Consider the following 113,398-nt stretch of genomic DNA (forward strand, 5'->3'; position numbering starts at 1 on the left):
CAATGTGTGCACCCAGGCAGTGGAAAACCTGGAGCACGATGTCCACGTCTTGAGTGGTGGTGTCCAAGACGTAGCTCAGTCTGTGACAACCATGGCTGAGGACCTCGACATCATGTCCCTGTCACTGAGGGACATATTCCAGATGCAGGTGGACATTGCGGAGGCACTGCAGAGCATGTTCCAGTCACTGAGGGCCATCAGTGAGGGCGTCGACGCATTGGTGCAGTCAATGTAAACGGGTATGATACAATCAGGATTACAGAGACATGGCTACAGGGTGACCAGGGGTGGGAACTGAACGCCCAGGGTTATTCAGTATTTAGGAAGGACAGACAAAAAGGAAAAGGTGGTGGATTTGCACTGTTGGTTAAAGAGGAAATTAACGCAATAGTGAGGAGGGATATTAACTCCGACGGTGTGGAATCTGTCGAGGTCAAGCTGAGAAACACCAAGGGGCAAAAAACATTGGTAGGCAAACCCCCAAACAGTTGTCGTGGTGTTAGTGATGGCATTAAACAGGAAATTAGAGATGCGTGTGATAAAGGCATTATCAGCCATGACCTCAGTGGCACGGTAGCACAGTGGTTAGCACTGTTGCTTCACAGCGCCAGTGTCCCAGGTTCAATTCCCGGCATAGATCACTGTGCGGAGTCTGCACGTTCTCCCAGTGTCTCATGGGTTTCCTTCCGGTGTCCGGTTTCTTCCCACAAGTCCCGAAAGACGTGCTTCTTTGATATATTGGACATTCTGAATTCTCCCTCTGTGTACCCGAACAGGCGCTGGAATGGGGCGACGAGAGGATTTTCACATTAACTTCATTGCAGTGTTAATGTAAGCCTATTTGTGACAATAATAAAGATTATTATTAAATTATTATTGTCTCCCACGAGCCAACCCACTCTCCTGGGGTGGTTCTTAGAGATACCGGGGATTTCCTGGTGCCCTAGGATGTATCTGTCATGCACACTCCCTGGGCAGTGGGCACACATGATACATGATTCCGAGGCAGTGGCCGCACACAATCTGAACATTCAGGGAGTGGAACTCCTTCCTGTCAATATAAGGCACTCCCTGATGTCCCAGTGCTCACAGGATGACATGTATGCCATCGATCGCCCTCTGGGAGCATCCTAACAATGGCAGAAAATCCGGCAGCCTTGGCATCTTGGTGGGTTTAGTCCAGCTGGAAGGTGATGTAATTAGATGCCCGGGCATACAGAGCATCTGTAACCCCCCAGACTCACCTGTGGGCTGTAGATTGCGATTTGCCACAGGTCTCCATTCAAGGCCTGGAATGACCCAGTGGCATAAAGGTTCGGAGCTGCAGTGAACTTCATGGCCCCTGGGAGCAGGTGTCGTCCTCCTCCACGGGGTGCCAAGTATGTGACAAGTATGTGTCTCTCCCTGCTGAGACGCAGTCCTCCGCAAAACATGGCGGCCGGCATCTCATTGAGTGTCCAACGCTGCCTGTACACATTGGGCCGACACTGGCTTCCCCTCCCTCCTCAGCCTGGTAGGCAGCCGGGTCTTCAGGGTGTGAGATGCCGCCTCTAGCCTGTGTTGGCCTTGCTGCCGTCTCTGCCATCTGCCCACCTCGGTTTCTGCAAGAGCGTCCACCCTGGGACCCTCAACTCCCCAAGCCTCCCCGCCCTTACGTGTTCCGCCTTCTCTCAGAGTGCCACCCAGCCAGCCACTTATGCTGGCAAACCTTGTCTGCACACTCAACACCCCCCCGGCCACATCAGGTGGTTGAATCACACCCTTTAACTCTACTATCTGTACAACTATCTTTATTGTCTCGCCTTTTCCAGTGTTGAATAACTGGCTCATAATTGTCCATTGATATTAATGTACTGAGGTGATGCATTCTGTCACGCATGGTGTCCCTTCGTCATGTTTTGCTTTTCCTTCAATGTTGCTGGACCAATATCCTGGAACTCCTTTCCTCAGAGTGCTGTGAGAATAATACCTTCACCACATGGGTTACAGTAGCTCTGGTAGGTCTTCTGAAGGACATTCAGGGATGGACAATAAATTTGGACCTTTTCAGCAATGTCATATTGTGAGAATGATTTTTTAAAAACAGGAGGGAAAACCCACCTGTGGAAAGGATTATCATGAAAGAAGGCAGAGTGCCTTGGTACATTGTGATTAGCACTATATCAGAGAGTTAAAGGTTGCCATAAACATAGGGAGCGTTTTTCCGAAATGGAGACAGTGTTCGCGCCGTCGTGAACGCCGTCGCGAACGCCGTCGCGTTTCACGACAGCACGAAACGGGCGCGGATAGTAGCGATTCTGGCCCCCACAGGGGGCCAGCATAGCGCTGGAGCGGTTGACGCCGCTCCAGTCTCCCTTCCCGGCGCCAAATGGGCGCCGCGCCAACTCACGCATGCGCAGTTGCGCCGCGCCAACCTGCATATGCGCAGTTGGGCCGCGCCAACCCGTGAATGTGCGGGGGACTTCCTCATGCTCCGGCCCCGACACAACATGGCGAGGGGGTTCAGGGGCCGGCCGTGTAATAAAATAGGGCAGGGGCTGGAGAGGCCGGCCCGCCGATTGGTGGGCCCCGATCACGGGCCAGACCCCATCGAAGGCCCCCCCCCCGGTGAAGGAGCGCTTTTCCCCGCCCCACAGGCCGCCCCCCGACCCTACGCGCAGAGTTCCCGCCGGCTGCGAGCAGGGGTGAACGGCGCCGGCGGGATTCTGCTGTTTCTGCGCGACCGCTCGGCCCATCAAGGCTGGAGAATCGGCGGCCCGGCCCCGGACAGCGGCCCACGACCGGCACCGCGGCAAACCCGCCGGCGCAAATGGCGCCAACTCTCTGCTCCTCAGGGAATCGCCTGCTGGCATCAGACCGGCGCCGCAGGAAAAATGGCACGAACGCCGATTCGTCCATACTGCGCGGCATGGGAGAATCGTGCCCACATTGTTCATTATTGAGGTCTGCGATGCGCTACTAAGTACAGCAAAGCTAATACTGAAAACAGACGGTAAAAATAGTAAATACAAAGCTACAATATGAAACAACTGGAGTCGTTCAAATAAAAACTTGCTATTCAAGTCAAAAAATAGAACTTTAACCCAAATATATGAACTTCAAACCACCGAGAGTGGATGTGGGGAGTTTGCTTCCAATTGTGGGTGAGTCGGGTATGGATCTAAGACATCCACTCAAAAATCAAATATTGCGATTGTGAAACTTACAGCCACATTAAGGTGGTTGAGGGTGATGGCATTCACATTTGAAGAGAAGCTTGATGAATGCACCAGCGGGAATTGAATAGAGGGATACAGTCCCCTGGTGGGAACAGATCTGTAGAATTTGAGGAGATAAGTGAGGCAAATGGACACTGGCATAGATCTGTTGGGCTGACCGGCCTGTTAGTGTAAGTTCTCTGTTATTAACAGGAAACAATTACTTAAGTGGTTCAGTTTTGTCACTGGATGAAGTTTCTGTTCGTCGTGCAAAACCCAACTCCAAACTGTGCCTAATTTGTCCATTCGCTAATTTGAACAAACCACCACATGAAAATTTAACTGAATAAGTATGTTCCGAGTTTCTAAATGGCATTGTTACTCACATGTAGATTGGGGATTCATCATTGGTGTTCTGGATATTAATGGTGATGGTACCTGTGCAGGATTTTGAAGGAACCTTTCCCACTTCAGTGACAGAAATGCTTAGACTGTACTGCTGCTGTGAAGAAAATTCACATGTCGTTCACTCTGAGAACAGACATGCTTGTAATCATGTTATTAATCTTCAAACCTATCTAATATACATACAAACCTTCACTCCATTGTCATAGTCAAGTGGCTGATCAGTCCTGGAGATGATTCCACTATTCGTATCCAATTGAAAGTATTTGGCAGCTTCATTTTGATCATTTAGAACAGCGAACTGGAAACAAAGTGACTGTTAATGAACTCAACTGTTGGCTAATTGGTTCCAAATGTACAACCAATGTGCGGTAACACAAGCATAAATTTGCCAAGCTTTTCCTTACCCACATTTTTATTGGATTCTTATTTGTTAGTCGGTCCCACCACGCAGGGCCATAAAATCTCAGCCTTAGCAAATTTATAAACGTGAATTCTCCGGCCGTTCACTGGCGGCGGGATTCTCTGATCCCGCCGGCAGCGCACCCCTGTACGCGTGTTCCTCAGCGGCGTGGGATGGTTTCGACGGGAATCCCCACCGAGAGTGGCGGGAGCAGAGAACCCTGCCACCAGCGAATGGTGCGTTGCCTTCCGCTGCCGAGAAACATGTGACTGGGAGGTCGGAGAATCCCCCCCCCCCTTAAACTTTGGCGTGCAGGACACAATTCAAAATTTTGCAGGTGAGACAAAATCAAGAAGTATTATGAACTGTGAGAATGGTAGTGGTAAACTTCAAAAGGACAGAGAGAGGCTGGTGCAATGGGCAGATACATGACAGATGGAATTTAGTGCGGGGCAGTGGGAAGGGATTCATTTTTGTAGGAGGAACAAGGAGAGGCAATTTAAAATAAAGGGTACTGCTCTAAATGGAGAAGGATCTGGGGTAAACGTACACAAATCATGAAAGTTGGCAGGGCAGTCTGAGAGAACGGTTAATAAGGCTTACAGGATGCTGGCATTATAAATAAGATAGAGTACAAAAGCAAGAAAGCAACAAATCTGTATAAACTGCTGGTTTGGCCTTATCTGGAATTCTGGGCACTGCACTTTCGGAAAGATGTGAAGGCATTAGAAATGGTGAGGAAAATATTCCCTTGAATGGTTCCAGGGATGAGCAGCTTAAGATGCAAGAATAGATTAGTGAGGCTGCGACTGTTTTCCTTGGAGAAGAGAAGGTTGAGAGGGTATTTGATGCAGGTGGTCTCGGCAGAGTAGATAGGCAGAAACTGTTTCCATTGGTGGAAGGATCGAGAGCGAGAGGACAGCTATTTTCATGATAGCCACATCAGCATATCATGGTGCAATCTCACACACACTGATGGACAGGTAGTTGGACCAACCAACACACACACAACATCGCAGCCAATCACCAGTCAGAGCACACGCACTATAAAACAGGGAACACCACAGTTCCCGCTCATTCCACCAGGAAATAGCTCAGAGCACAGAGCTCAAAGCGTGCCACTCAGACATAGACCATGTGCTGAGCGCCTCACCAAGATAGTGATAGGGCTGGGTCCACAGGTTAGCTGGTGAAGCACGAACCTAAGCCAGCAGTTAGTAGTTGTTGTTGTTTAAGACAATAAAACAGAGTTGTACCATCTACAGCTGTGTTGGATCATTTGTGCATCGGAACACCCCCCACGACAGCTATGTCAGGTGACTGGAAAAAGAAGCACCAGTGTTACGAGTTGTTAGGATCTGGAATGCAATGCCTGAGAGTGTGGTAAAGGCAGGTTCAATCAAGGCTTTTACCAGACTTTTTTGAAGAGAAAATATTTGCAGGGCTCTTGGGAAAAGGCAGAGTAATGGCACTGGGTGCATTGCCCTTGCAGAGATGGGCTGAATGGCCTTCTTTGGTGCCTGAACCATTTTATGATTCTACATCAAATCTCCAGTGGAATTACACACACAAAATTAAGCCAAGGATCTGTATTCAGCTGAAGCAGCAGTAAAGGCTAATGTGGAGCGATAACTGGACCCAGTTGGAAGGGCTGAAGAGAGAAAGAGTGAACAGGGAAATGGAGAATAAGTAGGGGAGATGGAAATGAGGGAGAGCAAGAAAGGATGGTTTGTCTTTTTCTTTGTCAGCCGCAGTTTTCTTTCTCAGCAGATTGAGAGGTATGGGATGCTGATGTTCCTTTCAACCATAATAATAATAATCACTTATTGTCACAAGTAGGCTTCAATGAAGTTACTGTGAAAAGCCCCTCTTGCAATTCCCGGGTTTACTTCTCAGGCTGGGATTGGGAAGAGGATTGGGGGCGAGAGTAAGTGGGAAAGATAGGAGAAGGGGTTCGAGGGAGAGGTTGTGGGTTGGTCGTCAGGGTGAATGAGCCTTTCCTCCCAATCTGCACATATTCTCAATGATAGGTGGGTGGACTGATGTGAAGCAACTTCAGAATGACATTCAAGTGCCTGAAATAGTAACTAATGAGTTCATAGAATCTCTACAGTTCATAAAGAGACCATTCGGCCCTTTCCGTCGCAACCTTCTAACCCCACCAAAGCCACAGATTCCTGGACACCAAGGAGCAATTTAGCATGGCCAGTCCGCATGACCTGCATATCTTTGAACTGTGGGAGGAAACCGGAGCAACGGGAGGAAACCCCCGCAGACACGCGTGCAAACTCCACTTAGACAGCCACCCAAGGCCGGAATTGAACCCAGGTCCCTGCCACTGTGAGGCAGTAGTGCTAACCACTGTGCCACCCTGCCACCCTAAATAACCAAATAAAACATGTCCGCAATGGAGGGCATAATGGAAGGACAAATGCTTGAGAGAGCTACTGCGATAGCGTGTTGGTTAAGTGTCCAATGTTGTCCAGGGCCATCAAACCCATTCAGGAGATGGGCATGGTTATGAAGCTATCTCTGGGCAGCACAGTGGCGCAGTGGTTAGCACTGGGACTGCGGCGCTGAGGACCTGGGTTCGAATCCCAGCCCTGGGTCACTGTCCGTGTGGGGTTTGCACATTCTCCCTGTGTCTGCGTGGGCTTCACCCCCCACAACCCAAAGATGTGCAGGTTAGGTGGATTGGCCACGATAAATTGCCCCTTAATTGGAAAGAATAATAATTGGGTACTCTAAATTTTTTTTTTTAAAAGAAGCTATCTCTGATGTGGAGCAAATGGATATGGTAAAGAAAGCACAGGGCATCTACTGGAGGAGCATAGCGATCAACTTACACATACTGGAGTGTGAGTTCAGGACAGAGGTGAGACACACAGGTGCACTGATACCTCACTTTTTGGAAGGACAGAAAGGGTCTCAGGCTAAGCTAAAATGGCACTGGAGCCCCAATTGTGGAGGTCGTGACCCCAAACCTGGCACCCTGCATTTACCCTGATTGCAGGGGCGGGGGTGCGGACGGGGGGAGTGGAGGGGAATAGGGTTGGGTTATAATTTGCAAGTTTGTAGTTTATGGAGGCAACTGTATGTTGAAAGGTGCAGCTGCCTTCAAACAGATCCCAATTCTCATCAATGGGAGACCTAAAACATGACTCATGTGCTTTAAAGCTTTAACAAAAAGGACCTGTATTCTCTAGAATTTCGAAAAATGAGAGGCGATCTCACTGAAATCTACAAAATACTTAAATGAATAGAAGGGTGGATAGAAGTAAGATGTTTCCCCTGGTTGGGGAGTCAAGAACCAGGGGGCACCATTTCAAAATAAGGGAGAAGCCACTTTGAACCAAGGTAAGGAGAATTCCTTTTACTCAGAGGGTTGTGAATCTTTGGACTTCTCTACCCCAGAGGGCTGTGGAAGCTCAGTCATTGAGTGAATACGAGCACAGCATATCCAACCTCACCTCATAAGACAACCCACTCACTCCGGTATCAATCTTGTAAACCTCCTTTGATCCCCCTGCATTGCATTTACATCCTTTCTTAAGTAAGAAGACCAAAACTGCACACAGTATTTAAGATACAGTCTCACCAATGTCCTGTGTAACTGAAGCAAAACATCCTTATTTTTATATTCAATTTCTCCTGCAATAAAGGGTAATATTTCATTAGTCTTCTTGATTGCATGTTGTACTACATACTAACTTTTTATGACCCATACAAAAAAACACCGAGATCTCTCTAAACACTTGGAATTCTGCAGTTGTTCGCCGTTGAAGTGATTCTCTGCTTTTTTATCCTTCGCATGTCAAAGTGAACAAGTTCACATCTTCTCACATTCTACCCCATCTGCCAGATTGGTGCCCTCTCACTTGTGTATCCATCTGCAACCTCCAGTTGTCCTCTTCACAGCATACTTTCCTACCTATCTTTGTGGCATCTACAAATTTAGTTACCATGCCTAAGAACAGGAGTAGGCCATTCAGCCCATCAGGCCTGCTCTGTCATTTAATATGATCATGGCTGATTGGACACTTCAATGCCTTTTACACTCACGACCTCCATAACCCTTTACGTTATTGTAAATCGGATATCTATATGTCTCTGCTTTAAACAGATACAATGAATGGGAAAGATCCCTCTAAGTAAAGAAATTTCTCCTCATCTCAGTCCTCAGTCCAAATCCATTTGAATTCTCTTCCCACACCTGGTGGTAAACTAAAGCAGATTTTTGTCTGTTTCCATAATTAGTTATTCCTGGAACAGGTTGCGAGTCTGTCACCAGAGGCTTGGAGCTTGATGGACACCACTCCACATCAAGTGGGGCTGACCAGGAGAATCTCCCACTCTTACCGCCAGCCAGCGGAGTGTTGGAAGGATTTTTGTAGGTTGAGGCATATGTTTGGCCATGTTATGAAAGCACCTTATTTGGCCATCAAGTCCTGGGTTGAGTCTCGAACTTGGAGCTTTTGTTTCAGAGGCAGGGATGCTACCCAATGAACCGCAAGACCTCTGGACTGGTCCTAAGTGGCAACCCCTTTTTTTTGAAATTGTGCCCCATGGTTCCAGACTCCCCAACCAAGGGAAACATCTTACCTGCATCAAGAGGGTTACCCGCAGTGGTACCTTTGAATGAGATCACGGGCAGGATTCTCGGCCCCCCTCCGGGTCCGGGAATCACCGGGGGCTGGCCTGAATCCCGCCCCCGCCAGTTGCCGAATTCTCCGGCACCGGATATTCGCCAGGGATGGGAATCGCGCCGCGCCGGTTGGCGGGCCCCGCCCCGGCGATTCTCCGGCCCCTGATGGGCCGAAGTCCCGCTGCTGAAATGCCTGTCCCACCGGCGAGAATCAAACCACCTCTCTTACCGGTGGGACAAGGCGGCACGGGCGGGCTCCGGGCTCTTGGGGGGGGGGGGGGCGATCTGGCCCCGGGGGGTGCCCCCACGGTGGCCTGGCCCGCGATCGTGGCCCGCCGATCCGCGGGCTGGCCTGTGCCGTGGGGGCACTCTTTTCCTTCCACCTTCGCCATGGTCTCCACTATGGCGGAGGCGGAAGAGACCCCCTCCACTGCGCATGCGCGGGGATGCCGTGAGCGGCCGCTGACGCTCCCGCGCATGCGCCGCACGGCAAAGTCATTTCCGCCACAGCTGGCGGGACACCAAAGGCCTTTCCCGGCAGCTGGTGGGGCGGAAATGAGTCTGGTGCGGGCCTAGCCCCTCACGGTGAGGGCTCGGCCCTTCAAGATGCGGAGAATTCCGCACCTTTGGGGCGGCGCGATGCCGGACTGATTCGCGCCATTTTTGGCGCCGGTCGGCGGACATCGCGCTGATTGCGGAGAATCCCGCCCCACATCCCCAACTTCTCCTGCTCCCTGAGCTCCCCCAATGCCCCCCACTGGGAGATTGGTAGCAACCCCACATGATGATTATCCACCCGCTGCTGGGTTAGTACCAATTGAAGCCGGATGAGGCCCTTATGTGGTCATTAATGGACTATTTAAAGGTCTCAAATTCTGGTGGGGCAGGAAGGCCTTCTCCCCACAGACTTAATTGAGGTGGGAAGGTAATGGGATCCCCACCTGATTAAATAAATGCAATCACCCCCCCCCCCCCCCCACAGCCACCAAAATTACCACAGGAGAAGGCTTTAAATTTCACCCAATATCGTAATTGAAGTTACAAACTAACAAATGAGTTGGCTGAGAGATTGATCAGTTGTGCTTAGTCTTACTTTAATAGCGTCATTGGAGTCAGGATCATTCGCAATAATCCTATACACGGCCTCAAAGACGGGGAAGTCTTCCGGAATGGTTGTTGAGGCGCCTGTTTAAAATATAAAGAAATTATAATTGATAGAACATGGAACAGACAGTGCAGAAGGAGGCCATTCGGCCCATCGAGTCTGCACCGACTCACTTAAGCCCTCACTTCCACCCTATCCCCGTAACCCAATATCCCTTCCTAACCTATTTTTTTTTGGTCACGAAGGGCAATTTAGCATGGCCAATCCACCTAACCTGCACATCTTTGGACTGTGGGAGGAAACCGGAGCACCCGGAGGAAACCCACACAGACACTGGGAAAACGTGCAGACTCCGCACAGACAGTGACCCAGCAGGGAATCGAACCTGGGACCCTGGCGCTGTGAAGCCACAGTGCTATCAACTTGTGCTACTCTGCTGCCCCGATGGCACAAGGATACCATTCATGTGAATGCACAGCGAGTGTAACATCAGCAGCGAGAATTATAAAAGAGTTTCATCTCCTACATTTTTTAAGTGATATTTCTATCAAACATTGATGTAGATCATGTGTAATCAAAATGTTAAAGTAACAATTTTACAAGAATTAGAAATCAATAATTAAGTATTTACAGAATAATAAATTCAGCATTAAATGTGTTCATCCTTTAAAGTACATTAAAATAACTATCATGACTTTATCTGTTAAAATCATGGCAAACCCTCTGTGACTGAAGCTCCTCACTGCAAGACAGAAGTTGGGAAATTATTATTAACACAATTTCATCGTTCTATTAAATGTTTTCCCATTCCATGATGATTTAAAAGAGCATAAAAAATTAGAGCATACCCATTAAGTCGACTCTACCTTTCAATATGATCATGTCTGATTTTGAGCTTCACCTCCATTTTCCTGCCCGCTCCCCATATTCCTTTATTTCCTCAGAGACTGAAAACTTGTCTACCAGCCTTAAATATATTCAACGATGGGCATCCACAGCCCTATGGGGTAGAGAATTTCAAAGATTCGCAACCCTTTGAGTGAAGTAATTTCTCCTCATCTCAGCCCAAAGCAATTGGCCTCTTATCCTGAAACTGTGCCCCTCTATTTTAGATTCCTTGACCATGGAAACATTCTATGAGTACCTACCCTATCAGGTCCCTCCAGAATCTCGTCTGCTTCAACAAAGTCACTTCTCACTCTACTAAACTCCAGCGAATTAAGCCCAATTTACTTCACCTCTCATTGTGGTGTTCTTAGTGTTGCTAAATTCAGGATGGTTGGCGTCGTGTTCATAAAGACCACAAAATAGCTTTAACTTGGACAAAGCTATACATTTATTAACACTACTAATTTGAATTCGACAAGTACTCCTAGATAATACACAGTTGATAATGAACATATAATCTACACTCACCTACAACTAATCTCTACACTACAATAAACTATGATCCTCTCTTACTCACATCTTTCCTTCAGTCTGTATCTAGCTAACTCCTTCACTTCACTCTCCCCCACAAGGCTTAGCATCAATGTCCTGTATACTTGTAACTGTAGCTCTGCCTAGTAGCTGATCTAGACATTTCATTACCCCTTGAAGTTCTTACACTTATGATAATACCACACTCATCATAGGACAACCCTCTCATCCCAGGGACCAATCTTGCAAATCTTCACTGTACCACCTCCAAAGCAAGTAAGCTCTTCCTTAAATATGGAAGACAAAACTGCAGACCATATTTCAGATGTGGTCTCGAGCAAGTCTTCTTTATTCATGCGTTCCAATCCCCTTGCAATAAGGACCAGCATTCTATTCACCTTCCTAATTACTTGCTGTACCTGTATTCATAGATTTGATGAATTTGTGCTCCTAGCAGAGGGTTTTACACTCCAGGAGAATGCAACCTGATTTTGGACAAGGAGGTCGGAACATTCCATTGGACTTTCGACTTGTTAACTTTCAATGAATGGAAAATCTTGTCGTTCCTGTTGGCTTCTGCGTCTGAATTCTAATAAACGCGCAATTTGAAATTTCTTCAGAGTGTGAATTTGTAAATTTTCCCCTGCGTGTTCAGTACAATTAGCACTTCTGTGAAAACTTAACTCAGGCAAATGTTCAAAATATAAAGTCCGACCATATACCAATAGATTTAGTGTCAGTCACATCGTGTCCAGCTAGACTGCAACAAAATCACAATGGATTAAATTGTGTCTTTAAATTTGTTTTGAAACCTCTTCATCTAATAACTTTGGGGAATCATTTTCAAGCAAGCATTGTAACCAGAATGCAGCCTAAAGGTTTGTTTAAATCTCCTTTTGTGGTGCTGACTATAATATACTCATAACCTTTCCCTTAGAGAATTATGAGCAGACCATGGATGGAATAAGAGAGCACAGCCCATTAGCTTCCACAACAGGTCTATTCTCAACAGTTTGATTGAAGTCTGAGTTCTCATTATGCAGGCAGACTTGCTTTATTATTGTAGTTATGATACTCAAAGTTATTGCTCCTCCAGAGGGGAGAAAACAATGTCGACTTTTTCCACACTTAGCGCAATTGTTTTCCAACCTACAACTTAACCGAAACAGCTCCAAGTTTCCAAGTGAATATTACCCCATGTTTCATAACCAGATGCTGGATTTTGCAACACCAGATGTGGCGTAGCAAATTAATTAGAAAAACAGCTGGTGAAGAATAAGCCCCAGCATGTAAGTATTTATCAGCATTATCATCACCCATTATTAGTGATTGCTTCCTGCGAATGAAACAAAGGATAGCATTCAGTGGTAGTTAACTGAGGAAGTAAATATACAATCATTCTTAACCCACTTGGTTAAAGGAGAGAGAAGCTGATTCATCGAAACCAGGAGGATCCCTAGCTCGCCCCTCTCTATGCAGTTAAATAATCTCTGCCAAGGCACCAAATGGAACACCACAATTGGCACCAGTGTCCCTGGCATAGAGAGGTGAAGATTAACCAGTTATTGATCCTGATTGCTGTTCACCCTTGTCCGCTGTGCTCAAGCATCAATTTCTTTTTTAATTATCTGATAACTCTCCTCAGAAGTGCCTTGGAATGTTTTTGCTGCATTAAAGATACTATATAAATGCAAGCTGCTGTTGTCAAGTATAGATGTGACATGAGGACAGAAACAGACTCAAATTTGATTCTACCTTAAACCTAAGAAATATTTAATCTTGGGTGAAGCGTGATGACCCTTTGAGCTAGGTACAAGATGATCAAAGTCACAAGTGGGCCTATCCTTAGTCCAGTCAGTGAGCTGAATTTTACCAGTTCTCTGCAGACAGCCTGGGAGTTTGGAGGCTTTGTAAAGTGGTGACAGATAGACATTATTCAGAGAGACTGTCATCTTCTTGCCAATTTGGGATAGTCTCAGGGGCAGGAACCTATTAATTGGGAAACCCTCCTCCATCAACATTTTACTGGTGTCGGAAGGGGCTGCTGCTGTGTGCAGGGAGACCAAACTGAGGCAGCCTTCCCACAGGTTCCTGGGAAGGATGTGGATGTTTGGGGGGAAGCCCTCTATGGCCCACGGATGGAACCCCTATGGCAAGGGTTTCCCGGCTATGGCACCATCACTATTATCCCTCTAATGATCACAGCTCTACAGACTGCACCTTCGGAACCCATGGACACTATAATCTAGAAGGACAAGGGTAATAGATACATGGGAACACCACCACCTGGATGCTCCCATCCAAACCACTCCCCATGCTCACTTGGAAATATATTGCCGTCCCTTCACTGTCGCTGGGCGAAGATCCTGGAATTCCCTCCCTAACTGCACTTTGTGTGTACCTGCACCAGAGAGACTGCAGCAGTTTAAGCAGGCAGCTCACCATCACCTTCTTAAGGACAATTAGAGATGGGTAATGAATGCAGGCCTATCCAGCAATGCCCACATCCCATGGGCTGAATTTAAAAAAAAAACTCCATCTGATCACTGCGGCCTGCTTGTGGGGCCCAGCATACAAATTCAAAAACTAATTTGGTCTTCAAGGGGACCAACCTCAGAATAGACATTTCCTCCTCCTCTTCCTGCAGCCTCAGCAGTGAACGCCCCCCCCACCCCACCCCCAACTCCTGGCCCTCTGATACCCAATTAGAGCCCTGAGAATTGGGCTGCCATCCTCAATTGGACAGTGGTCCCGGAGGCAGCCTCTTAATCGGCCATTACCAGTAAAATGCTGCCCAGGGTGCCAGCAGCCATCTTCCTGGCCTCAGTTCCACTTTCACGTTTGGTCATCATGGATAAAACTTTGGCCAATCACCTCAGGAAAGGAAGAGGAGCAAGGGAAAGAGTTTTATGAAAATTTTACCGTTAATTATTGAGTTCAATGAGGGGGCTGGTTTTTGATACACCTTAATGATAAATTCAGTGAGCATTCATTTCTTATTTTGCTGGAATTCGCAATACTGGAAATACTCACCTGCTCCCTGTGTAAATGCTGGATCACAGATTGGTGCTTCATTCACATTGTCGACAGAGACTGTCAGGGTCTGGGTGGCTGTGTGTTTGAGATCATTATCAAATGCCAATATGGGCAACAGGTAAACCTTCCGCAAATCAGTATTGTCGTAATCCAATGGTTTGACCAACGTTATGTCTCCTGAATCTAAATGAAAAAAAAACATTTATGTCACAGGACATTCATTATGTAGATATATTGATCAATTCTTCCTCACTGTAATAAGCTCTTTTCTCACAAGAACTCAGCCTGGAGCCTCATTTTACTAATTTGGAGGATGTCCTGTGTTGTTGCTCATCAGTAGTTTATGGTCTTATTTACTTGAGCTGCTATCCTTAGTGACCAGTGCACCCATTTGCTCTGTTCCTCTTATTCCTTTTTGTAAAATCACATTGTTTAAAATATAATGGGCGGGATTCTCCACTAGCCGATGCCAAAATCTGGAATGGCGATTGGGCGGAGAATCGGTTCCGGCTCCAAAATCGCGGCAGGCGCCGATTTGACTCCAAATCGCAATGTTCCAGCACCTCGACAGTGGTGTCAATGCATTCCAGAACGCCCGTACATAGACACCGTTTGCATATCATTAGTGGGCCCGACCCGGTATTCTCCGCGGTCTCCGCCTCCGATAGGTCGAGTTCCCGATTGCGTGGTTCACTTGTGCTTTTAAAAATCGTGAAACCGGCGTGGTGGCTGCTGAAGGAGAGAGAGAGAGGAGGTACGGAAAGTGTCCAACATCGCGCTAGTTTGCTGACAGTTGTGCCGCTGGCTCAGGGGATTATGCCAGGGGTGAGGGGAGTAGCGGGGGGCAACCAGATGGTGGGCTATTGGGTTGGGGTGGACGGGCACGGAACAACATTGTTGCAGCGGGCAAGGCAGCCATGTGCACAGAATTAACAGCCCACTTTGAACATAGGGCCACGGATCGTATAGGTGTCCCCCCAGGGCATCCCTTCTAGGACCCATCAGCTTTTTGGGCACGCTCCAGCACAACCAGTGCCATCTTGTTGGCTGGGATAAGTGTGTGTGGGGGGAGTGTAATGTGTATGTGCGGCTGCAGCCTGTCAGCCTCCTGAGTGTCAATCACAGACCCGGCGAATCCTGCACCATCTCTCATTGGAATCGAATGTGTTCCATGCGGCACCAGAGCTAGCCCCCTAACCGTAGCGTAATCGGTCCAGGTGTGGCGCCATCTTTTTGTGAAAGTCCACGAATTCTGCGTTGGCATCAACACTTAGTCTCAGAAATGGAGAATCCCGTCCAATTAATTTCTAACAGTTACAAAATGCATAAATTCACATGATCAATTATATCTGCTCTAGTGCGGGTATTTTAACAATCTTCATCATTATTTGCTCCGCACCGTAATTTGGTATAATTAGTATTTTTATAAAAGCTTCTTCCTGCAATTTTTATCAAAAATATTTAGTAACTAAGAACAGCCCAATACAAGCACGCCATGTACCACTGACCACACCATATAATGGCAAAACATTCATTCTTTGGTTTCCACTCTCCAACCACCTCTCTCTTCAATGTGGCCACATCCGATATGCCACTATAATTGCCATTTAGTATCTGAACAAATATTTTTTTGAAAACCCACATAAACTTCTTATTTTACACTCTTCGTTATTTCTTCAAGGATTTTCCAGAAGGTTAGCTGGCTCCGACAAGTTCAATTTTCTCCAAATGGCGGGCTCTTTCTTCCCCTATTATAAACGTTACCAACAAATACTTCCTGGCATCATTTTGAAGAAGGGAATCAATCATACACTATCTTCTTTTCATAGTTTCTGCACTTGGCTAACTCTTCTCTCGTATGCTTCACTATCCTCATGGTGATAACCATATGGTTCTGGTGACTTGTCTTCCTTAACTTTCAAGCTTTTGGAACGATGACCGTTGCTCTCTGTTCTACAATCAATTCTGGTTTCAAAATACAATTCCAAAATCCTCCTCTTGATTACTAAGGGGTTCAGGGGTTATGGGGAGAAGGCAGGAGAATGGGGATGAGAAAATATCAGCCGTGATTGAATGGTGGAGCAGACTCGATGGGCCGAGTGGCCTAATTCTGCTCCTATGTCTTATGGTCTTATGGTCTCCCCTGGTGAAAACTGAAGCAGTTACTTACTGACTAACTCTGCTTTTCATTCAGTAACTGGTACATGTGTGCCATCTTCATTTTGTAATGATCCAATCCTTGACTTGGCTATCCTCTTACCACTAATATCATGACAGAAAAGGCTTGTTATTAACTCCTTTGTTAGTTGCTAATTTTCTCCCCTACAATCTTTTAATATTTTAATTCCCCTTTTGGTATTTTCCCTATTTCCTTTCTATTTATCAGTCATTGTTACTTTAAGCGCTTCGCCTCTCTTTTCAGTATAAACTTTATCTAGTGTCCCTACTAACCCATGGGCCCAAGTCTTTGATGTGCTGCTTTTTTCCTTGTTGGATTGCTCTTGACCTGTACCCTATCATTTTTACATAATTTCTGATCAAAGTTCCAGTTTATCTGGCCAAAGGCTTGCTGCCGGCAGCCTGCTTGCTGGCCTACGGCCTCTGTTCCTGAGAGAGGCGGATCGGGAGGCGGATGAGCGTCACCCACATCACTCATTGGGCAGCTTGAGGTCAATTAAAAATTGTCTTCTGGTTTCCCGAGATTTTAATGGGGGGAAGGCGGCTGATAGGAGCTCAGTGAAGCTGGCCAGCTGCAATCTGGTGGGAGTAGGGCTGGTGATGCTGAAACCATTTCGTTTAATACAAAAAATTGAAAGTTTGGAGTAAAGAGTACTGAGAAGTTATAACATTTTAATATCCAATCTCTCTCTACCCTATTCCTGGTCCTAGGTCTCCATTTCACCAGCCCATTTCGAATGTGATTAATCTCTATTTTTTTTTAAACAGCGCATCGGCAGATGCTACAGCAATGGCTGCTGATTCAGGCCTAAATGTGGTTGACTTCCCTGGTTGCACACCTCCATTCCCGCAACCCCTGCTTCTCCCCCCAGCCATTAATTATAGATCCACCTCTGGGTCATTAAGGCTCTCACTCTAAAAATTATGCTTCACGTCACACAAGAGAAAGGGCCAGGTGTCATGACGACCCAGAATCAAAATCGCGACATGGAATCAAACACACCTCACGATTCCAGCCTCCAAAAGGAAATTCTGGCCCTCAAGGTTATCCTGCATCCATTCTCCACTCAGTATCAGCTTCACTATATGGTCAAACTCTCACTTCTGAACTGCAAGTGTTTAGTAAACTCACACCCCAATCAAGAGGCACTAAAATTTTGCCATAAAGCCCCGAACTTCATACCTAAAGCAAACCACGTAACATTAGAACAAAATGCACAACATTCCTTACTTTCACCCAGGGCAAATATATCCTCTGGTTTTGCAAATCTATAAATAACAGTATCATTTTCATCTCTGTCAAGAGCTTCCACTTTTGCGATGATTTTCCCAACAGGCTCACTTTCAAGAACATGGACCGTATCCTTCAGATCTTTTCTATAGAAAGAAGTGAAATTGTTACTTTATTGATGTAGCTTATTGAAGCAATGGCTTGATCATTTATTGAGAAGCCGTTGTCAAAATCTTCAACTCTTGTGCCTCAGTACAAGTGCTTCTAGTTTTGCATGAATATATCTTATTATTAATATCTTCCATTACATTTCTTGTTTTCACACTTACACTAAGTGCACTGCTCTCCCTAAGCATAGTAAGAAGTCTTACAACACCAGGTTAAAGTCCAACAGGTTTGTTTTGAATCACTAGCGCAGCTCCTTCATCAGGTGAGTTGCGCTCCGAAAGTTAGTGATTCTTACTGTGCCCACCCTAGTCCAACAGCGGCATCTCAACACCATGGCTCCCTGAGCATGATAAGGGCATAGGATTAAGATCATTCCGTCTCACTGGTACTGGGGAGAAAAATTAATTCTGTCTGATAAGTAATCATTTGCATTTTTATAATTTGGTACCCATAGTTGAATTTCTGTTTGCAACGATACGTCATTAGGGTGAGTCAGGAATTCACTTATTCAAAAAAGTGTGGTGGATATCTTAAAACTGAGATCGATAAATTGTTAAACAAGGTTACTAAGTAATATGGGAGCAAGACTGATAAATGGATTTAAGGCACATATAGGTCATGATCTAATTAAAAGTTGCAATGCACGAAATGGCTGCAAATGACAGACGCCCTCCTCACTGCTGAAAAAATAATATGACATTGCAGCGAACAATCCTGCAATCCATTCTCAGCTGAACAGGGAATATGCAAATTGTGACCAGCTAGTGAAGTTTTGACACTGGAAAAATATTTCAATTCCCATTCATCACTAAGAATGCACACAAAAAAAGAGTTATAGTGAGCTGACCAACTCATCTTACTTAAACACAGGAGGTTCATCATTCATATCTCGAACATTGACAACGAGAGTTCCTTGGCAGAACAGATTATGTTGGTCTTCAACTTGAATAGCGAGCCTGCATTTCTATAAACAGAGATGTCAATTGTAGCTTCATTTTGGTCATATGAAGCAAGTTGAAAGGAATTCATTTTTAAAACTCAGACTAATCACTTTATACAGAAAGAAAATAGCCTTTGTACAGAAAAAAAAGACAAAGCCAATAACCCACAGTGGTTCTATTTCTGGGAAATACATAGCATGAAGAGGAATTTGTCATATTATTAATTGGCATCTTATGATGTTAATACTTGCAGAGCAGGAGGATCGTGGACTGTGCCTCTTTTTCATATCCTTCGTGTTAAGTAATGGACATGCACCATTCAAGCCATTCATGAGATTTTGTCAGATGGTAGATGTCAGTTGCCTGAATTTCCACTGTCACAGGGTAATGTTTGTTGGGAACAACTAAAAACGGAGGGGTCTCAAAACTCAATGCTGTCATGTCCATTTTTGGGGGCACCATAAAGGTGTCTCTGAGCCTAATGTGGCAGGCAGGATGTGCATGCTTTTTACAAGCATAAGTATGCAGGACATTGTATTGGAACAGGAAGGAAAATACGCTATTCCTAAAAAGAGCATTAAATTAATTTGGCATGTGGTATAGGCATGTGCCATTCTTGTGTCAAGTCATTTGGCATCATCGTCTTGCACTGAAGCATCAATAAATCTACGTGTTCCCGAAACATTAATTGTTAAAGGGACCACTGCATGCTGCTACCAAAAAGGTTAAGTCTGATAAAATTACTGACCTAAAGGTGGAGCTAGGAGTTGCATGACTGCTCTTCCTGAGCCTACATTAAAACTTTGAGCTGCTGCAGACCAACCTCCCCTGCCCACTCCCTAATTTTGGTCTAAGCCTCCTGCCCCCAGTTGGAGTGAACACACCCACCCCCACCTGATTCCCATGTTTCTCCCATCCCCTTAACAGCATCTTTCCTGGTCGCTGCTAAGAACTCTGAAAGCTATTGGTGGGAACAAAGTGGCCAGATCTTCAAGGCCTCTTCAATAAAGGGCTGCCTGGGGGTGCCAATTTGGTGCCAATAGCTTGCCAGTTTGATAAAATGAAGCCCTATATTAGGTGTGCCTGGGGTCTGTTTATTCGTGCACAGGGGCATCATTCCTGGCATGTTTAATTCTCAGCACAACATTTTTTTTTCCTCTAAGGATTCTTTCAGGACTAAATGTTCCGAAAGTAGAACAAACACTAACTGACTTAAAGACCAAAGAATTTTCATCTTGTTTGGAAATGAATGGACCTATTCTTAAAATGGGGCAGAACTTTTTAAAAAATGTTTCTAATTAATGCAAAATTTAGCGTGGCCAATCCACCTACCCTGCACATCTTTGGAATGTGGGGGTGAGACCAATGTAGGCACGGGGAGAATGTGCAAACTCCACATAGACAGTGACCCGTGGCCGGAATCGACCCCAGGTCCTTAGCGCCGTGAGGCAACAGTGCTAACCACCGCGTGACCGTGCCACCAAAATGGGGCAGAGCTAATGAAAATATAGAAGGTACGGAGAATAATTGTAAGATTAATAACACTAATGTATATTTATGCAGTACCTTCAATGTAATGAAATGTCCCAAAGTGCTTCACAGAAGCATTATGAATCAAAGTAAGACCCCAAATCACATAAGGGGACGTTGGCCAGTAAAGCAGTGTAGTGCTCAGAAGGTAAGTAAGTGATTTTTACTCATTTTTACTTTTATTACCTTCTCAAATTGTGTGTGTGTGTGTGTGTGTGTGTGGGGGGGGGGGGGAACTGAAGTGACATCACAGAAAAGCTGTGACCTGATTGGCTGGTTGGGAATCTACACTAAATTTAAAGAATTAAGCATTGGTAAACTAATTAAACATAATTACTTAATTATAATTTAGAGGGGTATCTAAGCCAGAGATCGGAGAGTACTGTATTTAGCTTTCACATTTATAGTAGAAATCTAGTGCGAGGAAACATATAGTTAACAGTAACTTTTTTTAAAAAACTTTTAACTTTAATTTACTAATTGATTGACGCAATGTCAGTTAGAGGGGTGCAGTGCTCTGACTGTGAGATGTGGCAGGTCCTGGAGGCTTCCAGCGTCCCGGATGGCTTCATCTGCAGAAAGTGCACCCAACTGGAGCTCCTCACAGACCGCATGGTTCGGTTGGAGGAGCAGTTGGATGCACTTAGGAGCATGCAGGTGGCGGAAAGCGTCAGAGATAGCAGTTATATAAATGTGGTCACACCCAAGGTGCAGGCAGAGAAATGGGTGACCACCAGAAAGGGCAGGCAGTCAGTGCAGAAATCCCCTGTGGTTGTCCCCCTCTCGAACAGGATACTGTTGGGGGGGATAGCCTATCAGGGGAAAACAGCAGCAGCCAGAGCAGTGGCACCACGGCTGGCTCTGATGTTCAGAAAGGAGGGTCAAAGCGCAGAAGAGCAATAGTCATAGGGGACTCTATAGTCAGGGGCACAGATAGGCGCTTCTGTGGACATGAAAGAGATTCCAGGATGGTATGTTGCCTCCCTGGTGCCAGGGTCCAGGATGTCTCCGAATGGGTAGAGGGCATCCTGAAGGGGGAGGGCAAACAGGCAGAGGTCATTGTACATATTGGTACTAACGACATAGGCAGGAAGGGGCATGAGGTCCTGCAGCAGGAGTTCAGGGAGCTAGGCAGAAAGTTAAAAGACAGGACCTCTAGGGTTGTAATCTCTGGATTACTTCCTGTGTCACGTGCCAGTGAGGCTAGAAATAGGAAGATAGAGCAGCTAAACACGTGGCTAAACAGCTGGTGTAGGAGGGAGGGTTTCCGTTATCTGGACCACTGGGAGCTCTTCCGGGGCAGGTGTGACCCATATAAGAAGGACGGGTTGCATTTAAACTAGAGAGGCATAAATATCCTGGCCGCAAGGTTTGCTAGTGTCACACGGGAGAGTTTAAACTAGTGTGGCAGGGTGGTGGGCATGGGAGCAATAGGTCAGAAGGTGAGAGCATTGAATGAGAACTAGGGAATAGGTACAGTATGGCTCTGAGGCAGAGCAGACAGGGTGAAGTTGCTGAACACAGCGGGTCTAGTGGCCTGAAGTGCATATGTTTTAATGCAAGAATTATTATGGGTAAGGCAGATGAACTTAGAGCTTGGATTAGTACTTCGAACTATGATGTTGTTGCCATTACAGAGACCTGGTTGAGGGAAGGGCAGGATTGGCAGCTAAATGTTCCAGGATTTAGATGTTTCAGGCAGGATAGAGGGGGATATAAAAGGGGTGGCGGAGTTGCGATACTGGTTAGGGAGAATATCACAGCTGTACTATGGGAGGTCACCTCAGAGGGCAGTGAGGCTATATGGGTAGAGATCAGGAATAAGAAGGGTGCAGTCACAATGTTGGGGGTTTACTACAGGCCTCCAACAGCCAGCGGGAGATAGAGGAGCAGATAGGTAGACAGATTTTAGAAAAGAGTAAAAACAACAGGGTTGTGGTGATGGGAGACTTCAACTTCCCCAATATTGACTGGGACTCACTTAGTGCCAGGGGCTTAGACGGGGCAGAGTTTGTAAGGAGCATCCAGGAGGGGCTTCTTAAAACAATATGTAGACAGTCCAACTAGGGAAGGGGCTGTACTGGACCTGGTATTGGGGAATGAGCCCGGCCACGTGGTAGAAGTTTCAGTAGGGGAGCATTTCAAAAACAGTGACCACAATTCAGTAAGTTTTTTACTGCTGGTGGACAAGGATAAGAGTGGTCCTAGGGTGAATGTGCTAAATTGGGGGAAGGCTAATTATAACAATATTAGGTGGGAACTGAAGAACATAGATTGGGGGCGGATGTTTGAGGGCAAATCAACATCTGACATGTGGGAGGCTTTCAAATGTCAGTTGAAAGGAATTCAGGACCGGCATGTTCCTGTGAGGAAGAAGGATAAATACGGCAATTTTCGGGAACCTTGGATAACGAGAGATATTGTAGGCCTCGTCAAAAAGAAAAAGGAGGCATTTGTCAGGGCTAAAAGGCTGGGAACAGACGAAGCCTGTGTGGAATATAAGGAAAATAGGAAGGAACTTAAGCAAGGAGTCAGGAGGGCTAGAAGGGGTCACGAAAAGTAATTGGCAAATAGGGTTAAGGAAAATCCCAAGGCTTTTTAACGTACATAAAAAGCAAGAGGGTAGCTAGGGAAAGAGTTGGCCCACTGAAGGATAGGCAAGGGAATCTATGTGTGGAGCCACAGGAAATGGGCGAAATACTAAATGAATACTTTGCATCAATATTCACCAAAGAGAAGGAATTGGTAGATGTTGAGTCTGGAGAGGGTTGTGTAGATAGCCTGGGTCACATTGAGATCCAAAAAGACGAGGTGTTGGGCGTCTTGAAAAATATTAAGGTAGCTAAGTCCCCAGGGCCTGATGGGATCTACCCCAGAATACTGAAGGAGACTAGAGAGGAAATTGCTGAGGCCTTGATAGAAATCTTTGGATCCTCACTGTCTTCAGGAGAATTCCCGGAGGACTGGAGAATAGCCAATATTGTTCCTCTGTTTAAGAAGGGTAGCAAGGATAATCCAGGGAACTACAGGCCGGTGAGCCTTATTTCAGTGGTAGGGAAATTACTGGAGAGAATTCTTCGAGACAGGATCTACTCCCATTTGGAAGCAAATGGACATATTAGTGAGAGGCAGCATGGTTTTGTGAAGGGGAGGTCGTGTCTCACTAACTTGATAGAGTTTTTCGAAGAGGTCACAAAGATGATTGAAGCAGGTAGTGCAGTGGATGTTGCCTATATGGACTTCAGTAAGGCCTTTGACAAGGTCCCTCATGGTAGACTAGTACAAAAGATGAAGTCACACGGGATCAGGGGTGAGCTGGCAAGGTGGATACAGAACTGGCTAGGTCATAGAAGGCAGAGAGTAGCAATGGAAGGATGCTTTTCTAATTGGAGGGCTGTGACTAGTGGTGTTCCGCAGGGATCAGTGCTGGGACCTTTGCTGTTTGTAGTATATATAAATGATTTGGAGGAAAATGTAACTGGTCTGATTGGTAAGTTTGCAGACGACACAAAGGTTGGTGCAATTGCGGATAGCGATGAGGACTGTCAAAGGATACAGCAGGATTTAGATTGTTTGGAGACTTGGGCAGAGAGATGGCAGGTGGAGTTTAATCCAGACAAATGTGAGGTAATGTATTTTGGAAGGTCTAATGCAGGTAGGGAATAGACAGTGAATGGTAGAACACTCAAGAGTATTGAAAGTCAGAGAGATCTAGGTGTACAGGTCCACAGGCCACTGAAAGGGGCAGCACAGGTGGAGAAGGTAGTCAAGAAGGCATACGGCATGCTTGCCTTCATTGGCCGGGCATTGAGTATAAGAATTGGCAAGTCATGTTGCAGCTGTATAGAACCTTAGTTAGGCCACACTTGGAGTATAGTGTTCAATTCTGGTCCCCACAATACCAGAAGGATGTGGAGGCTTTAGAGAGGGTGCAGAAGAGATTTACCAGAATGTTGCCTGGTATGGAGGGCATTAGCTCTGAGGAGCGGTTGAAGAAACTCGGTTTGTTCTCACCGGGAGGTTGAGGGGCGACCTGATAGAGGTCTACAATATTATGAGGGGCATAGACAGAGTGGATAGTCAGAGGTTTTTCCCCAGGGTAGAGGGGTCAATTACTAGGGGGCATAGGTTTAAGGTGCGAGGGGCAAGGTTTAGAGTGGATGTACGAGGCAAGTTTTTTACGCAGAGGGTAGTGGGTGCCTGGAACTCGCTACCGGAGGAGGTGGTGGAAGCAGGGACGATAGTGACATTTAAGGGGCATCTTGACAAATACATGAATAGGATGGGAATAGAGGGATATGGACCCAGGAAGTGTAGAAGATTGTAGTTTAGTCGGGCAGCATGGTCGGCACAGGCTTGGAGGGCCGAAGGGCCTGCTTCTGTGCTGTACTTGTCTTTGTTCTTTGTTCTTTGTTTGCTTTATGCTGAGCAAAAGAAGGAGTGAAAGCACTTAATTGCTTTTGATGTGGTCAAGAGCTGTCAATCATAGCTTGATGTTTATAAACATTGCGGTTAGTTTCACAGCAGGGTACTTGAGATCCATTCAAGCATGACGGGAAATGAAATTAAACAATCCAGTGTAAACCCAGTGGTGTGGTTTACGCTCTCTAGGAATTTACGGATGTTGCTTTCTCTGCCTGAGGCAGAAGCTGTAGGTGAGAGATGAGATTCAAAGCAGTGATTTTTTTCCACTGTTTCTGTCTGGACTGCTCTTTAGCTTACAAGCAGGGATATTTGTTATTGGGGGAAGGGGGATCTCTGTTATGGAAGGTGTCTGATATCGGGTTTCCTGTAGGGGTCTCTATTATAGGGTCTCTGGTGGGGGTTGATGGGGGTTTGGGTCACCCTCATGTGTGCCTACTTTGCGGGGGGGGGGGGGGGGGAGTGACCCAGTAAATCCCATGGTGGGGCAGGGGGTGGTCCAGAATTGCATTGTGGGGGGAGGGGGCCAGCCACTGGATCTCTGGTGGGGGTCTCTGGTGGGGGTCCATTCCATGCCAACGTGAATCCCAGCCCAGTGGACCAGAGAATCACAGAGGTATGGAGAACCCATTAATAGAATACAAATGGGTTAATTTGACCTATTTGACCCGTTTGCGGGGCATGAACCTCGACACAGCTGCCAGTGGGGGACCGAAGCATTGAAAGGCGGCAATCCCTTTTTTTATGATGTGGAATCTCTGCCCGATCGCTGATCTTTCTGCCTGTGTTGGGCAGAGGAGGATCCAATTCGTTTTTGTTAGCTGACCAAAAGTTTAGTTGAAGAGGTAGATTTTAAGAGGTGACTTGGAGGATGAATGCAAGGTAACGAGGTATAGTGAGGGAATTTCATAGTATAAGCAACTAAAGGCATGGCCACCAATGATAGAACAATTATATTTAGTAATGGGCCAGAATTAGAGGAATGCAGATATCTCAGAGGAATGTGGGGCCGAAGGAGATTACAGAGATAGGGAGGGGCAAATTCCTATGAAGGAATTTGTAAAGAAAATAACCTAAGATTGGGTATAAATTTAAATATTCCATTATTTTTGATCCCTTTGTACAGTACCTACTGTGATGAATGTAGGAAATTGTTTTATGTATTGTATTATGTGTCTGTTGCAGGAATGTTATTAAAAGTACTCAAGTTAAAATATCCAGGTTAAATTTCTGCTAAAGCTGTGATTAAGTGGTTAATAGCTAAGCAGGCTGTGATGTCACTCATGGCAGGGGCTGGGTCTGTTTTTAGTTTTGTTTTCAGCCCTGCCCTGTGTCTGTCGTTTTTAGTTTCATTTCATCACGGAGTTCTGCTCTGGATTCTGAGGAAAGGAGGTGTGTTTCTCCGACTGACGTTTGAAAGTCTCTCCCCCAAGAATTTGACAACTAAATCTGTAAGCCACTGAATGTTATCTGTATTAATAAGTGGTGTTTGACCTGTGTGAGGATTTTGTTCAATTGACATTTTCAAAGTAATGGGAAATTAAGCTCAAAAACCTTTCTATTTTTTGTAGGAACTGGATCTTGAAATTAATTGAAAAGCTGTTTTTGTTCCTTGGATGTTAATGGGGTTAATCCTGTATTAATAATCAAGTTTGTTTTCATATAAAAGATCCCTTGTACTCAGTGGAATCACTCCTGGAGTGAGGTATCCATTCCTCACAGTTTACAAATTGAAAAATTGTTGGTGTCTCGTCCGGTTTCCGAATATAAATTGGGGTCTGGTCTGGGTACTGTTACACTATGAAATGTTGCTTTTACTGATGTACTCAAGTGAACTGCCAAACTTCACAATTTAGTGAATAATGTGTCCACTAATTTCAGAGAACTGAATATATTAATTGAAGCAAAGTGAAACTGAAGATCCTTTTTCATTATAAATATCAATGGAAGTTCAGGTGTTAGGTAAATGTAAATCATTAATAACATTTCCCCTGTAGCCGTTAGCTGGAAAACGTGACTTTTAACTGTAAATGTAGCAAAAATATTATGTAACATCAACAGGAGTGCTCAGATCTTGATAAACTTCATCGAAAGATATAGTGGGGTTTATTGCTCTCTGGACAATGGTCTGATTCTAAGGTGCTGCTCTCTTTAAGGACATAAAGCTTCAATTTGATATGCAGATACATTCTATCTAGGAACACCATGAGCTTCAGTTAGAGGCTAATTACTCAGGCACAGCCTGAGTGGCAGCTACAGTAAATCCTGAGTTCCATCCTTTGCGAAAGGGCAGGTTATCAAAGTCAGCAGAAATTTACATGAAATGACTGGCTTTCTTACACTTCTTAGCAATTTTCTGAAGTTCAGTTTTATTTGTTATTGTTTAAGAACATGATATTTGAGTATTGCTGAAAAAATACATTTTATCAAAGCTTTTTCTCTTGCACTATCATTACAATTGCAAGAATTTCAATGTGGAAACAAAAGCTTAACACTGTACGAGAAGAGAGTGCTGATTGGTTGGCAAGTGGACTGGATTGGTAGAGATGTTGCCATGGAGAATGCACCAGTTAATGATGACTGACAGTTAACTGCCAAACATTGTTTGAAAATTCGAACAAGGCAGCTTGATACTGATTGGTCAAGGCATTATCGTGTTTAGTTGAAACAGACGCAATGTGTGTACATGTTCTTTCTGTCTGCAAAGAGCGGGGCTCTGTGTATTAATATATGTAGCTTCCAGTGCATGCAAATGCACCACACTGTGAACCTGACTGACAATTCTGAATGTGGTTGTTAGCAAATTATTTAGCACACTGAGGATTATTTAGTAAGTGTTGTCTAATCATGGAATCACATTTTGTGGACATTGTGTTTTGAGTTTTGCAAGCATGGGCTGTTGGGTACAGCATATACATTGCCTGTTGATAACATTGGAAGGGACATGCTGTTTGATATGATCCATCAGTCTTTGGGATGTATTCCCTACATAGCGAGCATTACACTGACGCTGAAATTCACGTAGCACATTAATCCCTTGTGTGATAGGCAGAATGTTTTTTGGCTTGACAACAGTATCCTGTTTGTGGCAAATGCTACAGGCAGGATTTACCGACCACCCCGCCATGTGTTTTTCGGTGGCAGAGGCAACCCACCAGTAGGATCTACCAGTCCTTACTGCAACACTCATCACCGGGAGGCCTGTGCATTGGCATGGGACCAGAATTTCCTGCCGGCGTGAACAGGTGATAAATCCCGCCCTACTTGTGTTGCTACTGAATAGCTGCAGTGTGAAACAGCTAGATTCACCTGTTGCTCAAATTTTTAAGATGCCTTACCTTTCCAGGGTAAGCTGAATTGACTGGGCAAAAGTGATGGCCTTAGGCCTGTTCATGAGTTTGCATGATATCTCGCTATAAGATTGGCCTTATTGGCAACCTTGTAAACAGAGCGCAAGAAATGTACTTATCATACAAGCTTGATGCTGAATTAGGTGCATAAAAGACAACCTGTATACATCCTGATGAGTGCAAGATGAAAAGCTTTGACAAGATGTCTTTTTCAGTAATTCTCAAGTTCTGTACTGCCAATTGATTATGATATAATATGTGGGCCAATCAGGTATAAGCTGTATTTGCAATGCATAATACTTTTGCTCGTGACACTTCGACACATGCAACATTCTAGATGTAACACTTCAAACGAGTAAAGACAAGTAGATGAGATTTTACGTGATATCCTGCATCATAGTCCAGTGTAGAATTAACAAAGACAACACCAGTTCTTTGATCAATGCTGAAAACATTTCCACATCCAGTTGGGAATGAATTCTTGCTTTCAATCTTGTACTAGTATTTAAAAGAATCAAATGATGAGTTTGAAACGCAACATAACACAATGCAGACATGAAAACGAACAGACATATTCAACCCGTGAATATTTGTCTTGGCATGATTACCGGCATTTCTTTCTCTCCCACATACAAGACAAATCGCCACACCCCGAGGTGAACATTCATCATGGACTGTGATACAAATCAGACAGTGTTCCATTAGCCACGTAGTGATACGCCTCACCTGATTTCAATTCCATTGACTGAAGTGGAACTGAATATCAGGCAGTTTGTGTAACAAGCAGTCGATGTGATACCATCCTTAGGGCTACAGTCGAAGAGGCAGTGGTGTAGTGGGATTGTCAATGGACTGTAATGCAGAGACCCAGGGTAATTCGCTGGGGACCCAGGTTCAAAGCCATGACAGATGGTAGAATTTTGATTCAATCCAGATTTGCAATTAAAAGTCTAGTAATGGCCATGGAACCATTGTTGATTGCTGCAAAAACGCATCTGGTTCACTAATGTCTTTTAGGGAAGGAAATCTGCTGTCCCTACCTGGTCCGGCTTACAATTGGCTCCAGACCCACAGCAATATGGTTGATTCTTAATTGCCCTCTGAAATAGCCTAGCAAGTCACTCAGTTGTATTAGACTTCTAAAAACAAATCAATAAGAAATGAATCTGGATGGACGACCCAGCATTGACCTAGGCATTGGAAATGACAATAACAAACTCAGCCCTATCGATCCTGCAAAGTCCTCTTTACTAACATCAGGGGGCTTGTGCCAAAATTGGGAGAGCTGTCTTACAGACCAGTCAAGCAACAAGCTAACATAGTCATACTCACGGAATCATACTTTATAGTAAATGTCCCAGGCACCACCATCACCATCCCTGGGTATGCCCTATCCCAGTGACAGGACAGACCCAGCTGAGGTGTTCATAGAAGTTTATACATGTTCCAATAAATCCTACAGTGCAGAAGGAGGCCATTCAGCCCATTGAGTCTGCACTAACCATCCGAAAGAGCAGCCTACCTTATTCTCCTCCCCCGCCCAACCCCGGGAACCCACTTAACCTATCCATCTTTGGACATTAAGGGGAAATTCAGCATGGCCAATCCACCTAACCTTTACATCTTTGGATAGCACAGTTATCTACAGTCGGGAAGGAGTTGCTCTGGGAGTCCTCAACATTGACTCTGAACCTGAAGAAGTCTCATGGCATCAGGTCAAACATGGGAAAAGAAACCTTCTGCTGATTACCACATACCATATCCCCTCAGCTGTTGAATCAGCTCTTCCATGTTGGACACCACTTGGAGAAAGCACCGAGGATGGCAAGGATACAGAATGTTCTCTGGGTAGGAGACTACAATGTCCCCCATTACCAAAAGTGGCCGGAAGCAACACTACAGACCGGGCTGGCCGAGTCCTGAAGGACATAATTGCTAGACTGAGTCTGCAGTAAGTTGTGAGGGACGCAACGTGAGGGAAAAACATCCTCATCAACCTGCATACCACAGTTGCATTTGTCCATGACTATATTGGGATGCATGACCACTCTATCAATACCACCAAGCCAAGGGATCAACCCTGGTTCAATGAAAAATGCAAGAGAGCATGCTAGGGGTATCAATAGCCATATCTAAAAAGAAGGTGTCAACCTGTGAAGCTACAACACAGGTCTACTTGCACAACCGAACAACATAATCAGCAAGTGACTGGCAGAGCTAAGTGATCCCACAACCAACAGATCAGGTCTAAGCTTTGTAGTCCTGCCACATTTAGCTGTGAATGGTGGTGACAATTAAACAACTCACTGGAGGAGGAGGCTCCACAAATACCCCCATCCCCAATGACGGGGGAATCCCAGCACACCAGTGCAAAAGATAAAGCTGAAACATTTGCAATAATCTTCAGCCAGAAGTGCTAAGTGGATATTCCATCTTGGCTTCCTCCTGAGTTCCCCAGCATCACAGGTATCAATATTCAGCCAATTTGATTCACTCCACGTGATAGCAAGAAACAGCTGAAGGTACTAGTACTGAAAAGGTTATGGATCCTGACAATATTCTGATAATAGTACTGAAGATTTGTACTCAAGAACTTGTTGCACTTCTAGCCAGCGCTGTTCCAGTACAGCTACAACACTGGCATCTATTCAGCAGTGTGGAAAATTTCCGAGACATGTCCTGTACACAAGAAACAGGACAAATCCCATTTAGTGAATTACCGGCCATCAATTTACTCTTGATCATCAGTAAAGTGATTGAAAGGGGCCATCAACAGTGCTATCAAGCTGCATTTACTCAGCAATAACCTTTTCATTAACACTTTCCGCCAGGGTCAATTAGCTCCTGATCTCATTACAGCCTTGAGCAGCACGGTAGCACAAGTGGATAGCACTGTGGCTTCACAGCGCCAGGGTCCCAGGTTCGATTCCCCGCTGGGTCATTGTCTGTGTGGAGTCTGCACGTTCTCCCCGTGTCTGCATGGGTTTCCTCCGGGTGCTCCGGTTTTCTCCCACAGTCCAACGACGTGCAGGTTAGGTGGATTGGCTATGATAAATTGCTGTTAGTGACCAAAAAGGTTAGGAGGGGTTATTGGGTTACAGGGATAGGGTGGAAGTGAGGGCTTAAGTGGGTCGGTGCAGACTCAATGGGCCAAATGGCCTCCTTCTGCACTGTATGTTCTATGTTCTTGGTTCAAACATAGACAAAAGAGCTTAACTCCAGAGATGAGGTGAGAATGACTGCCTTTGACAGTAAGGCAGAATTTGACTCAGTGTGGAATGAGAGAGCCACAGCAAAACTGGAGTGGGGGGGAAAACTCTCTGCTGGTTGGAGTCATGCCTAGCAAAAAGCAAGATGGTCATGGTTGCTGGAGATCAACTTAGCTTCAGGAGTTCCTTAGGGTAGTGTCCTAGGCCTAACCATCTTCAGCTGCTTCATCAATGACCTTCCTTCCAACATAAGGTCAGAAGTGTTTGCTGATGATTGCAAAATGTTCAGCACCATTTGTGACTCCTCAGATACATGTCCAAATGGACAGTGGCAAGTAAAATCTGTGGCACTCAGGTGCCAGGCAATGATCAAATCCAAAAAGAGAGAGTCAAACCATTGCCTCTTGACATTAATTGGCATTACCCATTATCTCCACCATCAACATCCTGGGGGTTACCATTGACCAGAAACTGAACTGGGCTAGCCATAGAAATACTGTGGCTACAGGAGCATGTCAGAGATTAGGAATCTTGTGGTTGGTAACTCACCTACTGACTCCCCAAAACTATCCACTCCCCAATACTCTTCATTTGCCTGGATGAGTGTAACTCCAACAACACTCAAGAAGATTGACACCTTCCAGGATAATGCAGCCCATTTGACAGCCACCCCTTCCACAGACAATCAATCCCTCCACCAGCTACGCACAGTAGCAGCAGCGTGTGTAATGTACAAGATGCAATGCAGGAGCTCAGCAATGTTCCTTAGACAGCATCTTCAACCTTCAAAATCCACAATTGCTGCCATCTAGAAGGACAGGGCAGCAGACACCACTCTTGGAAGTTCCTCTCCAAACCACCCAGCATCTTGACTTGGAAATGTATTGCCATTCCTTCACTGTCACTGGGTCAAAATCCTGGAACTCCCTCCCTAACAGCACTGTGGGTGGTACAGAGGCTCGCACTGCTGCCTCACAGCACCAGGGCCCCGGTTTAATTCCGACCTTGGGTAACTGTCTATATGGGGTCTGCACATTTTCGCCATGTCAGCGTGGATTTCCTGCGGTGCACCGGTTTCCTCCCACAGTCCAAAATTGTGCAGGTTAGGTGCGGGTTAGAATTGACCATGCTAAATTGTCCCACAGTGTCCACAGATGTGCAGGTTGATTGGGGTTTCGAGGATAGGGTGGATAGTGGGCCTAGGTGGGGAGTGGGTTCTGTTCTAATGCCATATGGACTGCGGTGGTTCAAGAAGGTGGCTCACCACCACCTTATCAAGGGGCATTTAGGGATGGGCAATAAGTGTTGGCCGAGTCAGCGCAATGCCCACATTCCATGAATGAATTTTAAGAAGTTTTGACCCTACTTCTCTTCGGAGTGAATCCAAGAATAATAGATAACTGTGATTGCGTTGAGAAGACAACAGGCCATTCAAAAAGCAGTAACACCTCCATCTCTGAGACCTGCAGTCTGAGAAAGTCTCACTTAATCTGGATTTGTACTGAGTTGACTGATCTTGGCCAGGGCAACATTTGGATGTCACAAGTGGCTACATAGCCCTTTGAAGTTGGCTGAGATTTCCCACCAGGTGGGACTGTTGGTCTTCAAATTTCTCTTTGATCTCCACATTTCTAACAGCATTTTGCTTCACAAATTAAAGTTTTAATTTGGCTTAGAGTGCGCATAAATGACGAAGCCCATTCAATTGTAATCTTGTGGGTTTTATGTTTTGGATGCAGTTTTCCCCAAATGTTTACAGGTCTCCAGCCAATAACAACATTTGCCCATACATTACTTCATAATAAAAGACTGACTTGTTTACTAGCTCAAAGAAGAGTTTTCTTGTTCTCCCAGGCCAAGTAGATCCTGTTGGTTGATTTGAATGTTACAAAAAACTTTACTTATTTTAACAGTTATTTTTTAAATAAATGCGTAGCTACATGTTCTTTTAACTTTTGCTCCAAAGGCTAACAAGACAGAAAGATTTACAATGAAACTATGCTTCAGGTTTATGTATCAAAAAGTAATACCTTTGTGATTATTGAAGGGTCACCTCCATCTTATAATTTAATTAAAATTTGTTTTTTGTATCATTGCATTGTAAAAGATGTTACTTTATTTATACAATGATCTTTGTGAAACTGGGTTGATTCCAAGGTTTTTTGCAAATTACCAAAGAGAACAGTTGCTGTTCCTTGAAGCCTTGGGTAGAAAAACGGCAATTTCTGTTCTATTTTTCCAATATGTGTATTATGTTGTCCAAATGTAAAACAATCATTCTGATAATGACAAAACACATATGAAAACCATGTTGTACATTAGAACTTCGCAGGAAATAGTACCTACCTTCAGAATGTCCCCATTATCTTCATCTTCAGCATGGATGTGATAGATAGAGGTGCCTTTGTCAATATTGTCAGCAACATCCACAGAGGCTAAGAAAGTTATTAACATTTTTTAGACATACATTGGCAATAGATGTAAATCTTTGCTTCAATCAAGTATCAAAATGATCAACTTTGAACTGCCTCATCCACACTAAAGTTAGCAATGAAGATCACCTGTGCATATGCACAGTAGACTTTATTCAGCTTTTATTCAAAACATTATAAGATTAAAATGGCATTTTATGACATAGCAACATCGACATCATAAACTCTGGGTTGAATATTACTTTGTGATGCCAATCCAATCTTGAGGGAGAATATTGACACTGTAAAAAAGTACAGTCACCAGAGTCCCATAGGCTGTTTTCCTCTTTGAGGGGGAGAGCTGACGTGGTGATTTAACCTAAGGATCACCACACCTCAGGCCAGGGGCAAGATTGAGAAGGCGGGCTTTCATGAATAAACTCAGCCAATATGGAAATTGAACTCATGCTGTTGGCTTCTCTGTGTCCTGAACCAGCTGTCCAGCAAACTGAGCTAAATCTGCTCCCATTGGCAGTGTAGAGAACAACAGATGTTGAGGGCAACTGCAGATATTATTTTTGTTCATAATCTTTATGAGTGTCACAAATAGGCTGACATTACCACTGCAATGAAGTTACTGTGAAAATCCCCTCGTCGACACACTCTGGCGCCTGTTCGGGTACACAGAGGGAGAATTCAGAATGTGCAATTCACCTAACAGCACTTCGTTCGGGACTTGTGGCAGGAAACCGGAGCACCCGAAGGAAACCCACACAGACATGGGGAGAAAGTGCAGACTCCGCACAGACAGTGACCAAAGCGGGAATCGAACCCAGGACCCCACTGTGCTACCGTGTTATACATCCCTCTCTCCATCTCCTCTTTGAAAGCCTCTGGTCACTCTCTTCACCCCTACCATCGTGGTAATTAGAACCGGGAAAAGGGACATGATAAGCCAGCCTATTTCCCTCCCCTAACTCACGGTCTGCACAGATCCAACAAACTAACAGGTAAAGGAATCTGTTCACTTGCGCAAAAGGCCTGCTGATGCCCTCTTTGGTGCGTGAGAACTCAGTAGTGGCCACCTCTCCTTCCCATTATGCCTCAGACCTATATTTAATTTAGACTTCCAAGTTCAAGAACAGAAAATTACTCATCGCTTCTGAACCTTTGGAACAATTCTGTCCCCCATAAATGTTCCTTGCCTCTTCAGGCATGCTGTAGCATTGTTGGACCTACTCCCAACAATGACAGGCTCTGCTTTCAGGCAAGGTGCTTCCCTTGATTAACTAATAACTCCTGACCAAGGGAAATGGGTTAGCATCATCATGCCGTATTCTAACCAGCAGTTAAATGTCTCACCCCAACCCTTACTGGAACTTTTAAAATAAAATTTAGCCCCTTTATGTAGCAAGATGGGTTTATGTGATGAGTGTATTTTCTTTGTTAATATTATTACTAGTAGCAGCATGTAAAGGGTTAACACACCAAGCAGTTTGTCAGCAGAAGCTTTCAACTCAAAATAGATAGTTTTCTGGGAAAATAGATCTCTTTCGCAAGAAGTAAGTATGGTTCAGCTGACACAGTGGCGATCTACGGTGTTAATGAGTATATCATCCCAAGAGAGACTATTAGTCATTAATGTATTCACTGGAATATTCACTAGATTCCTCGGGTAAGAGGGCTGCCATTTGTGAAGAACTTGAGTTTGTCAGGGCTGTATTCTCCAGAGTTTCAAAGAATAAGAAGTGAACTCATTGAAACGTATGAATGTTTGGAGGGCCCTCTGTCACCCCTCCCACCCTAGGCCTATTGGGAGCAGAAAGATAGGCTTGTAAATTAGGCTGGAGACTAGATCTTCTGGGGCCTGACCTTCCCCAGCGGTTTGCATGGAACTTTGTTGGGGGCAGTCCCTGGTCCACCCAAACAGGGCCACTCATTTCAGAAAGATTGTGATGGAAGCGGTGCTTGGTCTGAGAGCTTCTTCACCCTCAACAGAAGTTGGTAGGTTAGGTACGTAGGAGTCAGCACAGCCAATTGGCATTTGGGGTTCCCATTATGTCCAAGCCTGGAATGTGGACAACATCCACAAACATCCAGCCCTGGCATCCTACTCCAGAATTCTTTGGCAGTTGGGTGATTAAGAGGTGTTCTTGTTGATGGTGCCACCTTCTGGTTAGCAGCTCCCACATGCCACCCAATATTTCATATACCTTGGCAGGGTCGGTGTCAAAGGTCATTGATAGCCAATGGTTTTTCATGTAATTAAACCTGTGCCAATAAAACAGCCAAATTACACACATCTAATCTGCACTTGCTTTGCAGCATAAATTTGGTTGTAAAATTATTTCTATTGCCTATTTCATGTGTTATGATATGGCAGGTATTAATTGCTGGGCAAAGAGAAACTTGATCAAGCTGTCACATTTTTTGTATTTTATTACAAGAAGGTATATGCACTGAAGTCAGAAGTGAAGATTCCATTTCTACCTTTTTGGACACTTCAAATATTGAATTAAAACATTTATTAATTTATTAAGAAAAGAAAATTCTGACACACAAGATTACAGTTACACAGTTGCATTTAGTCTTACAGCATTTCGTAAAGGATTTCTACTTAGCTAGATTCACAAATAAATATCCTCTTCCAGCCAACAGTCCCTGTAGATTTGAATCTGTAAAATTCCAGGAATATTACCATAAGGCACTCATTATTGTTGTAGGGGAGATATATCACAGGGCTTCTCTCTCCCTCTCACTCAACAATTGAAATCCAAGGCTTGTAATAAAAAATGCTTTCTGGAACAACAGACACTTCCCTGTGGGTGGCGAGTAGCTGCTTACTTCTCCAGTCTGTCCAAGCACAACACTCCCTTCAAGATATCACATGGCCACTTCCCCTAACACGTATTTCAATCTTTCTTTAAATATAATCTTTCTCTTTCATCTTTAAGCCCAGTGTTCTTAACTTTTCTTTGTAAATTACCTTTCCCAGAATACAAAAATCTTCCATGTTGTCTTCATGACCACTATTTTTGGAAACATTACCAGTTTTAAACCTTCCTTTCATTTCTCGTTAGAAATTCACCAAGTAAACACAAACAAAACCTTCTCTATCTCCTCATGCAAATTTCCATCCAAGTTATTTACTTATCCATCTTAGCTTTGCTCATTTCCACTTCAAAATGCTTGCCTTTACACTTAACCCTTTGATAAGTTAAACCTTGCCGTATTCCGTTTAATAACTCAGTTACACACACAGACAAACCTACTCGCAGCCCTTCACAGACCTGATTCCCAAAATCTGCAGCAATATTGGAAAAATGGGTATTTCTTTAAACATTTGGAACTCTTTTAAAATTAAAAAAAAATCCACCTGTTCCGGCGACAAACTTTGGATCTTCACATTTGGGAGGCTCATTGACATTCTGAATTAAAACTCTCAGAAACTTTGTGTCGCTGTAATTGCTTGTTGCGAGTTCGACTTGCAGAACATGAGTGGCCATGGTTTCAAGTTCAAAGTTAAACACTTTTAGTGTTGTGATGTGACCAGTATCTAACATAAAGACAGATATATACAACACTTAAGTCTAGAACAAGTACAGGGTTAAAGAAACAGGCACTACAAGTGACACACTGCTCAGGAAAGGTCCTAGATTCTCTGTGAATTTAAGTACAATGAAAGCACAAACCAGAAAAGATCATTTGTGCAGTGAAATATTTCTTTTTCCTAGACCGTGTAAAGATTGCCCCATCAATAATCTGACCGATATAATTTTAAAGTTTTCTTTCTGCTGACTACTGGTGCAATGACCATGAAACATCAACAACAACTTGTATTCATACAGCTCCTTTAACATAGCAAAGCATTTCAAGGGTGCCTCAGAGATACATTATCAATCAAAATCCGATGCAGAACCATCCAAGGAGTTGTCAGGACAGCTGACCAAAAGCTTGGTCAAAGAAATAAGGGAGAAGAGAGGATTAGAGAGCCTGTGGCCTTGGGAACTGGAGGCCTGGCTGCCAGTGATGGAACTATGAGCAGTCCAACATAGGAGTGGAGGTGATGGTGAAGGGGTGCAGTCATCAACTACACGAACTGCCAAAGAGACCATATTGCTGCATTTAGGGGTGGGCAGGCATTGGAACCAAGTGCAGTGATGGCAGATTTAGCATCATGACAGTTCCCCAGACACAAATGTCAGTTTACTCCTGGGTTACTGCTAATTTTGCACTAATTCTTTTTAGGTGTGTCCAGCTGATGTCTGGAAGAAGTGAGGCATTATTCTTAGGTTAGAATAAGGGTCTGTCAGTGAATTTTCTAAATTTGTGCATGGAAATTGTTCTTTGTTCTTTAGGGTTTTTCAGTACAGGCTTGGAGGGCCGAGAGGCCTATTCCTGTATTGTTCTTTGTTCTTTGAAATGTGCGAATTACTGGGTGTTAATCTCATTGGAGGCCATTAACAGTCAAAGCACATTGCAGAAGTGTTTTTGAACAGGATATTCACCTACATTCAGACAAGTCTCTTTTTGAACTAAATAGGTAACTGGCAAATATTTTGATGACATTCAAAAGCGGGCGCGATTTAATGCGCAAAAAATGAGATCCATTTTGGGCGTCTATCTAGGTGCTGCACGAACACCGAGAATAGCCCCACTACTGTACAGCCGTTCATCTAGTTGAATAAAACAGTGTTGGATCTTCTCCTGTGTTCGACGTCTGTTTCTAACTTATCTGCATCACGTGCAGTCCACATCGAACCAACCTGCCTAACACATTACACACCACAATAAAATAACGTCCCTGAGTATCATTCTCCAAAAGCATAATTAAAGCCTTCAAGCTGATGAATTCCTGGTGTTGAGCAGAAAAATACATCTGTGGCAATCTTGATTGCATCCTTGATTCCAGAAATTGGAAGGTGTTATTGATGTCTCGCACTTGATGTGGAAAGAAGCTGGCTGCATAACCGCTTTAGGGATACGGTGATCTTCACAGCCACCTCTGGAGATGGGCCAGTCACTCTTACATAGTTGAGCAAATGCAGAGTCTCCAGGAGAACTGGAACTATTAAATGTACTGCTGCTCTGTACAACCTTCCTTCACTCTCTTACCAGCGCCTCCCATTTTTCTCAATCTCAATGCCTTCCTTACAGTCTGTCTCCCTTGTGTTTGAGGCAGAAAGACAAACCTCAGCAGAATGTCCACGTTCCAGTAATATCAAGACGGCAATCTTTTGATGGGGTGCAGGAGCTCTCGAAAATCATTCTCTTAGTTTGGATCAGTGCAATGGAAGCCAAAGGTGCTGGGCGTGATCGAATAGCCTCGTTGCGTCCGACCCAGTGATGTGACGAGGCTGTTAAATCTCGCAAGATTTGCAATGTTCGGAATACCTAGCGTTATCTCACGAGACGTCGCGATTAGGCTAATTTAAATATGCCGGTGCCTGATTCTCCTGAGGCCTGGGAATGAACGCCCGTGCCTGGAAAACCTCGCCATGGTGCTGTTTGGCATTGGTCCAGACAAATGTGGCCCAGGAGCAACAGCACCTGAGGGGGTGGTTCCCAGGGCTTTGCAAGCCCCGGGTGGTCAGGTTTTCGGAATGGTAGTACCCGAGCAGTCGTGTAGGCACCCAGGCACCCTGGCACTGCTGGGATTGCAGGGGCACTATCAGGTTGCCAGGCTGGTAGTGTCAAGGTACCAAGGTGCCAGGTTGCTCATGCCAGGAATTGGGCCTGGGCATGCCCTGCCCTTAAGAGGAGGGATAGGGGGGACTCAAGGACCCCTCGGAGATAGGTCGGTACAGTCGGGGGGGGGGGGTTAGGGAGGGTGATCTGGAGGCTGCGGTGTGGTGTCCGAGGTGGGTCAAGAGATCAGAGCAGCAGTTAAAAATGGCGGCCCAACTCTTCCTCATCAGTGTAGAAAATGAAGTAAGTGCAGCCTTGGTGGGACGTTCCTAGCCGAGGCCAAAAAAAACAAGAGTCCCGTTTAGTATATTCAGCTGAGGGTCGACACTATACTGATCTGACTAGTGACCTTGTAGTAGCCTGACCAGACTTACTAGCTACCGCATGGTGTTTGTGCTTGCTAGCTCGTGCACTCTGACTGTCTCAGTAGCTGGGTCACGAGAGAGCGGGCAACCTAGTGCCCTCTGGCTTTATAGTGGTAGTGTCCTGTCTGGTGATTGGCTGTGCTGTGTTGTATGTTTACTGGTCATCCTATGTGTCAATCACTGCCTGTCTGCATCTCATTATATACATGAGTGGATATTATGACAGTGTGTTCGCCCTCATATTTGCTGTTTCCCGTTATACATCGAATTACATCGCTTTCTTGCATACATTACTATAGCAGAGCTCTACAGTGAGCCAAAAGGGGCAAATATATAAGATTTCCTCTATCCTTAATTTAAATGTCCCGAAAACAAGTTCAACATGAACAATGGTCAAAAGGTTAGTTGCTACGATAAATTTAGGCAGTCTGGAGGTGGTCATTCTCGGAACAGTCGACGGCGAACCTCTGGCTTTTTCATCTTGACACTGACAGGAACCTCTGGCGTTGTCATCGTCCCACTGATGTCAGCGGTGGTTGGTTTAACCGGCATTGACATGGGAACAGGAGGTTGTCTCTGCCCCGGATGAGAGGGGGTGGTATTGACTTCCTCAGTGATGGAGAGGTCACCGGAAATTCCTGACTTGGTAAAGCTGAACCTGAATTCTCAACAGGCTCCAATTTTAGCGGATCTGTTTTCCCAGCCAGTAACTTGTCAGCATGTATCCTCCAGATAATGTCAACTGAGGTCTGGACAGTGTAAAAGGCAGTTTGCAAGGACTGTGGCAGGAACCCACTTCTCCCCTGGGGAGTAATTCCTTACGTTCATGTTGTTCCGCATATACTTGTCGATGTTGTTGCACAATCTCCTTGGCTTTTGGAGGTTCTCGAAGATCAAGTACAGAACGTAGCTGCCTTTTCATCGTGCGTAATGCAGGAGAGGTCTTGGTCGTGGCATGTGTGGTGTTACGATATTCCAGAAAGGATTTGTTAAGGTGTTGGATAAGCAAACCTTGTTCTTTGGCTGTTTTCAAAGCATATTTCATGGTTTGGACAAAGCGTTCTGTTGATCCATTCGTGGCCGGTTGATATGGCACGGATGGAATGTTTTCTTGTAGGACGTTTTCAAATTCCTGCAAGACAAATTGTGGTCCGTTGTTGCCCACCAGCTATTTTGGAAATCCAAAGCGACTAAACATTTCTCCTGGCTTCTCAATAGTCTTGTCAGATGAGGTAGATGACATCACGGCTGTAGTATTATCATAATGACCAGCATCACTGCTTTATATAGTTGCCTATGCAGGTCCCTCTCGTGGCTATTCATGGTACTACATTAACCCTTGTAATGCTGATAGTGAGCTCTGGCCACTTGGCGGGAGCGTCAACAGTTGCTAAAAACATGCGTCCTTTGAAAGGACCTGCAAAATCCACTTGCACACGTTGCCAAGCCTCTTCAGGCCACTCCCATTGTTACAGCGGTGCTAAGCGTGGCAAGTTTCTTAACTTTGCACAGGAAGAACATGTTCTAGCTTTTTCTTTAGTTTCCGCATCAAGTCCAGGCTACCAGAAATATCCTCTCGCTATTTCCTCCACACGTACAACTCCGCAGTGGCCCTCGTGTAGCTTCTCGAACACCCGTTTCCTCAATGGTGGCGGAATAATCACTTTGAGCCTTCGTAGGCGCCACCCTGACAGAACTGACAGCTCCATTCTCCTGCAGTGGCAGAGTTTCTGGCTACGTGTTAACGTTGAAGTATTTCCTTGTAAAACAATGTCTATTAACTTCTGAGAGCACAGGGCCATTCCGAGTGTGTTTTCTTGCTTGCATAAAGTGACTGGTGTGTTGTCTATTTTGTTAAAGTAGAAAATATTCCCTTTCGAGCAGTCTGAATATCTGACATGTAATAACAATCTTGAAAGCCCATCTGTGTTACTATGTAAACTAGACTAGCGGTATTTAATAGTGTATGTATATGCAGACAGGAGCAATGCCTATCTTTCCACCCTACCAGCCTTTCCCCTGTTTGAAATAATGAAAACAGGCAGAAGTCCCCCCTCCAAAAAATTCAGTGTAAGCCATTCGCAGCTCCTCCCCAAGGGAACAGCAAATCTCTGTAGAAACCTGCTCGATATGTACGAGACGGAGACGATGAGCTACATACTCTAAACAAAGATCTAATAATCTAAAAGTTAAACAAAGGCAAAATTATTAAATCAGTTTCAGATATGGAATAAATTCTATTGATGAGGCAAAGTATTTAACAAATTAACCAATAATTACTCACGTGAGCTGATATCAAATCCATCAACTGCATCTAACATGAGGGTGACTTGAGGATTAGTCACATCTAAAATGTCATCTTTAGCCATTGCTACCACTGTCCCAATAGGTTGATTTTCAAGCACTGATGCTGGATCGACGTCAAATATTATTTTAGCCTTTTTCTCTTGAACACCTTAAAGAAGTACATATCGCACTTAGAAAACAAAATACAAAATAAATTCCTTTCAAGCACCTACCATAGCATGGAGTACGACTTACTTTGATAAATAATCAGGACTATAAAAATTATCGAGTGGCGATGCAGAGAAAACATCTTAAAATATTCCCAAGAGAACAAGCACTCTTGATACTGATGGCCAGAAGGTGATTGTACTGTGACGGTCTAACAAACATTTAGTTGCTATGTTGGGCAGGATCGTTTCTAGAGATGGAGATGAAAGGTTAGGAAGGCGTTTTTCTATTTGTACAGGGAATGTACACAGAGTTGCAGGTAGCTGGCATCGCACAACAGCAACACAGTTTGCACAGTAATAACATCGATGTCTGTTAACTCGAGTGTCTCAAGGAATATTGTGAAACTTTTAAGTTAGTTAACCCACCGAAGAAAAGACATGAGTTACATCAATGGCACAAAGGTCAATTTGTGAAAGGAATGTTTTGAAAGATAGCCTTGACAATTAATCCAAAAGGCTAGGAGTAGCTTTTTATGTTTTGAAGACCTGGCTTATATTGTGCTGAGCTCCCAAATGCATTATTCTGTCTGAAGGTAATTAACATAAAGAGGATTGGTGGGGGAGGGAGGAGGGGGGAGGGGGGGGACCAGTACCATGGTGACAGGGAGGCAGTGCCAAGGTGCCCAGGGACGTGCCAGGGTACCACCCCGCCCTGTCACCAACCACCCGGGGATTTCAACTCCCCTGTGAGATCCCTGAAGTGTCATTATGGCTGGTCTCACCCAGCGAGAGCGCGAGCAGGATCCAGATCACGTCGTGCCGCGAGATTCTGTTGAATCCCGCGAGACATTTTGATCATCGCAAATCTCGATGCAGGCCTCTCATTGCATTCAGCAGCCTCGTCCTGTCACCAAGCCGGGTGCAACAAGGCGATTGAAACACACCCTTACAATACAAAGAAATTCAATTAAGATGCATTAACGGCAGCACGGTAGCACAGTGGTTAGCACGGTTGCTTCACAGCTGCAGAGTCCCAGGTTTGATTCCCGGCTTGGGTCACTGTCTGTGTGGAGTCTGCACGTTCTCCCTGTGTCTGCGTGGGTTTCGTCCGTGTGCTCCAGTTTCCTCCCACAAGTCCCAAAAGACGGGCGTGATTCTCCGTGAATCGGCGCAATGGCCCGAACCTGGCGCCCAAAACGGCGCGAATCACTCCGGCGTCGGGCCAACGAAACATCGCGAATTCTCCGGCCGGGAATGGGCTAGTAGCGACGTGACGCCATTCACAACGGCGTCACCTGTCACGGATGCATGCGGTGTCACTGCTCAAAAGAACCCCCCCCCCCCCCGGAGACCCGGCAAAATGGCCACCCGCCGCTCAGCGCCAAGTGAGGCCCCCCACTGCCTGCCTCCCTTTCCCCCTTCCCCATCCCCCTTCCCCCATATCCCCGTTCCCCCATATCCTCCCTTTCCCCATATCCCTCCTTCCCCATAACCCCCCTTCCCCATATCCCCCTTCACCCATATCCCCCCATATCCCTCCTTCCCCATATCTCCCTTGCCCCATATCTCCCCTTCCCCCATATCCCCGTTCCACCATATCCCCTTCCCCATATCACCCTTCCCCATACCCCCCTCCCCCATATCCACCCTCCCCCATATCCCCATATACCCTTTCCCCATATCCCCCCTTCCCCATATCCCTGTTCCCTGATATCACCCCTTCCCCCATATCCCCCCTTCCCCCATATCCCCCCTTCCCACATTTCCCCCATATCCCCCCTCCCCCATATCCCCCATATCCCGTACCCCCATATCCCCCCTACCCCCATATCCCCCTGCCCCCTTCCCCCATATCCCCCCTTCCCCCATAATCCCCTTCCCCCATATCCCATGACGGGCAGCGCCAGAGGAGGGATATGGGGGAGGGGGGGGTATGGGGGAAGGGGGGGCAGACCCGGCCCATCAGGCATATGACACCCCCAGGATGTTCCAGAGCGGCCACGAGCCAGGGTCAGACCCAGAGCACCAGGCGGATGCCGCCCCCAGGACGTTCCAGGGCGGCTATGAGCCAGGGACAGACCCGGAGAAACAGGTGGATGCCGCCCAACTCTAGTGCGAGTGTGGCAACGCCGGCGGGCCACACCCAGCGACGAGGAGGGCAGGCACAGCAACCGGCCCCCGTCGCAGCTGACCGAAGACACGGACGCACAGGACACGGACGCACAGGACCCTAACACACAGGACACTGATGCACAGGACCCTAACACACAGGACCCTAACACACAGGACACTGACGCACAGGACCCTAACACACAGGACACTGACGCACAGGACACTGACACACAGGACACTGACGCACAGGACACTGACACACAGGACACTGACACACAGGACCCTAACACACAGGACACTGACGCACAGGACACTGACGCACAGGGCCCTAACACACAGGACACTGACGCACAGGACACTGACGCACAGGACACTGACGCACAGGACACTGACGCACAGGACACTGACGCACAGGACACTGACGCACAGGACACTGACGCACAGGACACTGACGCACAGGACCCTAACACACAGCACACTGACGCACAGGACACTGATACACAGGACACTGACGCACAGGACACTGACGCACAGGACACTGACACACAGGACCCTAACACACAGCACACCGATGCCCAGGACACTGACGCACAGGACACTGACACACAGGACCCTAACACACAAGACACTGACGCACAGGACACTGACGCACAGGGCCCTAACACACAGGACACTGACGCACAGGACACTGACGCACAGGACACTGACACACAGGGCCCTAACACACAGGACACTGACGCACAGGACACTGACGCACAGGACACTGACGCACAGGACACTGACACACAGGACCCTGACGCACAGGACCCTGACGCACAGGACCCTGACGCACAGGACACTGACGCACAGGACACTGACGCACAGGACCCTGACACACAGGACACTGACACACAGGACACTGACACACAGGACACTGACACACAGGACCCTAACACACAGGACACTGACGCACAGGACACTGACGCACAGGGCCCTAACACACAGGACACTGACGCACAGGACACTGACGCACAGGACACTGACACACAGGACCCTAACACACAGCACACTGACGCACAGGACAGTGACGCACAGGACACTGACGCACAGGACCCTGACACACAGGACCCTGACACACAGGACCCTGACACGCAGGACCCTGACACACAGGGCCCTGACACACAGGACACTGACACACAGGGCCCTAACACACAGGACACTGACGCACAGGACACTGACGCACAGGACACTGACGCACAGGACACTGACACACAGGACCCTAACGCACAGGACACTGACGCACAGGACACTGACGCACAGGACCCTAACACACAGGACACTGACACACAGGACACTGACACACAGGACACTGACGCACAGGACACTGACACACAGGACCCTAACGCACAGGACACTGACGCACAGGACACTGACGCACAGGACCCTAACACACAGGACACTGACACACAGGACACTGACACACAGGACACTGACACACAGGACCCTAACACACAGGACCCTGACGCACAGGACACTGACGCACAGGGCCCTAACACACGGGACACTGACGCACAGGACACTGACGCACAGGACACTGACGCACAGGGCCCTAACACACAGGACACTGACGCACAGGACACTGACGCACAGGACACTGACGCACAGGACACTGACACACAGGACCCTAACACACAGCACACTGACGCACAGGACACTGATACACAGGACACTGACGCACAGGACACTGACGCACAGGACACTGACACACAGGACCCTAACACACAGCACACCGATGCCCAGGACACTGACGCACAGGACACTGACACACAGGACCCTAACACACAAGACACTGACGCACAGGACACTGACGCACAGGGCCCTAACACATAGGACACTGATGCACAGGACACTGACGCACAGGACACTGACGCACAGGACACTGACGCACAGGACACTGACACACAGGACCCTAACACACAGCACACTGATGCACAGGACACTGACACACAGGACCCTAACACACAGGACCCTAACACACAGCACACTGACGCACAGGACACTAACACACAGCACACTGACGCACAGGACACTGACACACAGGACCCTAACACACAAGACACTGACGCACAGGACACTGACACACAGGACCCTAACACACAGGACCCTGACACACAGGACCCTGACGCACAGGACACTGACGCACAGGACACTGACACACAGGACACTGACGCACAGGACCCTGACACACAGGACCCTGACACACAGGACCCTAACGCACAGGACATTGACGCACAGGACACTGACGCACGGGACACTGACGCACAGGACACTGACGCACAGGACCCTAACACGCAGGACCCTAACACGCAGGACCCTAACACGCAGGACCCTGACACGCAGGACCCTGACACGCAGGACCCTGACGCGCAGGACCCTGACGCGCAGGACCCTGACGCGCAGGACCCTGACGCGCAGGACCCTGACGCGCAGGACCCTGACGCGCAGGACCCTGACGCGCAGGACCCGCAGGACCCTGACGCGCAGGACCCTGACGCGCAGGACCCTGACGCGCAGGACCCTGACGCGCAGGACACCGACGCGCAGGACACCGACGCGCAGGACACCGACGCGCAGGACACCGACGCGCAGGACACCGACGCGCAGGACACCGACACGCAGGACCCTAACACGCAGGACCCTAACACGCAGGACCCTAACACGCAGGACCCTAACACGCAGGACACCGACGCCCAGGCACTGCCGCACACGACACGCACACACAGGGGACGGATGGACAGGAATCACCACTCCAGGGCACCCCGGACTTCATGTCGGATGAGGAGCACGCCATTACGTCACTGCTAACTCCTACACCCTCCACCATCGCAGAGACACTCACCTCGGTTGGGCACTTTAGCGATGAGCCATCTGGGACACTAACTGGTGTGCACAACACAGCCGTCCTGGGACAGCAGGTGGAGGCTCGAGCAGCCGAGGGACCGGGCGGTCGGAGGGCAGCCCGACGCAGGCAACCATCTGCCACCCAGACGGGTCCCGGGTTCCTGGAGTTACCACACCCACCCATCGACCCGGTGCAGGCACGGACCAAGGGACGACCGAAGGGGGTGACGGCTGGCTTGCGACAGCTGCAGACGCAGGTGGAGGAGTCCACCCGCGTGCAGGAGCAGGTAGAGGTGCCGGTCATGCATGCCACCCAGGCTGACACCGCACGGGTGGCGTCCGCGGTGGAGGCAATGGAGGCGACGGTGTCAGACATGGGTCGCAGTATGCAAGGTGTGGGCTTTCCATGCAGACGGCGTCCGTGACCCAGGACATGGCTGCCCTCTCACAGGCAGCCATGAGCCAGAGCCAGCAGCAGATCGCAGAGGCTCTCAACGCCGTGGCCCAGTCTCAGCAGGCCATCGCTGAGGGCATTGGCGCCATTGCCCAGGTGCTGGCCAGCGTCACCCAGACACAGACAGGGATGGCCAACTCCCTGAGCTCCATGGCTGCAAACTTGCAGACCCTTGTTGATACCAGGGCGGGCCTCCAGGACTGGTAGCGCCAGGTGTCGGGGGGGTGTTGGGTTCGCGGTCCGTTCGCATCCCCGACCCATGTAGAGGCCTGGAGGCCATCGGGCACCTCGAGGGAGGAGGAGGTGCTGGGGCCCCGGTCCCGGAACACCGCGACACCTCGGACTCCCCCCCCCCCCCCCCCTTCCGCCCCAGGTGCATCTGGTGGGCAACGGGCAGGACAGGCTGGCAGCTCGCCATCCCAGTCACCCGAGCCGCAGCCTGCCCATCTAGGCCAGGCCGCCCCAGGAAATGGCCGCCAAAGGGGTCCCTAGTCACAGGGCAGGAATCACAGGAGTCCACCTCCAGTTCTGCTGCACCGTCTGGGGAACCACCTAGACGTAGTCATAGGGCTCGTAAGGCCAAACGATTAGACACTGAGTAAGTTGGCATGGGTGCAGGGCACAGATTAGTTCTGGGGCTAGGGCACGTATATGAACTGTTTGTTATTAAAATCACCTTCACACCGACAGAATCTGCCTTTGTGCTCTGTCCGATGTGTGCGGGGGTGTGGTGTGAGGTAAGCGCCTGTGAGTGTGTGACGGGTGATAGAACGTCGGCCGCAGGTGAGTGTGCCAACCCCCCGGGCAGACGATGGAACCGTGTGCTGCAGTATCATGGCCGCACGCAGGGACGGTCCGGGTGGAGGGTGGTACTGTGGCCATGGGTCAGACATTGTCCAACGATGTAGAGCCCAGAGCTCATCGCAGGACGGGTTGTCATCATCCTCCATGGCATGCAATAGACACGCTTCCACCGGCGACCGTGTGAGACCGGCCCGTTGTGCCGCAGGTGGATGTGCAATGGAGGGGTGGTGCGCAAGCGGATGGGGTGCGGGTGGTTGGTGTTGGGTGGGTGGGGTGAGGGTGGTTGGTGTTGGGTGAGAGGGGTGAGGGTAGTTGGTGTTGGGTGGGCGGGTTGAGGGTGGTTGGTGTTGGGCGGGTGGGGTGAGGGTGGTTGGTGTTGGGTGAGTGGGGTGAGGGTGGTTGGTGTTGGGTGAGAGGGGTGAGGGTAGTTGGTGTTGAGTGGGCGGGTTGAGGGTGTTGGGTGAGCGGGGTGAGGGTGGTTGGTGTTGGGCGGGTGGGGTGAGGGTGGTTGGTGTTGGGTGGGTGGGGTGAAGGTGGCTGGTGTTGGGTGAGGGGGGTGAGGGTGGTTGGTGTTTGGCGGGCGGGCTGAGGGTGGTTGGTGTTGGGTGAGGGGGTGAGGGTGGTTGGTGTTGGGTGAGGGGGTGAGGGTGGTTGGTGTTCGGCGGGTGGAGTGAAGGTGGTTGGTGTTGAGTGGGTGGAGTGAGGGTGGTTGGTGTTCGGCGGGTGGAGTGAAGGTGGTTGGTGTTGGGTGGGTGGGGTGAAGGTGGTTGGTGTTGGGCGGGTGGGGTGAGGGTTGTTTGTGTTGGGTGAGCGGGGTGAGGATAGTTGATGTTGGGCGGGTGGGGTGAGGGTGGTTGGTGTTGGGTGGGTGGGGTGAGGGTGGTTGGTGTTGGGCGGGTGGGGTGAGGGTGGTTGGTGTTGGGTGGGTGGAGTGAGGGTGGTTGGTGTTCGGCGGGTGGAGTGAAGGTGGTTGGTGTTGGGTGGGTGGAGTGAGGGTGGTTGGTGTTGGGTGGGTGGGGTGAAGGTGGTTGATGTTGGGCGGGTGGGGTGAGGGTGGTTGGTGTTGGGTGGGTGCGGTGCGGGTGGTTGGTGTTGGGTGAGGGTGGTTGGTGTTGGGCGGGTGGGGTGAGGGTGGTTGGTGTTGGGCGGGTGGAGTGAGGGTGGTTGGTGTTGGGCGGGTGGGGTGAGGGTGGTTGGTGTTGGGCGGGTGGAGTGAGGGTGGTTGATGTTGGGTGGGTGGGGTGAGGGTGGTTGGTGTTGGGCGGGTGGGGTGAGGATGGTTGGTGTTGGGCGGGTGGGGTGAGGGTGGCTGGTGTTGGGTGGGTGGGGTGAGGGTGGTTGGTGTTCGGCGGGTGGAGTGAAGGTGGTTGGTGTTGGGTGGGTGGGGTGAAGGTGGTTGGTGTTGGGTGGGTGGGGTGAGGGTGGTTGGTGTTGGGAGAGTGGGGTGAGGGTGGTTGGTGTTGGGCGGGTGGAGTGAGGGTGGTTGGTGTTGGGCGGGTGGGGTGAAGGTGGTTGATGTTGGGTGGGTGCGGTGCGGGTGGATGGTGATGGGTGGGTGGGGTGCGGGTGGTTGGTGTTGGGTGAGGGTGGTTGGTGTTGGGTGGGTGGGGTGAGGGTGGTTGGTGTTGGGTGAGGGTGGTTGGTGTTGGGCGGATGGGGTGAGGGTGGTTGGTGTTGGGTGGGTGCGGTACAGGTGGATGGTGTTGGGTGGGTGGGGTGCGGGTGGTTGGTGTTGGGTGAGGGGGTGAGGGTGGTTGGTGTTGGGTGGGTGGGGTGAGGGTTGTTGGTGTTGGGTGAGCGGGGTGAGGATAGTTGATGTTGGGCGGGTGGGGTGAGGGTGGTTGGTGTTGGGTGGGTGGAGTGAGGGTTGTTGGTGTTGGGTGGGTGGGGTGAGGGTTGTTGGTGTTGGGTGGGTGGAATGAGGGTTGTTGGTGTTGGGTGGGTGGGGTGAGGGTGGTTGGTGTTGGGTGGGTGGGGTGAGGGTGGTTGGTGTTGGGGGAGTGGGGTGAGGGTAGTTGGTGTTGTGTGAGCGGGGTGAGGCTGGTTGGTGTTGGGTGGGTGGGCTGAGGGTGGTTGGTGTTGGGAGAGTGGGGTGAGGGTGGTTGGTGTTGGGTGGGTGGGGTGAGGGTGGTTGGTGTTCGACGGGTGGAGTGAGGGTGGTTGGGGTTGGGTGGGTGGGCTGAGGGTGGTTGGTGTTGGGTGGGTGGAGTGAGGGTGGTTGGTGTTGGGTGGGTGGGGTGAGGGTGGTTGGTGTTCGACGGGTGGAGTGAGGCTGGTTGGTGTTGGGTGGGTGGGCTGAGGGTGGTTGGTGTTGGGTGGGTGGAGTGAGGGTGGTTGGGGTTGGGTGGGTGGAGTGAGGGTGGTTGGTGTTGGGGGAGCGGAGTGACGGTGGTAGGCTGGTGCTGTGGTGTGCTGTCTGAGCCCCTACTCAGCGATTACCATGGCCCCTTAGTCCATGAACCGGGCGGCTATCAGCCTGTCCCGTGCCCGCTGGCCCAGCCGGTAACTATGGGCAGCCTCCTGTACATGTCCACCCCATCTGTCCTGACCATTGTCCCCATCCTCCTCATCTGGGGAGGTCTGCGCCTCGTCTTGCTGCTCCTCCCCTTCCCCCGCCTCTGCCTGCGGCACATTGCCCCTCTGCTAGGCTATGTTGCGCAGGAGGCAGCAGACCACAATGATGCGGCCGTCTCTATCTGACGGGTACTGGAGGGACCCTCCACAGCGGTCCAGGCACCTGAAGCGCATATTCGGCAGCCCAAAGCACCAGTCTGTCACACCCCTTGTCACTGCATGGGCATCGTTGTAGCGGTTCTCCGCGCTAGTCTGTAGCCTCCGTATAGGCGTCATCAGCCATGACCGCAACGGGTAACCCCTGTCGCACAGAAACCAGCCCCTCTGCCGGGGGGTGCGTCCCTCGAACCTGGTGGGGATGAAAGATTGCGCCAATACGAATGAGTCATGTACACTGCCTGGGTACAGGGCACAGACGTGCAGGATCCTCATGCGGTGGTCACAGACCACCTGCATGTTCATGGAATAGGTCCCCTTCCTATTCGTGAACACGGCCCAGTTATCCGCAGGTGCCCGCACGGCGACGTGCATCTCATCGACCGCCCCCTGGACCATGGGCATCCTGACCACGGCAGCTAAGCCCGCTGCCCGGGCATCCTGGCTGGCCCGGTGCACAGGGAACTGGATGTAGCGGTCCGCAATGGCATATAGGGCGTCTGTCACTGCAAGGATGCATTGGAGCACCGATGCCTGCGAGATGCTGGACAGATCCCCACTCGGCGCCTGGAATGATCCCGTGGCAAAGAAGTTCAGGACCACCGTAACCTTGACGGCCACGGGGAGAGGAGGTCCTCCCCAAGTGCCACGCGATGCCAGGTGTGCCATCAGATGTGTGCCATGGTTTCCCGGCTCAACCGGAGTCTCCTCCTGCATGCCCGGTCCGTGAGGTCCTGGTACGACGAGCGGGGCCGGTACACTCGGGGCCTCATCGGCAGTCTCCGTCGCCGTGGCACCACCATCACCATCTCCTCCTCCTCGTCCTCTTGTGCGGGCAGCCCTCCTGCCTGGGCGGCTGCCACCTGCCTCCCTACGGCACGTTCCTCTGCAGCAGCCTCCGCCGCCTCCCTGGCATGCTCCTGCTCCAGCTCCCCCAGGGCAACATGTAGAAGTGCGGCTCCCGCCACGGCGGCCAACATCGCTGGGTGATGACCAAACATAACGGCCTGCAGGGGGTGGGGGTGGATAGACGACATGTCACCATTGCCCATAGCCCACCCCGCAGCCAGGCGCCATGGGCTGCATGGTCGCGACTGTTGCCACATGGCCAGACGGACACCCTCCCCAACCCCCGTCCCCCTCTCCTCCCCGGCACGCACCTTCCCCAAACCAACCCCCCCACTCCCCGGCACATACCCTCTCCAACCCCCGCCCCCCTCTCCTCCCCGGCACACACCCTCCGCAAACCCCCCCCTCCCCCCTCCCCGGCACACACCCTCCCCAAACCAACCCCCACCCCTCCCCGGCACACACCCTCTCCAACACCCACCCACCCCCCTCTCCTCCCCGGCACGCACCTTCCCCAAACCAACCCCCCCACTCCCCAGCACACACCCTCTCCAACCCCCGCCCCCCTCTCCTCCCCGGCACACACCCTCCACAAACCCCCCCCCCCCCCACCCCCTCCCCGGCACACACCCTCTCCAACACCCACCCACCCCCCTCTCCTCCCAGGCACGCACCCTCCCCAAACCCCCCCCCCACTTCCCCGGGACGCATCCTCCCCAAACCACCCCCCCCCTCCCCGGCACACACCCTCCCCAATTCCCTCGCCCCCCCCCCCGCTCTCCTCCCCGGCACACACTCTCTCCAACTCCCCCCCTCTCCTCCCTGGGACGCACCCTCTCCTCCCTGGGACGCACCCTCCCCAAACACCCCCCCTCCTCCCCGGCACAAACCCTCCCCACTCATCAACCCCCCCCCCCTCTCCGCCCTGGCACGCACCCTCCCCGCCCCCCCCCTCGCTCTCCTCCCCGGCATGCACCCTCCCCAAACCCCCCCTCTCCTCACCAGCACAAACCATCCCCAACACCCCCTCTCTCCTCCGCGCCGCGCACCCTCCCCAAGCCCCCCCCCCCCCGGGGACCTATCCACCTTAATACTTTTCAAGCCGCCCAACACCTCGGGCGTCATTCTCCGACCCCCCGCCGAGTTGGAGAATCGCCGTGAATCCCGCCCCCGCCGGTTGCCGAAGTCTCCGGCACCGGATATTCGGCGGGGGCGGGAATCGGGCCGCGCCGGTTGGGGGCCCCCCTGCTGGATTCTCCGGCCCGGATGGGCCGAAGTCCCGCCGATAAATTGCCTGTCCCGCCGGCGTGGATTAAACTACCTTTTGAACGGCGGAACAAGGCGGCGCGGGCGGGCTCTGGGGTCCTGGGGGGGGGGGCGCGGGGTGATCTGGCCCCGGGGGGTGCCCCCACGGTGGCCTGGCCCGCGATCGGGGCCCACCGATCCGCGGGCGGGCCTGTGCCATGGGGGCACTCTTTCCCTTCCGCCTCCGCCACAGTCTCCACCATGGCGGAGGCGGAAGAGACTCCCTCCACTGCGCATGCGTGGGAAACTGTCAGCGGCCGCTGACCCTCCCGCGCATGCGCCGCCCCGAGATGTCATTTAGTACCTCGTCCATTTCCTCTGGCTCCACACATAGATTCCCTCCCCAGTCCTTCAGTGGGCCAACCCTACATTGAGGGAGAATTCTGAATGTCCAAACTACCTGACAGCACGGGCGGGATTCTCTGACCACCCGGCGGGTCGGAGAATCGCCGGAGGGCGGCGTAAATCCCGCCCGGCCGCCCCACAATATTCTCCGGTCCCCCAAAAATCCCGCCGACGTGAATCGCGCCAGAATACTGAAGGAAGCAAGAGAGGAAATTGCTGAGGCCTTGACAGAAATCTTTGGATCCTCACTGTCTTCAGGTGATGTCCCGGAGGACTGGAGAATAGCCAATGTTGTTCCTTTGTTTAAGAAGGGTAGCAAGGATAATCTAGGGAACTAGGCCGGTGAGCCTTACGTCAGTGGTAGGGAAATTACTGGAGAGAATTCTTCGAGACAGGATCTACTCCCATTTGGAAGCAAGTGGTCGTATTCGCGAGAGACAGCACGGTTTTGTGAAGGGAAGGTCGTGTCTCATTAAGTTTGCGGACGACACAAAGGTTGATGGAATTGCGGATAGCGATGAGGACTGTCAGAGGATACAGCAGGATTTAGATCGTTTGGAGACTTGGGCGGCAAGATGGCAGATGGAGTTTAATCCGGACAAATGTGAGGTAATGCATTTTGGAATGTCTAACACAGTGAATGGTAGAACCCTCAAGAGTATTGACAGTCAGAGAAATCTAGGTGTACAAGTCCACAGGTCACTGAAAGGGGAAACACAGGTGGAGAAGGTAGTCAAGAAGGCATACGGCATGCTTGCCTTCATTGGCCGGGGCATTGAGTATAAGAATTGGCAAGTCATGTTGCAGCTGTATAGAACCTTAGTTAGGCCACACTTGGAGTATAGTGTTCAATTCTGGTCGCCACACTACCAGAAGGATGTGGAGGCTTTAGAGAGGGCGCAGAAGAGATTTACCAGGATGTTGCCTGGTATGGAGGGCATTAGCTCTGAGGACAGGTTGAATAAACTTGGTTTATTCTCATTGGAACGAAGGAGGTTGAGGGGCGACCTGATAGAGGTATACAAAATTATGAGGGGCATAGACAGAGTGTTTAGTCAGAGACTTTTTCCCAGTGTAGAGGGGTCAATTACTAGAGGGCATAGCTTTAAGGTGCGAGGGGCAAGGTTTAGAGGAGATGTACGAGGTAAGTTTTTTACACAGAGGGTAGTGGGTGCCTGGAACTCGCTGCCGGAGGATGTGGTGGAAGCAGGGACGATAGTGACATTTAAGGGGCATCTTGACAAATACATGAATAGGATGGGAATAGAGGGATACGGACCCCGGAAGTGTAGAAGATTTTAGTTCAGACGGGCAGCATGGTCGGCGCAGGCTTGGAGGGCCGAAGAGCCTGTTCCTGTGCTGTACCTTTATTTGTTCTTTGTTCTTTGTACAGCCCACACTCTCCCCAGTCCTGATTCCAGTGCCCCACAAACTGAAACCCACTTCTCCCACACCAGTCTTTGAACAACTTATTCAACTCTCTAATTTTATGTTCCCGATATCACTTTGCTCATTTCTCAGGAAATAATCCACAGATAATAACCTTGGAGGTTCTGATATTTAATTTAGTATCTAGCTCATCAACCTCTACACACAGAACCTCTTTCCTCATTCTATCTATGTCATTGATAACTACATAGTCAATGACAATGGGATCCTTCCCCTTCCACTGCAAGTTCCTCTCCAGCCCAGAGCAGATGTCCCGATCACCGCCTTCGGCACTCTCGATCCTGGCTACAGAAAACAGGTTTTCTTTTTTTCTGCTTGGCATAGCAGCAGGTGTTATGGGTTTTGCTCCACAAACATCTTTATGCCTAACTGCCTCCTCTTTTATGTCAAGGTGTTAAAACTTTCACCTTACTTTCAATAATATTTAAGCTGGGCTGCTGTTTTCATGGTAACCAGGATACTTGGGCTTTCCTCCAGAGGTAACATGGGCTTGCCTCTGGGCAAATTCAATAGGAGATCATATCCTTCTCTCTAAACAACTCCATTTTACTTTGAATTAAACGAGACAGTTTAAAACATAACCATCATCCCAACTTTCATAACAGTAATTTCTTTTTCATGACTAATATTAATTACTTTAAGTTTCTTAGTCTGATTAGGTTATTAGTTTCCCAGAATGTTTGATATGTTTCTCTTCCCTTCTTTGTAATGCATTTTGAGATGTTTACAAAGTCAAAATAACAATGTAAGTAACTGCTGTTATTGATTCCATTGTGGTATATACTGGAATGCATTGAAGGGGCTGTAACAGGACATGGAAGACAAATGTGGTCTTGCTAATTATATGATAGCACACCAGCTTTCAATGTCTGTGGGCAAAATGTGAATATAAAACGGGGTTGCAATTTTGGTAAATCCTTCAAATAAACAACACATCAGCCATGCCAGAGATTCCTAAGAAAGCAGTAGTTTAGTTATTTGAACATCATATTTTGTTCAATAATTTTGATCATCCCAATGAACATTATTTGCACCAAGGTATGTAAAATAGTCAGTAGACATATGTAAAGAATATATGGAGGGAAGGGAGTTACGGTGACATCTCCCTCTCAGCGTCCATGTTGGTCCACATCATTCCCATCAGCCCCGGGTAACTCTGTTCCAGAGGCTCAGCATCAGGCTGGGTTGCAGCTGGGTCCAAGGATGTAGCAGACCTCCAACTACTGTCTCGCCTGGGGGTTCCTGCCTCCACCTGATGTATATCAGCAACAGTGTGGTGCTCACCAGATTGTGCCCCAGAAGCCTGACCACTAACATGTCCCTTCGAGGTTTGTGTGTCTACGCTGGGGGAGGGTGGGGTTGACAGCTGTCCCGCGACAATAGCAGTAGCATCTCGGAGCTCTCCTCCGAGGAGGTCTCCTCGGAGCCGGCGCCGTCAGCTGCTGGACCTGCGGGAGAATGGACATGTGGTCAGTGGGAGGGATGGGCCAGTCAATAAGGCAATCACTACTCATGTTTGACAGGTCCTCCAGGTGAAGCCTGGTAGTCCCTCACCTCTGCGGCGTCCACCTTGGTGACCACCCTCGCCACACCAGTCACCTCCAGATGTGAGGATTCTCAAGACCGGCACCCCACCTCCAGTCTGGGCCCTCTCCCGCTGATTATGGAAGAGCTTTTCCTGAGGGGACAGATAGAGGGCTCTATTAGCCACATGCGTCACTCACAGTTGTGGGGGCAGGTATGAAGGGAGGGTTGGGGTGGAGGGAGGGTTGAAAGCGTGGCTGGAGGGAGTGCTGAAGGTGGAGGGGGGTGGAGGGAGGGTAGGGGGTCACCTGGGGTGTTGCTCCCTTGCGGGGGTTGGAAGCTGGGACATTGCTGACCACTCACTCGTGCTGCCCGGTGTAGGTCGTTGACCTTCTTCTGACACTGAAGGCGAGACCTCCTGGTCACACTCCCCGAGCTGACTGCTGCTGCCACCTCATCCCAGGCAGAAATGGCTGCCTTGTGGCTCACCCACCAGGACCCTTGGGGGAACAGGACATCCATCTTGGCCTCAACCATGTCCAGGAGCCTCCCCAGGTCAGCACCCCAAATCTTGGGGCTGGTCTCCTCGGTGCCATTGTAGTGATCTGGGGCGAAATTCTCCCGAAACGGCGCGATGTCCGCCGACTGGCGCCCAAAACGGCGCCAATCAGACGGGCATCGTGCCGCCCCAAAGGTGCGGAATGCTCCGCATCTTTGGGGGCCGAGCATCAACATTGAGGGGCTAGGCCGACGCCGGAGGAATTTCCGCCCCGCCAGCTGGCGGAAACGGCCTTTTTTGCCCCGCCAGCTGGCGCGGAAATGACACCTCGGGGCAGCGCATGCGCGGGAGCATCAGCGGCCGCATGCGCAGTGGAGGGAGTCTCTTCCGCCTCCGCCATGGTGGAGACCGTGGCGGAGGCGGAAGGGAAAGAGTGCCCCCATGGCACAGGCCCGCCCGCGGATCGGTGGGCCCCGATCGCGGGCCAGGCCACCGTGGGGGCACGCCCCGGGGCCAGATCGCCCCGCGCCCCCCCCCCCCCCCCCCCCCCCCGGAGCCCGCCCACGCCGCCTTGTCCCGCCATTCAAAAGGTAGTTTAATCCACCCCGGCAGGACGGGCAATTTATCGGCTGGACTTCGGCCCATCCGGGCCGGAGAATCCAGCGGGGGGGCCCGCCAACCGGCGCGGCCCGATTCCCGCCCCCGCCGAATATCCGGTGCCGGAGACTTCGGCAACTGGTGGGGGCGGGATTCACGCCAGCCCCCGGCGATTCTCCGACCCGGCGGGGGGTCGGAGAATGACGCCCCTGAATAGGGTTGGCTGAGTAAGTGCAGCTTAAGTGCTGCTCGACATTGTTAGCGGGGTTGGCGAGCTTGGTCCCAGTGAATCAGCTGATGAGCCGGCATTCGGGGCAAGAAGCCTGTGAGACCTCATTGAGTGGACCAACCCTTAACACACCCATACCCACCATCACAGCTTCTGAAGTCAGATCGGCTTTCCTGAAAGTGAATCCTCGGAAGGCGACGAGTCTGGACGGATCCCTGGTCGTGAACTCAGAGTCTGCGTGGACTAGTTGGCAGATGTGTTCGCGCACATCTTTAACCTGTCCGTACTCTGCTCTGGGATCCCCACCTGCTTCAAGAAGATCACCATCATACCGGTGCCAAAGAAGAACCAGGCAACGTGCCTCAGTGACTACCGTCCGGTGGCCCTGACTTCAGTCGTAGTGAAGTGCTTCGAGAGGTTGGTCATGAAACGCATCACCTCCATACTCCCAGAACACCCTGATCCACTGAAATTCGCATCCCACCGTAACCGGTCCACAGCAGACACCATCTCCCTGGCCCTACACTCATCCCTAGAGCATCTCAACAGCAAAGACTTCTACATCAGACTCCTATTTATTTACTACAGCTCCGCCTTCAACACCATAATCTCAGCCAAGTTCATATCAAAACTCCAAAACCTAGGACTTGGCTTCTCACTCTGCAACTGGATCCTCGACTTTCTAGCCCACAGACCACAATCAATAAGAATAAACAACAACACCTCCTCCACAATACCAGGGGCCCGCAAGGCTGCAGACTTAGCCCCCTACTATACTCCCTGTATGCACACGACTGCGTGGCAAAATTTGGTTCCAACTCCATCTACAAATTTGCTGACGATACGACCATAATGGGCCGGATCTCGAATAACGACGAGTCAGAATACAGGAGGGAGATAGAGAATCTAGTGCCTCAATGCCAGCAAAACCAATTTTGGTAATTGACTTCAAAAAGCAAAGTACTGTACACGCCCCTGTCAGCATCAACGGGGCCGAGGTGGAGATGGTTCGCAGTTTCAAATTCCTAGGGGTACACATCTCCAAAGATCTGCCCTGGTCCACCCACATCAACGCTACCACCAAGAAAGCACAACAGCACCGATACTTCCTCAGGAAACTAAGGAAATTTGCATGTCCACATTAACGCTAACAAACTTTTACAGATGCACCATAGAAAGCATCCTATCTGGCTGCATTACAGCTTGTATGGCAACTGTTCGGCCCAAGACCACAAGAAACTTCAGAGAGTCGTGAACACCACCCAGTCCATCACACAAACCTGCCTCCCATCCATTGACTCTAGCTACACCTCCCTCTGCCTGGGGAAAGCGGGCAGCATAATCAAAGACCCCGCCCACCCGGTTTGCTCACTCTTCCAACTTCTTCCATCGGGCAGGAGATACAAAAGTCTGAGAACACGGACAAACAGACTCAAAAACAGCTTCTTCCCCACTTTTGCCAGACTCCTAAATGACCCTCTTATGGACTGACCTCATTAACACTACACCCCTGTATGATTCACCCTATGCCGGTGTTTATGTAGTTACATTGTATATGTTGTGTTGCCCTATTATGTATTTTCTTTTATTTCCTTTCTTTTCATGTACTTAATGATCTATTGAGCTGCTCGCAGAAAAATACTTTTCACTGTACCTCGGTATATGTGACAATAAACAAACCCAAATCCAAATGCAGTGACCAATGTGCACGGTTTGTTTACCATGACTGCAAAATCTGAGCCCACTTGAATGAGTCTCTCTCAAGATGCCATTATCATGCAAATTCGGGATGAGCAGACTACCTCAAACAACAACTTTCTGATTTCCGTTTTTAACTTCACACGTACATTTGCTATCCAATTTACCAGCACTTCTTAATAGTGGTGAGTGCTATTCGCCTCACCATTAATTCCACCACAAAATCCAATCCATTGTATTTTAGCCATTTAATTTAGCAGTTTAGGATCCATATCCAGTAAAATATCATAGCTGCTCGAGAACTTTATTGTTACTGTTGACTTCAGTGCGAAAATGCATGAGCTGGAAACAAACAAAATGGTTGTCCTAGGAACAGGACTTCCTAGTGGCCTGAAGGTTAACATTTGTTTACAAAACAAAATGGCTGCTTTTGTTCACAATGTGTCAATAAATCCAAAAAACAGAAAGTAGGCAGGTCAGCCATTTGTTAACCTGTTTAATGCCTGAATCCACACAATAGGAGTAATTTTCAGATCTATCACACAAATACTGCAACTTCACGCTATTACACGTATGTGAACATCAAGGCCTGAATTTTGCCTTTGGGCGTGCCTGAAGTCAGCAAAGGCAGGAGTGGGTGTGAAACCCTCTCTTGCCAGAGGTTGTTTTTGAAGTGTTGGGTACTCTGCTACACAGATGAACAAACACGGTTGCGAATGGTACAACGCAGTTTTATTTCAAACATCTATTTACGCTGGTAAACTGTTTACTGAGGTTCGATCATGACCCTTGATTCTGTGGACCTATTCCTAATTCTGTCTTGTGGTGGCACTCAGCACATGGTGGATGTCTGAATGGCCTGCAATGAGCTCTGTGCCCTGAGCCGTCTCCTGCTCGAGTGCCCAGGAAGTGTTGTGTTCCCTGTTTTGTACTGTGTATGCTCTTGCCTGTGATTGGCTGTCGTGTTGTGTGTGTTGATTGGTCCGTTGATCTGTCCATCAGTATGTATGTATGTGCTATGATGTTAACCTGAATATCATGACATCCCCCCTTTTTTACAAGATCATGTGCCTACGTGGTCATAAATAGAGATGTGTACTGAGTGTAGCTAAATGTGTGCGTGTGCAATATTTACAGCATGTACATGGGGCTAAACTATATACAAGGGGCGATGTTGGGTGCGACATAACAATGAGGTTGTACCATCAACAAAGAACGGGGAAATGTTGAACGATAAAATGAATTCCTGTAATGATAAGAACATAAACATATGGTACCATTAATTCCACCACAAAATCCAATCCATTGTATTTTAGCCATTTAATTTAGTAGTTTAGGATCCATATCCAGTAAAATATCATAGCTGCTAGTGGTAGTATGAGTTCAATGTACAAGCAGTCTCATAAGTCCAGTCTAGTAGGTGGGCGACGAATTTGGGTTGACCGTTAGGGTGGCACACCATTCATCACCCGGATTGATCGTGTTAACTTGCACCAGCTGGTGGGTCCTGGTTGGAGATATTTGGTTCCCATCAATGACCGCAACACGGAAGGCATCCCGGTTGTCTATGTCACTGATCTGGATATCGTCTGGGCACAATAAGGAGGCTGAATGGTCCGCACGTCCCTGCGAGGTTGTCGGAGTTGGGGAAACATTGACAGGTTGAGCTGCTCGACAGTAAGCAGCGTAGTGGGCCACCTTGCCACAGAGGAGGCATTGTCGGGTTCTTGCAGGACATTGCCGCTTTAAATGTGCGGTTCCACAGTTGCCGCACGTCGTGACGTCATGGCATTCGTTGCGCCACCGCGCATGCGCAGTTCGGTCTTGCGTTGAACGCGCCTGCCCATCACATCCCTCAGTGTTGCCGTAGTTTTTGGCACGCACAAGCGCAGGAGGCCTCCTGGCTGGAGACATTCGGTTCCCATCAATGACCGCAACACAGAAGGCGTCCCGGTCGTCTGTGTCACTGGTCTGGATATCATCTGGGCACAATTCGTAATAATGAGGCTGAATGGTCCGCACGTCCCTGCGAGATTGTCGGAGTTGGGGAACATTGACAGGTTGAGCTGCTCGACAGTAAGCAGCGTAGTGGCCCACCTTTCCACAGAAGAGGCATTGTCGGGTTCTTGCGGGACATTGCCGCTTTAAATGTGCGGCTCCACAGTTGCCGCACGTCGTGACGTCATGGCGTTCGTTGCGCCACCGCGCATGCGCAGTTCGGTCTTGCATCGAATGCGCCTGCCCATCACGTCCCTCAGTGTTGCTGTAGTTTTTGGCGTGCACAAGCGCAGGAGGCCTCGAAAAGCACGCGAAATGGCCGCCCTCGTCCGGGCCGCGGGCCGGGGGGAATCTGATCGCCTGGACCCGTTCGGCCTCGTAGGGCGCCTGCCTCGCCGATCCAGCCGCGTAGGACCCCTGCTGCGCCGATTCGGCCACCTGAAATTGGGTATAGCTGCTAGTCGCGTTTTCGTGCAGGACACAGGCTTCGATTGCGGAGGCTAAGGTGAGGCCTTTTATTTTTAAGAGCTGCTGGTGTAGGGTGCCCGAGGTGACCCCAAAAACGATCTGGTCCCGAATCATGGAATCGGAGGTGGTGTCATAACCGCAGGACTGCGCGAGGATGCGGAGATGCGTAAGGAATTACTGAAAGGGCTCATCCTTACCTTGCAGGCGCTGCTGGAAGAGATACTTCTCGAAGCTCTCATTGACCTCGACGTTGACGTGTTGGTCGAGTTTGAGAAGGACCGTCTTGTATTTGGTCTTGTCCTCACCTTCCGCGAACACCAGGGAGTTGTAGACATGGATGGCGTGTTGACCTGCAGTGGTGAGGAGGATGGCGATCTTTCTGATTTCCGAGGCGCTTTCCTTTTCATTGGCTTCCAGAAAGAGCTGGAAGCACTGTTTGAACAGCTTCCAATTAACGCCGAGGTTTCCAGCGACTTGCAGTGGCTGCGGTGTGTTGACGGTGTCCATGGCACAGGATGGCAGATTCTGGAGAATTTGTAGGTAGGTACCAAAGTCACTCCTGGTACTATGAAGTGTTGGATACTCTGCTACACAGATGAACCAACACGGTTGCGAATGGTACAACACAGTTTTATTTCAAACATCTATTTACACTGGTAAACTGTTTACTGAGGTTCGATCATGACCCTAGAATCTGTGGACCTATTCCTAATTCTATCTTGTAGTGGCACTCAGCACATGGTGGATGTCTGAATGGCTGGCAATGAGCTCTGTGCCCTGAGCCGTCTCCTGCTCGAGTGCCCAGGAAGTGTTTTGTTCCCTGTTTTGTACTGTGTATGCTCTTGCTTGTGATTGGCTGTCGTGTTGTGTGTGTTGATTGGTCCGTTGATCTGTCCATCAGTATGTATGTATGTGCTATGATGTTTACCTGAATATCATGACAGCTTTATTAATACAATGTTATGTTGGATGACTGATTAATGGCCATCCAGCATGAAATGTGCGCTGAGAAAGGGTGAGCACTGCCACGGAGGGCAGGAAGAGGGCAGGTGCTGAGAAAACGAGCATGTGGGCTGGTGCTTCCAATATGCTCCATCAGGGGGTGAGCTGCACGGAGCTGTCTGAGGGAGCTGCAGACCCATAAACAATAAGTATCAGTGTAAAGACTAAGTTGTGAGTGTTGAGGCAGCACAATCATACACAGACCACTGTCCTCGGACACATTTGTTAATTTTATTTTATCATGGTTGCAGCTTAAATGTAAAGGCCGCCTTGCCAATCAATGCGCCATCCATCCATAAGGGTAGACAGGCAAGATAAAACCCAAATCAATTGCTGGCTAGTCAATTTAAATTGGCTTATTGATTGTCAGCGTGCAACTTCTGACCTGTGCACATGTCCACGGACCAAACGATCATGCAACGGTGCGATGACATCGGGATGCGGGCCTGTCATCTTCTTGCGTGTTTTTATGCACTTCTAGGCCAGGTGCATGACTAAACTTTATGCGTAAAATTTTGTCTGAAGTTGGGGAGATAACAACTCAGTGAAGCTTGGGAACGAGCGGGAATCTCAGACAACCGCTTCCCGATTTCTGAGCTTAATTGTGCATGTTTGTCCTCTGGAAATTGCTGTCCAATTTAACCTTAACAACAGGGAGCACTGATAGCCACACTATTAATTCCTATTGCAAAATCTGGTTCAATAAATGTTGTGCCGTTGCTGTACTTACCTGAGATACACACAGAGAACACATCAGAATACATGATAACTCATTCCAGTGGAAATGCCTTTTCTGCAGTGTCGCTTCTGCATTGATTCAGTGGGCCGGCACTGCCCATCCTGGAGTTTGTAGGCTACATGCAGCCTCTGAACCCTGAAGACCACAAAGCCTGCATCACTTGTTCCGATTTGTGCTCATATTTATTATTTGTTGGTTTGTGCTGCTTGAATATGGGAGGGTTTGGATGTTTGGCAAAGGATAGTTTACCTAAAACCTGACCTGCAGTTAGGCCCCATCAAAAATGGAGCTGCAAGGTGCTGCTCAAAGCAGCAACAGAACCTCCTATTGTTATTCTACCTAGGAGGCCTGAAAGGTAAATAATGATAAGTATAGAAAGCAAACTTTAAAAGTGTTGCTAGGCATTTAGCAGATACCCAGCCATAACAGGCAGCCAGGCATTACCAAGGTGTGACAGAAACATATGCAGGCATGGTGAAGCCATGGCGCTGGGCATGATTGTGAGAATACAAAATGTGCTCACATTAAGATATTTAACACATCACATATATATGTACAATCTTCAGCGTATGTATATCTCTGCTCTCCATTGAGCTGCATACAACAAAACATCAGCATTCTGTAAAGAATCAAAATACTTGCCGTGATTTTAGAATTCCAGCAATGAAAACTCTGACTATAGTGATCATTGCCTAGTGCCCAAAATAGGCATTCTGCCATCATTTATAAAGAATAGCCCTTTTAGTTACTAATTGCTGTCCATAATGAATTACCTGTTGCATGCCTTGGAACGGATTTGATCAGATAATTGGTAAGCTGCACTAATGTGTAGAATTATTTCTATTCCTCCCAGGACAGGGTGCAATCTCAGGAGTACACTACAGTAATATAATTAGATTTACCTGTTTCCGTTTTGGTCAGTGTTGTGTGCAAATTATATTTTGTCTGATAACAAAATAAGAGCACCTCACAGCATTCTATGATCAAAACGTGGAGCTGTCCATATGGGTTTGAATGCAGCTAGGTGGTGCGGCGGCATTAGGTAGAGAATGTTGTATCCCTTAAGAATTTTCGATTTTAAGAGTCACAAGTGATATCTAAAATCAAGTTTTTTAAATGGCTGGGCTTAAACAGATTGTTAATTGGCCATGTTGCACCACTTGACTAAGGTGTGGAAATAAAGATTGTCAGTGGAGATGGGGTAGGGAGTGGGTGCCTGACTAAGAATAATAATCTTTATTATTGTCACAAGTAGGCTGACATCAACACTGCAATGAAGTTACTGTGAAAATTCCCTAGTCACTACATTCCAGCGCCTGTTCGGGTACAAAGAACAAAGAACAATGAAAAGTACAGCACAGGAACAGGCCCTTGGCCCGCCAAGCCTGCGCCGACCATGCTGCCCGTCTAAACTAAAATCTTCCATACTTCCGGGGTCCGTAGCCCTCTATTCCCATCCTATTCCTGTATTTGTCAAGATGCCCCTTAAATGTCACTATCATCCCTGCTTCCACCACTTCCTCCGGCAGCGAGTTCCAGGCACCCACTACCCTCTGTGTAAAAAACTTACCTCGTACATCTCCTCTAAACCTTGCCCTTCGCACCTTAAAGCTGTGCCCCCTAGTATTTGACCCTTCTACACTGGGAAAATGTCTCTGACTATCCACTCTGTCTATGCCCCTCATAATTTTGTAGACCTCTATCAGGGCGCCCCTCAACCTCCTTCGTTCCAGTGAAAACAAACTGAGTTTATTTAACATCTCCTCAGAGCTAATGCCCTCCATACCAGGCAACATCCTGGTAAATCTCTTCTGCACCCTCTCTAAAGCCTGCACATCCTTCTGGTAGTGTGGCAACCTACCGGTTGCTGGCTGGCAAGGGCACTGTCAGGGTGCCAGGTTGGCTGTGGCTGGGTGCAAAGGTCCCAGGTTGGTAATGCCAGGAGGGCCTTGCCAGGTAGAGGAGGTGAGAGGGGTTCCTGGGGTCCTCCCAAAGGTTGGGGGGGGGGGTAAAATTGGGGGGGCCTGAAAGGGGGGGGGGGGGGAGGATCGGAGCAGCATTCCAAAATGGCTCCTCTGTCTGCAAGGAACGTTCCCTGCTAGTGAGTTTCAGCTCACCAGCAAGAAATCCCTCTGAGTTCAATCTCGACAGTGAGAAACTCCCTGAAGCCAAACAAAATGGCAAAGTGCCATTAAATAGCGAGATGTTTCTCACTGCAGCCACTGAGAAACACTCCGCTAAGCACGCCCGAAACCAGACATCAAAATGTTTTGGGTGAATCGTGCCCTACACCTACAGGTTCCCCTCTATCTACTCTCCCTGTTACATCCTCAAAGATTTAGAGCAAATTTGTCAAACACTATGTACCTTTTATAAAATCATGTTGATTAAGTTTGATCACATTCAGATTTCCTAACTGATTAGTTATTTCCTCTTTGATTATTGACTCAGGCGATAATAGATGTTAAACTAACTTGCCTATTGTTCCCTGCCTTCTGTCTTTATCCCTTGTTGAACAGGAGAATCGCGTTGGCTGTTTTCCAATCTTCCAGTACTGTTGCTCTCTTTGTTTGGTTCTAAATATGGCGGTCAATATGGTCGCCTTCCTTATTTCTAATTACGTTTGCTTTAGAGTACCCAGGTATCTTTCTGTACCGCCACAAGTTTCAAACCCAAATACCGATCAAAGAGCCGGTACACCAGTTAGTTAGTTCAAAATCAATACTATTTATTTACATACACAGCAATATCTACTCATGCACAAAATGCTACAGACTAAACTATCACTACTGCTAAAGCCTATACTTAGCTTCGGGTGCCCACTCAGTCAGAGGAACAATGGCCGTTGTTCGGATCTGAGGCTGCTGGGGTGGAAGTGGTGAAGGGGAACAGCTACGGTCGTCCGTCTGGTAGCGAGCGTTGACCTTGGACTTACTTGCTTCTGGTGTAGCTGGTGGAAGGGTCTCTCCACTTTGAGAGCCGATTCCAAGAGAGCGATTCTCTCTCGCGGCCTTCTTCTTATACCCGAAGGGGGCTTTGCGCGCTTTTGGGTGGGCCTTGAACTTAGCCCCAATCAATTGGGCCGTATCTCGATCACTTGTATTGATCTTGACCAATAAAGGGGTGGGTGCCCTGATGGCTGGGCGTGCTCTAGGTGGCCGTTGGCCTGGCTTTGTTTGTGTTTTCGGTTTGGGGAACTGGCGCTGTGAGGTCTGGAGCCAGATCGGTTACTTGAGTGTCTCCCTTTGTTCCCGGAGATGGGCCATCAATATGCTAATGGACCTACAGTTTCAGTCTCGTCTGGGAGCTGCGGTTCCAATACACGTACAGGTTCTGTGCCTGCCTGCTTTCTTAGCATACCCTGCAATCTTTGCAAACATCCATTTTGTATTCTGGAAGTGGCCATCCCAGATGGCTACACTACCCTCCTGGTATTTAGTGAGTTACAAAATATTTCAACCAATGGGTCCACTATCTCTGCAGCCAATTCTATTAAGCCCCTAGCCTGCAGTTCATCGGGTCCTGGTGAATCATTGAATTTATAGTGCAGAAGGAGGCCATTCGGCCCATCGAGTCTGCACAGGCCCTTTGGAAGAGCACCCTACCTAAGCCCACACCTCCACCCTATCCCCGTAACCCAGTAACCCCACCTATCCTTTTTTTTTGCACACTAAGGGGCAATTTAGCATGGCCAATCCACCTAACCTACACATCTTTGGGAGGAAACCGGAGCATGCGGAGGAAACCCACGCAGACAAGGGGAGAAAGTGCAAACTCCGCACAGACAGTGACCCAAGCCGGGAATCGAACCTGGGACCATGGAGCTGTGACGCAACTGTGCTAACCACTGCGCTACCATATGCTACCATGCCCCCACTTGACCACCTTTAGCCTCTTGAGTCTCTCTAATACTATATCCCTTGTGATCAGGATTTTTGTAAGTTCTACCACGCTATTTGAAATCGACCCATCTGATATCTTTGGGATATTTGCAATGTCTTCCACGGTGAAGACTGATGCAAAAAATCTATTTTGCATATCCACTATTACTTTGTTTACTGTTATTAATTCACCAGCCTTGTTCAATAGAAGTCCCACATTTACCTTAGCCGCCCACTTCCTATTTATATATCCACAGAAACTCTCAGTGTTTGTATTTCGAATGCAAGCAAGTTGTCTCTCAAAATTAATTTTCTTATAGACTTTTTACACTTTTGCTGCTGGATCCTAAAAACTTCCCAGTCCTCTGGTCTACCACTATCTCTTGCCACTTTGTATACATTGCTTTTCAATTTAACATGATATCTGACCTCCTTTCTATACTGTGGATTTTGCCTCTTTCTCATAGAATTCCTCTTTTTGATTGAGATAAACTCCCGCTGAGCAATACGGACCAGCTGTTTGAATATCTGCCACTACTCATCTACTGACTGTATCTTAGCTTGTTTACCTCGTAAACCTTCGACAACTCCTCCTTCATACCATTATAATTGCCCTTATTGAAGTTGAAGACACCGGTTATGGATCTATGGCATTCACCCTCAAACTGTATGTGGAATTCTATCACATTGCGGTGATCCCAAGAGGATCCTCAACCACAAGATTCCTTATTAATCATTCTTCATTACACAAAACCAAATCTAAAATAGTTCCTGGGCAGGTTCCACAACGTACTGCTCTAAAAATCAATATCTGATGCACTCCACAAATTCTCCTTCTGTGCTCCCCTTGCTGGTTTGGTTTGTCCCATCAATATGCAGATTAAAATCTTCCATGATAATTGCAGTTCCCTTCAAACATGCCCTTGATATTTCCCCATTTATGCTTTGACCTCTTGAGCATTTGGGGGTCTATAGACTACTCCCACCCTTGTCTTCCTTCCCCTGCTATTCATCGTTTCAACCCAAACCGATTATATATCACTTTTCCACTGCCTTTATGTCACAACCCAGCACTACTCGAAAACCTTCCTTGATTACTAATGCTAGCCCACCTCCTTTCCCCTTTGGCCTGATCTTTTGGAACATTGTATACCCTGGAATGGTGAGCACCCAGTCCTGGCCACCCTGCAACCACTTTACTGTAATAGTTAATGCATCATACTGCTATGTTGCAATCGGAGCTATCAACTCATCTATCTTGTTGCAAATGCTTTGTGCATTTAGATAAAGAGCATTTAACTTTGATTTTGTTACAGTTGTTTACAACTCTGGATTTGCTCTGTGTTGCATATATTTGTTTACATTTCCTGCCTCGTCCTCTCACACTATGACAGTCAGGTTCCTCCTCACTATCCTCTGCCCTCACCTTCATATAACCTTGATTTTTCAAATCTCCCGTTCTTGGAATTCTGTCCCATCTTAGCTAGTGCTCTTGTTTGTCTTTGGTGCAATATAATGGGTGGATTCTCTCAGCCCGGGGCTGGGCTGGAGAATCCCCGCGTCTGGCATGAATCGCACCACGTCGCCCCGATGCTGGCACGCGATTCTCCGCAGAGTGGAGAATCGGTGCCATTGGCGCCGGTGTGGTTGGCGCGGCGCCGGTTGGGAGCTGCTCTACGCGACCGGCCCGCCGATTCTCGGCCTGGAATGGGCCGAGCGGCCGTCGTGGAAATGGCGAGTCCCGCTGTCCACACTTCCTCTCAGCCGGCGGGTACTCAGCGTTGAAGGGTCGGGTGGCGGCCTGTGGGGAGGGGGGGGGGGGGGTTTCCAACCCTGGGGGGGACCTCCGATGTGGCCTGGCCCGCGATCGGGACCCACCGATCGGCGGGCCGGCCTCTCTGTCTCACGGCCTCCTTTCTTCCGCGCCGGTGCCTGTACACCTGCGCCATTTTGGGTCGGGGTCGGCGTGGACAAGGGAGACACCGCGCATGCGCGGAAATTTCACCTGTGGGACTGCGCATGCGCAGGTTCGCGCCAGACCCACTGCATATGCGCGTGCACTCCTGTAGGGGCCAGGATTGCTGATCCTGGGGCCGTGTTGACGCCATCGAGAAACACGACAACGTTTCCGACGGCGTCAACACTTAGCCTCAGGGTCAGGAAACCCCGCCCAATGTTCATATGATCTGTCCCCACCTGTTGTCATTTGTTGACACTCAGACTGATCACTAACCTGCACTCCTACCTTTAACTTTGAATTCCTAATTTTCCAAGCAACTGTACCCTCACCCCCACTCTTTAGTTTAAACATCTCTCTACTTCCCTAGTTATTCGGTCCACAAGAACACTGGCCCCAGCCTGGTTCAGATGTAGGCCATCACAATGGTACAGCCCTCACTTTCCTCAGTACTGATGCCAATGCTCCACGAACTGATACCCACTTCTCCCACATCAGCGTTTGAGCCACGTATCCATCTCTCTAATTTTACGTACCCACTGCCAATTTGCACGTGGCTCAGGTAATAATCCAGAGATTATAACCTTGGAGGTTCTGTTTTTTAATTTAGTGCCTAACTCCTCAAACTGCTTACACAGAACCTCCTTCCTCATTCTACCCATGTTGTTTGTGCCCACATGGACCACAACTACTGGAACCTCCCCCTCCCACCACAGGTTCATCTCCAGCCCAGAGCAGATGTCCTGAACCCTGGTACCGGGCAGGCAACACAGCCTGAACCATTGTGCTGAGGTCAGTTTGCTCATCCTCCATACAGTGCCCTCTCTCATCCACAGAAGAAGCATGAATCCTGTACCTGTTGGACAGGGACAAGGCCTGAGGCTCCTGCAGTGCTATCCCTTGGATCCCTCGACCTGACCCATTTGCAGTCACACCCTTCTGTGCTGCCCATTGGCAGAATTTAAGGCAGTTACTCTAAGGGGTGTGACTGCCTCCTGAAACGTTACATCCAGGTAACTCTCCCCCTCCCTGATGTGTCACAATATCTGAAGCTCAGATTGCAGCTCACTAACTCTGAGCTGAAGTTGCTCGAGCAACCAACATTTGCTCCAGACATGGTCGCTATGAACCACAATGGGAGTTCGCCAGCTCACCCATGTTGCATCTACCGCACATCGACTGACCCTGCACCCCATTTTAGTTCATTTGAATCTATTTAATTTAGAATTTAATTTTGGTTTTACTTAGACCAATAATTTTTACTTCCCACAATTTCTGTTTCCCTACCCAGCCTTCACTTCCAAACTCAGCAAGGTAGAAGAGAGAAAGACTCGCCTACCAGTCACTTACCTGTGATAGCACACAGACATGTTCACTTTATACTGTAATGCTTCTGCAACTTATGCCCAGCTCTCCTGCCTTGGCCTGCACCTGCCCCCACTGACCTTAACTCCCAGCACTCTGAGCAAAATGGCACACGATGTAAAGGGTGTAAAACAGAACATTTAGAAATCCATATTATGAAGGGGAAATCATGCCTGACAAATTTATTAGAATTCTGTGAGGTGGCAACAAACAAAATAGATGAAGGGGAACCGGTAGAGCAATGGCCGGGATTCTCCCCTAACCGGCGGGCGGGCTGTACCGGCGCCAAAGAGTGGCGTGAACCACTCTGGCATAGGGCTGCCCGGAAGTTCCGGAATCCTTCGCACTTCCGGGGACTAGGCCGGTGCTGGAGTGGTTGGCGCGAACTCGTGCCGGCCGGTGCGCCGAAGAGCCTCCGCTGGCCAGCGCGAGTTCGCTCATGCACGGGAGCGCCAGCGTGTTCACAGAAAGTGCAACACCTTTACCTCCTCCCGGATCACCGTCCGAGGGCCTAAACATGTTTTTCAGGTGAAGCAGCAGATGGGCGGCTCGGTGGCACAAGTGGTTAACACTGCTGCCTCACAACTCCAGGGACCCAGGTTCAATCCCCCCTTGGGTAACTGTCTGTGTGGAGTTTGCACTTTCTCCTCATTAGGTTAGCTGGATTGACCATTTAAATTGCTCATTCGGGTGCAAAAGGTTAGGTGGGGTTACGGGTATAGTGTGGAGGCTTGGGCTTCAGTAGAGCACTCTTTCCAAGGGCTGGTGCAGACTCGATGGGCCGAATGGCCTCCTTCTGCACTGTAAATTCTATGATTCATAAGATTGTGAACTCTCTCCTCCACCTTCACCCCATTTTTATTTGCATCCATTTATTTTCATTTCTTCCATTGATTCAGCTTTCCATCCCCCTTTTTATCCTTCTTTCCAAATAGTTTTTCCCTCACCATTGTCTCCCCTCCACACCATTAGGACCGTCTGTTCCCTGTTCCTAGTTGTCCTTTGACACACTGCTTACCTTTGTTCTGCCATTATAACATTCTGATCTCGTAATGTGTCACTATCAGCACCTTTCTTAGCCATGATCACCATTTAAATTCCATTCGTCCTTTTGTCCATATCAAGTTTGTCAATCTCTCCCTAGACTCCACCTACCACTAGCCATCTATCCATCCCTTACTGCTCCAGCCACTGCCCCCCTCCCATTACAGTATAAATCTCATCCTATTTCCAGTTCACTCTAGCCCTCTTGAAGAGTCATCCAGACTCTAAACGTTAGCTCCATTCTGTCTTCACCAATGCTGTCAGACCTGCTGAGATTCTCCAGCATTTTCTGTTTTTGTTTCTGATTCCAGAATCATAGTCATTTGCTTTTGTATTAAAAATAATGTTTATTCAATGCAAACTTTAGTTTGTTTGTTACAGCAAAATCTTAAAGCATGAAAATCCTTTGCATGGGTAACTGGAAAAATCATATCTATTTTTAAGTCTCCATGGACCACTATCACTCCCTGACCACTTCCATCTAGAAGGACAAAAGCAGAATATCCCTGGAAACCCCACCACCTGGAGGTTCCCCTCCAAGTCACTCAGCACACTGACTTGGAAATATATTGCCGTTCCTTCACTGTCGCTGGGTCAAAATCCTGTCACTCCCTCCCTGACAACATAGTGGGTGTACCAGACACTCATGCACTGCAGCGGTTCAAGAAGGCAACTCGCCATCACCTTCAGAAAGGTCAAATAGGGATAGGAAATAGCCAGTGATGCCCACATCCTGTAAAATTAATTTTGAGAAAAAGTCTATATGGGGATTGCAACAAAGGTCAACAAAACCCCCGAGACCAGACAGCTTACATCCTAGGGTTCTAAAATTGGTGACTGCAGAGATAGTGAATATATTGTTTTTTATCTTCCAGAGTTCCCTAGATTCTAGAATGGCCCCATAAATTGGAAGTGAGCAAATGTAACCCCTTTGTTCAAGAAAGATGGTGAGGAAGCGATATATCAGGGAACTGAGGCATATTAGATTGACATCAGTTATTGAAAAAATGCTAGAATCCATTATTAAGGAGGAGTAGCAGGGCACAAGGAAAAGGAAAGATTAAGTAAAGACATTATGATTTTATAATAGGGAAATCGTGCTTGACACATCTATTTGAGCCATTGCCTCTTTAACTGGATGAGTAGATAAGAGGAACCAGTAAATATTGTACATTTGGATTTTCAAAACGTATTCAATAGTGTGTCAGACAAAACGTTATTACAAACTATTAGGGCTAATGGGATTGGGGATAATGTATTAGCATGGATTTGTTAACAGACAGAAAACAGAATATGAATAAATGGACAATTGTGGAGATGTTAGGGTGCAACAAGTGGACTGCCAGAAGGATCAGTGCTTGAGCCTCATTTATTTAAAATGCATATAATGATGAACCATGTGTGATGTTATCCTTATTTACTAATGATACAAAGCAAGGAGGGAAAATACATTGGATACAAAGGCATCTTAGGCTTTGAGCCACCAACATCAGGTCTAAACAGTGGTCCCAAGCCCGCACTTGCAGAAGCATGCATGCTGGCGCCATCTTACTAGTTGGCTGCCTCCACATTTGCCCTCCTTTAAAGGATGATGAGTGGGTTTGGGCTGCTGCTGGCCCACTCAGAGGTCCACAAGCTCTGGTGCCTTGGCAGCATCACTGGGGAAGGTGGGCCATGCTGTGGCACGTCTGGGACTACGAACGTGTTTCAACATGGAGATCCCCTCAGAGATGTTCATGAAATTAAAAGCCGATGAGGATTGAAGCCTATAAGACCCCACAGGGACGAGGGGGAACTTTTCTGGTGGCGGGGAGGTGGTCTTTCCAGCCAATGACCCCATCATTATGGCATGAAACATCCAGCTCCAAAGACCACTCTGCCTGCAATAGAGAAGCCACCTTCATTGATCTGGCTACTCAACATGCCGGTGACGTTGCAAAAACACCCCAACAGTGGTCTTCATTATCTTAGTTGCCTGTCCATCTCCAAGGTGTGGGAAGCTGATCCAACTCCCTGCCCATCCAAGGGGCATCTCTGGCATCTCAATAATAATAATAATAATAATAATCACTTCTTGTCACAAGCAGGCTTCAATTAAGTTACTGTGGAAAGCCCCTAGTCGCCACATTTTGGCGCTGTTTGGGGAGGCTGGTATGGGAATTGAAACGTGCTGCTGGCCTTGTTCTCCATTACAAGCCAGCTGTTTAGCCCACTGTGCTAAATCAGCCCCAGAATCTCATCTCAACAAGGCTCCCCTGATCCATAGGGCAAGGAAAATCCAACCCAAAGAGTCTGCAAAAAGATAAAGACAGTGAGGTAGCACAGTGGTTAGCATAGTTGCTTTACAGATCCAGGGTCCCAGGTTCGATTCCCAGCTTGGGTCACTGTCTGTGCGGAGTCTGCTTGTTCTCCCCGTATCTGCGTGGGTTTCCTCTGAGTGCTCCAGTTTCCTCCCACAGTACAAAGATATGCAAGTTAGGTGGATAGGCCAAGCTAAATTGCCCTTAGTGTCCAAAAAAGGTTAGGTGGAGGGCGTCACGTGGCACAGTGGTTAGCATTGCTGCCTACGGCGCTGAGGACCCGGGCTTGAATCCCGCTCATGGGTCACTGTCCATGTGGAGTTTGCACATTCTCCCCGTGTCTGCATGGGTTTCACCCCCACAACCCAAAGATGTGCCGGGTATGTGGATTGGCCACGCTAAATTGCCTCTTAATTGGAAAAAAAATAATTGGGTCCTCCAAATTTAGAAAAAAAAAGGTTAGGTGGGGTTATTGGGTTATGTGGATAGGTTGGAGGTGTGGGCTTATGTGGGGTGCTCTTTCCAAGGGCCGGTACAGACTTGATGGGCCGAATGGCCTCCTTCTGCACTGTAAATTCTATGATTCTATGAAGTGATTTCAAAGGAAAGTGGCAACTGGAGTATGCTGTGGGGAAATAAGTAATTTTCAGTTTGGTAGGAAGGATAGAAAAACTGGGACGACATTCTCCGGAAACGGTGCGATGTCCGCCGACTGGCGCCCAAAACGGCGGCAATCAGACGGGTATCGCGCCGCCCCAAAGGTGCGGAATGCTCCGCATCTTTGGGGGCCGAGCCCCAACATTGAGGGTCTAGGCCGGCGCCGGAGGAATTTCCGCCCCGCCAGCTGGCGGAACCGGCCTTTGTTGCCCCGCCAGCTGGCGCGGAAATGACATCTCCGGGTGGCGCATGCGCGGGAGCGTCAGCGGCCGCTGACAGTTTCCCATGCATGCGCAGTGGAGGGAGTCTCTTCCACCTCCGCCATGGTGGAGACCGTGGCGGAGGCGGAAGGGAAAGAGTGCCCCCACGGCACAGGCCCGCCCGCGGATCGGTGGGCCCCAATCGCGGGCCAGGCCACCGTGGGGGCACCCCCCGGGGCCAGATCGCCCCGCGCCCCCCCCAGGACCCCGGAGCCCACCCACGCCACTTTGTCCCACCGGTAAGGTAGGTGATTTAATTTACTCGGCGGGACAGGCAATTTCTGGGCGGGACTTCGGCCCATCCGGGCCGGAGAATCGAGCGGGGGGGGGGCCCGCCAACCGGTGCGGCGCGATTCCCGCCCCCGCCGAATATCCGGTGCCGGAGACTTCGGCAACCAGCGGGGGCGGGATTCACGCCAGCCCCCGGCGATTCTCCGACCCGGCGGGGGGTCGGAGAATGTCGCCCCTTATTGAATTATGTAAAATTATTGGAGAATAGATAGATGCTAATGTTGCGCCTGTCTAAACTACAATGTGTCTTAACCCATATACGGTGGACAAATGACTATGAGACTCAGTTTATAAAACAGAACAATATTTATTCACGTGCACACAATGGTTATAGTCATACAATCTCACACTCCCAATCATAAGTTCACTATACACCAATAGTTCCAAGATCTTAACTTAACTTGGCAGTGACCGACAAGTGCTAGGCAGATACAGGCTTGTTATCTGTAGTTCCAGTCTTATAATCTCTGTTAGTTGGTTATCAATCTGGTTCTCTTCTGGCTCTGGTCTTCCTTCTGTTGGTAGCGTGGATGATCTCCTTTGTCGGCTGGTGGAAGTCACCATTGTTAGTTGCTGCTGCTCAAGAGAAAGAATGAATCTGTGCAGTAACTTTTATGCTGTTAGAATTTTGTGACTGTTTTGGTGGGCGGTCTCTGGATTATTTGTCAAATAATTGATCAGAGCTCAATCAGCCTGATTGAACAACTCCAATCAGGGGCTGCCACATCAATTTTAGGGTGGGCACTCGGTGGCCATGCCTGAAGGTGTTGGAAACATGTGGGCCATTCCAAATAAGGAAGTTAAATGACGCTGTGTCTGGTGAACAAGTGTGATTAACAGGGCATTTCTATTGATCCTTGGGTGGCCTGGAGATGGCCTTTTGCTTGTTATTCACATTAACCTGGGAAATCGTTTGAAGTCTGCAAAAAATAGGGCAGCACGGTAGCATTGTGGATAGCACAATTGCTTCACAGCTCCAGGGTCCCAGGTTCGATTCCGGCTTGGGTCACTGTCTGTGTGGAGTCTGCACATCCTCCCCGTGTGTGCGTGGGTTTCCTCCGGGTGCTCCGGTTTCCTCCCACAGTCCAAAGATGTGCAGGTTAGGTGGATTGGCCATGATAAATTGCCCTTAGTGTCCAAAATTGCCCTTAGTGTTGTGTGGGGTTACTGGGTTATGGGGATAGGGTGGAGGTGTGGACCTTGGGTAGGGTGCTCTTTCCAAGAGCCGGTGCAGACTCGATGGGCCGAATGGCCTCCTTCTGCACTGTAAATTCTATGATAAAAATTCTCTGAAAGCCTGGGCTGCAACTTTATTTGATCTGTTCTGCAGCCTGCTTGTCCATACCCTAAACTACTTTTCCCAGCATCCCTTGCTGTACACTATTTTAGGTGGCTGCACTAAGTTCAACAATTTATTGACATTTGAATTTGAGCACAAATTGTTACTGTTGTCATTTATGTAGCTAATTGGGATTTATAATATTCAATATGGGGCATAATTGAGTTTAATCAGAGTTTAAGAGGGAATATAACATGCCAGTTATATAGCAAAAACATGTGACCATAGCAAGTAATGAGTATTGGTCCAGGTTGTGCAGGATGACTGAAATGCATGAACAGCTTTTTTCTTCTTGGCTTTTTCTTCTCAGTGTCTCACATTTTCACAATTTCTCAAATTACCTAAACACATTGGAAAGGATCCACCCTTAGACGTTTCTCTCTGCCAACTATCATTGGCTTCCCTCAAAAACTTAACCTTTATACTCTTTACTGGGGTGGGCTTGGGTATTATACAGTCAGTACATTATTGCCCTATAAAGATTCCCCTTAATAAAAGATGCCCAATAACATGTCAAGTTCTTTGTCGAAACCATGGGATAAAAGCCCACTCTTTTGAAATCCACTTCCCAGGAGCATCCAGAGCCTTCACGCATATCTTTTGCATTTGTTCCAAAGATCTTCCCTTATTGTATCATAGATTGTTCCCCATGATTGCTTCCACGACTCCCTCAAAATATTCTCAGCTTGATTCTCCGTCGGCAGGATCCTCTGTTTCGCCGGCAACGCACTCACGCCCACAGTCTTTTCGACGGCGTGGGGGTGCCCCCAATGGGAAACCCCATTGGCCGGCTGCGGGGACGGAGGATCTTGCTGCCGGTGGGGCTGAGCCGCATCAGAAAATGGGTGTGGCGGGATGGAGGACCCTGCCCGCTATCCCTGACCTTTAGGGGCTCAATTGTTCCTCTTTTCAGTTGTTTATCAAATGTTCATAAAGCTCTCATTGAGAAACCTTGGTTGGTCTTCGGTTTTCAAATGCTGATTAAGCTGTTGTGAATATATCTTTGCTCTCCCTTTCATAATGGCTATCTAGTCTAATTCCTTTCAGGACAATTGAACCGTGGAATGATTCATGAAAGTAACTTCTATTTTACTTCCACAAGCTAATTAATTTTTGCATTTCAGCCAGCGTCTTAATTAAAAGGTTAACCGAAAATGTCCCAACTCAGCTTTGAAGCGCAGTGATTTGTTTTAAGTATCTATCCAATTGCTGTGTCCCTCTTTCAGAAGCCTCGTATCATGATTTATTTTCGGATGCACTGCGGATATCATCACCCAAGAACAAACATTCCAACAGCTTTGCTTCGAGCGAAACAAACATTTGAGCAGTTTACAGAAAAATAAACTTAGAGTGACAACTTACTATTTTGCCTATTTTACAACTTTACTAGTTTTAACAAACTCCCCACCTGGAGAGGGAGAAACTTTGTTCGACCTCTCACTTTTACCTTCTATAAACTGTGCCAGTTCGAAGCGACTGGTTCAACAATGCAGTTAGCATGTCAGCTATACCAAATAACATGTCGATGTAATCAGGACTTTCAGAACCAGGTACTGAGCAATTGTTAGTACCACTGAGGCTATTTTACCCCAGAAATTATGATTGATGTCGCATCCACCATTGGCAGCCTCCTAATTCATTTACAGTTTTCTATTTGAATTTGAAGATTATCTTCTTGCATCTGAATTAGGTATTTCTGTGGCATATTACTTCATTCAGTGATAGATCTAAATGCAAAGCTAAGAGACAGAGATGAAACTAGGTGTCCAGATTTCACCAAGGCCTCTTGTTGCAGGGCGATATTCACTTGTACTTGGGTTACGTTATGAGCTCTTACAGGAATTAATTGGATATTTTGTACTGAAGTCATTTCATATGGCTTAAAAGAAAAGGTTAGGCATTTTCTCCAACAGGCTTCTCTGGACCATACATGCACAAGGTATCAAAGGTGGTCACAGAATATAATCACTGAACTAAATGACTGCACTTGGTGTGATGTCACCCAATTTTTAGACTTGAATGGTGCAGTTTTGTGATTGTTCATCAATTCCTAACCCCACACTTGTATTCCTGGGCCCAAACAATCACACTCACACATCCTTAATCCCTTGTTTTTGTTGCACTCTTCTCGAGTAGGGGTTTTCCAGGCTGGGCCCTGCTTTATTGGGTAATGTGGGGGGCCTTCATATCATTTGTATACTTTTCCTTCCATTATTCCTATCGATTGGACCCTGACCTATTTTCACTTATTTGCTCTTCCTAATTGGAGCAGTCACAGGACCACAGGCAGTGCATCCTGAAAACGTATTTCTTTCCTGACCCCATTTTAACGTTTCACACCTATTATGATGAGTGAAAATTGGGAATGTGGGGGGGGTGGGGGGAGAGAGTTGTCAAGCAAGGAGACGAGTCAAATGGCAGGAATAGAAGCAGAAAATAACAACTAGAAGACATCCACCATTGTGCAGGCTCTGTCAATGTCAGAGATAAGGCCCCAGGGCGCATTGGATTAAGCCACGACTATTGGTTAAAAAGCATGCACATTCAAAGGGGCCTTGCAGCCGATTACAGGACTGTCAGGTCTGAGTCTTGGCTCCACAACCACTATTGCTGCCTTGGAGATCATGACCCTAACTTCTCATCACATTGGGCATTGTGACCCACAGTTTGGACCGTTACATTCGGGAGCTTTTTGGATTGAATAGTCATTACTCTCCCCACCTGTTCAGGGCGATTTGGTGTAATATGCCAATCCATGTTTATTCACTCAGTGGGTTCAGAATCTTTGGAATCATTGGATGCTCAGCCAATGACAATATTCAAGACTGAAATCAATTGATTTATGGGCACTAAAGGAATCACAGGACCTTGTTTTTGTGAAGAAAGAGATTTTATACTGAGCAGCATCATACTCAGCAAAATACACTTTCATGCTTTGTTGCATCATGACAGCATGATGTTCTTACACGTGAATTTGTCTATTATTTTCATATTGACACGGTGTGCATGCACTCTGACCTCTGTTACAGTGTGGAGCAAAAGCCCAGCAATAGGTGGCTGTCTGTCAAATTACTTGAATTCAACCAAACTCGCAGAACCTGTCCCAGTTATATTTCTGAACAATGGGCATTGCCAGGATGTCAATGGTGGGGACACTGGTGTTGTTGAATGTCAAGTTGAAGAAGTCAGGCACCCTTATTAGAGGGGGTCATTCCATGGCACTTGCGTAGCGCAAATGTCACTCACCATTTAATCAGCTCAAGTCTGAGTGTCCTCTACAGCTAGTTGCATTTGAGCATGCACTGTTTCATTACCTGAGGAACTGCAACTTGAACGGAACAATGTGCGATCATCAGTGAACCTCTCACTTCTGATCTTATGATGAAAGGATTGTCATTGATGAAGAAACTGGCTTCGGACACTGCTCTGAAAAACACCTGCAGCGATATCCTGAAGCTGAGATGATCAACTCCCAACATCCATAAGCATTGTTCTTTGTGATAGATATGACTGTGGTCAATGGAGAGTTTTCCCCGATTTCCATTGACTTCAATTTTTCAGGGGATCTTTAATGTCATACTCAGTCAAGTGCTGCCTTGATATGAAGGACAGTCACTCTCATCTTACCTCTGAAATTCAGCTCTTTTATGCATGTTTGAACCAAGGTTTTAGTGAGGTCAGGAGCTGAACAGTCCTGCATGATTCCAAATTGAGCATTGGTGAGCAGGCTACTTGTGAGTAAGAAGCACTTGACAGCACTGTCGATGACACTTTACATGAATCAGCTGATGGAGCGGTGATTGGCTCGATTTGATTATTCATGCTTAAAAGGCAACTTTCCATTTGACGACTGCTGCCATAGTCTTCGGAAAACTCAAATACTAGTCAGGAGTAATGGTTCATTAACAAAGTTCATAACACATCTGCTTGCTTCTCTTGCATGTCACTGCATTTGCATCATTAGCAGCGAGTCATGAATCATTGCGCAATCACAAACTCGAGAATAACTGATGTATTACCATTGTTTTGTATTAATAGAAAAAAAATTATTTGTATTATACAGCGAAACCTCAAATCACTCATAGTTCCTTTTGAACTTTGAAGAGGAATTGCTGTTTAGACCATGAATCAAGAATTATTTCAAGAGATTCATAAGCATTATAAAAATAAATATTGTGTCATAAAATCATTCCATGTGTATTAAGCAACCTGTCCTTATTAAAATACTTAGCTAACCATGTTAAAGGTGATGTGTTGACCTATGTGTGGATTGTCTAGGATGTTTAAACATCTAAGAGGTAATTCCCTTGCTGCCCAGAACCATCCGTGAATGTTTCTGACTCTGTGTTACAGTTGGAGGCTTGGGTCAGATCTGTGGTATTTATCTGGATAGTTACCTCGAATATGTTGGACAGAATAAAACCTGGTCCAACACCTGGGTAACTCCAAGACCCACAATCCATACCCTCCGACCACTTGACTACTTCCCCAAACATCTGACTACCCCTTGTTTCCTCCAACTAATTCCCCCAACCAAACCCGACTCCATCCAAATCCTTGATGACACACCAACCTAGCCACCCCCATAACCACCTGACCAACCCCCCCCATCGCAAATGCCCCTCCTGATCAGCTCTTCAACCTGACCACCACCACCCCATTACCCGCTCACTCAGTTATCCATTCAGAAACTCAAACTTATTGGTTAAAAGAAGGAACCTTTAAATAATTACAGAAATATAGCAGAGCTGTCTTCTATGCTGATCCACTCCACAGATCTCTGTGTGGAATTTCTGATGGTGTATGTTCGACTTAGGGTGAGGGTGTGTTAGGGCGATGATGTTGAGTTAGTAGTTATACATTGGAGGATAGATGTTGTTGTTGAAAGTCAAACCTTATGTCACCATATCGTCAACAACAGCAATTAGCATTTATGAAGCACCTTTAACATAAAACATTCCACCACAATTCAAATAAATGTGATCAGGCAAAATGTTACACCAAACCAAGGAAATAAATATTAGGGACAGGATTCTCCAGTCGTCTATCCCCGTGTTTCTCGTCCACGTGCGGTTCGTTGGTGGTGGGATTCGATCTTCCCACCACTGGTCAATAGAATTTCTCATTGTAACTACCCAACACTGCCGGGAAGCCCATGGGCGGGTGTGCGCTGCCGGCGGGAAATGTGAATCGCAATGACTGGAGAATCATGCCCTATGAAATTGGCTAAGAACTTGGCCAAAGCCATGGGTTCACGAAGACACTGAGGTTTATGGAGGGAATTGGAGACCATAGTGTCTGGATAGCTGAAGGTACAGTCTTCAAATGTTGAGTCAAGTGCTTTCAGAATGCACTAAAGGTCAGAATTAGAGTAATGCAAGATTTGTGAAGGATTGTAGAACTGGAAGTTACAAAGTAAGTGAGATCTGAGGACTTGAAGGGATATAAAGGTAAGGATGAGAACGTTGAAAGCTGAAGCATTAATGGACGAGAAGTCAATTAAACCACTAGCATAAGGATGTTAGTTGAATTAAGTTTGGTGTAGTTTAGGATATGAAGCAGCAGAGCTTTGGGTAAGATAGAGTTTATTGAGAGGGCACAATGCAATGCTAGTTAGGAGATCACTGAAATAGTCACTAATGGTACAGATGAAGGTTCCAAGAGCATATGGACTGGCGCAGGGGTAACTTTACTGCGGTTGAAATAGGCAGATTTGTGTCTTGGAACCCCTGCTCTAGATCAAACAGGATGCTGAACAGGCGAACGTTCTGGTTTCACTTAGAATAGAGACTGGGAGGGCATGCAACCGGTGACAAGGGAGCTGTTTGTGTGGTAGGAGCTAAAAAGGGCCAAGGCAGGATATGCACCACTAGATCTGGTTAAAAACAATTTTTATTTGCCACTGAAGTAGATTTAAAAATCAAATAGACTTCCAGAAAATAATCTTTTCGCGAGAAACCTAAAAATGACAAATATGAAATGATAAATAATTAGTATTTTCATACTTCCTACAGATTTAGTCATATAAATTAAACAGACCTGTGCAAAACTGTCACAAATAATAATATCATCCACTGGGAATGAACAAAATACCTTATCTACAAATACAGCATAGACTGTTCCATTGGGAACAGAGTGGGATTTTAGACTACAAATCAATGGTCTTAAACATAAGAAAATATTAAACAAACCTTTCTTCACCAACATTCCAGAAACAGATGTTTTTGGTGCATGGGGCTTCTGTTCATAACCCTAATGCAAAACATTTTAGAGATACATCCCTTGTATCCAGAATGATGATGTAGTCCTTCGAAGAATTTGTCCTCATTTAAGCTAACCTTTACTCTGCTGCCTTTGTTTTGTTTTATCCCTCAGATACACATCATACAGAAAAAAGATTCAAATGTCCTATTCATTTAAAACATATTGGACAAAAGTTCCTCTAAAATGCTCAGTGAGCTCTGCCTGCCATCTGTTAAGACCTGCCGTTGCCAATTTAATCTGCATTATAGTTTACATAGCACATTAATGATGGTATAAACTGATTAATGGCACAGCAAGGGAAATCAAACATCTGGCAACTGTGCTATAAATGCTTTAACCACGCAAACTGGTTCATCTTCATGGACTGAAAACATTCTGGAAGAATGTGATTTTGAAAAGAAACTGCCCCTTAAAGGGTAAATGCAAGGACTCTGGTGCTGCTGTTCCTGGACACGTTAACAAGATGGGGCAGTACGGTAGCACTGTGGATAGCACAATTGCTTCACAGCTCCAGGGTCCCAGGTTCGATTCCGGCTTGGGTCACTGTCTGTGCGGAGTCTGCACATCCTCCCCGTGTGTGCGTGGGTTTCCTCCGGGTGCTCCGGTTTCCTCCCACAGTCCAAAGATGTGCAGGTTAGGTGGATTGTCCATGATAATTTGCCCTTAGTGTCCAAAATTGCCCTTGGTGTTGGGCGGGGTTACTGGGTTATGGGGATAGGGTGGCGGTGTTGACCTTGGGTAGGGTGCTCTTTCCAAGAGCCGGTGTAGACTCGATGGGTCGAATGGCCTCCTTCTGCACTGTAAATTCTATGAAATTCTATTCTGTGTAGCCTGTTTTGCTGAGGAGGAAAAAAGAAATATCAACTGCTTGGATAAAGAAGACAACAGCTCCTGAAGCTCTGAACCTGGTCTAAAGAAAAAAATGAATGGAAGTTGCTCCGAAGTCACTCTACGTTCTGAAATTGACTGACTGCAGGTTTTCCTCAAAGTCCGCTTGAAAAGTAATGCAAGAGTCTTTGATTGTTTTGAAGACCAGTTTTGCAGGCCAGTGCTGCAAAATCAACTGTACAACCCAGACACTGCTCCAAGGACTCCACATCCATCCTTTTCCATTTACCCATTAACTTTTGGCAGAATTCCTTTATTTTCTTTTAGTATTTTTGGTGTGTGTGTGTGAAAGTTAAGGGATTTAGGAAGAGTAATTATTGTACATTTTTATTTCACACCATAGGTTAATAAACATGCCTTTCTACTTGACAAAGCAGGTTTCATAATAAACTAATAATTTGGTTATTTTTATAGATTCCCGACAATGCAGAAGGAGGCCATTCAGACCACCAAGTCAGCACCATCCCTCGGAAAAAGCAACCGCACCCAGGCCCACTCCCCCACCATATCCCAGTAACCACACCTAACCTTTGGACACTAAATGACAATTTATCATGGCCAACTCACCTAACCTGCACATCTTTTTACTATGGGAGGAAACCGGAGCACTCGGAAAAAACACACACAGACATGGGGCGAACGTGTAAACACCACACAGTCACCCAAGGTCATAATCAAATCCAGGTCCTTGGCGATGTGAGGCAGCAGTGCTAACCACTCTGCCACCATGCCTGCCACTTATTGAAGTACCCTGGGTATTTCAAAAATTAATAGGTCAAGCACATATTTGAACAAATAGCTGGAGGAAAACGCATTTAAATATATGTTGTGACGCATGGAGTAGTGAAACTAGAGGCAGACATTGCACTCTTCCCTTTTCAGTTGTAATAACTTACTTAACAGGGCAAGCAATTAGTTTTCCATAACAAATCAGATTGAAGGATTATGAAATGAGCGGATTAGAGTTTGAACAAGGAGGTTTCAGTCACAGTAATGAATTTAATGTCAAAAAAAGATTGGATTGAGAGAGCGAGATCATTAAAAATAAAGGGCGCAATCTACCCCAATGGGGACAGAGTACCATAGCACATGCGATTAGCTGGGTGTTTCCCGGTGCTCGGAGCACCGAGAAACACCCCACTATCTAACGCCCATCCGGGTAGATCGGGGGCCTCAACCGAGTACGCGTGCCCGAGGCCGCACTTAGCCCTGTTCCCTGCACTGAGGAGCTCCGCTTGCCAGATTTCCTCAGAGCAGGGAGAGATTGGGATGCCCTCTCCCCGCTGTGTGAAAAATGCCAGCTTGGCACCTTGGCAGTACCAGGCTGATGCCCAGATGGCAGTGCCAGGGTATCTGACTGGCAGTGCCAGAGTGCAAGGCTGGCAGTGTCATGGTGCCCAGGTGGCACCAGCAGTGCCAGGGTATATCCCCTGTGAGCCGTCCATGAGTGTCTTTCCATCCAATTTCCATTTGTGGAGACCAGCACTGAATGGCGCTCGCTCGAGGTCTCCAAGGTGAGGGGGTTAGGTTCTACGCCTTGGTTAGATCTCGGGAATGCTTATTAGACTGAAACTAGCTGTTTTACTCTAATATGTAGATTTTCCGGAAACCATGCATCTTCTCTGACCTGAAGTTACTATTTGCTGTATGGATAAAAAATGGTGAGTGCTGTTCTCACAGGTGCATTGACAGAAAAATCTGGACCATCCCAAACTAAACAAGTGAGGTGAAATTGCAAATACAATGTTCATTTGTCACACTAAAGAAAGAAAGAGCTTTGCTTCTGTAGCAACTTTCATGACGTCAAGATATCGCAAAGTGCCTTATCGCCAATTATTTACTTTTGAAACGTAGTCACTTTTGTAATCTAAGAAACATGGCAACCAACTCATGCACAGCAGACCCACAAACATCAGTGGAACAACAATTTAGAACATTTTTTTAAAGTTACATTTCAGGGATATTTATTGGCCAGGGAACTCTGCAACCACTCCTCAAATTGGGGCGTGGAATCTTTAACAACCACCTGAGAGACCAAACAGCATCTCTTGAATGCATAACCTCTGGCTCAGAGACAAGAATGTGACTGCTGTCACCTAGCATTTCACGATTTGTCAGATTCAATATCTCTGTCCGACCACAGAATTACAAGTGCTGCTTTTTCTACTCGAAAGCTGAGAACATTGCTTCACAGTTCCACATCTGGAGTGAGTAAAAAAGCATATGCTTCATGTAGACACGCACTACGAAAAATGTGGACCAGACAACCGAGTAAGTGAAAAACAATGTATGTAAGGAAAAACATCATGAAAATCTCCACAATGGTTTGTAATTTTTCAGAATAGCTTGTCATTTCATGAGTATGAGAGGGGAGTCTGACCTTTTGGAAATAAATATCTATTATTCATAATCTTTTCAATGCACAGTGAGTCACTTCCAGCAAGGATTCCTAATTTATTAACCTATTTCAAAGAGCATTTATCTTGATCATTGTAACAAAAATGGGAAACCATTAACCTCATGTGGCCAGTTCCACTGATCTGACACTAAGGAAGAATTTTCTTATTGGATTACCTTACAAAATCTGTTAATTTTGGAGTGAAATTTGTAAAGATTACATACCACAATTATTGATTCGTGACCTTGTAAAGTTTATATTAAAATGTTGAAGTCCTTGGCTTCAGTGTTCTTCATAGAAATTCAAATTTGATCAAATAAATCTGAACTGTTTATTTAAAGAGCTACCCGTCTTTTGACTGTGAAGGATTCCTGTGTGACGTTTTACACAGACGTTTATTGCATCACGAATATCCTGAACTTTCCTAATGATTCAGCAGGTAAATGGGCCAAAGGCGGTGCGGTACTGAGACATAAAGATCAGGAAGGTCAAAATTTGAATATTCTCCTGATAAGTCCTCGGGAGAGCCCGTCACCTGTGGTTAATTAAAAAAGCTAACGACAGTATTAAACTTAAAGAAAATTGTGCAAAGACAGGTGGCAGGTCCGAAGATTGGAAAGAATAAAAAGAACAGCAAAGAATGGCAAAAAGGTTGATAAAGAGGGAAAGATTACAGTATGACAGAAAGCTAGCTAGTAATATAAAGATGGATAATAAGAGTCTCTGTAAGGGTCTCTAAATAAGAAAGGAGTTAACAAAGTGAGCATTGCTCCTGTAGAAAGTGCATCTGGAAAATTGATGATGGAAAGCAGGGAGATGGCGGATGAATGAACACCATTTTCCATTGGTCTTCACTATAGAGGATGCAAATATATCCCAGAAATAGCTGCAAGTCAGGAAATGGGAGGGAGGGAGGGACTCAGGGAAATTATAAGAACCAGGGAAGTGCTTTTGAGCAAATTATTGGGTCAGCGGGATGACAAATCCTTGTATCCGAGACCTTAACATTTTGAAAAAAGTGGCTACTGCGATAGTTGATGCATGGGTTTCAATTTTCCAAAATTCATTGGATTTGGGGAAGGCTACATTAGATTGGAAGATAGTAAATGTAATTCTTTATTCAAAAAGGGACAGAGATATAAAACAGCAAACTATAGGCTAGTTAGCCTAACATCTGTCATAGGGAAAATGTTAGAAGCCATTATTAAAGATGTGAAAGCAGGCACAGAAAAAGTTACGGTAATCAGGCTGTCAGCATAACTTTCTGAAAAGGAAACAAGGTTTCACCAATTTATTGGAGTTCTTTGAAGGAGTCACATGTGCTGTAGACTAAGAGGAATTGGTGGATGTACTGTACTTACATTTCAGAAGGCATTTGATAAGGCACCACATTCAAGGATATTGCAGAAAATGAATGCTCACGGTGTAGGGGCAACATATTGGCATGGATTGAGGATTGGCTAGTTAACAGGGAACAGAGAGTTGGCAGAAAGTGATCTTTTTCTGGTTGGCAGCATGTCAAAAGTGGTGTGCAAGATGGATCAATCTTGGGGCCTCAACTTTCTATAGTTTATATAAATGACTTCAATGAAGTGGCTGACAGTATAGTTGTAAAATTGCTGATGACACCATGATAGGTTGAAAAGTGAATTATGAAGAGGACGTCAGGATTTACAAAGGAACATAGATAGGCTAAGTGAAGGGGCAAATATGTTGCAGATGGAGTAAATTGTGGACAAGTGTGAAATTGTCCATTTTGGCAGGAAGAATAAAAAAGCTTATTATCCAAATCATAAGAGATTGAAGAGCTCTGAGGCGCAGAGACTTGGGTGTCCTAGTCATGAATCACAGAAGGTTAGTATACACGTACAGCAAGTAATTAAGAAAGCTAATATACTGTTATCGTTTGCAATGAGGGGAATTGATTACAATAATAGAGGTTATGTTTCATTTGTACAGGGTTTTGGTGAGACCACATCTGGAGTATTGTGTACAGTATTGGTCGCCTTATTTAAGAAAAGGTGTAAATACATTAGAAGCAGTTCAGAGAATGTTTACTAGACCATTACCAGGAATGGGTGTGTTGTCATATGAGGAATGTTTGGAGAGATTAGGTTTGTATCCAATAGAGTTTAGAAGAGTAAGGGGTGACTTGATCAAAACCTTTAAGATCCTGATGGGTATTGACAGGGTGGATGTGGAGAAGGTGTTTTTTCTTGTCGTAAAATCTAGAACTAGGGGTCACTGTTTGAAAATAAGGGCGGGATTCTCCGGCCTGCCGAACCTGTTTTCTAGTGCGGCGCAGCCGCTCCAGCAGCGGGGTTCTCTGTCCCGCCACCTGGCCAATGGGGTTTCCCATTGTGGACACTCCCAGACCGTCGGAAAATCTGCGGCGTGAGTGCGCTGCCGGTAAAACGGACGATCCTGCCGGCAGAGAATCCAGCACAAAGAACAAAGAAATGTACAGCACAGGAACAGGCCCTTCGGCCCTCCAAGCCCGTGCCGACCATGCTGCCCGACTAAACTACAATCTTCTACACTTCCTGGGTACGTATCCCTCTATTCCCATCCTATTCATGGGCGAAATTCTCCCCCAACGGCGCGATGTCCGCCGACTGGCGCCAAAGACGGCGCCAATCAGACGGGCATCGCGCCGGCCCAAAGGTGCGGAATGCTCCGCATTTTTGGCGGCCTAGCCCCAACATTGAAGGGCTAGGCCGACGCCGGAGGGATTTCCGCCCCGCCAGCTGGCGGAAATGGCGTTTGTTGCCCCGCCAACTGGCGCGGAAATGCGGCGCATGCGCGGGAGCGTCAGCGGCCGCTGTAAGTTTCCCGCGCATGCGCAGTGGGGAGAGTCTCTTCCGCCTCCGCCATGGTGGAGGCCGTGGCGGAGGCGGAAGGGAAAGAGTGCCCCCACGGCACAGGCCCGCCCGCGGATCGGTGGGCCCCGATCGCGGGCCAGGCCACCATGGGGGCACCCCCCGGGGTCAGATCGCCCCGCGCCCCCCCCCAGGACCCCGGAGCCCGCCCACGCCGCCTGGTCCCGCCGGTAAATACCAGGTTTGATTTACGCCGGCGGGACAGGCAATTTCTGGGCGGGACTTCGGCCCATCCGGGCCGGAGAATCCAGCGGGGGGTCCTGCCTACCGGCGCGGCCCGATTCCCGCCCCCGCCCAATCTCCGGTACCGGAGACTTCGGCGGGGGCGGGATTCACGGCGGCCAACGGCCATTCTCCGACCCGGCGGGGGGTCGGAGAATGACGCCCCATGTATTTATCAAGATGCCCCTTAAATGTCACTATCGTCCCTGCTTCCACCACCTCATCCGGTAGCGAGTTCCAGGCACCCACTACCCTCTGCGTAAAAACCTTGCCTCGTACATCTACTCTAAACCTTGCCCCTCTCACCTTAAACCTATGCCCCCTAGTAATTGACCCCTCTACCCTGGGGAAAAGCCTCTGACTATCCACTCTGTCTATGCCCCTCATAATTTTGTAGACCTCTATCAGGTCTCCCCTCAACCTCCTTCGTTCCAGTGAGAACAAACCGAGTTTATTCAACCGCTCCTCATAGCTAATGCCCTCCATACCAGGCAACATTCTGGTAAATCTCTTCTGCATCCTCTCTAAAGCCTCCACATCCTTCTGGTAGTGTGGTGACCAGAATTGAACACTATACTCCAAGTGTGGCCTAATTAAGATTCTATGCAGATGCAACATGACTTGCCAATTCTTATACTCAATGCCCCGGCCAATGAAGGCAAGCATGCCGTATGCCTTCTTGACTACCTTCTCCACCTGTGCTGCCCCTTTCAGTGGCCTGTGGACCTGTACTCCTAGATCTCTTTGACTTTCAATACTCTTGAGGGTTCTACCATTCACTGTATATTCCCTACCTGCATTAGACCTTCCAAAATGCATTACCTCACATTTGTCCGGATTAAACTCCATCTGCCATCTCTCCGCCCAAGTCTCCAAACAATCTAAATCCTGCTGTATCCTCTGACAGTCCTCATCGCTATCCGCAATTCCACCAACCTTTGTGTCGTCTGCAAACTTACTAATCAGACCAGTTACATTTTCCTCCAAATCATTTATATATACTACAAAGAGCAAAGGTCCCAGCACTGATCCCTGTGGAACACCACTGGTCACAGCCCTCCAACAAGATGTTTCTAATTTAAGGCAGAGATGAAGAAAATGTTTTTCTCACACAAGGTCGTGAGTCTCTGGAACGCTCTTCCTCAAAAGGCAGTGGAAGCAGCTGAAAAGTTACCTGGGCTAGGCAGGAATGTGGAGTTCAGGTTAGAATCAGGTTAACGATGATCTTATTGAATGGTGAACCAGGTTCAAGGGGACGAGTAGCCTACTCCTGCTCCTAATTCATTTGTTCATGTGGCCATGATCCCTGCCCAGGAAGATGAAAATTACCTATCTTTTTCTCATGAGAACTATCTTTATTGGAAAGTTTTATTAAATTAATTTGTGGGATGCGGGCATCGCTGGATAGGCCAGCATTTATTGCCCATCCGTCGTGGCCCTTCAGAAGGTGGTGGTGAGTTGCCTTCTTGACCTGCTGCAGTCCTTGAGGTGTGGGTATGTAGGTGCACCCATTATGCTGTTAGAGAGGGAGTTCCAGGAAGCTGCCCCAACGACAGTGAAGGAATGACGATGTATTTCCAAGTCAGGGTGGTGAGTGACTTGGAGGGGAACCTCCAGGTGGTGGGGTTCCCAGGTATCTGCTGCTCTTGTCCTTCTAGGTGGTAGTGATTGTGGGTTTGGAAGGTGCTGTCTAAGGAACCTTGGTGAGTTACTGTAGTGAATCTTGTAGATGGTGCACATTGTTACCACTGTTCGTCGGTGGTGGAGGGTTTGCATGCTTGTGGAAGAGGGAGCAATCAAGCGGGCAGCTTTGTCCTGGATGGTGTCAAGCTTCTTGAGTGTTCTTGGAGCTGCACTCATCCAGGCAAGTGGAGAGTATTCCATTACACTCCTGACTTGTGCCTTGTAGATAATGGACAGGCCTTTGGGGGTCAGGAGGTGAATTACTCAACATAGGTTTCCGAGCCTTTGGCCTGCCCTGGTAGCCACAGTATTAATATGGCTAGTCCAGTTCAGTTTCTGATCAATGGTAACCCCCAGAATGTTGTTTGTGGGACATTCAGCGATGTAATGCCATTGAATGTCAAGGGGTGGTGGTTAGATCCTCTCTTGTAGGAGATGGCCATTGCCTGGCACTTGTGTGGCACAAATGTAACTTGCTACCTGTCTTCCCAAGCCTGGATAATGTCCAGGCCTTGCTGCATTTGGACATGGACTGCTTCATTATCTGAGGAGTCGCGAATGATGCTGAACATTGTGCAGTAATCCACAAACATCCCCACTTCTGACCTTATGATGGAAGGCAGGTCATTGATGAAGCAGCTGAAGATGGTTGGGACTAGGACACTACCCTGAAGAATTCCTGCAGTGATGCCCAGGAGTAGGATGATTTCCCTCCAACCACCACAACCATCTTCCTTTGTGCCAGATATGATTCTAACCAGTGGAGAGCTTCCCCCGGATTCCCATTGACTCCAGTTTATCTAGGGCTCCTTGATGCCATACTCGGTCAAATGCTGCCTTAATGTCAAGAGCAGTCGCTCTCACATTGCCTCTGGTATTCAGTTATTTTGTCCACATTTGAACCAAGGCTATAATGAGGTCAGGAGCTGAGTGAACCTAGGGAACCCAAACAGAACGGGTGAGCAGGTTATTGCTGAGTAAGTGTCGCTTGATAACACTGTTGATGACTCCTTCAATCTCTTTGCTGATGATGAAGAGCAGACTGATGGTGTGGTAATTGGCTGGGTTGGATTTGTCCTGTTTCTTTTGTACAGGACACACATGGGCAATTTTCCATATTACCGAGTAGATGCCAGTGTTGTAGCTGTACTGGAACAGCATGGCTAGGGATGCGGCAAGTTCTGGAGCACAAGTCTTCAGTACCATTGCCGGGATATTGTCAGGGTCGATAGCCTTTGCCTTCAGCTGTTTCTTGATATCACGTGGAATGAATCGCATTGTCTGAAGACTGACACCTGTGATGCTGGGGACGTCTGGAGGAGACTGAGATGGAACATCCATTTGTGTATGGACACGATACGTCTGAATGATCATCTCATACTCAATATGGTCTGAACCCATTAACTGACAGGAGTCACACATGAAGATTGGCTACTTAAACAAGGTAACTGTAGAACCGTGGTAGCTATAGAGTGCTGCACAGCCCTAAGAATTTCCTCAGTGTCATAGGTGAATAAGGTGTTAAATGTGATTCAATTTACTCTGTACTCTTATACATTAACCTCCAGCCTCAAGTAAATTTCAGCTAATAATTTTCAATTATAATGTTCAAGAACTCATAAATATGCCTTTGTCTATGGACTTGAACTGAATACATTTTTTTGATGTTGTGGATGGGGACATCAGATAGACCAGGACTATGAGCGCATTGACATTACTAGCCAGTCGTTGTCTAACGTGGAAATAATAGAAATGTTAGTCCAAATTTCCACTTCTATAGTTTTCATACTTCATATCCTGATATAATTTTCAAAGTTTAAGGAGTGCCAATTGAAAGAAAATCCTCTATAAACACCCACTGGTTGGGAATTTCTGGCCTCTCTGTGGTGGGACCCGCTGTGTGTGTGGGCGGGGGGGGCAAAATGTAGAGAACCAGTCAAAAGTCCATTGACCTTCAGCGGGATTGGAAGATCCCGGCAGTGGGATGGACTGGAAAATCCCCGCTTGCGTCATATTTTCCCACTTTATCTCCTGTGCATATGATTTCTAAAAAGCTTTCATTATAACAGTAAAAAAAAAATTATATTTAGAATTAAAACAAATAAATGCCATTCCATTTCTCCAAATATTACCAATCATTCCCTATAGGCTTGAGACAGATACCAGGCTTAATCCTATTGCAAAATTTTAAAAGTAATCTTATCCTTCTGCGTCAAAGAGAATAATTGAAAACTAATGTGTTCCTTTGGCCTATATGGTTTTCATCTAAATTACTGCGTTCCTGTAGTTTTTGCATAAAGGTCATCATTTTCACATGATCTTCATCTTTACTTAGTTGCCACAAATTAAACCAGCTATCCTGAAGATCACCAATGCAAAAGGAGGATGTAGCTGCATAACACATGTGCCTTCTGTCAACAAGTTGGTTCTCTGGACTTTGACACATCCTTTTCAATGATTTAGCATAGCTGAAATTTAGTGCAAAGAATTTAAAATTATAACCAAGTAAATAAACGGGGCGGAGTGGTTAACGCTGCTTCATGGCCCTCAGAACCCGGGTTCGATCCCGGCCCCGGTCACTGTCCCTGTGGAGTTTGCACATTCTCCCCGTGTCTGTGTGGGTTTCACCCCCACAAGCTAAAGATGTGCAGGTTAGGTGGATTGGCCACGCTAAATTGACCCTTAATTGGGAAAATATAATTGGGTACTCCAAATTTATATAACATTTAAAAAAAAATATTAACCAAGTAAGTTAACAATTTGTCTGCAATTTTCAATCATGTCAAATGTTATTTTCTGTCTTCCCATTGTCCACTTCCACCATTATCTAGCTATCAAACTGGTCGGCAAAGTTGTAAAAGATCAAATCAAAACACCATCATTTCATTTCAACCTTTTTTATGCTCTTAGAAATAGCAACTTAATGCACAATTGTGAAAGGCTATATCGATATCTGGGCATGCGTGTCATGATTCCGTGTGTTTTGGGTAATTCCGCTTCCAATTGAATTTTACTTAGCATCTCAAAAGGTTATCCAATTGAACCATAGCGATCTCTTCAAAAAGGGTTTTTGGAAAGAAAGATTAGAATCCATCAGTTTGGATGTAGCTCTAGATAGTGAAATGAGAGGACAATTAAAAAAACGGATAATTGTGGCATCACTAGCAGAAAAAGATGTACCACATCAAGGAAGAGGTTTGCTTATTCATAGATTCATAATAGGCTGTTTGCCTCATAATAGCGCACCATTTTCATCACTGAATATCCAGTCACTTGCACAGAGTTAAAATCGGGCAATTTAATTACAGAGCACCTTTCAAATGTGGAACTTAAATTCTATTTGCTCTTGCTTTTTTTACAAAATGATACTTGTCTTCATTAATTAATCACCACTGAACCTTTTTGGAAAGTTCACACACCTCAATCCATCAACTATGAGGCTAATCAAATTGTCATCGGTGCACAGTGATAAAACATCATCTTCTCAGTGGATTTCTTTCAGAAGAATATTTCAAACCCATTAGTTTGATGACAGATCCATGGGTTACAATCCTAAAGGGAAGGAAATGTATTTACTTAGTGGCTCTTGCAAGCTTATGTCAATTCCCAAGGGATTGGCAGTTAGCTGGGGGCTGCGGCCCAAACCCGCACTCAATTTTTATCTCAATACACTCCTATGAAGCACCATGGGAGTTTTCTGACATTAACGGCGCTGGTTAAGTGCAAGTTGTTGTTACTTAGATAAGTCTTCACTCTTGGTCTGCTGTTAAAAAGCAAGATCATTTCTATTTATTTGCTCAATTTGGTTGTCAATGTGTAGGCCGACAGTCATTTTTCTAATTTTGTTTCAGCTTCACTTTTTGATTTTTAAGTGAGCCTTTTTTAGAATCTTACATTGATCAAAACCTGGCTGTGATTTTGCTTTGATTAATTAAAGAAGAAGAATCAGTAGTGATGTGTTTTCCCAAGATTTTGTTTTCTATATTGGCCATCCACAGCTGATGTTTCATCTACATCTCTGTTTCCCTGCTAGACTAGTAAAATAAAAGTCCTTTGTCTTACTGCATTAGATGATCCTTGAACTACAGGCCAGAACAATTAGTAGCCTTACATGGGGTGGCCATCTGGAGATGGAGGATGACTGATGGACAAACTAACTGATTGATGGCATATGGGAACAGACTATCAAAAGGTGTGAGAACAACTTGGATTGTGAAGTCTGGAAAACCTTGAAGTGCTTGTGAGGCAAATTGATAAGGACTTGTGTGTTTTCGAGGCTTTGAGAAAGTCTGAACAAGGCCTTGAAAGGTTGAAATGGAGCCAGAAATGTGTCTTTCAGAAACACTGCTTCCAGGATTTGGAGCGGCATTGTGCACAGTGGTTAGCACTGCTGCCTCACAGCACCAGGGACCCAGATTCAATTCTGGCATTGGGTCACTGTGGAGTTTGCACGTTCTCCCTGTGTCTGTGTGGGTTTCCTCCGGGTGCTCCGGTTTCCTCCCACAGTCCAAAGATGTGCAGGTTAGGTGGATTGGCCATGCTAAATTGCCCCTTAGTGTCCAAAAGAGGTGCAGGTTAGGTTAAGTGGCGATTGGGATAGGGCGGGGAGTGAGCTTGGGTAGAGTAATTTTTCAGAGGGTTGGTGCAGATCCAATGTGCTGAATGGCCTCCCTCTGGCGATTCTAGGATTGTATGATTTGGGCATGCAGCTGAAGTGGAATAATCAACCATTGAAAACTACGGAGGAAGGGACATCAGAGTGACTGAGTGAAGAATCAACCCCCATATGGAAGGTTACTACTAAGACTTGGTAATGTATGTACTCAGGGGATTACTTTTTAACCAATTTATCGTCCTGCCATGGAACAGATAAAGTGGGGGTTATCCATTTTGGGGACCTGTGTTGGAACTGGGGTTATTGTCTGTGCTATAAAAAATCTGTCTTTCTTATATATAAAAAAAGTGCCTTCTCCTTTCAATAGTTATCTTTCTTATTTCTATTTCTTTTTTATCAATTAATTATAATATTATCATTATTCAATATTCGCTAAAATTGTTGTTTTAACACATTTCTTGGCATTGCCATTCATTCCTGTTACATCCAGAGGGCAGCTCTAAACCCACGTAAGACTCCACAACGAACTCTACAAATACACCTATCATTTCACATAAAAAGTGGAGCTCAAAAAACGGTGCTAAAATTTTACATGTTCACTTCAATTACCACATCAAACTTAAATCCATTTTGGTTAGAAAGTCACATTTTCAATGGATTTCTAACTTAAAGCTGCAATGCCCATCTCCGAGTGGTGGTATATTGCGGACCAGGACAACAAACAGGTCCAATACAAAAATCCGCGATCAATTTAGCAAATAAAAGCTCTATAAAGCTTCTCCCTGATACCTTAAGGCTATCAAGCAAGCAATTAATTTTATGTATTCCCGGTTACCTCACAATCTTTCTTTTACAGCTTGAAGTACCTTGCTCTTTCCGGATCATTTCCAATTCCCTCTTTAAGGGTTTCAGGGAATCCCAGTTCACCAGATGCTTCAGGAATTTGTTCCAGAGGGCAGTGATTCAAAAACTTCTTCTTCCCCGCTGTTATCAGACTCCTAAATGACCCTCTTATGGACTCTTGTGATCGCTTCATACATCTTCTCGACTGAGTAGTACTGCACTCCTGTATGCTTCACCCGATGCCCATGTCTATGTATTTATATTGCTATTTAAGTGCGCCCTATGTTTTTTTTCATATATGGAATGATCTGTCTGGACTGTATGCAGAACAATACCTTTCACAGTTCCTCGGTACATGTACCTCCCATCCATTGACTCTATCTACACTTCCCTCAGTCTTGGGAAAGCGGGCAGCATAATCAAAGATCCCTCCCGCCCAGCTCACTCACTCTTCCAAATTCTCCCATCGGACAGGAGATACAAAAGCCTGAAAACTCACACGAATAGATTCAAAAACAGCTTCTTCCCTGCTGTTACCAGACTCCAAAACAACCCTCTTATGGATTGATCTGACTAATACTACACTCCTATATGCTCCACCCGATGTCTGTGTCTCTGTATTTACATTGTGTACCTTGTTGCCCTATTATGCTGTTTTTTTGTCATGTACTAAATGATCTGAGCTCCACGCAGAAAAATACTTTTCACTGTACCTCGGTACACGTGACAATAAACAAATCCAAATGTAACAATAAAACAAATACAAATGATTCCTTGTGAGAAGAAATACACACACACATTTAAACTAAGTCTTTGCTTACTTGTGTTAAAAATCAGACCCCATATGGCCTGAATCCTTGTCCACCTCAAATAATTAAACCAACTGGAAAGAAAATATTCCCTTCTAACTCTCAGCCTGCATTTTATCTAATATTAAAATCCCTTTCTCATCGAGTTTAACTTGGTAGTTAAGACTCCTCAGAAACTCCCTTGTAATGTTGTCCAGGGCTTTGAAGCCCCACCCGATGCTCTGGGACTACAAGTGAGCGCAATGTTTTACATGGAACCATATCAATGCTTTGTGCTGTGTTATCTCATTTTATAGTGTATTGAAGGTTGTTTTGAAAGTGTATATTGTATTAGTATCACCTGAATATTATGCTAATAAAGCTATCACTGACAATATAGCAATAATGGAAGGTAACTCTTCATGGTTTCATTGTTTCATCTTAAACCGAATGAAATGGCAGCACGGTGACATTTACTTCTAAGCAATAGACCTGGACTACTGAATGAGGCTGTGAAACATGACAAATATTTCCAAATAATCAAACGCTCAGAGGACAGGGAGTTACAGAAAATGTTCAATGATATTAGATTAGATTTGAGAAAGAGATACAAGAATTGCTGACAGCAGCAAGATCAACAAAACTAGATTGAGTTAGCTACGGACAAAAAGCAAAATAATGCTGGAAATCTGAAATGAAACAACTATCAGAAATACATGCCAATTTGTTCAGCTGAAAATAAATTAATTCACATGTAGGAGCAAGACGTTCTCTCATAGCTCAAGCAGACTGTATTGTGTATTCACCAGTTTGCTGCATGCCTGATATATCTGATTTGTCTCAGTGCAATACAGAAATGACACTGGATCTAAATCTACAACAGGTTTATTTATCATACGGACAAATATCTCAGCAATCACAAAATTTGCGGACATGGGGTTGGACTTCACATTCCCCCACCGGGCATGTTTTCAGTGAGAGCGGCACACAAAATACGGTGAACATAGATCAACGAACCGTGTTGACACAATCAAACACAGATCAATTAAACCATTGAACATTACGTACTGCTATAAGCTAGAGGATAAAAATGAAGATTTTAATGAGAAAACAAGAATTATGTAGAACTCATTGGAGATTGGTGACAGCCACATGATAATTACAACTAGGTGACATTGAAAGAATGGTATTTCCAATCGAGTCATGTTAGACTATTCAATTTGGAAGAGACATACTGCAAAACTGCTTGTGAAAAAGATTAGTAGCATACTACTTACTGGTAAGAATGGTATCAGTTTTGCATTATTGAAATAACAGAAATCGCAGTAAATACTCAGCCGGCCTAGCAGCATCTGTAGAGCGAGAAACATAGTTAACACTTTAGGTTGTCTCCTTTCATCAGATCAGAACCTGAAATAATTAACTCTGCTTCTCATTCCACAGAAGCTGTTAGACCTGTTGAGTATTTCATAGAATCATAGAATCATAGAAGTTTACAGCATGGAAACAGGCCCTTCGGCCCAACCAGTCCATGCCGCCCAGTTTTTAACATTAAGCTAGTCCCAGTTGCCCGCACTTGGCCCATAACCCTCTATACCCATCTTACCCATGTAACTATCTAAATGCTTTTTGAAAGACACAATTGTACCCGCCTCTACTACTACCTCTGGCAGCCCATTCCAGACACTCATTACCCTCTGAGTGAAGAAATTGCCCCTCTGGGCCCTTCTGAATCTCTCCCCTCTCACCTTAAACCTATGCCCTCTAGTTTTAGACTCCCCTACCTTTGGGAAAAGATGTTGACTATCTACCTTATCTATGCCCCTCATTATTTTATAGACCTCTATAAGTTCACCCCTAAGCCTCCTACGCTCCAGGGAAAAAAGTCCCAGTCTATCCAGCCTCTCCTTATAACTCAAACCATCAAGTCCAGGCAACATCCTAGTAAATCTTTTCTGCACTCTTTCTAGTTTAATAATATCCTTTCTATAATAGGGTGACACAGTATTCCAAGTGTGGCCGTACCAATGTCTTGTACAACTTCAACAAGACGTCCCAACTCTTGTATTTCCAGCACTTCCCGTTTGTATTTCATATTTCCAGCATCCGCTTTTGGATTACCTCGCTCCTTATTGCACCACGCTTGGGAAAAGTTTAAAAAATTCGACAATGGTTCCCCCTCTGTATCTGGGCAATTTTATGCCATTTCTATCAATTCATGTATGAACATACATAATAGGAACAAAGTAGGCCATTCAGTCTACTTCTCTATTCAATAAGATCATGGCTCATCTGTTTGTGTTTCAAATTCCACATTCCCATCTATCAACAATAACATTTGATTCCCTTGCCGAACAAGAATCTATCTACCTCTTCCTCAGACACATTCAACAATCCTACCTCCACTGCCTCTCAAGGCAAAGAGTTCCAAAGTTGCATAAAACCCTCTGAGAGAAAACATTCCTTCTCATTTCTGTTATTGTTGTTATAATGTGAATTAAAAGGATTTTGCCCAGGTTCGGTATGTAATTCAAAAAAAGGAGCAGGATTCGTCATTTGGGAGACTGAGGGCAGTATTCTCCGGTCCCCCAACCGCATGTTTTTCGGCAGCGCCCTATTTGGTGGTGGCGGGATTCTATCCTCTCACTGCTTTTCAATGGGATTTCCCATTGAACCCCCCCTCCTCCTCCCCTCCACATGCTGCCGCAAAACCGGCTTGGTTGGGCTGTGCTGCCGGTGGGAAAAGTGAATGACAACGACCTGAGAATTCTGGCCCAATTGTTGCCGCCGGGACCGAATAGCGTGCTCTTCGCATTCCAGTTGGGGGTGCTATTCAGAAAAGTGAGTTGGACCATGCAGATGTGCCAGCACACTGCCGGGGTGAATTCAAAGCAATTCTTGCCCAGATTTTGCATGACGGTTTTGCATGAATCTGCCGGCGGGGGACATAAACATCAAATCGCCGTCAGCGAGGGACCAGAGCACGGCGTTGGAATCGACACTGGGCACAAACTTTGATTTTTGGATTACCCACGATTCTCCGCCCGATTCACGTTTCGGAGAATTCAGCCCAAAGAAGTTGTCAAACGTCAAATAACCATACTGTTCTGAATTGCTGTTGTATTAGATTGGTAACTTGCCAAGGGAACAAATCTTTGAACAAAATATAGTTTTGTGTCCAACTCTTTGTTTATAAAGATTGTTATTGCTCAATTAATGGTTTTTGGCCAGACATTGAGTAATTTTTTACATCCTAAACTTCTTTTCACCTTTATTAAATATAGCCAGTCACATCGTTTTTTGACCTATTCTAATAGAATGCCAGTTTATGTAAACCTTTTGTTGACAGGATAACTGAACGTTGAAGAAGTTTGTTTGGTTTCTGAAAACATTATTATTGTTGTGATATCTACTTCCCATAACTAACATATGTCTTCTTTTATACCTGGAACTTAATCCCGTTCTTTACTTTTTCAACAGAACGCAATTGCCCCAATAAAACATGGAAAAGACAATTATATCATCCATCTTATATTTGCAGATACTTGGCAAGGAATCAGCCATGAAAGGTTTGCTTATGTAATCAAACAAAAATTTCCATTTGACTTGCAAATACCTCATGCATAGATGATGTGGAAAAACCCACACATAATTATATGAAATGGAAGCAAACCTTCTTGAAGAAGTTAAATGCTTGATGTCTTCTGAGCAACAATTTGTTCATAATAGATGCCAGGAAGCAAACTATTGCCATAATTTAATCTGGAGATTGCAAATGTCATGAAACACAAAATCAAATTCAAACCGTTTCCAAATATGGTGATATAAAATTAAAGTTTTTAAAGGGGAGACAGTGGTGTAGTGGTGTAGTCAACTAGCAATCCAGAGACCCAGAGAAATGGTCTGGGGACCTGGGTTCAAATCCCTCCAGATGGTGGAATTTGAATTTGAATTTGATAAAAAAATCTAAATTAAATGTCTAATGATGACCATAACACCATTGTTGTAAAAATCCTGGCTGGGATGCTCCGAGCCTCCGCACCACAATTGCACTCAGCACGATGGTGCAGAATGGGGCATCGGACCCACGATCGCGCATACGGTCGACGCGGCGCCAGTCGGGGGCTGTTCAAAGAGGCCACCGCGGCGATTCTCCGCGGACGACTGGCCGAGTTCCCGCATATGGTTTACCCGGCGGGAGCCGTCCTGGTGGGGGGCGGGGGATCGTCACTGGGAGGGGGCCGCCACGATGGCCAGTCCCGCGATGGGGGGCCACGGCCGGAAATGCTGGGCCCCGTATTGGCAGCCAGAGCTGCATGGAGAACTTCGGGGCCCTGCTAGCCCCCTTAAAAATGGAGAAACACTCCGGACTTTCTAGAAAAAAGTCCTGAGTCATTTGGGCCTGTTTTCTCACGGGTGTGGGGACATAGCCCCATTATTGGAGAATCCCGCCCTCTATCTAATTCACTAATGTCCTTTAGGGAAGGAAATCTGTCATCTTTGTTTGGCCTACTTTTGACTCCAGACCCTCAGGCATGTACAATAGATGCTGGCCTAGCCAGCAAGGCCCACATCCTATGAATAAAGAAAATGTAATAATTGTTTGCAGTTATTTTACTTCGTGCTAACCCAGAGTTTAACTTATTCTCCAATGTTCAGTAGGCATGCTGAGATTGAACCGATAGAGATATGATTGCTGCACAGTTACATACGATGATGCAAATTAGGGGGAGGAGTAGGCCATTTGACCCCTTGGACCTGTTCCACCATGTCATGGTTATCTGACGCAAAAACAGAAACTGCTGGAAAGACACTGAAGATCTGGCAGAGAGAGTGAGTTCTGAAGATTCAGTGGATGACTGTGTACTGTAACTGAACTAGAAGGAGGCAAGGTCAATGTCATTACTCAGCTGTGTAACTGATGTCAGATAGAATAATGGTGGCAATGCCATGATTAACCTCAATATACTCAGCATTGGGGATGGTGGGGGCAGGAGGAGATCTCACGAATGCCAATTGCTGGTCAGTAAGCCCTACTGGAAAGTACAGGTGTAATTTTAATCGAACATACTGGTTAGGAAACCTTAAGGAATTGAATTATAATATAGAGTAAAATTGGGCATGTTGCAAAAACTAGCGTTGTGCCAAATGCTGTCAACCTCCTGCCAGATGGGTTGGGTTAATATAGTATTCCACATGATTGACGTAAGCATCAGAGCCAACGGGCGCGATTCTCCGCTCCCGCGGCTAAGTGCCCACGCCGTCGAGATTCACGATGGCGTGAAACGGCCTCGATCCCGACCGATTCAGGGCCCGAAAATGGGCTAGGATTGACTCGGGGCCGCGAAAGCAGCGTCGTCAGCACGCGCCGAGCATTGGCGCCACGTAAAAGTGGCACCGCTTAAATGACGCGGCCAGCGCCGCGTAACTGGCGTAACTTCATCACCCACGCATGTGTGGTTGCCGTCCTCCCCGAGGCCGCCCCGCAAGAAGATGTCGGATGGATCTTGCGGGGCACGGAGGAAAGGAGGTCCTCCTTCAGAGAGGGCGGCCCGCCAATCGGTGGGCACCAATCGCAGGCCAGACCCCTTTTGAGTCCTACCCCGGTGAAAGAACCCCCCTCGCCCCCCCCCAAAGGCCGTTCCCGCGCTGTTCCCGCCGGCAGCGACCAGGTGTGGATGGCGCCGGCGGGAAGCCATCGTTTTGGGCAGGCCGCTTGGCCCATCCAGGCCGGAGAATAGCAGGTGTAACGGAGAATCGCCATTTTGGATGCCCTGGGCGATTCTCCGGCCTGCGCGCGCAGAACCCGATGGGGCCGTTCTCGCCGCTGTGGGTGAATCGCGGGAGGGTGTCGGACAGGCGTCGCGGGGAAAAATGGCGCGCCAAGGGATTCTCACAACCGGCGCGGGAGCGGAGAATCGCGCCCAACAATTTCCACTCGCCCCTTCCACCTATTCCACCCTATCACAATTCTGGGCACCACACTACAGGAAGGATGTGAACATATTGGAGAAAATCCAGAAGAGATTTACAAGAATGCTTCTGGGGTGAAAGCCAGTTATGATGATAGATTGAAGAGGTTGGGACTGTTCTCCTTGGAGAGAAGGCTGAGAGGAGATTTGATCAAGATGTTCGAAATCATGAGGGGGCTGGACAGAGTAGATTGGGGATCCTGTTGCCTCTTGTAAAATGATCAATAATGAGAGGGCTCAGATTTGCAAAAGAACCAAATGTGATGTGATTAAAAACTTTTTCACACTTCGAGTGGTTCGGGTCTGGAATGCACTGCCTGGAAATATGGTGGAGGCAGATTCAATGGAGGCATTCAAGAGGGCATTAGATGATTACTTGAATTGAAACAATATGCAGGGGTGCGGAGAAAAGGCAGGGTAATGGCACTAAGTCATGATGCTTCTTTGGAAAGTGGGTGTAGCCATGATGGGCTAAATGGCCTCCTTCTGCACTGTAACAATTCTGTGATCATGGATCATAGTGAATGTCCTTTGGTTGGCTACACAAATTATTTTGGCCTCCCTCGGTATTTTCACCTGGACACGGGTGGTGGAGATTCACTGCTGTTGTTGGATCTATGTTAGCAGGATGTTTGAAGGATTTGGCTACCAAATGGGCAGGCAGATATGTGGAGCCATACTGTTTCCTGGCAGTGTCTAAGGGCAGCCTATAGTGCGTTTATTGTCCATAATTGCCGAAGGTAGGCATTTTCTATTTTAAACACTCTTGAACACTGAGTGCCTGGAAAATAGCACGACTGCTGTTCAACATTGCTGGGCACCAACCTAACATATGAAGACCCCCACCCCCCAAATATTATCTGGCAGTTTTAATGTGGCCTTATAAATAGTTGGGGTGACAGCCCTGAAGGACCATGGGCGTCATTCTCCGACCCCCCGCCGGGTCGGAGAATGGCCGTTGGCCGCCGTGAATCCCGCCCCCGCTGAAGTCTCCGATACCGGAGATTAGGCGGGGGCGGGAATCGGGCCGGGCCGGTTGGCCGGACCCCTCGCTCAATTCTCCGGCCCGGATGGGCCGAAGTCCCGCCCAGAAATTGCCTGTCCCACCGGCGTAAATCAAAGCTGGTATTTACCGGTGGGACCAGGCGGCGTGGGCAGGCCCGGGGTCCTGGGGGGGGGGGGCGCGGGGCGATCTGACCCCGGGGCGTGCCCCCACGGTGGCCTGGCCCGCGATCGGGGCCCACCGATCCGCGGGCGGGCCTGTGCCGTGGGGGCACTCTTTCCCTTCCGCCTCTGCCACGGCCTCCACCATGCCGGAGGCGGAAGAGACTCTCCCCACTGCGCATGCGCGGGAAACTGTCGGCGGCCGCTGACGCTCCCGCGCATGCGCCGCATTTCCGCGCCAGCTGGCGGGGCAACAAACGCCATTTCCGCCAGCTGGCGGGGCGGAAATCCCTCCGGCGTCGGCCTAGCGGGCCCCCAAAGATGCGGAGCATTCCGCACCTTTGGGCCGGCGCGATGCCCGTCTGATTGGCGCCGTTTCTGGCGCCAGTCAGCGGACATCGCGCCGTTGGGGGAGAATTACGCCCCTTATCCACCACGTCATTCAGGAAGAGTAGTGCAAGTAGGGGTCTATCACGTATCTGCCATCATTTAGTGCTTCAGTTGATCTGAAATATGACTAAGATACTCAAAGGGTAAAGCAGTCACAATTCATCAAATAACTAAATAAAGTTGAACCAATAACCAACCGGCAAATGGCATGGACTCAGTTGCAAGGTAAGAATAATTTTAACAATCATCTGTGGAGCATTAATTGGCTGGAGACGGGACTGTCAGGTGATCTGTCTTTCTATCTTGGACTCTAGGAGGCAATTTTCAGCGGGCGATTACTGTCAGAGAGAACAACGATGCGGGCAGCAAATCCACGGAGAATCAAGAAATGGGATTCTCTGCAGAAACATCGGGGGCGTCATGAATCCCGCCCCCCGCCGGTTGCCGAAGTCTCCGAAGGGAGAAAAGTCGGCGGGGCGTTAATGGCGCCGCTGACGTCGGAGAATGGCACGGGTCTGCGCAAGGCAGCCGATTTTCGGCCTGCCGATATTCTCCCTTCCGGATGGGCCGAAGTCCCGTCGACGTGATGATGGAGGTGAGTGACGGCCTGGGGAGTTGGCCGCTGGGCAGGCGATGGCGTGGCCGCAGTCGGAATGTGTGGGGAGAGGTGTGTCTCAGGTTGTGTGTGTGTGTGTGCGGCGGGGGGGGGGGTGTTAGAGTGGGATGGGCTCCGGGGGAGTGCCAGGAGGGGGGTCCGTGCCGGGGAGGAGGATGGGGGTGTTCCGTGCCGGGGAGGAGGATGGGGGGGTCCGTGTCGGGGAGGAGGATGGGGGGGTCCGTGTCGGGGAGGGGGATGGGGGGTCCGTGCCGGGGAGGAGGATGGGGGGGTCCGTGTCGGGGAGGAGGTTGGGGTCCATGCCGGGGAGGAGGTTGGGGGGGTCCGTGCCGGGGAGGAGGATGGGGGGGTCCGTGCCGGGGAGGAGAATGGGGGGGGGGTCCATGCCAGGGAGGAGAATGGGGGGGGGCCGTGCCGGGGAGGAGGTTGGGGTCCGTGCCGGGGAGGAGGATGGGGGGGTCCGTGCCGGGGAGGAGGTTGGGGTCCGTGCCGGGGATGAGGTTGGGGGGGTCCGTGCCGGGGAGGAGGATGGGGGGGTCCGTGCCGGGGAAGAGGATGGGGGGTCCGTGCCGGGGAGGAGGATGGGGGGGTCCGTGTCGGGGAGGGGGATGGGGGGTCCGTGCCGGGGAGGAGAATGGGGGGGGGGGGGCCGTGCCGGGGAGGAGGATGGGGGGGGTCCGTGCCGGGGAGGAGGATGGGGGGTGGGTCTGTGCCGGGGAGGGGGATGGGGGGTCCGTGCCTGGGAGGGGGATGGGGGGTCCGTGCCTGGGAGGAAGATAGGGGAGGGGGGCCCGTGCCGGGGAGGGGAATGGGGGGGGGGGGGGTCCGTGTCGGGGAGGGGAATGGGGGGGGGGGGGGTCCGTGCCGGGGAGGGGAATGGGGGGGGGTCCGTGCCGGGGAGGAGGATGGGGGGGGGCCCGTGCCGGGGAGGAGGATGAGGGGGGGCCCGTGCCGGGGAGGAGGACGAGGGGGTCCGTGCCGGGGAGGAGGATGGGGGTTCCGTGCCGGGGAGGGGGATGGGGGGGTCCGTGCCGGGGAGGAGAATGGGGGGGGGGGCCCCGTGCGGGTAGGGGGATCCGTGCCGGGGAGGGGGATGGGGGGGCAAGTGAGTCGGTCCACCTGGCCAGGTGCCAGCCTCCAACAGTTGGACCCATGCGCCACCTGGCTGGGGGGGAAGGAGGGGATATGGGCAATGATGACATGTTGTCGTTCACCACCACCCCCCCCCCCCCCCCCCCCCCCCCCCCCCAAACCAGGCTGTCATGATTTCCGATCATCCAGCGATGTTGGCCGCCGTGGCGGCAGCCGCTAATGTCCATTTTGCCCTGGATGAGGAGGAGCGTGCCAGAGAGGCGGTGCAGGCTGCCGCAGAGGGGCAGGCGGCAGCCGCACAGGCTGGAGGGACACCTGACCGACAGGACGAGGAGGGGGAGGAGGACGTCGCGGCCCCACGGCAACGGCGGCACCCGAGGGCGCCCCGTGTGTACCGGCCCCGGCAGTCATACCAGGACCTCACGGACCGGGAATGCAGGAGGAGACTCCAGATGAGGCGGGAAACCGTGGCACACATCTGCCACCTGCTGGCACACCTGTCACCTCGTGGCACTGGCGGGGGACACCCTCTCCCCGTGTCCGTCAAGGTTACGGTTGCCCTGAACTTTTATGCAACGGGGTCATTCCAGGCACCGAGTGGGGACCTGTCCGGCATATCGCAGACATCGGTGCATCGGTGCATCCGGGCAGTGACAGATGCCCTATATGCCATGGCGCACCGCTACATCCACTTCCCTGTGGACCGGGCCAGCCAAGATGCCCGGGTCGTGGGCTTCTCTGCCATGGCCGGGTTCCCCATGGTCCAGGGCGCGATCGATGGGATGCACGTCGCCGTGCGGCCACCTGCAGATAACAGGGCTGTGTTCACCAATAGGAAGGGGTCCTATTCGATGAACATACAGGTGGTCTGCGACCACCGCATGATGATCCTGCACGTCTGCGCCCGTTACCCAGGCAGTGTACACGACTCATACGTGTTGTCGCGGTCATCCATCCCCGGCATGTACGAGGGACGCCATCCCCGGCTGAGGGGCTGGTTGCTGGGCGACAGGGGCTACCCATTGCGATCGTGGCTGATGATGCCTGTACGGAGGCCACGCAATGAGGCGGAGAACCGCTACAATGATGCCCATGTAGCGACAAGGGGCGTGATAGAGAGGTGCTTTGGCGTGCTGAAGATGCGTTTCAGGTGCCTGGACCTCTCTGGGGGCGCCCTCCAGTATCGGTCAGATAGGGTCGGCCGCATCATTGTGGTGTGCTGCGTCCTGCACAACATAGCCCAACAGAGGGGCGATGTGCCGCAGGCAGAGGAGGGCGGAGTGGAGGAGCAGCAGGAAGAGGCGCAGTCCTCCCCAGATGAGGGGGATGGGGGCAATGGTCAGGGCAGACGGGCTAGACACAGGCGGGTGGCTGTCCACCGTTACCGGCTGGCCCAGCGGGCACGGGACAGACTGATAGCCGCCCGCTTCACTGACTAGATGGGCGTGGGAATCGGGTAGTATGGCCACAGACCGCACACCATGGCAACAGTCGACCACCCACACCCCCCACCCATCCACCCACCCAGCACCCTCACCGCCTCCCCAACCCCACCCACCCCACCCGCATGCACACCACCCGCCCCATTGCCGATCCACCTGCGGCACAACGGCCGGGCTCACACAGTTGCGGGTGGACGCGTGTCTATTGCAGGCCATGGAGGATGATGACAACCCGCCCTGCGATGAGCTCCTGGCTCCACATCGTTGGACTATGTCTGACCCATGGGTAGAAACCACGATCCACCCGGACCATCCCTGCATGCGGCTGTGACACTGCAGCGCACGGTCCCGTCCTCTGCCCGGGGGGATGTTGATGGCGGCCCAGGGGAAAGGGGGCAGACTCACCTGGGGCTGAGATAAGACCACCCCTCACACACACTGCTGAGACTGGGCTGTGGTGTTGAACGCCTCTGCCATCTGGCGCTGGCACTGGCTCATGGCCTCCTGTGAGAGGGCAGCCATGTCCTGGGCCACAGACGCCGCCTGCACGGAAAGCCCCAGACCTCGCAAACCGATCCCCATGTCTGACACCGTCGCACCCATTGCCTCCACCGCGGACGCCACCCATGCGGTGTTGGCCTGGGTGGCACGCATGACCGGCACGACTTCCAGCTCCTGGACGCGGGTGGACTCCTCCACCTGCGACCGCAGCCGCCGCAAGCCGGCCGTCACCCTCTTCGCTTGTCTCCGGGTCGGTGGTTGCATCGGATCTATGTGTGGGTGTGGAAACTCCAGGAACCCGGGATCCATCTGGGCGGCAGATGTTCGCTTGGGCTGGGCTGCCCTCCGACCGCCCGGCTCCTCTGCTGCTCCTACCTCCACCTGCTGTACCGGGACCGCTGTGTTATGCGCACCAGTGAGTGTACCAGACGCCTCATCACTAAAGTGCCCAACTGAGGTGAGTGTTTCTGCGATGGTGGAGGGTGTTGGTGACAGCAGTGGCGTTGTGTCGTGCTGTTCGTCCCACTCTGAGTCCATGGCACTTTGAGGTGGGGGTTCGTCTCCACCCATCCACTCTGTGTCACTGTCCGGTATTTCGTCTTCCTGGGTAGTGCTGTCCCGGTTAGGGGTGTCCTGGGTAGTGGTGTCCTGGGTAGTGGTGTCCTGGCTCGGATGTGACGGGGGCCTGTGGCTGCCCCCCTCGTCGCTGGGTGGCACACGCCTGCCTCATCGCTCCCGCACGTGACGAGGGTGTCGTCTCCCTGTTGCTCCAGGTCTCTCCGTCTCCCGTGGTGTGCGAGGGGCATCCTGCGGGCATCGCATGCCAGAGGGTCCGGGTCTCTCCATCTCCCGTGGTGTGCGAGGGGCATCCTGCGGGCGGCGCATGCCGGAGGGTCCAGGTCTCGCCGTCTCCCGTGGCCTCCGAGGGGCATCCTGCAGGCGGTGTGCATCTGCGGGGATGGGTGCCTCGACGTTTGCTCCTGCGATACACAATGAAGCATGCATGGTTAGACACGTAGGCAGTGATCAGGTGATATGGGGGAGGGGGGGATATGGATATCGGGCAGGGGGGGGGGGGGGGGGCGGGGGAGGGGGAAGGCTCACCCTGGCTGCTCTGACGAGGTCGTTCACCTTCTTGTGGCACTGGGTGCCTGTCCGTGGTGTCAGGGCCGCAGCGGTGACGGCCTCTGCCACCTTCCTCCACAGATGCCAGCTGTGGCGTGGGTCAACTCTGCGGCCGTGCCCGGGATACAGGGCGTCCCTCCTCTGCTCCACTGCGTCCAGGAGCGCCTCCACATCCCGTGACTGGAACCTCGGGGCTGAGCGGCGGCCAGCCATCCAGTCGGGTGTTCCGGTCGGGTGGGGAGGAGCAGCGCGGCCTTATGAGCCGTCATGCCGTGCGCCGTGTATTACGCTGCACGGCGTGAACCACGTGCGCAAGCGCGGATCCCGTCACGTCGCAGCTAGCCCATTTCGGGCCGGAGACTTTTGACGCATTTTTCCGACGTGACGCAAGTCGGATTTGCGCAGTTTTGTGCGCCGATCAGCAGACCTTGCGCCGATAATGGAGAAATTCGCCCCACATTTCCCCAGCCCATCACTGGCAACATCATAAGCTCACCCCCAAAAAGAGAACGTCATTTAAATGGACTATAATAAATGTTAGTATTATTAATGGGCTTACCCACCAAATAATTCCCCCCTCACTGAATATTCAAACGTCATTGACGTAACGCGAGGTCAATTGGCGTGGTTCACAACAGCTTTTTAAATAAGGGATTCAGTTGCGGGAATTCATCCTGGAGAGATAGCCACCATCTGCTGCAGGTCTCCATCATGATAATCACCATTTTCTGCAGGTCTCCATGGGAATGGGCACCTTCTGCTAGAGACCTCCATGGCGATGGCCATGTCTACTGCAGGTCTCCATGGCGCCGGCCATCATCTACTGGAGATTTCCATGGCAATGACCACCATGTGCTGCAGGTCTCCATGGCAATGATGATTGTCTGCAGCAGGTATCCATGGATAATTAATATCTGCTCTAGCTCTCCATGGGGATAATAACCATCTGCTTTAGGTCTCCATGGCAATGGCCACTGTCTGCTGAAGGTCACTATGTCCATGACCATTGTCTGCTACAGGGCTCCATAGGGATAATTAGCATCTTCTACAGGTCTCCATGACAATGGCCATGGTCTGCTGAAGGCCTCTATGGCCATGACCATTGCTTGCTGCAAGGCTTCATGGGGATAGTTACCATCTTCTCCAGATAGCCATGGTGACATTCAAGGTCTACTTCAGTGATTAACTGCGATTCATAACTTCCATATCTGCCTTGGGTCTAGTGGAAGGTGCCTTTGTGAAAGAAAGGAATTAACTGCCAAGTGTAAAAGCTTCCACATCTTCAGAAGACTGAATTTTCACTGCTCCTAAATGAAAGATTGAAGATCGGTGCATGAAAGAAAATGAGTTGTCCAAATGTAGATATCAGCGTCGTTGTCTGGGATTCCTAGAGGTATGTCGACATCGCCACTCCACAGGGATGTATTTTGATTACAAAGAGAGAGAACAAATAACTTGCTGTCCTTTGTAGCTAAGAGCAGCAATTATCCTGGACTTTCCAATTCTTCAAAGGAAATTGTTTCATAAATACTTGCTGCTATTTGACTTTGGTTACAATTTCTGGATTTGCAGAAATGCTTGAAGTGTCTAGTTCTGCTACAAATGGAAGCATTCTGCATGCCTTGCTGGCCAGACTTGGCAGCTATGCTTAGTTTTCGTTTGCGCTCTTTTGTCCAATTTGGCAGGCCATCGCGTAGGTGAGGCAACTGCCTGAGGGCCCACCCAATAACAAAGCCGCATGAAGCTTTGAAATTGCCCTGGACCACAATCCAATACGGCACTCAAGAGTTCAGCCCAACATCACACTTCGAAGCATCTGCTCAATGAAAAGGTCCCGTGGTGCATCAAAAAAGATGGCAAAATGTTTTAAGAATGGAATCAAAGTCTGCAGCTCCTGAACTCCTTGCCTTAGGAGGATGGTGTCTGTGGCTGGACCTACTACATAAAGAAAGCAACAAATTCTTCTTTGCATCTTCCATCATATATCATACTTTCTAAATCCTTGAATTCTTTCACCTCTTCTGGTTCTCATCCTTCTAAGAATATATGAATGTGTCTTGGTGATCTTGAGATTTGCAAGACTTTGATTTTGTCAACGTATACTTTCATTCCGAAGTTTCTGAATGCTGTTACTAGTCTACCGACTAGTTCTTTACTCCTTCTATGATAGGATTCACTTAGAGGCCTCATGTTGGGAGTGACGTATTAATGGAGTGCATAACTAGAGATCAGTAAAGGATGTGGAAAAAGCAAAGTTATCATGGGATATTTGAATTTTCCCCATAGACTGGGAGAAACACGTAGTTCACGTGTTCACGTAGCAAAGATGATGGGCAGGATTATCTAGTGGAAAAGGCAGCCCACATTGAGGGTTTCCCGCCAGTTGGTCAATGGGTTTCCCGTTGTTCGCACCCTCCCCCACCAGACAACACACGGTGGAGGGGTCACTCTTGTGGGGAGGAAGATCTCTCTTGGGAGGGGGTGGGTAGCAGAGCAGAAGATCCCACCAGTGGGAACAGCCAGAAAATCCCACCCATTGTATTTCTAGAATGTAGTCAGAGCGGTTTGATGATTTGAGCCAACAAAGGAAAATGGCCACCCTTGATTTTGATAGGAGTCGCAAATCAGGTACAGTCAGGTCAGACATGCGAGATCTACTACTGGTATTGTTGTAGCCCAATACTGTCACAAAGGTTGAGCTGTCGGTGACTAAACCAGTACGACAGTGGAAGGCAATGGTGAACCATCAGTGAAAATAATCAAGAAAAGGGCTCAGGATGGCATCAGCACAGAATCTCTTTGATTGGGAGCCAAATGATAACATCAGTTAGATTTACAGATGACAAAGTGCTTGCAGCAAGAACTGAAGCAGGAGTATAATTTTTAACAATTACCATCAGAAACCAATGACATTCCTCCTGGCTGATCTGGAGTTTGGAGCATTTTTACAGGGTTCAGTTTGAACTGGGACTACAGCACAAACATGTTGATGGGTAGGGCGTGGGGGTGTGTGGTCTGCGGTGACTAGGAGTAGGGGAAGGGAGGGAAGGAGGTAGTGTATTACTGCATAGAAGGCAAAGACGACTGAACGGTCACTCATGTACCACACAGATTGTTGGGCTTAACTGTTCCCCGTCACCTCCTGGCTGGGAAACTGCACAACTAGGAAGGGTTTGTTTAAGTTCCACATTGCATAACTGGAATCCCTGATTTACTTTGGCAATCAAAACATGCAGTTGAGTGATGTGCTACTCCACCATCTTCTGCCTCCACATTGCTTTCTAAAGGCTCATAAACATTACTAGATCCAGTTAGAATCTTTATAAAAGCGGAAACCATGGCTTTGCTATTTACAGGGAGGGTGGGCTAGATCACAGGGTTGGGTTGGTGCTGGTAAGGGAACATTTGGAAATCACAGAGGGGGTGGTTGATCATGGTAGGTTGGCCTTGAGAGTCTGGGAAGCTCTCCTGCTCCTCTTAGCCCCCAAGCAGTGCTGTAAATGTAATTACTTGCAGGATCTGGCTGTTTCTTCTCTCTTCACCTGCTGCGTTGCCACAACCCGGGAAAACCTGGTGCACAA

The 113,398-nt window shown here is 48.1% G+C and overlaps 1 protein-coding gene and 1 long non-coding RNA gene across 2 annotated transcripts; both read right to left on the reverse strand.

Moving 5' to 3' along the window:
* Window positions 1-9,749: 9,749 nt before the first annotated feature.
* On the reverse strand, window positions 9,750-17,759 carry LOC140387683 (uncharacterized). The gene is made up of 3 exons (XR_011933939.1): window positions 17,620-17,759; window positions 14,208-14,393; window positions 9,750-9,835 (listed from the first exon to the last, which is right to left on the reverse strand). It is a non-coding gene; the product is annotated as an uncharacterized lncRNA (long non-coding RNA).
* Window positions 17,760-18,643: 884 nt separating this feature from the next.
* On the reverse strand, window positions 18,644-96,769 carry LOC140387800 (DE-cadherin-like). Its single transcript, XM_072470927.1, has 7 exons — window positions 96,720-96,769; window positions 93,544-93,737; window positions 41,988-42,158; window positions 37,027-37,206; window positions 33,586-33,674; window positions 28,412-28,528; window positions 18,644-18,751 (listed from the first exon to the last, which is right to left on the reverse strand). The coding sequence occupies exons 1-7, from the start codon at window positions 96,767-96,769 to the stop codon at window positions 18,644-18,646; spliced, it is 909 nt and encodes a 302-aa protein (XP_072327028.1).
* Between the last annotated feature and the right edge of the window lie 16,629 nt (window positions 96,770-113,398).

This window comes from Scyliorhinus torazame, chromosome 13 (genome assembly GCF_047496885.1).
Source record: "Scyliorhinus torazame isolate Kashiwa2021f chromosome 13, sScyTor2.1, whole genome shotgun sequence".
Lineage (NCBI taxonomy): Eukaryota > Metazoa > Chordata > Chondrichthyes > Carcharhiniformes > Scyliorhinidae > Scyliorhinus > Scyliorhinus torazame.

Excerpts from the sequence above, each read along its gene's own strand:
- LOC140387800 (XM_072470927.1), bottom strand. The coding sequence starts at position 96,769 with ATGATCCGGAAAGAGCAAGGTACTTCAAGCTGTAAAAGAAAGATTGTG. Across the intron at positions 42,159-93,543 it reads GCAAAAACTACAGGAACGCA|GTGTTCAAGAGAAAAAGGCT; the intron begins GTAATTTAGATG and ends TACTTCTTTAAG. Across the intron at positions 28,529-33,585 it reads ATAATGGGGACATTCTGAAG|TACAAGATTGAAAGCAAGAA; the intron begins GTAGGTACTATT and ends TTTAAATACTAG.